This window comes from Castanea sativa, chromosome 4 (genome assembly GCF_040712315.1).
Source record: "Castanea sativa cultivar Marrone di Chiusa Pesio chromosome 4, ASM4071231v1".
Taxonomy (NCBI): Eukaryota; Viridiplantae; Streptophyta; class Magnoliopsida; order Fagales; family Fagaceae; genus Castanea; species Castanea sativa.
In genome coordinates this window covers 3,878,918-4,008,336 of record NC_134016.1, presented here as the reverse complement: position 1 = coordinate 4,008,336, position 129,419 = coordinate 3,878,918, and the positions used below count along the sequence as shown (strand labels likewise).

Below are 129,419 nucleotides of genomic sequence, written 5' to 3'. Positions count from 1 at the left end.
TTGAAATAGATTTGGGTTCGGATCAATCGAATCAGAGCTACTTTCCGATATGGGTGGATTTGGAGTGGGGGTGGTTGTGGCTTCTGATGTGGTCTGAGAGAGGAACGAGAGAGAAGAGTAAAGAAAAATGAGTAACGGAGGGGTTACAGAGTTAGGGGGTGTTAGGGATTAAATTGTCATTTAGGGACCTAATTGGTTAATTTAAAATATCTTGGACCCGAGTGGTATTTGTCCAAACCTTAAGAGAGGTTAATGGAATTTACCCAATAGAAAATGAATACAAGATTTGAGATTGAGAAATTGAACACTGAAAATGAAAAGTGAAAATGAATACACATGCATCTAATATAGACCAAACAATATTTAAGGAACCATACCTAAAGTATTGTATCTAATTTTCATCCAATCCGTTTATAATGTAGGCATGGTTCAAACCACTTCTTCAATGATGAGAGAGGTTTTACTAATTAAGTTAATTAGAACCCATCAATACAACTTAAAAAAAATTATTGTGAGATTTTGTTGTACTAGTAGACTTTTTGAATCGGTAGTAATAGATTGGGATTGTAAGAACTAAAACGATTCAATTTGATTTGATTTGATTTAATTTTAACAACATTGGTACTCATAAGAAGGGCAACAGTATAACATTAGTATGAAATACTAGTCTCATCACCCGTACTTTGCATGTGCGATGAGTTTTTTTTTTTGGGTCTAGTATTATAATTTTCCTTATTAAAAATTTCTTTTGGATAAGTTTGTTTTAAAGACATGGATTAGTAGGTGAGTATCCTATTTTGTAGGCATTTTAAGTAGAGTTTGAGATATATTTTTACTGAATTGTCCTCAAGTTTTTTCTCCATTAAATGTAAGGTTTATGACTATTTTTGAATCACATAAAAGTCTAGTCCAAAGAGAAGAACCCTCTTATAAATAATACAGATGAATACGAAATTAACTTTAAAGAAAGCCTAAAAACTTAGACTTTTTCACTAATATTTGTGTTATTCACCGATATTTGTGTTATGGCGAGTGTGAGACCCAATAAATTGGATATATAATAGATGGTGAAAAATTCTGTGAAGTTTTAGTGTTTATAGCAGAACTCTTGACCTTAACTCTCCCATATAAGCCAATTTTGTTTTTTTTGTTTTTGTTTTTGTTTTGTTTTTGTTTGGCCAAACCCCATGTAAACCATATAGAACAAATAGAACAAGTGAACAATATAACAAAAAATAGAGAAAATTTAGGACCATAACATTTTGTGCCATAATTCTGATGTAATAGACTATAAATGGTGGAGAAAAAAACGATAACTCTATGTAAAAGTGACAATAACAAGAGTTAAAAAAAAAAAAAAAAGTGACAATAACAAGTAGTTGGTTATTTTCAAAAAAAAAAAAAAGTTGTTGGTTACAATTTGTTACATAAAATAGTTGTAGAAAATAGTATAATAAATGTTGTAGTTCTAGAATAACTTTAAAAAATAAAGTGCCATATATCGATATAAATAAGAATAAAACAATAGTTAATTCTCTTCATTCTCTTTTCTTCTGTGGCTTATGCTCTACGTTCTTGGGTTACATTAAAAATCTCTTGTACATGTGACTTTTGGTTCAGTTTCTTCTTTAATTAACTACATTGTTGCATAGCGAACTCTTTGATTACTTGGGGTCCATATGATTTTTCCATGTTTGCTACATGAAAGGTGAATTTATTTGTTTAACTTTCTCAAAAAAAAAGAAAAAAAAACTAATTTGTTTAAGATCTTAAAATCCTTTCGCTTTTGAAGTATCCACAATGTTTAAGGTTAGAGCTTTTACCAAGTTCATTGTTGACTTCAAGAGCAATCTATATAACCTTTTTCAAGACCAATTATTCCTAAAGCCATTATGTTATTAGAAATAAAATTTTTCATTAAATTTTTTTTTTTAATATATCGATAGTTGAAAGTAGGAGAATTTGAACCATTGATATATTCATTAAAAACACTAACTAAAAAATATCAATTGAGTTACAAAACTCTTAACTATTGTTCCAAAATTTTATTCCTTGAATTTATGTATAAATAAATAAGTCTTGCTACTAGAAAATTATGAAGTACTCCTGGAGTACTATAAATGCGTACTCCCCCTTTCACATAAATGGTGGATCTTATTATGAATTTAATTAATGGGACTCACTATTCATGTGAGAGGAGGGAGTACGCATTTATGATATTTTGGAAATACACAATAATTTCCCCTTGCTAATATAGAACCATTTAACTTACAGACAATTTGGACCTATAAATGTGAGTGCAAAGATTTGAAATAACATTAACATCGTGACTTTCACCAAATGTGATGTATAAGTTCTAGAAATTAATAAAATTGCACACCTTATTCTTGAGAGAGATTAATGCCGCGCTGGCAACAACTAACGGAGAATATATATATATATAGTAGGTGCACAAATTGTACTCGGACCTAAAAACAAGTGATGGGCTCAGGTCTAATGAGTCTTATACAATGAAATTGGTAGAGTATGGGTTTGAAACCTAGGTCTGGAATGTTGGAAGTTGATTAACAGGCTAGATTGCCACAATCTATGCAAGTGATAAATATATATGACAAAGTAACCTTCTCGGACGTAAGCCGATGACAACTTATGTAATATTTCTCTTTCTATGCCAAAGATTACAAGGTTTAGCTTTTTTAACCAAGAAAACCCGTCCCCCTCTTCTTTCCTCTATCGTCTTCTTATATACTTCTTATTTCCTATTTCATCCATGTGTCACGCAAATCTTCCTTTCAGATATTTGTCCTATTCACCACCTTCTTGAAGTCTTAAAATAATAGCAGGAAGACTAAATTCTACTATTCAGAGGTCATTTCTCTATTAATGCAGTTAGAGAGGTAGATGCAGGGCCTTTAATGTGGTGGTAGCAGCTTTTTCCTCAGATATTTCTCACACGTTCTTGCTTCTAAAGGGTGCTTAGATCACATTTTTACCCACCAGTTCTTCCAGAATTCTGTCTCTAACCTATTTAGCAAGTCCCAGGGCTATTGCTGAGTTTGTCCGAGGACATACTCCTCTTCGGACAACTCATCGGACCATTATAGTGTGGACTGACCTGTGGGCTTATGAACTCTGACCAAACAGACTTGTATTAACCAATCAGGCCCAAAGCCCAAACGTTTGTTCGAACATTTTTATCCCCCACATATATATATATATATATATATATATATATATATATATATATATATATATATATATATATATATATATATATTTTTAAATTTTAGAGTTTAGACTTAGAAGGCAAAGAGAAGAAAAGCCAATTACGTAAGACAAAGACATGAAATTATGCGAGAACGGAGTCGTTTAGTACCAAATCAAACAACAGGCATGCAAGTTACAAATGGTTCCTAATGTTGAAATTCCAAAAAGAAATCGGTTTTGAAAAAACATACCTGTCAATTTGACCGAGCAATATCATTAGATGAAAACGTTATACGACCCTTTATTGGTGAGATGATAGTTTTCAATCATCATCATGATACCACTTTATTAGATTTTTTTTTTTGGTTGCATTTATAACCATTTATAACATTTTTTTTTTTTGAGAAGGATAACCATTTATAACATAGTTGAAATACATAAGTCATTTTCACATTTATTTTACAACTTATATTTGTGATAAACTATATTCTTTTTAAATTTTAAACCTTAAATACTCCATTCACTAAATTAATGAGTATCATGATAACCGGCTCTTGTAGTATCTCAATGGCTTGAATGAGTATCATGATAACTATATTCTTAATTTCTAATTTCACTCTATGTGAGATCTTACTATGCATTTGACTTATTTATTTATTTAGAAATGAGACAAAAAGTGACTTTAAACAAATAAGTTAATTTGACAAAAAAAAGAGAGGAAAATTTACTCCAACATACCCTCATAATTTTCTGTGCTCTTTTTTGTTTTAGAGAATTTCAACCTATAATATCTGCTCTTGATGATACTAATTAGTTTTTGATGTAGGTGGAGATTAAACCCCAGATTTCTTAGAGCATTACCATCAGATGTTTTATAAATATGTCATTTTAACACACCAAAAAGTCTACTTTATTATTATAACACACCATTTTACAATTTACCATATATCACATCTTCTATTCTTCAATTCTATACATTAAAATAATATATTACACATTAAAATAACCTAAAAATATTTGTACAATAAAAAAAACAAATAAATAAATGTAGTCACAGCAACCACCCACTCCCCACCACTACCACCACCACCCACTGCCCATCCTCACCACACCCACCACTATTGCAAACCTACCACCACCCATAGGTACAATCAGCCACCATCAAAACAGCCCTGTACCACCAAAACACAAGCACAACTTGCCACCACCACCCACAAGTACAACCCACCACCACTGCCCACAGGTACTACCGATCACCACCACCACCACCACCACCAATAATCCACTAGCCATCACCACCACTCAATACTACTTAAAAAAGAATCCCCAAAATCAACACAAAACTTCAACAACAAAAAAATGAAGAGATGAATAAAAATTAACCCAAAACAAACGTCGACCCACTAGAAAATCAAACGATCCACAAGACCCAACAACCCGCAACCCACGAACGGCCCATAAAACCAGGGACGGAGCCAGGGTTCCAATTGAGGGGGGGCTGAACTATAGAAAAAAAGGGTGACTCCAAATTAGCATTTATTTAGTATTAACAAAATAATTGTTTCTTATTATGTTGCAATTCAATAATCTATGTTTATTATCTTATTATATGTCATGTAGTCTTCTAACAAAAAGACTAATTAATTTTTCTAAGTACATAAGAAGATAAAAAAAAAATCCAAAGATTTAAAAAAAAAAAAAAAACATATGAAGAAGGCTATTTAGTAAGCCAATGAATGCCATAATATTTAATGAATATGAACACATATTACAAACTTGGGTAAAATATAGTTAACACTCTTTAGTTAAAGAACTAAGTTAGGTTGCCAAAAATTCTTGTAGCTGAATTGGCATCTCCCCATGTACAAAATGCTTAGGGGCCTATGGGGAAAATGTACAAAATGCTTAGGGGTCTATGGGGAAAAGGGTTCAAGTTGCAGGGTTAGCAGCATGTTGTAATTATTTCTCAAAAAAAAAAAAAAACTAAGTTAGGTTTAAGGATTAAACTTGTCAATTTTGAACAATTTTAAATCTAGTTGGCATTAGCCCAAAAGCTATCAATCTTATAAATTGTAAGGTGACCCCATTATGTTCTCCAAAATAAATAAAAATAAAAGCAAGCAAGGCAACCCCACAGCTAGTGTAACTCAGTAAACCAACAACAATTAAAAGACAAAACACTGACTTTACTAAAAAAGTTTAAAACTATTGAAGTCTATCATTACAGTAAAGTGAGAGAGTGATCAAAGAAAGTTAATTGAGTGAAGAAAGAGAGCGGAAAGAGAGAGAGAGATAGTACTTTGAAAGAAATTACCAATGAGCAGCGATTGGGCCTCTGCCAGCGTGATTCAAATTGCAAGATTGAAGGTGAGTCTCACTTACAAGGAATGGATGTGTGGTAGTGTGGGTGTGGCTTGTACTGCTATGCAGTGGAAGTGAAGGAGACAAGAGCCTCTCTATTCGGCTGGTATGAGTATGAGATATTAGTATGAATTTAGGGATTTCTTTTTTATAAAATAATTAATAGAAATAGGATCTGTCCATGTGATTTTTTTCCTTGTTTTTGGAGGGATAAAAATGGGCCAAAGATCTATATTTTTGTTATTATTGGGTTTAATTTCGTTGTTGGTTGGAATACTAGGGGGCTGAAAAGAATTTCCTTGGGCTAGATACTAAAATCTCATGTAAACATATATGGTAGGTAAAAAAAAAAAATTCTGGGGGAGGGGGGGGGGGGGCCATGGCCCCCCATGGTCCATGAATAGCTCCGTCCTTGCATAAAACCCATCGCTGCCACCAATAAAGCTAATATACATAGCCAAGCAACTAGAAACCAACGTCGACCCTATATCGCCCCTTAAATCCATTTATACAACCCAATAAATGGAGAGAAGTGAGAGAAAAGAACTTGAAACGGAAGGGAGAAGATGTGAACAGAGCCACAATCGTGATGAGTAGCAGCCACAATCGTGATGAGTAGCTTTAGGCGAAGTAGACTATGGCGAGATCGGCTGTGGGTAGAGATCGGCGGCTTGTGAGAGAAAGGTTGAGATAGGGGAAGAGGAGAAAGAAGGGTTGAGAGAAAGGTAGAGGAAGACGAGAGAGAGAGAGAGAGAGAGAGAGAGAGAGCCGAATAAAGAATTGAGAGGAGAGAGAAAAAGTCAAATAAAAAATTATTATTTTGAGTTTGGCATTTGTGTTTGTACCCTTCCAAATTTGGAATGGTACTGTTTACTTGTGCCAAATGTTTTAGCATTTAAAACACCTTATATGAGGTGCTTTTTAGTGTGCCAAATGCCAAATATGATAATGCTCTTAGTCAATTATCAGAATTTTTACTAGTTGGGCTAATTGGAACCCACATATGTTCTTTCTTTTATCTAGACTCGAAAGTGAGCCCATGGATATCCCAAGTGTCAAAGGTGTCACTTCACCCAAATTGGGAGTTGTTAATGAAAGCTTCTACTAACGAGTTCCATAAGAGGACAAGTTAAGATGCATTGAATGCTGTATTAAATACTATTTATTATTCATTCTTAAAAAAAAAAATTGTGCACACACACATGCGCGCGCACACACACACACATATAAAGCATAAAAAACTACAATAAATATAGACTATATAGCCAATAATCTTGTATCTCAATTGGTTGACATTTTCTGATGATTTCAACAGAGATATCTAGTATTTAAATCCCTCCAATTCAAAATATTGAATGTGTGTGTGTGTTACAATGGATATACGCATGCAAATCAATAAATTATTGACAAGAGTATTTTTCTTTTTTGAAAAACATGCATTATATTTCATAATTTAATATTCATTATTCCTTAACTTGTACCTTTGAAGAAACTCATGAAAGCTAAGAGTTTTATAATTCAACTAGTTGGCACTTCTTAGTGTGTTTTTAAAATTCAAGATTCAAATCCTTCCTCCACATTGTAACTATTGAATTATAAATAAATAACTAACTTTAAAAAAATATACTCATGAGCAGAACCCCCTTACTTGTGAAAGGTTTTTTCTCATAATTTTCATCTTCATATTTTAGTTCTATTACTTTCTAATAAAGGAAAATTTGAAAGTTTCTTCACATAAAGTTATAGCACCTCAAAAAGTCTCACACAAAAAGTAAGATTATTACTATTTGAACTTTGAATTGAGTACAGCAATGGAAATGTTCTTATTGTTTTTCACAAACAATGAGTTGTCATTGCTTGTGGAAAACCATGTTCATGTTCTCTACTTTTATTTACATTAATGGCTCCATTATTATTATTTTTTCCCTTAGTTGACCTAAGGAACAGCTTGTCCTTATCACATGCCATAGAAAACACAAGATATGACTAGTTCAATTGGACTAAAGGAACAACTTATGTATTAAGTCAAACAAATCCCACTTCGTTGTTGGACTACATTACAGATCGATCTCTTCAATATCCTCATATTTTATTAATCTTTTTGCTCCATTTTTTGTGCATATAGTAGTTCTCTTAACATGCTATGTATATATGCTGATCTGCAGGAGCGAATTGGGAGCAATGGTTGGCAACCATTATGGTTCTATTATGAATTTGGTTGGGGTGAAATAGCATTATAATTCTCTTCCACATGAAAATATTCGTCACAAGTTCTACGCTATACCATTTTATATATGAGAGATATAGAGAAAGAGTTATTGAGAGAAAATATAGCATTTGGTCAAACAAAATCTCACTTCAAACTTTGAAATTTGAAATTAGTGAGAGCCCTCACATGTCCAAGATCAATTAGTTATTTTCTTTACAGAATTAATCATTCTATAACTTAGAATTAACAGTACTTGTACCACTCAAGTAAAATCTTCCACTTGGTAACTCCTCAGGTGGAAGCAAGGCTAGCCTAGCTCCAGTTTCAGCAGCATCATCGGCAGTGTGTGTGCCTTTACCGCGAGTCATCGATGTCTGAGTGAAGCCAGGACAAAAGCAATTCAGACTTATGCCTCTTCCCATGTAGCGCTTTGCCAAAACCCTTGTGTATGCATTTAGTGCAAGCTTTGATACTGCATAGTCAGTCCATAATTCTGGCCACCCTTGTCTTTCCCATGTTCCATTCTTCACATTTTGAAGAAACAAACTTACCATAGCCTCAATATGCGTCTCTGACAAATTTTCACTTTGTAGTATGTTTTTTATATTAGGGTTTTTCAGCTTCTGCATGCATGAAGGAATAATTAGTAATTAATAGCTAGTTGAGAAAATAAATCGGTATATGCATATATGCAGTTCAATTAGAAACATTAAAATTCATGGAGATGTGTTAGGATCGGATATATACATTGTAATCAATGTCGGGCATGTATTCAGAAAAAAATGATTGCACTAATTTCATTATCTATTAGAATTTCTGGTTTGAATAATTGAGTGTCAATGCAAGTGAAGAACTAGGTGTCAATAACTTGAAAGGGAGAGAAAGATTAAAGTTTGTTGACAAAATACTTAAACACCAATTCATTGCCTCTCCAAATTAATAGTTGCTTTCATTGCAAAAAAGCTTTATGACAAGATAAACACCAATTCATGGCCTCAACAAATACTTTATATTTCAAGTTTACACGCCAATGTAATAGTTGCTTTCATCTCAAAAAAGCTTTATGATAAGATACTTAAACACCAATTCATGGACTCAACTAATTCTTTATTTCAAGCTTACACGTTGTTCTTTATCAATCATGTTCTACTTCTACCAATGAAAACAAAAATACCAATATATCATGTTCTAATGATAGTGTTCTCAAGCTAAGGGTTGGAGGATGACATACTATGTGAGGCTAGTTAAAATGCATAGTAGTGCTTAATATATATCAACATTAAAAAAAAAAAAAAAAAAACTTAATCTTATATTACATTTTTTTTCTTGGCACTAGTAAAGCTGATTTAGTTAATTTATTCACGTTTTAGATTGATTTATATCAGATTGCACATAAACGTACTGTTAAGCATTAATTTCACTTACATTTAGGGAGCCAAGTCTTGAGCTAATATTAAGAATCCGGCTTTTTGAATGTGAGAGACGAAACATGGGCAAGAGAGCCTCAGTCAGTAACTTGGCTCCGTAGAAATTGGTTTTGATCACTGTCTCCGCATGCTCCACTGAATTCTCATTAATTTTATTGAATGACACAGCGGCGTTGTTCACCTGAAGAATATTCAAACGATAATTTTGTCATTAAAGAGAAATTGAAGAAATGTCAGGAACGAATTGAACTATTATCAATTATATAGATACTTGGCAATTAGGAATCCCTTAAGTGCTGTTTTGAAAGAGCTTATTTTCATTAACTTATTGAATTTAAGAAATAAGCTAGACAGAAAGTATAATAGTACCGAAAAATGTAAACTTTAAAAAATTATACATAAACTAAATAATTAAGCTGATTAAAAAGGAATGAAGTTTTAACAATCGAAAGCAATTAATGATTTTTCCCACCAAAAAGAAAGCAGGAAATAAAAATAAAAACGTAAATCAGCAAAATGTTGATGATGTACTCTAATAAGGTATGAGAAAAAAAAAAGTGTGTTTGCAGATTTTATTTATTTATTTTTTAATTCCGAAATCCTTGCAGATACATTCATTAATGTTTATGCTTTTTTTTTTAATAAAAAAAAAAACCAAAAATTGACTGTTATAAATGGCAAATCGCATTGGAAATAAAAAAGACACTTGATGTCAAAATAGTTTGGGTTCCAAGGTCTTAGTCTAACAATATACAGTAAAAGCACGACAAATCATTATTTTCTTATGAGCTTTTAATATTTTTTTACTTATTTCAATGAGCTACAAGTTTTAATGGGTCTCCTATGTTGCCTTTAAAATACAAATTATTGCGTGATGTCCAATGTGAATCACGGTAATGTCAAATTACTTAGACGTGAGAAATTAAAAACGTTTTTATTTTATGTTTTTAAAGAAAAGGACCAATATAATTTGATATGGGATGTTCCTATTTTGAGAGAATAATGCATGATAGGCAAGTTCAAACCGAATATGTAGTAGAAATCTTGCTAAAGGTAGTAATGTTAATACTAGAATTTTCATAGATAAAATACTTATGATTTTCTTAAAATAGAAAACTCATTTCAGGTTTTGTGAGTAACACTTAACATCTTTTAAATATCTTATCAAAAAAAAAAATCATCTTTTAAGTATTATTTTATGTATAAATTGTGAGTTGGGTAACATTATTCTTAGAATTTTTGAGCCTAGCATTAGAAAATAGAAAGTGGACACCGACATTTCTATACCTAAGAAATTTGAGGTGAGGAGTACTATGAGTGAGTACCATCATCTTAAAAGAACGATTTATTTGACTTTAACATTTCACGGGATTCAATCCTAATAATTGTAACGATCTCAATGGTACTAGATCAATCTTATTTAAGAAATATTTGCATTTAAAATAAGTCCTTGATAACCAATATTCTCAACTTAGCAAACCTTGGTATACTAAAGATTCTTTCGAGAGTCAAATCATGTAATGATATTTGGTTCCCGATGTATAACCATTCAATTACTGCAAAAAAATTAAATACTAAGTAATATCGTGTAGTCTGTTTCTCTATTATTAAATATAGAATTGGTTATCAAAAAAATTATTAAATATAGAATTATAATAACCAATTTATTATTATTATTATTATTATTATTATTATTATTATTATTTTAACCAAATATCAAATATTCACTACATAATTTGCATTTAGCACCTATAAAGGGGTTTTTTTTTCACCTTTAGGTCACAAGATCCTTGTTCCTAAAAAAAAGAAAAAGTCACAAGATCCTTGTTCCTAAAAAAAAGAAAAAGTCACAAGATCCTTAATATCATTTATTAAAAATTGAATTATACGAAAATTTAAATCGTTTGTATAGGAATCAAACAAGAACCATGTCATGGGAAGATCATTTCTCTCTCTTTCTCTCTCTCTAAAGATTTCATAATTTATTTTGAAATTTAAATATTTCATAATTGAGATATAATTTATATATTTTATGATAAAAGATTTTTTTTAAAAAATCAGATTTAAGGGCTCAAAAGCCTTCTTGATGCTAACCATATGTTTCTTTTGTTTAACACACAAACGAATAACAACAACAACAATAACAATAATGATAATTGAACACTTTTTATACTAAATAAAATTTATAAATAACTGTAAGGTAATTAACTAATTATCACAAAATTTGAGCTTGATTTCTTTGCTTAATATATCATTTTTTTTTCTTAGAATACCAAAATGCCAAAATATTTAAAAAGAATATTTCAAAAATTAGGTAGATATATAATTTAGAGAACGTAAAATAAACTTAAAGTGGTTTACAAAATGGGTTTAAAAAAACTCACATAGTTTGAGTGAATTTGATTGGGTCATATGCTTAAACTTTTTGTTTTTTAATTTTTATATATTGATATTAGTATTACAATGGAGGAGGATAAATTTTTTCCTATAGGTAAAAAAAAAAGGTACTAATTAATTGAGTTACAAAATTCTTAGTTTTTCCTAAATGTTTAAATCATATAATTAAAGACTTGAATTAGTTTAGGCGTTAGGGACGGCCAGATCACATTATCATAAGTTCAATTGGCTTGGGGTTTTAACAAAAATGCATATAATACACCTAAATGATAATGAAAATATCTTTGCATAATTTAAATTAAATTAAATGCAATGTTGCTTTTTGAAATTTCTATTAATTATTAGTACCTATACCTTACAACTCAAACATAAAGGTTATTTTTCCACCTTTCTTGTCATATATCTTTGGGTCATCTCTAAGATTCTAACACATGAACTCAAACATTGCAGCAAACGTTTAATAGGGGAAAAAAATTCCACCACTACATAAATTAAAAAAAAAAAAAAAACCGATATGATATGTAATGCAGGTGAGATTGGTTGATCAGCTTCAAGCGGCGCAACACATGCAAAATCAACCTTATACGCCAGATCTATATTTAGTCAACATAAACTGAAACTATTAACAGTCAATAATAACATAATTACCATGGTAAATTAAGGAAGTCAGTTTCTTTGACCATTTTGCATTCGGTGCATTTGGATGCAACTTTTTGCTAATTATTTACTGAAATTTATTTGTCTTTATGCTAGTATATGGAAGAAAAAAAATAGAAATTTAAAAAAAAACTGTATATAAACATATATGCATAAGAATCAAAAAGAAAAAATTGATATATAGCAAACAAACTCACTAGAATATCCAATGCTCCAAAAATTCTTGCAAACCATGATACAAAAGTGTTGATTGAAGCAGGTTCTGAGACATCAAGGCGAAAGAAGTGTACATCATCAAGCCCTTGGTTTCTCAGTTCCTCGATTGCCTTGTGCCCTTTCTCTATGTCTCTAGCAGTTAAAATCACAGTCAACCCCAGTTGTGCCAATCTCTTCACCATAGCAAACCCAATCCCTTTGTTGGCTCCTGTCACAATAGCCACAGTATCCTTGGACCACCACCTTCATGAAAAAAAATATATATATGTTACACAAAATTTGTTACCATAGAAAAAGATTTGTGTGTGTGTGTGTGTGTGTTTGAGACTTTGAGAGAGAGAGAGATTGTTTAGTGCTTACTTGTTTGAGGGTAGAGAAGGAGAGGAAAAAGGTGCCTCATGTTCTTTGGAGTACTCCATTTTTTGAAGGAAAAATGGGTGCAGTTTGTGTTGGTGTATAGAAGAGCGTGAGAGATGCCCTATATATAGTATATAAGGAAAAAAAAATATAAGGCAAGAGACACGGTGACAAACTGACAATAAATATTATACCATAAGGCAACGTGCTCTTGTATTCTATTTCTATCTAGGTAGCCCTGCCTTACATTAAATCAAAGGCACTTGTATTCTATTGCACTCTATTTGAATTCTAACAGGAAAGTAGCCCTACCTCACGTTGAAATTTTGTTCATTTTTGCATCACACTCAACATTGGTGGAGCCAGGAATTTAGGTCAGGGGAGGCAAGATTAAAAGACACGATTGGAAGTAAAAAATTAATCTAAAAAAATTAATCAATATTAATAACAAAATAAGTAAACAACTATATGATAATGTAATTGTCATACAGAATCTAACATAAAATGTAAACTTTAATTTATTTTTTCACACCTAGCTTATTTTACTCAATTGCCCTCGACGATTTTTCATATTTTGAAACCGCTGCATGATTTCTTCACACTCAATAGTCTTGAATATATCTTTCTCAATATATGTGACTAAGCAATCATTCATCCATTGATCTCCTATTCGATTGCGTAATCAATTTTTAATTATGTTCATTGTTGAAAAAGCTCTTTCAACAGTAGCTGTTGCAACTGGTAAGATCAATGCCAAAGTCACTAATGAGTAAACTAATGGATATGAAACATTATTTTTCATTTCTACCATCTTTTCAGCAAGCTCTCCAATTCCTTTAAGTGCTGAAAACTCTTCAGAGGACCGCATGTCATGGATGTATGTCTCAAGTTGGTTATCCAAGAAAGAAACTTGAACTGTTGAAAAATCACTTGGATAAAACTGAGCAAGCCGAATCAATTTCTCCTTGTTAAATGTTGAAAATAAGAGACTGGATTGAAAAGAAATTTTTTTCGTTATGATGGGAGGCGTGCCTTGTTTGCATTATATATACTTTAATCCGGGTAGGTGTAGCAAAGTTGTTATAGAGAATATTAGAATTGTACTACTTATAGGGGTACAAGTCTACTACTACTAGGAAAGCTAGAAAGGTTTCATCACTTCTATCCAAAAAAAAAAAAGAAGGAAAGCTGGAAAGGGAAGTAACGTGAATGAACTTAATTGAGTTTTTTTTTTTTTTTTTTTTTTTTTGTAGGGAGGGCAAATATGGTATTTCAATTGTGAAAAAAATTGAAATTTCTGGGGGGCCACCGCCCCCCCCTCGCCCCCCCCTCCCTCCGCCTGTGCTCAACGACACACACAACCATTTGTCAATTAATGTCATTATTGTCAAATATCATTAAATAAACACAATTATATGCTCCTATCTTGAAAAATCCATATATAGGCTAATGTATGGTAGTATGTGATTATCACCGTAATATAACATATTCCAGTCTATCCAAAAAAAGAGAAAACCAAGACACTCAAATCTTATGACACATTCTTCTCAAAAAAAAAAAAAAAGAAAAAAAAAATCTTATGACATTGACAAAATAGTGCCATATATATTTTGTATGGGCTAAGAGCTATAGCTCAACATATTCCCAAAAAAAAAAAAAAAATCTCTAAAATGAATTTGAAAAAAAAAGGTGTAATTAAACCTCTCAAATTCAATAGAGTAAACTTCTCCAAAAAAAAAAAAATCAATAGAGTATTTTTTTTTTTTGAGAAGGAAAAAAAAAATCAATAGAGTAAGGAATTAATATTAATCATTCGTATGCCTTGCTTTCAAAATTGATTTAAAAAATCTGCTAATTTCATTTGACCGTTGACATGTTGACAGTAAGAAAGTTTCAAATCGTACCATTTTGATTCCAAATTATTAGACAAACACATTGTACAGATTTATGCATTGCATATATATACCATGGTGTAGCAGGTATTTATTTATTTATTCAATATAAAACAATGGAACAAATCATTCACCAATGAACAATGGTAGATATATTATTTATTCTGTGGTACGAGGAAGGTTATTATAGCTCTCAAGCTATAAATTTGTAAGTTATATAATTCCCCAAATTGCACAACCCGAACTTCTATGAAATTTCCTTCCTGAGATCTATATCCATTCTTTGGTGCTAGCTAAGTACTTGGTTCATTGCTTGCATGTGGAAATGGACCAAATGGTGTGACTTCGAAAATAAAAATAAGATCATACTTGCCGGCCAAATGCACTGGCGTATTAGTTAAACAAAGGGAAATTATTGAGTCCTTTATTTTCTACTCTCTATTTCTGTCCCCAAGATCATAGATTTTCTTTGTATATTTGGAACTCCTATTCTAATGTCCCTAAGTTCATGACTAATAAATCCAATATGTGAAAAATAAGGGTTTACAAAGAATTTTTACTACCCTCGAGAAACCCTAATCCAATACAACAAATTTTCCAACGTACTCTTACCATATCATGAGGGGGATTCACCCCCACCCCTCCCCCAACGCCTCACCTATTATTCAACCCATATATAACAAACCTAAATAAAACCTAATTAGAGGCCGAGACTAGTGTCACTTTGTCATTCAAAATATGAGTCATTATCTCTAACATTTGCTCTTCTGTTATAATAACTTTTTATGCACCTTTCTTATTGGCATTCAAGTTCTTTGAACTTATAACAATAATAATAATAAAATTTGAAAAACTGATTATATTATCATTTAATACTTTATTTATTTATTTTTTGAGAATGATTTAATACTTTATTGGTGGTATAGAAAGAATTTTGCACTTTCATATAAATTTACCATACCTAGCTTTCTTTAAGAGGAAAAAATAATCACGGAAATGTTATTTTATCGGGTTTCACTCAATAACCAAAGAATTTTGTGTTTAAACAAGTCCAACAACTTATTGAACTTAAAGTAAAAATTTTAACAAAAACTCAATTTTAACCCACATATCTATGTATCGTTTCATATATACAATATATTTCATATGATACGCATGTATTGTTCAATTTATGAGCATAACCAATATATATACACCTCAGTATAATATTTTGGTTTGATTAGTTACGTTTGGAATCATTGGATGCTAATTACAACTATCTTCTAGAGTATGTCCATTGATCGGTTACAAAAAATTCAATCCACTTTGGTTCAATTATGGAGAATTGGATTTCAGTTTGAAGTCCTGAGGGTATGTTAGCATATTCTGGCTATCCCTTTCTCTATCATCTTCTCCTTTTTCTTCTCATCTTAAATATATAATAACACATCTATTCAATCACCCCAAGACATTCCTAGCTAATCTCTTTCTTTCATTTTTATTTGAGCTACTCTATAACATCAGATATGATTCTATGTACATGTCTAGTGCTGGAATTATTAGTAATAATGTTTATATATATGGGGATAGTTAACGTTAAATAATACTGTTTATGCTTTGCATGCTTGGAATCCATAGAGTAAAGTGGTGTCATGCTTAAAAAGCTGAGAATAATAAATAGACACAAACTAACAAACTGCTTTAAATTAATATTAATTCATGTCATGATCAAATTTGACCATTTTCTGCTATTAGTTCTCATCCCTTCTTTACATGCCTAGCTGAGTTTAGCTTGGGGACCTCTAACTTTCTTTAAGGCCTATATATCAGTTTTATAAGTGCCAAAAGCCAAGATTAGGCAAGTGATTATAGACTTTTGTTAAGTAAAATTATGAAATGCATGTGAAAGCCGCCACTACATTATAGTATATAAATGGGAATGAGATGAGAATTTGTGCGGTTTCCAGGAATCAAAAAAGCATGCAGTTTCCTTCCATTTTCTCTTCTGGAGTGGACTCCAATTTTGACGAGATGGTTGAGTCTTTATTGCTTTGTGAACAAGAAAAAAAAAATGCTTATTGACGAAGGGCAAGCCCTTTCTAGAGATGGGTTCATTAGGATTAAAATATGCAACGTGATACTCACATTAACAGGTGAAAATGGGCTTTTGCTCTTCTTTTTTTATTTTTATTTTATTTTTAATATCCAACAAAATGTCCTATATCTGAAATTATTTAGAAAAATATCCTTATTTTGAAACTCGATTTTTTCACAATCAAATTATAACAAACTGAAAAAAAAAAAAAAAAAAAATTTGGAACTCGAGTTCCATGTGAAGTACTCGAGCTCATGGAACTTGAGTTCCTTGAAAACTTCAAGTGGAACTCGAGTTCCATGAACTCAAGTACTTTACATGGAACTCGAGTTCCAAAAAAAAATATTTTTTTTGTAAATCCATGTTCGCTATAACTCGATATTTCAAAAATCGAGTTATACATTTGAAACTCTATTTTTAGAAAATCGAGTTTCAAAACAGGGGCATTTTTCTAACTAGTTTCAGATATGGGGCATTTTGCTGGATATTTTAAAAAGAAATGGCAAAAGCCCATTTTCTCCCACATTGACATAATAGAACATGTGACGAAAATCTATGGTACAACATATATATACGCGCGTGTGTGTGGGGGGGGGGGGGAGGGTGTGTTTGGGTCAAGGAATTATCTAAACATTGACAAATAATAGGAAAATGATAAATAAAAAAAAACATAAACCAAAATAAGTATATTATATATGATTTTGAATAAAAAGTAGTTGATAAAATTAAAATATACCCTTTTCTTTTATTATAATATATAGGCATTTTGTGTAGGCAAGCGGGCCCGTTATTATTATTATAAAATAAATAAATAAATCATATTCGATAGGTGTATGTATAGGTCATGGTTATATAAGTAAAGTACGACACAAAAGAAGTCAAGTCTTGGTGTGATGGCAAGTATCCTCTACCAAAAGTCGCACGTCGTAAGTTCAAGTCCGACAATAACTTACCTTAAATAAATAATCAATAAAAATCTAAAAAATTGCAAAGAGATTTGTGGTTTAGTGACGTTATTCCTTTTTTTTTTCATTAAAGAATTAGTTCAATCTCCATTTTTTTCCACTCCCTTTCTTCCATTTCACTAGTTTATTTCTGGTCTCTCACATTGACGTTCAATAATACAATATTCAACTATTTATAAATATTCTTTTTGAGTAAAAGTTTTAAAAGAAAGTATTAAAATTAGAAAAACTTAACCAAGAATAAGTATATTGTATATGGAATTGAATGAAAAGATCGACATAAAATATACCTTTTCACCTTTCACCTATCAGCTTTAAAAATCCATGTGAAAAGATTAACCGTCTACTATTCTAGTGGGGGAAAAAAAATAGTACTTTCATATATTTTGACACACCTTACAAAGAAATATTAAAATGGATTCACATTTTGTGACGAAGAAATTGTTTATAAAACAAAGGTAAATGGAAATGGAAAACGACTAGTCAAACTAAGTAAATGGGAATGGGAAAATTACCAGTCAAAATTAACCTAACTTTCACTTCAAGTATCCCTTATATACAACATTTATCTTACAATATATAGGTCCTACACAATTATTAGACCGACACATGTTTCATGATAATTATTCTTTATCATCAAACTAAAAAGCCAATTGGTTTTTGGGAAATCCTAGGTCTCTAATTCAACAACAAATTTTTTTACTAGTTTGAGCTAATTGTAACCTATTTGCAAAATCATCCTTCTTTGTAATTAATAATAAATATAGGCAAAAAGAGCTTGCAAACTCATGGAAGATGAGCTTGTGGATGGAAAGAGATGGTTATTCAACCCACCCTTTAAGTTCTCTCCTGTGGTTTTTTTTTCTTTAGCCACGTTGATAAATTCTCATCTTGGAAGTTTCCGATAATTAGAATTTTAATTTCATGGTCGATCCTAGAGCTAGCAGGATCCAAAACTTGCATAATTTCACACCGTGTAGGAGCTATGAAAATTTTCCTATGTGAAGGACTTCTAAATGGTGAAACTTTAAAGGCTGCAAAATGTACATGAAACCACCTGGGACAATTTCGATTCTTAGGATTCATCTTTCAAAGAGAAGCATACCATTCACAAGCCTTAGACCCAGATCGAACATACAGTACATAATGGATGATTTGGAATACAAATGTGCAGATACATTAGAAACAATTTGCGTCAACAATACTACGTTTTCATTAAATAGTAACTCAAACAAAGGGATTTCATGGCTCAGGTTGCATTTTCTCGCATTCTTCCCTGATCGACTGGAAAAGAATTGTGGAGAGATATCGTTCTCCAAAGCTGGGAAACACCACCTACAAGCATTTTAAATTCTCAAATGAGTTGATATGTGAGGGAATAAGGACAAAGATTATTTGGAATGAGCAATTAAATAATTAACAGCATATTCAACAACATATGGAGCTTTAAGTGCCATGCGCCAAAAAGAGAATTCATGGTCCATCATTTATAAATACTTAAATAGTTAGTGCAGATTTAAGTTTGACTGTTCCAGTTGCTGATGACACAGTTCAAAAAGTGCTGACAATGTGAACCACAGCTGGTAGAACCAACTAAGAGACCTTAATTAAGTGGTCCAGACTCTTAAAGTGCTTCAACCTCATTGGAAACCAAGTTAATAAGAAATATATCATGTGTTAGATGGCCAGACTGCAGAACATCAGTCAACCAATCAATAAAAAATATAAGCCTACCAATTAGCAGCCCTGTGAGTAATTTGTTGGTTTGACAAATGCCACAACAAGGTCAAACCCAGAGACCTGAATGGTTCACATGTGACTGCTCTATTTTTTGGCTCAACATTACCAAAAGCAAAACATTTAAATACATTGTTGAACAAAAAGAACCAAAAGAAAAAGGAGGCAACTAGAACTAAAGTAATCCACCAACTGTGCAAAACCCAGGATATCAAAATTTGACTGGGTGGCTTTCAGTAGAAGAGTATAGGTTTATAAGAAAGGTCCTTGTGCCAACTTTGCATGTCCACACTTTGCTATACTCTCAATGCAGCTTGAACATCTTTTCTTTTTGGTCAACTTAAGGATATTCTATCACTTAACAGCCAGAAAAGAAGTCTGGAATTGAAATGCAAAAATCCATAGTACTAGTCATCATTTTACTTCTTGTTACCTCTGGTGTACCATCTAATTTGAATAAAATTAAGTTATATTGTCTGACTGGATAAAATTGGAAATAGTAATTTCCAATGACTGGGATTTGAACCCAGGGTCACTAGAGTAGACGACTTGTCTGACCGGATAAAATGAAATCTATCAATGACAGCCACTTCATATTTCTAGAAAATAATATAAATAATGGAAGATGAACATAGAAGTTACTGCAAAATCCTAGATACATACTAATATACAAGCTCTAAAAAGGTTAAAGAAAAGAGACTACGAATATAATTCTCAAAGCATAATTCTAGTTATCTGATATGTGAAAACAACTGCAGCAGTTTAAGATGTGCTGGTGTGAAAAGTATCTCCCAAAACCAAAGCCTAAGCAAAGCCAATATAGAATCAGCCACCAGCTAATTCAAAGTCCAGCCTATCCAATAGTCCACCAGATCATTTCCTAGTTGTTTGGTTGGGTGGGTATTGTTTGTTTGTTAGGCAAGGTACAATATTAATTAATTATCCAGGACAACCTTTACTTCCTAAAAATATTTTATTGATTCCTTTAAGCCTTGTTACACAATATCTGCCAATTTACTGATTCTATCTAATCATTTTAATTTTTATTGTACATGAGGCCCAAGGATAGGCATGGGCCTGATGTTCACTAATATAACTATTGAAGTTGGTTTTTATTCTCAGAATGATGTTCTAATTTTCCACAGTGGGCAACTGTCTGCTTTTTAGTGCTGCAGCTAGCTCAAGATGGATTTATTTCTCACTAGTTTCATTGTTAATTAAAACAAAAAAAGGGACATACCGCAATGAGCTTCCCTGCATTCTCAGGTCTCTTTCCAACCTTCAATGCAGCAGCAGCAGCAGCTCCAGAGGAGATACCCACCTGGTTAGAAAAGATACCATTTAAGAAAAGAGCAACAATTTAGCAAATACATACATGCATACGTACCTTAACAGGCACACATGTATGTGTGCTTTATATTTGTGTATATACGAGAGAGAGAGAGAGAGAGAGGGCTTCCTTCCTTCTTCTTTTAATTATTTATTTGGTAAACAATTCCTTACCCTACAACTGGATCAAACCCGAAACTTCTTGAATGGAGGGATTTTTTTGGGTCGGGGGTGGGTTGGGGCTAAATGTAAATGAAAGTACCATATATATATATATATATATATATATATATATATATATATATATATATATATATATATATATTAAACAGAAATCCCTAAAACATAAAGAGGTTATGCCATTGTCAACTCAGAAGAAGAAAAAGCATATTTGACAACCTGCCACTACTTCTGATAACTTTGAGTGGGAATATGCTAATATATGCATAAAAAATCCAACTGCACGGTACTGAAAAAATGGGCAGAACAATCTATTGCCACCTCAGTTGATTTACAAGTTTGTTGGTTCCTTTCAATTAACTAAATATTATAATGAACTAGATGTAGATCTTACTAGTGAGACATTCATGACTGTAATGTAACAGCTCTTTTGGTATACATATAATGGTAAGTTACACAGGCACAAGGGGGAGCAGGTGCCAATTGCCCTCTAGGTATCTTTACATGAGTAAAAGGATTCATCAGATAGATTATTAAACCTGATAAGAAAGAGTCTACCTTTAATCATTTATTCTGTTTTCATCTCTCTTTCTCTAGTTAACAAAAACTTATTTCCAGCAATTCTAGTGCATTCATGTGAACACAGAGGGGCATGCACATACAACAAGGCATACTGTTTGAATTTGGCTTCATCTTCAATTTTGAAATGGTCGAAAAAAGAAATAAAAATCACTAACCAGCAGCCCTTCCTGGAGTGCTAATTGCTTTGCAGTTTCAACAGCTTCATCACTGGATATCTGCCAAATCACAGCATATGAACCAAGTAAAATACACCAGAAAAGAGTTTTTTTACATGAAAAATACTAGTGCCTGCATGACTAGACATACTGCATGTGCTCACTAATAGCAGATACATGATTTACTAGTGGACAACTAAACTAAAAAGTCAGGAAAGAAAGGCATTGAAGCCGGTGGTCTAAGCATTTTTCTTTTGTTTTTAAAGATTATTGTGACAAGAAGAATTTACTAAATAAAACCAATGCTTGTGTGAAGGCCAAGACAACCTATGTTCATGTGTAGGCAAAGCCCTATGTGTCATGTTATTGGATGAGTATGTACTGCAAAAATAAGGCTAGTGAAAGACCCTCATTAAGAGTCTCCAGTCTTCATTTGCACAAGCAAAAAGCTCATATCTGAGCTAGTTTAAGCTGCATTACATAGCAGCAACAAAGATAATGACCAAGTGATAACTTTGATCCATAACTAAAGAGTTAGTATATTCTGAAAGTTAGCATCTGCACATAGCATAATTCCAAGTAATAAACTTGATTATGCTGAGTAACCAATGACATTAACAAGAATCCATTGCATAATGATACAAAGATGCAGGAATAGCAAAATTCCATGTTAAGATGATCAAAGCTTGTATTTCCCAAATCAACAAAAGTCCCATTACTTGGTATTGAGATGGTCAGTTATCCACAACATAAGGAGATTCCACAACCTCCCTAAGTAGGGAAAGATAAGAAATAATCCAATTGAAGAGAATACGGCAAATAATAGAATTAACACTTACCTCTATGATTTCATCAACAACTTCTTGATCCAAATTCCTGGGTACAAAACCAGCTCCAATTCCTTGAATCTTATGAGGACCTGCATATAAATGATAGCAGCAAGATTAGAAAAAATTTAATAACTAAGTAATTGGAGATTAGATTTAACTGATAATGGGACAAAAGCTTATTTGTTCTCTCACCAGGTTTTCCACCAGAAAGTATGTTGCTTTCTGTAGGTTCTATACCGATTACCTGATACATCATGGAGTCAAATGAGAATGCTCAAAAATAAATAAATAAACAGATTAATAAGGCAAAAGAAGATAGCCCTTTCTTTGAAAACATTTTTCCCACCATTCAGGGCAATCACATACACAAAATCGAAGACAAATATCCTATATGGTTTGGCAAAATTTACCTTTATTTTAGGATTTTGCTGTTTAAGGAACCGACCAACACCAGAAATAGTTCCACCAGTTCCAATGCCTGCTATAAATATATCCACCTTGCCTCTTGTATCTTCCCAAATTTCTGGACCAGTTGTTTCATAGTGTATCTGCACATTAAGACATTAATTTCCAAATTTTTATATCTCATTGTATCAAAGCCAACAAGCTATAACTACATAGAAGATCTCTAGGCCACAACATTAACCTAGTAGTGTTATCCGACCTACATGACTAGAGATATCTCCTAGGAACAACTAAGAACACTTTTTTAGAAAAGTCTTGAATTTGCGTACTCAATCTCTAAAATAACATCAGTTTCATATATGTGGCTAGCTAGAAGTTGATCAAAACATCATTGACATCATCATCAGCAACAACACTAATATTTATTTTATTAATAATCAAATAATCATCACAACCAATACATTTCGAAAGACATATTGTCCAAGACAAAAAGAACATGATATTTGACTTGGTTGTCATCTAGAAAGGACCCTAGACCGGTATACTCATTTCCGGTTTTTTATACAATCCTATTTAGAGATCCAAAAATAAGGTTCACAACATTTTGGCAAGTCAATCCCATCAGTCCAACACATGAAGAACACTTAGATGGCTCCTCACAGCTATTCTGTAATATAAATAAAAAAATCAGCATATTATTCTGAATCGATGGGATTGCCCTGATTTTGTGAAATGTTTCAGTTAATAACCAGTTGACCACACTTTGCACTGCATGTTCTTTAATTGGAAAAGAAAATATAAAGCAACGATAATCCTAGCAAAGTGTGGGTACATCAGGCAGCCTCCCTCCCAGACACAAGTTTTCCCTTCAGTTGGTATTCACCGTCCATGACACAAGGTAGCAGTAAAAAGCAATGACAGAGTAGAGGTATACACTAATTCCTAAGAGAACTATGAAGTGCAGCAAGTCATGAGGATACTGTGACCACAAACCTTAGGATTAGCAGCATTGTCAAATTGTTGAAGCATGTAGGCATTGGGTGTGCTTTTCAAAATCTCTTCAGCCTTTTGAACTGCTCCCTTCATGCCCTTTGCTGAATCAGTCAATACAAGCTCAGCCCCAAATGCTTTTAAAAGAACCCTTCTTTCCAAACTCATTGATGCTGGCATTGTCAAGATGAGTCTATATCCTTTTGAAGCAGCAATAAACGCAAGACCAATGCCTGTGTTTCCACTTGTAGGTTCCACCAGAATACTCTAAAAAATACACAAAAGAGAATAGCCATCTCAGAAGGACTTTGGAAGCTATGCAAGAACAACTAGATGAAGTTCAAATTCAAAAATCTCTCCATCAGAATGGAAGCTGAAAAAATAATGTGAATAGTTATTTGTGGGGAGTCATCTCATGCAAATTCTAACAAAAATACCAAACAATAGTGTTTGTTCAAATTTAAATATAAAATACAACTAACACATTTGGAATTGATTTACTTTGTTCCGGCACAAAAGTGATGTTATGATCCTAGTGTCCCACATGAATTAAGTGTAAGCTTAGCCATGTGTTTATAAGCTCTTGGGCACCCTCCCCTTGCAAGTTGGTTTTCAAAGGTGAGTTCTACCGATGGGTTTCTAATAGGTGACAAATAAGCAACTCAATGGTTCACTAACTCAATCCACTATAGTCTATAGTAGGCTTTTAGTTTTCACAATAGTCAAACCCCTAAAAATTCTTTGTCACCACAATTGCAAGTAGTGTTTGCTATTGGCATTTCCAGGATAATATCAAACTTGGCACTGTAAAGCAAAAACTATTTAATGCAAACCTGAATGATATATCCAATTACTGGCTTGAAGTATGTGTGAAGCAGGGCCTTTGTCATCTATGACAAAAGTCATGCATCAAGGCCCACTTCCAGCTACAGAAAGACCCAACCCTAAATTGATCCTCAAACTAAAAGTCAAGGTCTGATGGTAAATCATAGCTCTAGCTTTAGGCTTATAGAAACAATGTTAATATAGCATCAAAAGTATTTCGGTATTTATGCTTAGAAAAATTTGCATACAGCATCAGTCATCATTCCCTGTCAAGTTAATTTTTGTTGAGGCAGCCAATCAAAGGAAGGCTACCTTGTTTTCTAAGAAGCTAAATTTCCATCCCCAAAGTGTTCATATCAAGAAAAACCATAAGACAATTCTTCCATTAAAGTAAGTTCACATTACAATTCCAACAATATGCATAAGAGTAGTACCTACTTCTCCTTACCTTTCCAGGCGTTATAAGTCCTTTTTGTTCTGCATCAGTTACCATACTGTAACCTATTCTGCAGCCAAATACCAGAATCATTAGTGAGAATATTAAAAATCAATTTCCAAGTCTAATTCCAAAGATTTTTAAGGCCATAAATTAGGCTATTAGCTTTTCATATGGATGAGATTATGTGATCCTCATAGTAGGTACAAGACATACTGGTCCTTAAGGATTAAGATCCTCTATAGAGTTCCTAAGTTAATACCATCATGGAGTTTTTAAAATTCTATCCATAAATTGTGAAATAAATGAATCGGATTTGTCACATCATCAATGATATAAAATAGATACCAAAATTGTAATAGTCAATGCTTGTTTAAATGCTAATGATATGGCAAAATCAAATCCACTCATTTTGCATTGGATGGATACAATTGTAAGAACTCAATAGTGGAGTTAGCCTAAGAATTCTATCTAGTCTTTAATCACTTTAAATGAACATATTTGCTGCCTGAATTGTGAACTTGTTAGAAACTTAGAACAGAGAGCTAGATTACTGGCTTAAGAAATGACCTTTAAAAAATAAAAAATAAAAATAAAAACAGATAATATTAACAATTTGACTTATGGGACATCCTGGAATTTTTTTAAAAAAAATTAACTATCCACATAGAAAAATATAAAGGAACCTTGTAAGAACATTCATAAGACCACATAATTCTCAAAGTCGGTCATGCAAATTATCACTCCTACCTTAATTCTTGAAAACCTTGAATACTAACTACAAGATGCTCATAAAAGTTTAATACCTAAAGTAGCATTTTTTACTTACCTGTCCTTGACACTACAACATGGCTCCATGATCTCAAGCTTGGCAGCAATATTTGCTACAGACCCCTTTACAATATTATTCAGGTAAACCATTGGGGTTTTCCCAATAAGCTGTGTCACAAAGTAACCAATGGAAAAAATAAGTAAGAGCAGTTTGATGATTTTATGGATTAGTAGTCTTTTATGTATGCAATAAAAGAAGACATAGCTTTATGGATGTAGCCATGGAACAAGGGTTAAAGTTCTTGTCCTTAGAGAAATTTCCAGTTTTGACAGCTTAAGAGCTTTCCATGTGTGAGGCCATCATGCTGTATCTGATCGAAGCAAATCTATATACTTTCGAAGGTTATATAATGAGAGTCTCAGGGTTAAAATAGTTTTAAATTGAGTCATTAGTTTATAAGTTACAGGTAGTTTATGTGAGGGAAAAATTGAATTTCATAAAAGTCCCGTGCATAATTTTTTTCTTAGGGTTAGTTTTTAAATAATGCTTGATCTAGATTATTCTAGAGCTTCTTAAAGGTATTAGGAGTCTTTTATTCAGACTTTCATTAATGGAAAATGAGGCTAAAGTGCCTAGAGTATTCTTATCTCTCTTTCTCTTTGGTGCACAGTTACTGTTCACGTCCTGGTTCATACAGTCCATGAACAGCAACAAATTACTCTCCTTTTGTTCCTCTTTACAACCCCAAATCACGCTTGTCTCCTTACCTATCAAAACCATAAAATCCCACATATTTTCTCTAGTAATATCCACCAAAAAAACATATCAAATCAGCCATAAATCCCAAAGCACAACTGTTGTCCATATTTTCCAGCAATCTTTTTATTTTTATTTTTATTAGTAATAAATTTACAAATAAAATAGATTACTTCATGCTCAGGATGATGAGCACTCTGTAACTAAAACAAATTACAGAAGGTTATGCACAAAATAGAAGTGATTCTGTGAAATCTTTAAGAGTGTTGCAATTTGTAAGGCCCCAAGCACAAGACCAATAAAAAAGAGTTCTAATCAACAATGCTTCCAACTGAATATTTGATTTGTCAAAATCTTTAATAGTCTGATTATTTCTCTCCTTTCACAAGATCCACATCAAACATAATGGTACCACATTCCAAATCTCTGAAGAGTGTCTCCCAAACTAATTCTTCCACCCAAACAAAAGATCTGCCACCCTCCTTGTTGGTACCCAATGGATCCCAAATGTTCTAAAAAGCAAACACCACAAACCATAGGCTACATCACAATGAATGGACAAATGATCTACTGTCTCTCCACTACACTGGCACATGCAACACCATCCAACCAAGGTAAATCCTCGGCCTTGCTTGATGAGATTATCACAATTAAGGATCCTTCCCTACGCCACTGTCCAAACAAAAAACAAGACCATCCTAGGATACTTAAAATATCAAACACTCTTTCAGGTGAAAGAGTTAGTCGGTGTATTGTGGATAACATCATAATAAGAGTGAACAGTAAAGACACCACCCTCTTTCCATTTCAACATTATCTTGTCACAACTCACGACCATCTCTCCAAAGAATATTAAAGAAAAGAAGATCTAGAAAAAACCTACTGACTCCAACTCCCAATCATGAACATCTCCATGAAATTCCATGTTCCAGATCCAGCCTTCCCCACCTACTGGGCTATCCATGACTGAATGGACTGAGGCATTATGATCAATTGAGCAAGGCAGTAAGTCGGGACACAATTCTTTAAGAGACTGACTTCAACACCAGACATCTTTCAAAAACCTCAATTGAGTGTCATCCCCGACCTCAAAATACACATACTGCTGCAAAGTGCCCCAACTCACCCTAGACCCCGCCATAGGCTACACCCATGAGGTACCCTAATGGAACCCAAAGTCCAACCACCCCATTGCTCCCCAAATTTCGTAACAATCACCTGTCTCCATAAAAGTGTAACCTCAGTCCCAAATCACTGTAATCACTTTTACAATCAGGCCTGATTAAAGTTTCCCAACCTTCAAATCCTCAAGCATTTGAAGTAATAGGAGAACACACAGTCCCCATGCCACCAAAGGGAACTTAAACCCCACATCTGAGGCGCCCCACAAAAAATTTCTTTGTAACCTCTCCAACCTATTTGCCACACTAGTAGGAATAGTAAATAATGAAAGGTAATAACTTAGTAAACTTGAAAGTGTACTTTTTAACAGCCTACAGTCCATTTTTGTCAAAACAGGATTCCACAGCAATGTCACCTTATGAAAGCACCTAAAGGCATCCCAAGATAAGTAAATGGTAATTCCCAATTTTACAACCATGAATATCAACCAACTCTACCATATTACCCACATTGCCTACACATTGCTTACCAGGGACCACCTCACTCTTATCCAAATTAACTTTCAGACTTGTAACAACCTCAAAGCATGTAGCTTAACTGCACTTCTTGTTGTTTCCAACAAAGATGTTTGGGTTCAAATCTCCCCCTCCCCCAATTATCAAAAGATATCCAATGCTATTTCTAATAACCAGAAATAGAGAGGCAATGATGGCAGATTATGTGGATTTATCGAGACATATAATGTTCAGTGGAATCCATCTTTTTTTTTTTTTTTGGTTGGTATAAGAATAGAGTCCATAGAATCCTTCTTGGATGATTTATATGCTACAAAGGTTAGAAGGGGAGAAGAGGATGGAATTATCTGGATGCCTTTCTTTTTTTTTTTGATAAGTTTATCTGGATGCCTTTCAAAGTCAAGGCTTTAGAGTAAACAGTTATTATATATAAAGCTTTGAGCAAGTGGTAATGCAAACTTTCCTTGGGAAGCTCTTTGACAAGTCAAAGCTTTCCCTCATGTAGCTTTCTTATTTTTTTTGAGAGATAACAAAAAATTTTATTAATAAAAAAATAGCCAACCCGAGTACATTGGGGATGTATTGTGGGGGCAAAAATCAAGAACTAAAATTACAATGATCAAGCAAAACAAGAAGGAAAAAACAAGAAAAATGCTACAAAGCTATACTCCAATCAAGGAGAGTATGTAAGAAAAAGAACTTAATCTCTAGCAATGACCGTTCGCATCCCTCAAAGCATCTAGCATTCCTTTCGCTCCCTCACGTAGCTTTCTTTTTCCCAGGCAGCAGAAAAGGGTGAAATTTTAACAATGGACAACCTAAGGAAACATGATATAATTATTACATACTGGTGTTGAAGGTGTAGATTTAATGGAGAATCTGTGGATTATATTTTTATTCATTGTGAGTTAGCTAAAGGCTTATTGTTGTTTGTTTGGAGCATATTTGAAGACAACTCAGCGATGCCTAGGACAATGCTTGATCTATTGGCCTGTTGGAAAGATAGCTTTGGGAAAATTAAAAAATAAAAAACTCAAGGTAGTGTTGTGGAGAGCTGTTCCTTTGTGTTTGATGTGGCGCATTTGGAGAGAGAAAACGCACGCACATTTGAAGGGTCATGAGCTAGCAGTGTTTCATCTAAAGCTCTTGTTCCTGTGGTCTTTACATGCACTCTAGCTGACTGCTAATTCATTCACTTCTTCAAATCTGTTAGAATTCATTGACTTCTTTTATTTTAGATGTTAATTTTGTATTCTTTTATTTTATCTTTCCTTTTGGGTGTTCCCATGTATACTTCTCATGTACTAGGGTTGCGCCCATTTTTGTTCGTTAATTGAATTAAAATTATCTATCAAACAAATTCCCAAAAAAAAGTAATGGTTTTACCAGATCAAGAATTACGTATAGTTCTCAGAATTTTATTGACTCTCATTTTTCTTTCATTTCCCTTCTATTATTATTAATATTTTTTTTTTAACTATATGTATATAGAACTACATTCACATTCACACGATATTTTCAAGGACTAAATAAAAAGGAAAAAATGATTGACCCACTTCACTATTTTATCCTAGAAAATGCCAATTTTCTTCACCTTAAAAATATAATTAATTTACATAACAACTCACTCCTCTTATTGGCCCAGCATAATCAATTAACTCAAACTGGTTTCAAGAGCTATTATTTTCATCCTATTTTACATTTAAATTGACCTCAAAACCTTGCTACCATAGTGACAGTAAGAGTTGACCATCAATAATCACAAAAAGTACAAAGAAGATTCAAAGATAAAATTTTCCCCCAAATTGCCTCTTCTGAATCACGAATGTGTAACATTAGCCGATTCCCATCCATATTCTTAACAAATCAGAATAACTCATTTCATGGTTTCCATTAATTATCATGTAAAAAATCACTTTATTGCCAGACCTTAATGACATTTTCATCAACATTGAAAATTCCAAATAATAAGAACAACCAATTCCAATTCCAATGAACCATTTCATCCAAAAACAATACAACTTTAATATGAATTTTCAACAATGTAAAAGAACCGAATTCGTAATTCCGAAACACAATGCCAAGAACAACATTATTATCTCACTCTCATATGAATAACATACTTATCAGAATCAGCCAAATCCAAGAAACCAAACCAACCCATTTCCTAATTCTCAAATTTATCCTTGAAAAAACAACAAAAGACTACAAATTGGGTTTATATTCTGACCTGAGAAACATCCTCAGCAATGTTGAGACCCTCAATATCAGTGGGGGCTTTCACAGACACAGCCTTGCACACAATAGAACAACCTGAAGAAGAAGAAGAAGAAGTAGAAGAGAGCTTGTTGCTGTTGCTGTTGATGCTTATGCTGACGCTTCCAGAATTCTTGGTGTTCCTGAACAACCTCAAAGAGTTTGTTGTGGTGGGGCCCACCCAGGTGGTTTTTTGTCTCAAAGTACGAAGAGAAGGGTCAGTAACAAAGAGTTCAGATTTGGAGTTGATCAGATAAGCAGACGAGGCAGCAGCCATTGTTCTTTTACTGCTTTGCTTTGTCTTTCTTTTGGTGTTTGTGCTGTTGACCTCTGCCCTGCCTCTGCTTCTGCTTGCTTTATATGAAAAAAAGTGAGCCACTCTTTTCTATTTTCTTTACCGTAAAAGGTGAGCCACTCTTTTAATGTGAATGCTCTTATAGGATCCATTCAATCTTGGAATGTTATTGAGTTGTTGCGGGTGTGGCAAAGGAGTAGATTCCTCGGTAATTTATCAAAAAAAAAAAACGACCAGATTTATCGGTACAAAAGTTTGATCTCACTAACTATTTTTATTTTTTAATATTCCCTCCATCACAATGTACCACATTTTCTTTTTCTTTTTCTTATCTATAATATAATCTAGAGTTTTTTTTTTTTTTTACATTTATCATAATTGTTTTTGGCATTTATTTGTATATAACCAAAGTTTATCTTTTTTTTTTTAAAAAGAATAACATTTTATAATTGATAGAATATAAAGACGTAAAAACAAAAAAGAATTGACACATACTTTTGAGCATGTAAGGGCATGTTTGGTTTCTAAATTAAAACTCACATTTTTACATTTTAAATAATATTACACACTTTTTACTTACACGTATTTCAAAAAATTACAAAAATTTTATCTCAAATAACAAAAATCTCATCTCAAACTATTTTACCAAACACCCCCTAAATGAGCATGAAATGTAATTTTGTACTGCCTGTTAAAAGAATTAAGTTTATTATGACACTTTTTGTATAAAAAAAAAATTGTAAATGATTAATGTTAAAAACACAATATTTTTCATGATTGTTGATATTATATATTAGGTTTAAATGATATCATTTTCACTTAAAAATATTACTGACACTATTTTCATTATGTATCCATCACAATATATCACAACAATTTTTTTATATAAAAAAAAAATCACTGTAGGTCCCCTGAATAATTATATAAAAAATTATTTCTCTATTCTTATTGCTTTCAGCATAATGTAAATCACCAAGTGACAAACATGGGGTTACACTGGATAAGCACTGGGAGACCACTTCTAATGGGGTTACACTTACAAACTCCTTAAGGTTTTATTAATTTGATCTCTAAAGTCAATGTTGGTATAGTTTTTTTTTTTTTTTAATTTTTATATAAGGTAGAAATTCTACTTTAGCCTAATCTAAGTGTATATGTATGTGAAACTCTCTCCTAGAGACTTGAACCCCGGTCCTTACACACAAGCACTTATACTTGTGAAGTGACCATCGCACTAAGCTCTCACCCCACAAGCACTTATACTTGTGAAGTGACCATTGCATCAAAAATGTACAGTTTTTTTTTTTTTTTGAAGTCTTATGAAAGGTAAAAGAAATTAAATCTCATTAATACTAACAAAAACTTCCTTGTTAAAAAAATGATTTACAGTTAAATTGTTAGACAACTAGCTCATAATTCATAAACATGCATGTGCAAGAACATATTTCAAAATGAAGAAAGGTATGTCTACAATATTTTTGCAATACTTTCACAATAAATCATAAGTAGTAGGTTGTTATTGGTGGACAAAAAAATAATTTTAGTAATGGATTTAAATTAAAATCAGTAAAAACTTACTACCTATGATTTGTTGTAAAAATATTGTAGATATAACAATTTTCTTTAAAAATATACCTAGCATAATCTTTATATATATATATATATATATATATATATATATATATATATAATATCTAAAAACTGAAAATTAGCATTTATTTTTGCTAAGCTTTAGTTGAGCCACATAGCATTTCGATTTATTTTTGGTCTAATTTTGGTCCATTCGCTCACATTTGGTCTATTCGGTCCACTACAGTCCACTTGGTCCATACGCTCCATTGCAATCCATTTCGGTTCACTTCATATTTCGGTCCATTTAGATCTACTTAGTCAATTTGCTCCATTACGATCTAGTTTGGTCTATTTCAGTCCATTTTGATCTGATCGGTCCACTTCGGTTAACACCTTTCATACTATTACCCATGGACATAGGTGAATATACACACACACACTTTAGAGAAATGTTTTGGTAAAATCTCTGATGGTTAAATAAAAGATCTGAGATTTAATTTCTGCATACACCAAAAACTAATTGGTACTTGATTTGATGATAAAAAACTATTATTACGAGCGGACGTTATAGGTTGAAACTTTCTTTAAAAAAGCTTAGAGAAATATTTTATAATACTCTCCTCGATTGGGCTCCGTAATTAAACAACCTGTATTGGAAAAGAATCCTCTACAAAATCAAAAGCTACCAGGGGCTAGCTAAGCTCTTTATCTCCAAGAATTGATTAGTGTTACCCGAACTTATTTGTGCATAAGTGGAGGATGTTTGGTACTTGAGCAAGCAACTGCATCAAGTGTCTAAATTTACTAGCAAGAGAAAAGTTTGTATAATTAGCTTGGTTTAGCTCTTTTGGCAACCAAGTCCTCTACAAAAATTGGTCGTGCTTGTACTGGTTAACTTCTTTTCTGCTCTTCTTCAGAAAAAGAAAAAGAAAAAGAAAAAGTAAGAACAAGAAGCACCTAATGTACCCACTAGTTAAGCAGGAACAACAACAAGCACATCATTTTCGTATATGCACTAGGTCCAAAAAAACTGATTAATCACCTGCTCACACACACAGAAAAACACAATCGTGTAAATAAAAGTCTAGTTAATTAGCAAACATGCGTTGAAACTAAAATCATTTAGATTTGATCGTACTCTCCAGTCAAAGTTAACACACTTAACAAAGCAAAATAACATGTTGAAATTTGAGTGATGTGTATTATCAAATCTGAATGACATTTTGAGGTTTTAAGCGTCGGCTAGACTATAATATAATGAGAAACTCATTTTAATGAAATTAACCCCAAAATTTATAACAGAGTATTGTTACACTTCAATGAGTAGGTTATAACCTATATCCATTTATTCAAGGTAGTAGATAGGCTGCATATAATGGGGAAGGGGAGATGAGATTTCAATCACAGACATGAGCCGTCATAGAGTATACTATTACCACTAGAATCCTAGATTATGAGCTATGCTTAAGATACAATAGTTTTTAAAGCAAATTTCATATCTACTGAGTTGATAAGTTATTATTGATTCTCATATGTACCTACTATTAACACTATTTTATTATCTACCATTAACTACTTGCTACATTGAGCCGTTGTTAAATTTGTTGTGAATTTAATTGCGCCTATAGACTTGTTGTAAACTATTACCTAATCTCGTATATTTTTTTTTTCCTTACGCCATATGATATTATTTTAAGAAGAATTCACAAGTTCACAATGACATGAAAAAAAAATCATATTCTTGTCCTCGCATAGTGTTGAAACTTCAATTCCCAGACGTCTTATACTCAACTCTAGGCCCAATGTTTCGTACTCTAATCCATTAAGTGCTCCAAAGTCCAAAGTCCAAATTACTTAATTCAGAAAACAAAATGTACGGGTAGCATTTATGTAAATGATAAAGGGCTATTGGTTGCATGACACTGGACTAGGATTAAACGCCGATGTTGGGGATTAAAAAGGATTGGCGAATGTACAAAGTTTGGGCCTAATAAGAATAGCAGATTGATGGGAATAGGCCCTCGAAAGGATCAAAACTATGATTAAATTAAACTCGAGAAATAGAGGTTCAATGAATCTTCCATTCCCAATTACTCAAAATCAAGAGCAGATAAAGTTGCCAAGAGCTCGTAACTTAATTGGTTAATATTTTTTAATGGGTTCATATTTAAATTTCGTCTCATCTTTTATAACCATTAGATTATCATAAAAAAAGAAAGAAAGGACAAAGTCAAGCCATTGTGTTGAGCTACTGTACATGTACAGCCCATGAAAGATATTGTGTTTTTGCTTCTTTTTATTTTCTTTATTTCCTTTTTATTTTCTATTTTGTTCCTTACACTCATAAATTCTTTCCTAACGAAGTCGATGCTTGAAGCTTTCAATTTAGTGAACCTTGAACTATGTAAACTTAAGATCTATGTACTACTTATTTATCCTTTTATATTATTTGTATTGAAAGGAAGAAAAAAAATTATCAAGTTTCTTATTTATTTTTTAATAATTTTTTTTGGCTTGTGAAAAAAATATGGGTGATATTAGGTTGACTTGACCCTCAAAAGACTGGGTAATTAAGGACCTGTTTGGTTGTGTTGTTTAAACAAGACAATACGTATTTTCACAACATTTTTTTACCCACATGTATTTTCACAAAACTTAAAAAATATAACCAGAACAATATTACCAAACGGGCCTTAAGAATCATTGTTTTTGCAACCAATTTATGATGACCTATTTTTAATCTGAACTTGGTCGGGTCAAACCCAACCCAATCAAACTGACCTGTTTACCAAGTTACACCATTAGCATGCCCTAGCTATGACTTTGAGGTATTTGTTGTCAAGGATAAGTCTCACCAACTACTGGCCTCTCTAAGTCATATTGTTTAAATTTGATTGAAAATTTTAAAATACGTAGAACACTTAAGAATTTATACCTAAATTTTATCCTTTAGTAAAGGGGTTAATTATATAGTATATAAGAAAGAACAAACGAATTATTAAATTATTTATAACAAAAAAATTCAAAGAAATTAATAAATTTGAATAAGTTTTGCCGTCAACGACTTAAAAAAAATTATATAGAAAAGAGTAAATTAATTCCTACCATTGTTTTCGCTTTTGACTTTATTATTGGCTTACGCATCTCGCCTTTGAAATTATTCAGTGCTTATGACATATTACACCATTTTTGTTCACACAAAAGTGTACCCAATTTCATACGAGTCATTTTCAAAAGAAAAGTATACTACTACACCTAGGTGTACCCAAATATAAAATTATCTATATCTTGCTTTATCTTTCCACTTTATGATTGTTGATGGTGGTGCACTTTGGTGGTAGACTGGTAGGTACCGTAGGTGAACCTCCCATAATTTCTCCCTTGCATTTTTGGTAAAAATATCCAAGTGAAATTGTTCAATGAACCTCTCATTTTCTCAACACATTATCCAGATTGAAATCCTGTACAATAATTAGGGCTAATTACAAAAATCACTTTTAATCTCAAACTTTAAATAAAATTTTTTTAACCCTCAAATTTTTACTCACTTTATTTTTTTCACCTCTCACTCACACACTATGATTAATTGCCCAGTGCAATAGCTTTTTTTCAATCCCTCCTTATCCTTTCTCTGCCTATCGTTTTATAACCACAAAAAACCCTACGCATAGGGCTGTAAACGAGCTAAACTTTGTCGAGTAGTGCATGTTCAAGCTTGACTCATCAAGAAAAATAAAAAACTCAAGCTTGGCTTAAGCTTGTGACAAGCCTAAAAATAGTGTTTAAGCTTGAACTTGTGGAAAATCCAAAAAGTTTGAGCTTGGCTTGGTTTGACTTGATTAATTAGTCATGCCAAACTCAAGCTTAATATTAAGCTCAAACTCAAGCTCAAGTCAAGTTTTTGAGCTTAAGATCTAAAAAAATTACATTATTAAATGATTAAATCTCTAAAATTAAGATAAAAGAAAAAGAAAATAGTATACTTATTTTATCATACATATAGTCTTACTTATGATTAGCTATTATTCAAATTAATAATTTATATAATTAAATTCATTCATTCATCATTCATGTTATACAACTTCAGCAATTGTTCAAAATACAATTTTTACATTCACGTTAGATGATGAAGGACTAAAAAAATACTTGTTTGTAACTATTATGAATGAGAAAATACTAACATGTTTCATAATTTTACTTTAGATAATTGATAGGGAAGGATCATATGTGACCTACGTAATTATTTATTTATTTTTAAATGTAACTATGGTCTAAAGTGGTTCTTGATCAGTTTAAAGGGAATGAAAAAATTCAGGTAATATGGGTAGTGGTCTCATGTTGGCCATGTCATTATTAAGATATGTGTAATGAGTATATTTAGCTAACACATATAAACTTATAAATGAGTCTATGCTTAAATTGTTGTGTATCAAGCTAGCAGCTCACGAGCTTATTCGTGAACAAATTGTTTTACTTGGGCTTGACTTGTTTATCAAATGAGCCTAAAACTAAGGCTCAAACTTGGCTTATTTATAAACAAACAAACATAAACAAACTTTTTATCGAACTGAGCTCTAATTGTTCATAACCGGCTTGATTCATTTAGAGCCCTCCCTATGCAACTATTCAAGGAAAGTGTGATTTTCTTCTTCATTACACCAGCGGGACTATAATTTTATACATTAAAAAAAATAGTAAAATATACAAAGTGCAAAACAAAAAGTTATTAATTATTATTAATTATATTTTTTTGGCAAAGTGCAAAACAGAAAGTTGTTATGCCCTATTGCTCGATAAAATTAGCAAAAAGCAAAGAAAGAAAGAAGAAGAAGAACACAAAAATCGTTGAAAATTCAATTTCAAGAAACAAACTCAATCTTGATTCCACCAATTGTGGCTAGCCCTTTGCCAAACCTTGGCACCAAGGTCACCACCACACTATCATCATCTTCAGCGTCCAAATCCTCCAACAACTCAGTGATCCCAAGATTCAAGACAGTGTTCATTTTCTTCGTATGGTTATGCCTATGAGGCACATTCACAAAGCTCCCAGCAAACTCGGTCTTGTCTGGTCTGCTAGGCGAGTCATCCTCGTCATTAATATACACATCAAACTTCACAGCCGAATCTCTCTCAAACTGAATCCCTTCAACCACTAACACTTCCTCCTCTTCTTCCTTCTCATCCTTGCTTCTCTTTTTCTTAGGCCTAGACACCACAGTGCTTATCACCTTGTCCAAAACAACTGGGAACTTAACACTTGAGGATGATGTTTCAGCAGCTTGTGCTACACCTACACCTCCTCCTAGTTGAAACAACTTGGCTACTTTCTTGGTTTTTGATTTACGTGGTGTTGGTTTAGACTTTAGCCATGGAATTTCCACATCTTGATAAACATAGTTCAGGTTCGTAGGCTCAAGGCAATCCTTAACCTTAACACGAACTGCCTGTGCATTTTCATCGTAGAACAAAAAGGTAGTGTTTAGCCAATCTTTGTCTTTTGGATCAGATCGTTTCTTCCCTCCTAATGTTTTCCATATAGTCCACATTCTATCCACATTGGAGTGGTGAGAGAAAAATATTGGATCTCTACCTGCTAAGAATAACATTCAAATGACTAAATTCTTCTTGACAGCCGACAATATATAAATGTGATTTTTTGTAATTTAAATAATATAATAATTCAATTTTTTATTTTTTATTAATAATACATCATTTTGTAAAACTTATATAGAAAAAATTGATCTAATTCTAGTATATGTACGTTTAAAAAAAAAATTAGACGACAAACATGATTGATGGAAGGCTAGGGTCCGTTTGGATAGAACTTATTACTGAAAATTAAAAACTGAAAACTGAAAACACTGTAGCAAAATAATTTTTAAATGTATGAATAGTGATGTGAGACCCATTTTTAATGAAAAATTAGCTAAAAGTAAAGTTTATGGGTCCCATAAACAATGCACAGATGCACAGTTCACGGGAGAATTAGTCAACAACTGCGACAAAGCTGAAAACGCGTTGGAGCCTCAAACATGGACGTGGATGTGTATCCAAACACATCCTAAGAGTCTGTTTAGAATCTGTTAATTTTGCTGAAATTGAAAACTTTTTGCAAAATTAAGCATGCCAAACTCACCCTATATTAAGAATAATTATCAAAATAATCAAATTCACTGTATCCTAAAGGATTAAAATTACGAGAGAATCAGTAATTTATCACTAATTAATTTATCTCTACCTGCTGAGTAGAAGTTGCCCATGTCTTCAAGATTAGGCTGAGTAGTGTCACCGCACCATAAGTGTACAGGACCATGTGGAATGTTCTCAATCGATCCAGCACCCGGGTCAGGATCACTTCCAGCACGGTAAGCATTGCCAAAGAATAGCTTAGGATTCTTACCATTTGACACCATTTGGCGATACATGACGGTGAGGTTGCTAGACAATTGGTCTTGACTTCTTGTTGATTCATCAGTGCCACTATAATCAAGGTCGAGCAAGGTCGGTGGCTGATGCTTTGCATTGCGGTAAGTATCATAAAGTGGTGATTTGGGGTCAGCAAACATGGCTGGCATTTTCATGCCAGAAGGTGAATCCCAGTTCCAAAATGGCAAAGCAAAAGTTGGGTCATCAATCAACTTTCCCAAGATTTTTTCATAGAAGTATAAGTAGTAACGATGGAAGGGATAAAAGAGCCAAGAGTTGTGAACTTGGACTTCAAGGTCAGGGAAACCAACTTGGTCATATGCACCATCACAATAAGCACAATGAACATTAGCTTGTTGTGTGAAATTTCTTGGGTCATTAGCTGGTAAAGCTTTCATGAGCTTAATGGCTTGGGAGTATTTGGCTATGTATTCCTTGTCAGCTAAATGAGCTGCGGGTCTAACACGCAGGGGTGAGTTTTGTGGAGGTCGCTTAAAATCAATGATTTTGGTGGATGATGGTGGGCAACAATTGACTGGTTTTGCTCCAGCTGGTAAATCAGCTTTGCTACACTTTGTTAGAGCTGGGGCAGACACAGGAGCTGCCATGGCAAAAGGGTCATCATTGTAAAGATTTGTAGCACCATAGAGGCCTCCTAGGCCAATGAGTACATCTCTCCTATCAAACATTTCTAGGGGAGATTGTTGTTGTTGTCCCTTTTGATCATCGTTTTGGGCTTTGCATGAGACTACGCTAGGAGCAAGGTGATGGATGCGTTTTGGAAGTTTAGAAAGATGGGTTTTTTTGGGAAAGAATGGAGATAGAGAGGAGGGGGGAATGTGGGTCCTGGTGGTGATAGTATGGGATGGTTGTGAGAGAGAAGCCATGTTTGTGTTTATGAGAGAACTGTGCAAGACTAGACTCTCAATATATAGGTTCACATATACAGACTACAGAGACGTGTCAAATTTCATAACATTTTTCGTAATAAATTATAATTAGTATATAGTAAAATTTGATCCGACAAAATGACAAAAATTACAAAGTGTCGGCTTAATAAGATGCAAAAAAATTGTCAAATTTTTTTTTTTTTGAGAATAAAAAATTGTCAAATTAGTTGTGTCTATTGCACCATTATTATTCATCCATAATGAAAATAATAACCACCAGTCCACCATGTGGAAAATAATTGAGGAACTTTCAAAGAGGATTAGATTTTTCGTTCAGTAGAATCCTAGCTACTACATCGATCGAGTGCATTAATTATCACCATCCACGTAAGGTTGAAAATTAAAGTCGGTAGGCGGCAATGAAGAGAGAGAGTGAGAGAAAGAGATTGATATGATGCAAGAAGAGGAGATAGAGATAGTAATATGCCATACATGTAACAGTGAGAATAAATGAGATAAGGCCAAGAAGTCTTAGTGAAATCTAAGTGGCCTATTACAGTGCGACAAATGGCCAAAAAAACCAAAAGCATATAATGTACGAACTTTATACATATAAACACATAGAGACTCATACACACATATGACACATCTTCTCAAAAAAATAAATTAAGACCCATGCACACAACGGCACGTGACGTACCTGGATTGAAATATTTTGTTCTAACAAGAAGCCAGTTTGGTTTTCATAAAAGATTAAAGACCACGTTATACACTCCTTTTTTTTTTTTTTTTCCATAATCTAGATTACGATATACTTTGTCCCCAGACTTCCAAAATTCCATCATATTTTCTCATGTTATAAGTGGAATTGTCAAATTGTCATTCTTGACTTTTCAGTTCTTATGCAAAATATCAGTTTATTAGAAGAGAATAATCTATATGCAGCGTAGACTAATGATAACGTTATGAAAGAAGTATTTGTTCTAAATATCAATAAAATTACACGTACATCATTTAAAAAAAAAAAAAATTGAACTAAATGATGCATAAAAACCAAAATTTCTCATCAAATTATTCCTTTATGTAGATTTAAGAGCTTAAAGTAATGAAAGAAACATTAGTACATTACCCTCTATTCGGGTGGTATAAGATTAGAGTCCATAGAATCCTTCTTGGATGATTTATATGCTACAAAGTTTAGAAGAGGATGGAATTATCTGGATGCCCTTCAAAAGTCAAGGCTTTAAAGTAAAGAGTTATTATAAAGCTTTGAGCAACAGGGGCAATGCGAACTTTCCTGGGGAAGCTCTTTGGCAAGTCAAAGCTTTCCCTCATCTAGCTTTCTTTTTCCCAGACAGCAGAAAAGGGTGAAATTTTAACAATGGACAACCTAAGGAAACAGGATGTAATTATTACATACCGGTGTTGAAGGTGTAGATTTAATGGAGAATCTGTGGATCATATTTTTCTTCATTGTGAGTTAGCTAAAGGCTTATTGTTGTTTGTTTGGAGCTTATGGTTTCCATTAATTATCATGTAAAAAAACACTTTATTGCCAGACCTTAATGACATTTTCATCAATATTGAAAATTCCAAATAATAAGAACAACCAATTCCAATTCCAATGAACCATTTCATCCAAAAAAAATCCCAAGAACAACATAATTATTCACTCTCATATGATTATCATATTTATCAGCATTAGCCAAATCCAATCAAAATTATCAAGAAACCAAAATGACCCAATTCCTGATTCTCAAATTTATCCTTAATAAAACAACAAAAGACAACAGATTGGATTTATAATCTGACCTGAGAAACATCCTCAGCAATGTTGAGACCCTCAATCTCAGTGGGGGCTTTCACAGACACAGCCTTGCACACAATAGAACAACCTGAAGAAGAAGAAGAAGAGAGCTTGATGCTGTTGCTGCTGATGCTGATGCTTCCAGAATTCTTGGTGTTCCTAAACAACCTCAAAGAGTTTGTTGTGGTGGGGCCCACCCAGGTGGTTTTTTTTCTCAAAGAACGAGGAGAAGGGTCAGTAACAAAGAGTTCAGACTTGGAGTTGATCAGATAAGCAGACTAAGCAGCAGCCATTGTTCTTTTACTGCTTCGCTTTGTCTTTATTTTGGTGTTTGTGTTGTTGACCTCTGCCCTGCCTCTGCTTCTGCTTGCTTTGAGCCACCCTTTTTTATTTTCTTTACCGGAAAAAGTGAGCCACTCTTTTAAAAATCCAGACTTTAATGTGAATGCTCTTATAGGATATATTCAATCTTGGAATGTTATTGAGTTGTTGTGGGTGGGGCAAAGGAGTAGCTTCCTCGGTAATTTATCAAAAAAATGGCCAGATTCATGGTACAAAAGCTTTTTTTTTTTTGAGAAACATCGGTACAAAAGCCTGATCTTGCTATTTTAATTTTTTTTTATTAGTATTATGACCATTTGATGCATGGCTTAATAAAAAATGGTAAAACTATTTTAAAAATTAGGGCAAGTTTTAAATTTCTAAAAGTTCTAAGCCCCCATTTGGATAGAAATGAAAAATTAAAATTATTTTATTATTTAATTTATTTTTGTTACTATTTATGGCCCCATTGCATTTTTTTGGTACTATTTATGGACTCTATTGTACTATTTCAACTAACTTTTACCTTTATTTACAGTACTTTCAGCAAAAAATTTTCAGTTTTAGCAAAATAAGCGGTATCTAAACAGACCCTTAATATTAAAAGTGTATTTTGAGATTAAATTTTAAAAAAACGTGGTGTAAAACTCATGTTTTACCCCACTAATCCCAACATACCACATCATCTTATCACATATTTAAGAATAAACACAATCACACTCAATCAATTCTAATACCCATATATAAATCCAACCAAATTGGGAATTTATTGAGATGTTATTAAGTGTGGTAAGATGTATTGAATTTTAAGTAAAATGTTAATGTGATAATCACTTATTGGATGGTGTAAAACATAAGTTTTACATCCCATCTTTATAGAATTTAATCTTTTGTAATTTATACACACACACACATATATGGCCTTAGAAATCTTTCCATTATACTTGCTAACATGTATAGTAGTAAAAGTGCTAACCATATATAAATTTCTTGCATATATAACTAAAAAAAATTCCATAAATTACAAAAATATAAGTATTAGAGTTTCAAGACTGCAATGTAAATGTAAAATTTTGCATAAATTATTTTAATGTTGCCATAAGTGAGGAAATAATCAGCATAATCAATTAAGAACACCAAATCAAAGATGAATTGCATTATCTAAATTTTTTTTATAAAAAAATCATAGAATTTATGCTATAATTGAACTACATTAGTATCTAGACCTTCTAGGGTTCCACACTCAAAATAATTTCAATAATAGATAAATAAAGGTACATAAAGAGAAAATGAATATTATATTGAGATGTAAATGTAAAAGTTTAAATATGTAATACATACTTGCAAGAAGAATAGAGGTTGTAGGCAGAAGAATATAAGAATAAAGAAAAAGAAAAGTATTGTAGGTTTTTTTTTGAAGAGGGAAACAACCTCATATCTTATTAAATGGAAATAACATCAAGATACAAAGCTTGCATGACAAGTGGATGAGATTTCTCCATCCAGATAACATCATGTATCGAATTTTTGGCATGCCTAGCTAAAAGGTGGGCTACAGTATTGGCACTCCTTTTAGCAAATTGGACTTGTGACCATCTAAAGCCATGCAACAGACAAAGCACATCTTGAATAATATGGCCTACTCGTGACGTCAAACTTCTCTTTAGCTCCAAAGCAGACATGACCGACTGGTTGTCACCTTCCATAACCATTTCCATAAAACCACACTCCAGCGCAAACTCCACTGCACGCCGACATGCGAGAATTTCTGCTTCCTCACTGCAAGACACCGAAGGTCCTTTGCCTGAAAATGCAGCCATAACTTCTCTACGGTCATTCCGTATTATGGCACCGATCCCAGAGGCTTCTTCATCCTTGAAAACCACTGCGTAGAAGTTAAGTTTGAAACGAGTCAGGGGTGGTCTCCAACTGATCTGATTCAAGCTTAAGGAACTTGTGGCTAGACAGGATTGGGTGCTCCTAAATTCCTCCATATAATCTTCCGCCCTTCTGTTCAGAACACCAGGTGCCTGCAGTTGCTTTCCATGGATCATTGCATTTCTTTAGTTCCATATTAACCAAGCCTGCACTAGAAACAATTCTAACTCATTAGAGGTGAGTTTAGCAGTCAGCTCATCCCATAATTGTATCATGTCATCCTGACCCACGTGGCACTTTTGCAATTTGGCCGAGCAACCAACCCAAACATCCTGCGCCACTACACAATTCCATAGTGCATGGATTTCGGTTTCTGGTTCTGTCTTGCAGACTTCACATCAGTTGTCTTCGATAATCCGCTTCTTTGATAGATTTACCCATGTTGGCAGAATATTCCGACAAGCTCGCCAACCAAAAACTTTAATCTTGTTTGGCACCTTTAGTTTCCATAGAGTCTTCCATACCCCTCCTCCCACAACAACCTTAGAGCTTTCGGTCCAATCCAACCCCTTGCATACCTTTCGCGCCTCACGATACCCCGACCTCATAGAGTACTCACCTGATTTTTCACCAAGCCAAACCACTATATCAGAAATAAACCTGTAACTCAACGGTACACGCAATATGGCTTTGGCATCGTCACGATGAAAATTCTACCAAATAAAATCTCGATCCCACCCCCTTGACTCTTGGTCTATCAGCTCAGAAACCATCATCTCTTCTTCAATGTTTGGTGTCGGATGGAGTACTCTATTTGTAGGATGGTTGGGGATCCAAGCATCCTTAAGGACCCGTATGTGACCTCCAATACCTACCTTCCAGCATAATCCACTTTGCAGAATAGGTTTGGCTGCCATGATGCTTTTCCACGTGTAGGAGCTATTAGGTGAATTAGTGGCCTCCAAAAAATGGCAACTTAGAAAATACCAAACTTTCAAGCATTGGAAAAGTAGTGACTCCTGGTCTTGCATCAACCTCTAGCCTTGCTATGCAAGCATTGCTAAATTAAACTGATGTAAGTCCTTAAATCCCATCCCTCCTTCAGGTTTTGGTCTAGAGAGTTTGTCCCAACTAAGCCAATGGATCTTCCTCTCATTTCCTACCTGCCCCCACCAAAACCATGCACACATGGACTGAAGTTCCTCATATAACTTCACAGGCAACTAAAAGACACTCATTGTGTACGTTGGGATCAATTGTGCCACTGCTTTGATTAGAATCTCCTTTCCTGCTCGTGATAGAATTTTCCCTTTCCACCCTTGTAACTTTTTCCACACTTTGTCTTTGAGGAAAGAAAAGGTATGGTATTTACTCCGCCCCACCAAAGTTGGTAACCCCAAATAGGATTCAAACCTCTCTACCTCACTTACTCCAAGCATTGCTTTGATCAACTCCCTTTTTCGGGGCAACGTATTGCTACTGAATTAGACTGAAAATTTCTCTATATTTATGCATTGGCCTGAGGCTTTCGCATATAGTTTCAAAATCTCCAAGGCTTCTTGTGTTTCCTTTTCAGATGCTTGGCAGAATAATAGTGAGTCATCTGCAAACAAGAGGTGTGAAATTTTCGGAGCTCTCCTACAAATAAAGACACCATGGATATGTCCCTCCAGTTTTGCTTTCTACAAAAGAGATGTGAAACCTTCTGAACATAAAAGAAATAGGTAAAGTGACAAAGGATCTCCCTGCCGGAGTCATCTAGTAGGAGTAATCATACCATATGGTTTGCCATTAATCAGAATAGAAAAAAAAAAAGTTGAGGAAACACAACTCATCACTTTGTCAACCCAACCTCTTGGGAAACCCAACTTAAGCATGATCTGCCTTAAAAAGCTCCATTCCATCTTGTCATAGGCTTTGCTGACATCCAACTTCAAAGCTAGTGACCCTGTTTTACCTTTTTTCTGACCATGCATCATATGTAAGGCTTCATAGGCCACCAGCACATTATCCGTGATCAATCTCCCTAGAACAAAGGCACTCTGTGTTGGGGCAATAATATGAGGTAAAATCTGTTTAAACCTGTTTGCCAAAACCTTTGCAATAATTTTGTAGATTACATTACAGAGGCTAATAGGCCTATAATTAGACATCTTCACAAGGTTTTATTTATTTATTTTTGGGATGAATACAATATGGGTATGATTTGCTGACATCCAACTTCAAAGCTAGTGACCATGTTTTACCTTTTTTCTGACCATGCATCATATGTAAGGTTTCATAGGCCACCAGCACATTATCCGTGATCAATCTCCCTAGAACAAAGGCACTCTGTGTTGGGGCAATAATATGAGGTAAAATCTGTTTCAACCTGTTTGCCAAAACCTTTGCAATAATTTTGTAGATTACATTACAGAGGCTAATAGGTCTATAATCAGACATCTTCACAAGGTTTTTTATTTTTGAGATGAATACAATATGAGTATGATTTAATGCAAACAACATATGACCATTATTAAGTAACTCAAGAACAGCAGACACAACATTATCACCAACAATATGCCAAAATTTCTAATAAAAAAAGACATTCATACCATCTGGTGCAGGCACCTTGTGGGTCCCATTTGGAATAAAGCTGCCTTTATTTCTTCCGCATTGAACTCATTGGTTAGATTTTGTTGCATATCAAGCATCACCTTTTGTGATACTGCTTCAAGGTATTCCTCAATTCTTGTACACTAGCCTGAGGAGAATATATTGTTAAAGTACTGTACTGCCACACCTACCACATCTTCCATATCCTCTACCCAACAACCCTGTGGGTCCATGATTCCTGGGATAAAGTTTTTTTGCCTACGTTGGGATGCCTTCAAGTGAAAGAATTTTGAATTTTTATCACCATGCTTGATCTAATTTACCCTTGATCTTTAGGCCCAATAAATTTCCTGTTTTCTGAGCCAATCATCCAACTCCTTACTAGCCTAAAGAAAATCACTCCTATTTTGTTGTGTTGGTGGAGCCAGGTTCAGAACCTCAATCCTTTTCTGCAAGTTTTTTATTTCTTCAGTACCTGGATGTGTTTTTAAAGCACCCCACACTAGCAACTTCGAAGCACAACCACTAATCTTCTTACTAACTGTTTCTAAGGCCGAATTACACCTTACACTATTAGCCCAAGCTTCCTGAATCACCTTTTCACAATCAGCCCAAAGCAACCAAGCTTCTTCAAACTTAAAACCACGTTTTCCCTTATGGCTATGTTTTGGAGGTACCTGGTTCTGGAGAATCAGAGAGAGATGATTTGAAGTATGAGAGACAATATGGGTTTCCGTAGTTCTAGGAAATTTAGACCGCCACACTTGGTACGTAACCACTCTGTCTAACCGTTCCTTGGTGTTGGCAGCCCTGGTCGTCTATTGTTCCAAGTGAACGGATAGCCAATGAAGCCTAAATCCACCAGACTACAATGTTCCAAAGCTGCAAGGAATGCATCTAGTTGTCGTGGTAGGGCTGGTCTACAACTGAGTTTTTCCGATGAGCTTAACATCTCGTTAAAATCACCAATACACATCCAAGCACCATTAATAAGAGAGCAAATATGAGAGAGAAGAGCCCAGGATTTATATCGATCTTGTGTCTCTGTCCATCTATAAAAGCCGGATAGTACCCACTGAAATCCATCACTCTCAGTCATCGTCGCAGAAATTTGATTGTCTGAGAACTTATCCAATATCCTCCTTCCATAACAAAGCAAGCCCGCCACCAAGACTTGGTTTTCACTTCTTTTTCTGTTCTTTATTTCCTTTATTTTCTTTTTCTTTTCCTTACTGACACTCATAAATTATTTCCTTACGAGTCGAAGCTTGAAGCTTTCAATTTAGTGAATTTTGAACTATGTAAACTTAAGATTTATGTACTACTTTACTTTTATTTCGAATTTTGTTGTTTATTTATCCTTTTATATTATTTGTATTGAAAGGAAGGAAAAAAGAAAGTATATTATCAAGTTTCTTGTTTATTTTTTTAAATATTTTTTTTGGTATGTGAAAAATATATGGGTGATATTAGGTTGACTTGGCCCTCAAAAGACTGGGTAATTAAGAATCATTGTTTTTGCAACCATTTATGTGACCTATTTCTAATCCAAACTTGGTCAGGTCAAACCCAAACCCAATCAAACTGACTTGTTTGCCAGGTTGAGCCATTGCCCATTAGCAAGCCCTAGCTATGGCTTTTGAGGTATTTGTTGAGGATAAGTCTAAGCAACTACTGCCCTCTCTAAGTCATACTGATAAATTTGATTAAAAACTTAAAATATATAGAAAACTTAAGAATTTATATTTTAATTTTATCCTTTAGTAAACGGGTTATATATTATTGTTATATATAAGAAAGAAAAAATATATATACTACTACAGCTAGGTGTACCCAAATATAAAATTTATCTTTATCTTGCTCTATCTTTTCACTTTATGATTGTTGGTGTAGGTGCACATTGGTGGTAGACTGGTAGGTACCGTAGGTTAACCTCCCATAATTTCTCCCTTGCATTTTTGGTAAAAAAATCAAAGTGAAATAGTTTTTCATTGCACACGTTATCCAAATTGAGATTCGGATAGGATATCAATAATTGTGATTAAAAGTTGCAAAAGTCACTTTTAATTTCAACCTTTAAATAAATTTTTTTTTTAACCCTCAATTTTTTACTATTTCACTTTTACCGTTTATTTTTTTGCCTCTCTCACACACTATTGATTAATTTCACCTCTCCCTGTCTATTGTTTTATAACCACAAAAAAGCCCTTTGCAACTATTTGAGGAAAGTGTGATTTTCTTCTTCATTACATGACCAGCGGGACTCTAAATTTTATACATTAAAAAAAGTAGTAAAATATACAAAGTGCAAAACAAAAAGGTATTAATTATTATTATTATTTATATTTTTTTGGTAAAGTGCAAAACAGAAAGCTGTTATGCCCTATTGCTCGATAAAATAAGCAAAAAACAAAGAAAGAAAGAAGCAGAACAACACAAAAATCGTTTTTCAAGAAACAAACTCAATCTTGATTCCACCAATTGTGGCTAGCCCTTTGCCAAACCTTGGCACCAAGGTCACCACCACACTATCATCATCTTCAACGTCCAAATCCTCCAACAACTCAGTGATCCCAAGATTCAAGACAGTGTTCATTTTCTTCGTATGGTTATGCCTATGAGGCACATTCACAAAGCTCCCAGCAAACTCAGTCTTGTCGGGTCTACTGGGGGAGTCATCCTCATCATTAACATACACATCAAACTTCACAGCCGAATCTCTCTCAAACTGAATCCCTTCAACCACTAACACTTCCTCCTCTTCATCCTTCTCATCCTTGCTTCTCTTTTTCTTAGGCCTAGACACCACAGTCCTTATCACCTTGTCCAAAACAACTGGAAACTTAACACTTGGGGATGATGTTTCAGCAGCTTGTGCTACACCTACACCTCCTCCTAGTTGAAACAACTTGGCTACTTTCTTGGTTTTTGATTTACGTGGTGTTGGTTTAGACTTCAGCCATGGAATTTCCACGTCTTGATAAACATAATTCAGGTTTGTAGACTCAAGGCAGTCCTTAACCTTAACACGAACTGGCTGTGCATTTTCATCGTAGAACAAAAAGGTAGTGTTTAACCAATCTTTGTCTTTTGGATCAGATCGTTTCTTCCCTCCTAATGTTTTCCATATAGTCCACATTCTATCCACATTGGAGTGGTGAGAAAAAAATATTGGATCTCTACCTGCGAAGAATAACATTCAAATGATTAAATTCCCCTAATAATATCTAAGGAAAATGTTAAAGCTATTCTGTGTTTGACAAATATTATTTTTATCAACTTATTTTACTATTCAGTTTATTTTTGCTAGTATTTATGAGTTTTACTTTACTTTTTGATAATATTAATGGATCCTATTTTATCATGTCAACTAACTTTTATCTTTATTTACAATACTTCCATAAAAAAAAATTTAATTTCAACAAGCAAATTTCAATAGACCCTAATTTTTAGGATGACAGCCGACAATATATAAATGCGATTGTTGTAATTTAAATAATATAATAAGTCAAATTTTTTTATTGATTTTTTTCTTGAGGGGGAATTTTTTTTTTATTGATAATACATCATTTTGTAAAACTTACATAGAAAAAAATGATCTAATTCTAGTATATGTACCTTTTAAAAAAAAAATTTAGACACATTGCCCGTTTGGATTCAACGTTTTCACGTTGCATTTTGAAGCCCTGCATTTTCAGTTTTTTTTTTTTTGGTTCAGCTGCATATGGTTGACAACTACACTTTTGTGCACTGTTCACAGGTCCCACAACTCCACATCAACTTTTTCATTAACGCTTTGTTTGTTTCAATAATGATATTTTCTAGAAAATGAGTCATTTTCTAAAAAACATTTTCTATAAAATTATCTCATTTTCCAATGTTTGGTAATAACTGTAAATAAGTTGAAAAACAACCTCTTAACTTCCCTTATTTACCTTGCTGTGAGATAGAGTTGTTTTCCAAAAAAATTTAATGGAAAACAATCTCTAAAAATAAGCCATACTTTTTATATTGACCAAAGATAGTTTTCCTTTGACTCATATTTTTTTATGCTACCAAACATTAGAAAATAAGGAAAACTATCTTTACACAAGATTTTCCATTGAAACAAACGGAGCGTAAAAATGGGTCCTACGGCACTATTCACCAATTTAAAAATTATTTTACTAAAGTGTTTTCAGTTTTCAACAATAAGTTCTATCCAAACGGACTCATTACATACTATGATCGATGGAAAGCTAGATATTAAGAATAATGGTCAAAATAATCGAACTCACTGTATCCTAACGGATTAAAATTAGGAAAGAATCAGTAATTTATCATTAATTAATTTATCTCTACCTGCTGAGTAGAAGTTGCCCATGTCTTCAAGATTAGGCTGAGTGGTGTCACCGCACCATAAGTGTACAGGACCGTGTGGAATGTTCTCAATCGATCCAGCACCCGGGTCAGGATCACTTCCAGCACGGTAAGCATTGCCAAAGAATAGCTTAGGATTCTTACCATTTGACACCATTTGGCGATACATGACGGTGAGGTTGCTAGACAATTGGTCTTGGCTTGTTGTTGATTCATCAGTCCCACTATAATCAAGGTCAAGCAAGGTCGGTGGCTGGTGCTTTGCATTGCGGTAAGTATCATAAAGTGGTGATTTGGGGTCAGCAAACATGGCTGGCATTTTCATGCCAGAAGGTGAATCCCAGTTCCAAAATGGCAAAGCAAAAGTTGGGTCGTCAATCAACTTTCCCAAGATTTTTTCATAAAAGTATAAGTAGTAACGATGGAAGGGATAGAAGAGCCAAGAGTTGTGAACTTGGACTTCAAGGTCAGGGAAACCAACTTGGTCGTATGCACCATCACAGTAAGCACAATGAACATTGGCTTGTTGTGTGAAATTTCTTGGGTCATCAGCTGGTAAAGCTTTCATGAGCTTAATGGCTTGGGAGTATTTGGCTATGTATTCCTTGTCAGCTAAATGAGCTGCGGGTCTAACACGCAAGGGTGAGTTTTGTGGAGGTAGCTTAAAATCAATGATTTTAGTGGATGATGGTGGGCAACAATTGACTGGTTTTGCTCCAGCTGGTAAATCAGCTTTGCTACACTTCGTTAGATCTGGGGCAGACACAGGAGCTGCCATGGCAAAAGGGCCATCATTGTAAAGATTTGTAGCACCATAGAGGCCTCCTAAGCCAATGAGTACATCTCTCCTATCAAACTTTTCTAGAGGAGATTGTTGTTCTTGTCCATTTTGGTCATCACTTTGGGCTTTGCATGAGACTACTCTAGAAGCAAGGTGATGGTTGCGTTTTGGAAATTTAGAAAGTTGGATTTTTTTGGGAAAGAATGGAGACAGAGAGGAAAGGGGAATGTGGGTCTTGGTGGTGGTAGTAAGGGATGGTTGTGAGAGAGAAGCCATGGTTGTGGTTATGAGAGAACTGTACAAGGCTAGATTGAGTCTCAATATATAGGTTCACATATACAGAAACGTGTCAAATTTCACCACATTTTTAGTACAAATTATAATTAGTATATAGTAAAATTTGATTCAACAAAATGACAAAAATTACAACGTGTCGTCTTAATAAGATGCAAAAAAATTGCCAAATTAGTTGTGTCTATTACACCATTATTATTCATCCATAATGAAAATAATAACCACCATGTGTGGAAATTAATTGAGGAACTTTCAAAGAGGATTAAATTTTTCGTTGACATTAGAATCGTAGCAACTATATCGAGGGCATTTATTATCACCATCCACACAAGGTTGAATTTTCAAGGTAGGCGGCTATGAAGAGAGAGAGTGAGAGAAAGAGATCGATACTTTTTTATTTTTTTTTTTGACTTTAAGAGATTGATACAATGAAAGAAAGAGAAGATAGATACAGTAATGACCAACACGTAACAGTGAAAATCAATGAGATAAGGCCAAGAAGTCTTAGTGAAATCTAAATGGCCTATTACAATGCGGCAAATGACCAAAAAAACCAAAAGTGTATAATATACGAACTTTATACATAAACACATAAAGACCCATACACACATTTGGCACATCTTCTCAAAAAAATAAGTTTAGCAAAAAAAAAAAAAATCTTCTCAAAAAATAAATAAAAATAAAGACACGTACCACACAGCGGCACGTGACGTACCTGGATTGAAATATTTTGTTCTAATAACAAGAACCCAGTTTGTTTTTCATAAAAAATTAAAGACCACGTTATACTCTCTTTTTTTTTTTCTTTTCTTTTTTTCATAATCTAGATTACGATATACTTTGTCCCTAGACTTCCAAATTTCCATCATATTTTCTCATGTTAAGGTTATATAAGTGGAATTGTCAAATTGTTATTCTTGACTTTTCAGTTCTTATGCAAATTATCAGTATATTCGAAGAGAATAATCTATATGCAGCGTAGACTAGTGATAACGTTATGAAAGAAGTATCTGCTTTAAATATCAATAAAATTACATGTACATCATTTAAAAAAAAATTGAACTAAATGATGCATAAAAACCAAAATTTCTCATCAAATTATTCCTTTATCTAAATTTAAGAGCTTAAAGGAATGAAAGAAACATTAGTACATTACCCTCTATTATATAAATAAAATATATAATTAACAATATTTGTGGTTTTTTTTTTTTTTTTGCTTGAAAGATTTTGTGGGTGTAAGTTTTTTTTTGTTTTTGAGAAGGTTGTGGGTGTAAGTTGGTAATTAAAGTATTATTATGTTGTTACCAAACAAGATATGTGGGGGTACTAGATTCTACATATTGACCAATTGAGCTTCAATTTTTAAGCCGAAACGAATGGGCCCCTCAATGCATGGGCCACAAAAAAGGGAAAGAAGTTTTCTCAGAATCCTCTACCACCATATGGAGTTATGCTTAATAAATGAGAAAAAAAGAAAAATACGAGTTTTCTCGATAAGCATGATGGATGGAGTGGCCACCTTGATTGACTTTTCTTTTGGATTTTATTTATAGTCTTACCCCTCACGAGTTAAATTAGTTAAATGAGCATTCATCTAACTTTCAATGCCAAAAGTTGATGGGCACGTTGTTTGACCTTTTGTTCGGTGTTTGTCTTGACTACTTGGCTCGACCTCTATTATCGAACCGACAAGTTGGAAGACCATTAATGTCTCGAGAAGCAATCCCATAAGGGGAAAAATTGTACCAAAATCGATCATAATTATCCTATCATGCATACTTTTGTCAATGAAGAAAAAAAAGAAACAACATTGCCTAGGTTTGCCCGTTCAACATCGCCGTATATGTTTGCTTAACGGGACCAGAAAGTTATCATTTTGGATGCAAATTTGCTTCTTGAGGGTTGAATTTTTTAGCTACATTTGAGTTCAATTTCGGATTCACCACAAGGAGGGGTTCACAATTCTTATTAGAAGGGGGAAAAGAAAATCAGTTGCATAGGTTTACGAATTGCACCACGAGATTGTTAGCTTTTCCCTATGTTTGGATTGGCCTTTCGACTCGCCTACTCCACTCTTTTGCATCATAACTTAAGGCCTTCAACTTAGTGGCCCACTATTAAATATGAACCTTTTCTCAACAAAAAATAAAATTCAAATTTCAAATATGAGCCAACTACAACAGCTTCGCTTCCACTCCCTTGAGGTACAAGAGATTTGAATAATCTGGACTTAAAAGACTTTACTAAATAAAGAATAATATAATATACGATATAGGACATGTTCAGGTAAAATATGAACTATATATTATATACAGCTAGTAGTGAGAAGAGGTGTGACTTTATGAATATATTTCATTACCTTGAAGATTGGATACTCCTTTTGAGATGAGCTCGAAATTTTATCTATTATAGAAAAAATCAAGAGTTAAGTTTATGTACCAGACAACGGAAGGAAGCCATTTTTCTTCCCTAACACCTACATGATTTGGTGTAATAAGAATTCGATCCTAAACCTTATGTATGACAACATAAGACTTTACCAACTAAAGAGCGGTAGTACTATGCTTTGGCACACGTTAATAATGTGCTCATGTTTTTTAGGCATGCCTTGCACTAGAATGTTGAAGGAAGGGAAAAGTTTTGGGAAAAAAAAGAAGACAAAACATCATCAAAGCAAAGCGATATTGCCGTTAATTTGATCTACAATCTGCATAAGAAACATGTAAAGATGGGGCGTCGTGTATATATGTGAGATGCAATTAACAAATAAAGTATTACCCTGAGAAGCATATGGCTAAGACACTGAGGAGTTAGAAATATAAAATTGAGCGGATATGTGAAGAAGAAGAGAACATGGACCTCAGTAGAGTGCATATATATGGTAGGACGCTTTAGAAGAAGAGTTCTGATATCATCTAGATGATGAAAAAAAAAATTGACTGTCATGCATGCCCTATAACTATATGCTGAACTTAAAGAGTTAAGATATAGAGCTACACATTTTTGGTACAGGCAGTACAAGTCTTACAACTTAAAAGAGTACATGGAAATTTGGTAGTACAATCCAGTACATTCAGTACACTTACACATATCTCATGCTATGTTATTTTATATTTCTATATCAAATACAGGGACTAGTGGATCTAACATGGAACTTATCCTGCATGAGCCAGAGCAACACAATATAGTGTAATCTATGCAATGTATTATAAAGGATTTTTTAAAATTTTTTTCTTTGCTGAAGTGTTATAAAGGATGTTTGAAAAGTAAACACTGGTCTCATCGTATAACAAGTGAAGCCCAACCCATATTGAATAAAATTTTCAGTCCAACCTTTTGTGTTTTACTCTACGTTCTAACAATCACAACTTAAAATGTATTATTTTTTACTTATCTAATAAAATAACCAAAGTTAAAAAAAAAAAAAAAAAAAAAAATCAAACACATTGCATACCAACATAAAATGAAATATAAAAAGTGGGTCACGAGATTTCTATTTGACCTATATCTATGATCAAGTCGAATAAAATTTTTTTTTTTCTTACAAATTGTGCTCCACTTTATGTTTTGTTGATTGACATTGGCCGAGACCCAAGAGTCCTCTTATACATGAATAAAAATCATCTATCTCATTTTAGGTGTTCCACTTTATTATACGCAATCATAACCTGCCACATATCTTCTTCTTCTTTTCTTTTTTCTTCTTTTTTTTTCTTTTCTTAAATTAGGAAATAAAATTTAAACATATGACATTGTGTAAATAGTAGAACATAAAGTGAAATACCTAAATTGGGATAGATGATTTCTATTCCTTATATATATATATATATATATATATATATATATATATATATGAAGTTAAAGCTAAGAAGTTTCTCAAAAAAAAAAAAAAGTTAAAGCTAAGAAAAAATCCAATTAGATTTTAAATTGAATTTCAATTAGAGTCCAAGTTTGCATCATATGTCTTATTTAATTTTTTTTATTTTTGTGCTAAGTGAATTATTGGGTGTAAGAATCGAATAGTCCAAATCCAATTAGATTCTAAATTGAATTTCAATTGGAATTCAATTTTGTGCCACATGTCTAATATAATTTTTTAAATTTTATGGCAAGTGAATTATTGAGTGCAAAAAGATATACATGAATACACTTAAAGATATACAATAAAATGCATAGTATAATTCTTATATATATAATTTAAATACTATTGATAGTCATTCTTATATTTTGCTAATTCTTTAAAAAGTTTTGTAAGAATATTAATTGGTATATTTGGTATAAAATTTAACAGAATAAATTCAATAAGGACCTAGTGTAAACCAAAGGGTTTACACCCTCCAATTAGGATATGTCCTTTTACTTAAAACTTATTATAAAATCATTACATCCTAATACACTTAATAACATCTCAAAAAACACCCTAATTCACGTTTTCAGACTAGATATGAGAAAAGGGCATAAAATCTCATCTCCCTCCTCTGCTCCTCCGTCTCTAGCCACGTTACATCACCAGACCTCTGTGCTCCGCCACATTACCCCAAAGGCCCTATTTCACGTTTTGCTATATACTTCATTGATTTGGTATGGCCTGTGCTATATTTTGATATCTAGGTATGGGTTTTGCTATTTTGAAATAGAATTGGGTTTAGCTATTTTGCAATTTTGAAATAGATATGGATTTTGCTGAACATTGTTTTTTTATTTTTTTAATTGTTTCTGTTAACATAGATACGAATCTAAATTTCAGTTGGTGTTAACATAGAATCTTGCTAGCAGTTTCTACCAAGAAATAAGAATCAGTTACAACTCAAAGAAATAAGGAGCAAGTCCAAGCAGTTTGTCCAATCAAGAAAAAGTAAACCCTGAGGTCGTGGAATCTCTATCACGGATTCACGATGCTGCTAAAACAATGAGATTTTTTCTTTTTCTTTTTTCTTTTTTGTTTTTGTTAGGAATTGATGAGATTTGGGTTTAAGTTTGTTATGAAATTGATGATGTTGGTAAAAGTAGGAGTTGATTGAGATATTATTAGTCACAACAGGATGCTTTTCAGTTTTTGTTGAGATGTTATTAGGTGTATTAAAATGTATTGATTTTACAATAAGTTTAAGTAAAAGTTTGATATGACATGTCCTTATTGAATGATGTAAACCAAAGAGTTTACACTCCGTCCTTATTGAATTTAATCTCAAAATGTAAACTGTCCATTTTTTTTTATTACTTCTTAATTTTTGTTATTGTGAAACACTTTTTAACGATTCATTTATTTTAGACTTTTTGGTTTTTGTACTCAATAATTCATTTGGATAAATATTTATAATAGGATCCCACATTTGATTCTAAAATTATAAAATAAAACTCTTTCTAAAAATAAATAATTTAGGACACCCAAAATTGGATTCTAATTTGAAATTCTAATTAGACTTTCTTTGATTTTTGTCTATTAAAATATATATAGATTGTACTCATGCACATGTATGGTTCATACACTAGTATACATAGATATTAATCTCTCGTGCCTATATTAAACTTAATTTTTGGCAAATTGCATTTTAAAATCTTATACTTAAGGGTTGTTTCAAATTGAACTATATAGTCTCGTTTGTTTCTAGTCAAACTTAGAATTTTAAAATTGTATGAAGTGAAACTTTCCTATCAAACTTGAAATGTCCATTGTTTAAATTAATAAGATCTTGAAGGTCAAGCATTTGTTTTGAAACTAATGAAAGTATGAGACTTAATTTGTAACAATATTCAATTTTAAGATTGATTTGAAACTGTTAAAACTATAGGATTTGATTTGAAATCTTCTAAAATATATTATTTACAACGTAGTTTAATTATGTTTAAAGAGATTTGTGGTGCAGGTGGCATCATTTTTTTTTTATTATAAAATTTATAGCAGAGTTTTATTTATTTGATGTCTTTTTGAACACTGTGAGAAGGAGAAATGACGAGCATTCTTTTAATGAAACTAGCTCTTTCTTATTCTCATTTGCAAACCCAGCCAAAGTTTGGGATGCTAGATGATAAGAACTTGGAATATGAATACACAAAATTTGACTAAGAGAATTTGCAATGAAGCGAATCTCCTCAACAATAAAGGCTGCATATTTAGATGGTCGTAAGCTATTTCTATATATATGTTTCTCATTTTTCATATATATGTTTTTTTTTTTGGGAGAAACATATATATAAAAAATGTTAAAATTACAAACTATTTTACAAACTGACGATGTGGTAAGTGATTATTGGTTAGCAAAAGAGTGATGTTAGTAGTATGCTTAAATGAAAACTAGTAAAAATATGCTATATTAATAGTTTGTAAAAATATTGTAAAATAGTTTGTGACTGTAATATTACTCTCTCTCTCTCTCTATATATACACTACAAAAAAAAGGGTCTATAGCCACGTTTTTAAAACGTGGCTATAGCTCCAAAAAACGTTGCTATAGGATGATTTGGTCTATAGCCGCGTTTTTTTAGGCCACGTTTTCAACCATGGCCTAAAATGCGTAACTATATATATATATTGTTAATTATCTTTTTTTTTTTTTTTATAGAAAATATATGTTAGTCATCTTGATTAAGTACTTAGCATTTATTCACACAATTGGAAATGTAAATGAGTCCAGTTGGATTGGTTTTAGAGTATTTTTCAACCCAACCCAACACAAGCTATGGTAGCTCTAAGAAACCAATCCAATCCAACCCATAGGGACTGGATATATTAGGTTGGGAAGGCTATCATGTTGAAGCCATTTTGTCAATGCCTAATAAGAAAATATTGGCTTTCATTCAACTATTTGTGCACGTTATACAATGAATTAATAAAATTTACATAAAATTCAAATTTCATCAAAACCAAGTCTCAAACTGCCAAAATAAATTAAACTATTAAATTTAAACCAAAGCTTAAACTCCAAAATAAATCAAATTAACAAACTTAAAGTTCATGTATTTTCCAAACCGCTATATATATATAGGGTGAATTGGGTCGAGTTACTTTGGTTGAAAATTGTCAACCATTGACCCAATCCAAAATTCAAAAACAAAAAGTTAGGGCCCAACCCAACCCATTAATCAAAAAAAAAAAAAGAAAGAAAGAGGTGTTAGGTTGAATTGGGTTGGGACCATTGGGTAGAGTTTGTCGGATTGGTGGGTTGAATGCACACACAATATGAATCTATATTTTCCTAGGACAATTGGCAAATTATTGTTAATGGGAAAATATTGGTCCCTAACATTTACCTCATTTATTATAAACACAATCCATAATCTTTCAAATATATTATTTTAGTCCTTCAATTTTGTTTTTGTGTCAAAAAGGTCTTTGTCACTAAGCAACATATAGAAAAGTACTGTTTTATAGTCATCTCCAAAACAATTGAAATTGTGATTTGATGTTATAATTTCCAAGTTGGAAATCATGAGTCACAACTCACAATTGTAAAACAATTTGTGTGTAACAAAGAAAAGATGGTTAAACAGACTTAATAGCATATCTCCTTACTTATCGGAGCACTGAAGGAAAGATGGTTAAATAGCAAAAGCTAGTAATCTGTTGTTCCATTTTCTTTCCTTTGATAATTGATAAGCATCTCTAAAATTACGAGGCCCACCTTTTCCTCCCAAAATGGACTTGGAATATGATACTTGGCGTGTGCTAGTTAAAGTGAGGAATTTGTGAAGGCATAATTTTCTTTTTTGATATGGTGAAGGCATAATTAAGTAAAAAGCAAGATACTTTAGTATTACTCTATATATTGTGTGATGATACCAAAAATCGTCAGTAGGTCGCACGATCTTCACGTACTCTTGATAGAACCTACAGAAGACCTTATAGAGAGTACCGGTGTGGTACCGGCTAAATATTCTCCGAAGATTAAGTTAGAAAGAGAATTTCTACAACTCTAGAGTGTCAGAACTGGGGGATTATGCGTGCCTTGATATATGAGGGCCTTGGGGTTTTATAGAAGTGTAGAGCTGACTTTTGTTTCTTGGCGGAGAAAGTATTTCCTTGTAGAGAAGATTCTCATTAATACTCGTATTTTATGATATCCTTTCCTTGTAGGGATTCCTCTGATTATGGTTGGGCACGGAATGCAAGATATTTCCATACTAGAATTTTTGGAGACCTCTCATGCCACGTAAGTGCCACGTGACTTCAACAAACCATCGCCCTTGGATCCATCTACCTCTAGGAGCCCATCCGTCGCCCTGCCTTTCCGTCCATGTTATGAGCCTAGGCCGTCTCTTTTGGCGACTACGTCGCTTATGTCTGTCCTCGTTAATTGTATCTATCTATTTAGGGATTTTATCCCTTTCATTGTGACTGTAGTATTACTCTGTATATATATATATATATATATATATATATAATTATCTTTTTTTATATATAGAAAATATGTGTTAGTCATCTTGATTAAGTACTTAGCATTTATTCACACAATTGGAAATGTAAATGAGTTGAGTTGGGTAGGTTTTAGAGTATTTTTCAACCCAACCCAACCCAACACAAGTTATGGTAGCTCTAAGAAACCAATCCAATCCAACCCATAGGGACCGGATATATTAGGTTGGGAAGGCCATCATGTTGAAGCCATTTTATCAATGCCTAATAAGAAAATATTGGCTTTCATTCAACTATTTGTGCACGTTATACATCGAATTAATAAAATTTACATAAAATTCAAATTTCATCAAAACCAAGTCTCAAACTGCCAAAATAAATTAAACTATTAAATTTAAACCAAAGCTTAAACTCCAAAATAAATCAAATTAACAAACTTAAAGTTCATGTATTTTCCAAACCGCTATATATATAGGGTGAATTGGGTCGAGTTACTTTGGTTGAAAATTGTCAACCCAAACTTGACCCAATCCAAGATTCAAAAACAAAAAGTTAGGACCCAACACAACCCATTAATCAAAAAAAAAAAAAAAAAAAAAACTAATATGAGGTGTTAGGTTGAATTGGGTTGGAAACATTGGGTAGAGTTTGTCGGATTGGTGGGTTGAATGCACACACAATATGAATCTATATTTTCCTTGGAAAATTGGCAAATTATTGTTAATGGGCAAATATAGGTTTTTAATTAACATTTGGGTCCCTAACGTTTACCTCATTTATTATATAATAATCCATAATCTTCAAATGTATTATTTTAGTCCTTCAATTTTGTTTTTGTGTCAAAAAGGCCTCTGTCACTGAGCAATATATAAAAAAATCTGAAGGGTTAAACTTGTTGTACATAAACTGTTTTACAATCATCTCCAAAACAACTGAAATTGTGATTTGAAGTTATAATTTCCAAGTCGGAAATCATGAGTCACAATTCACAAGTGTAAAACAATTTTGTAACAAAGAAAAGATGGTTAAACACACTTAACAGCATATCTCTTAATTTATCGGAGCACTGAAGGAAATATGGTTAAATAGCAAAAGCAAGTAATCTGTTGTTCCATTTTCTTTCCTTTGATAATTGATAAGCATCTCTAAAATTACGAGGCCCACATTTTCCTCCCAAAATGGACTTGGAATATGATACTTGGCGTGAGCTGGTTAAAGTGAGGAATTTGTGAAGGCATAATTAAGTAAAAAGCAAGATACTTTAGACCGAGACAAATGAGAACGAATATGTTTCTGTTCGCATCCCATTAGGCTCCATATAAACGTAAAAAACACGACATGTATGCAAGTTGATGTTTGGGTTCCCTCCTACATATACTGCTGCTGCAGTTACTCTTAAACATCACATGCAATTCTATTGTTTCCAAATACTTCCAGCATATTTGTGACTTACCTGAGTACCAAAGAAAACATGGCTGAGGCTATCGTTACTGAAGTTGCTAAGGGAATACTAGGAAATCTGATTCGACTTGTTACTGACCAGATTGGCCTTGCTTGGGGCTTCAAGGATGAGCTGACACGGCTTCGTGAGTCAGTAGAGATGATTCAAGCTGTGCTGGCTGATGCAGAGAAAAGGCAAGTGAGAGAAGAGAGCGTGAGGCTTTGGCTGCAGAGGCTTGAAAACGTTGCTTATGATGCTGATGACGTGCTAGATGAGCTTGCTTACGAGCTTCTTCGGCGAAAGGTAGAGATCCGAAACCAAATGAAGAGAAAGGTATGCTTCTTCTTTTCATTTTCAAATCCCATTGCATTCCGTTTCAAGATGGCCAACAAAGTTAAGACTATTGCTGATTCACTGAAAAGGGTTAATGATGAAGCAATTAGATTTGGACTTATTAGAGCCGAATCAATAAATGCTAATCCTGAGACTATACCAAACCGAGAGACAGATTCATTTCTTGACCATTCAGAAGTTGTAGGAAGGAAAGATATTGTTTCAGAAATAGTGAAGTTAGTGACTAGTACAACTGGTCAACAACTCTCAGTCATTCCCATAGTAGGAATGGTAGGTCTGGGAAAAACAACTTTAGCAAAACTAGTGTACAATCATGAGCTAGTAAAGAATTATTTTGATAAGAAAATATGGGTATGTGTCTCTAATGATTTTGATGATAAAAGGATTTTAAGAGGGATTCTTGAATCCCTTACTGGTAACCAAAGTCAATTAGAAATTAAGGATGCAATACTTCAAAACCTTCAAAAAGAGTTGCAAGGAAAAAGATATTTTCTCATTCTTGATGATGTTTGGAATGAAGATTTTCTGAAATGGGATGCATTAAGGGGTTGTTTGTTAGGAATTAATTCAAATTTTGGAAACAATATTATTGTAACAACCCGTAGTCACAAGGTGGCAGAAATTATGGAAACACTTCCTCGACATCAATTAGAAAAACTAGATGATGATGAATGTTGGTCCATAATCCAGAAAAGGTTGTCTACAATTCCATTAACTCCAGATTTAGAGGCTATTGGAAGAGACATTGCTAAAAAATGTAGAGGGGTTCCATTAGTAGCAAAAGTTTTGGGAGGGACAATGTCACTAAAAAAGGTTAAAAGTCAATGGTTGACAATTCAAAATAGTGAAGTTTGGAGTAGCCTACATGATAGCAATGACATGTTACCAATATTAAAATTAAGCTTTGATTATCTTTCATCACCATCTTTAAAACAATATTTTGCATATTGTTCAATTTTTCCTAAAGATTATGTTATGGACAAGGAAGAATTAATTCAATATTGGATGGCTGAAGGGTTCCTTCAACCATCTCAAGGAAGTGATTTGGTGATGGAGGATATTGGTATTATGTATTTTGATATCTTGGTAGCAAATTCCTTATTGCAAGATGCGAAAAAAGATGAATATGATAATATTGTGAGTTGTACAATGCATGATTTGGTACATGATCTTACCCTCTTAATTTCAAAATTGGAAACCTTGATTGTAAAGGGAGATTCGATGGATGATATTAGTCATGTACGCCGTTTATCTATCCAATCTGAAGGAGAAATAGTACCAAGAATTTCTTTTTCAAAAGTCAGTGTTAGGAGATTGCGCACACTTGTTTCAAATGCTGATGTGTTTGGCAGCATGTTATCAAATTTTAAATGCTTGCGTGTTCTGAAATTGTCAGGGTTTAGCATAATAGAGTTATCAGAATCAATTGGTCGGTTAATACACTTGAGGTTTCTCCACATCTCATGTCCTAACATCAAAGCATTGCCAAAGTCCATCACCAAGCTCTACAATTTGCAAACTTTAAATATTAGAGATTGCTATAGAGTCAAAGAGCTTCCAAAAGATCTAAAAAATTTGGTTAACTTGAGATCTATTTGTGTTAATTATTCTGTTAGAATGTGGAGTTTACTGAAAGATATTGGGCAGTTGAAATGTCTACAAACGTTTCCATCTTTCTTTGTGAAAGAAGATGCAGGTCATCGAATTGGAGAATTGGGGCAGTTGAATCAACTTCGTGGAGTATTGGGCATCATGGATCTAGAGAATGTGAGAGATAAAGAAGAAGCTAGAAGTGCAAATTTAGCTGAAAAGGCCAAAATAGACAACTTAGGTTTTTACTGGGATTATAGTAGAACTAGAAAAGAAGTCAATTACCATAATGAAGAAGACGTGTTGGAAGGCCTCCAGCCTCATCAAAATTTGAAATCCTTATGTATTGAAAACTTCGGTGGAAAGAAATTCCCATCATGGATGTTGAGAAGTTGTGATGCAAAGGATGCTTTGTCGCTTTTTGACAATTTGATTGAAATAAATTTTTCCGGTTGCACAGAATGTGAGGAAGTTCCCACCCTCGGACATCTACCCTGCCTTAAGTTTCTTAATATAGAGGGAATGGATAAAGTGACCTGCATAGGAGTTAAGTTTTACACCATGTACATTGATGACAGTTACAGAAATGTATTGTTCCCGGCATTAAGAAAACTCAAATTGAAGAACATGAACTGCTTAGTGGAGTGGCAGGATGTTATGGAAGTGACAGCAGCACGTGTTGTGTTTCCTTGCCTTGAGAAGTTGACCATTAAAGACTGTCCTCAACTAAGGAGTGCTCCATGTCATTTTCTGTCTCTCAATAAATTAAAGATTCGTGGAGTTTGCGGCACCATATTTGAAAAGGTTAGCAGTAAGCTTACAAAACTCACGTCCCTCGATGTTTCTTCAGTGTCAGAACTTGCTTTTCTGCCAATGCATATTTTCTGTACCTCTCTACGTTCACTTAAGATAGAAAAATGTGGGGAACTGAGTCAAATTCCGGAGGCCTTGCACAACCTCAGTTCCCTTGAGACGTTGGAGGTAAAGGGTTGTCCTAAGTTGATGTCTTTTCCAAGTATACAAGCTGCCGCATCCCTTCGACACTTGGCGATATCATGTGGCGATGAAGTTCTCCCGACTGGGTTGCAATTCTGTACGTCTGTTCAAGATTTGAGCATAAACGATTGTCCTAATCTGATATTGATTCCAAATCTACGAGAACTACAGTCTCTTACCCGGTTAGAAATTTGGCGATGTCCCAATCTGAAATCAATTGCAGATCTAGAAGAATTGCGATCTCTTAACAAATTAGCAATTTGCAAATGCCAAAAGTTGACAGGTCTACCACAGGGATTAAGGGGTTGTTTGAAGGATTTGTCGATCGGTGGGTTTTGTGAGGAGCTGGATGTGTTCCCCAGTCTCAGTTCCATTCAACACTTGCATAAATCCCTTGAAAGACTATACTTATATGGTTGGGCTAAAATCAACACTCTCCCGGATGAAATTCAGCACTTAACTGCCCTTAAACATCTGCACATAGGAGAATTTGATGAAATAAAAGCGTTGCCTGAGTGGTTGGGCAATCTTTCTTCTCTTCGAAGGTTGGATATTAGGCATTGCAAAAATTTGTTGTATCTGCCAACAACGCTAGCCATGCAAAACCTAATTATGTTATTGATTAGCGATTGCCCTAAATTAAAGGAAAGATGTACAAAGGGGAGTGGTGCAGACTGGTCGAAGGTTTCCCACATTCCACATCTCTGGATCGATGATACTGCTTTTTCGTTGTTCACCACCACTGTTGTGTAAGCATATAAATCTTCTTGAAGCCAACATTTTATGGCTTTTCATGCTTAGCAAGTCTTCTTTTGATGTAAATAGTGAAGATCAAAATCTTATTGCTTCTAATAGGAGCTATCAATATGTTTTTAATTTGTGGATTCCATTATTCTAAATATTCTTTAGGTACTGGAAATATTGTTTTCCTCTATTACAACACCTCTAGATTAACCAAGTTCTATTTCTTGGTTATATCTACTAGGCGTTCGACAAAAGGCCTCTAAAAGCAACTGGTTTTACTTGACATTTTTGCACTTATGTTAGTTTACAAGCCTATACAGGTGTTGGGATTATAGTATAGATGAACTGTAATGAACTATTTGATGATGACTCACTAAGTTCTGTATTTGTGCTTATTTACTTTTATTTATCACAATAATCATAAATATCTTAGAATGCGGTATGTTATCTAATACATAGTCATCTTCTCATACAATCAATTATATATATATATATATATATATATATATATATTCATGTTTCATAGTTTCCCCTTTTTCAATATTCTTCTAATTTTTTTTTCTTTTCATTTATTCCTTATTTTGTTTCAGAAGAAGAAAAATTTGATGGATTTCTCTCTTCCCTTATTGAACACGATATTCAAAACCTTACCATTCAAAAAGAAAAGGCCCGACATGACCCATATTCCAAATATACAAAAATTATCCGGTAAGTCCATCTAAACTTGATCTCCTCTCATCTTTTACAATAAACTTTTTTCTTTTTTAAAGGAACCTTAAAACAAATTATATGCGTGTAGGTTATTTCGTGGCTGTTAAGCAAGATGGAAAAGAACTAAAATGCATTAATGTACAAAAAATTTCAGGTACTTCTATTTCTCTATTTCCCCAAGACGTTTCTTTTTTCTTTTCCAACATAATAGAATGAAAAAGAAGATCTTTTTTTAATGGTTAAATAAAACTATGTATACTTATTTATCGCGAAAAAGTAATAATTCGTTTGCACAAGATTGATGTTAGCATTCTATTGTTAAAGAGCTTCAACCAACATTCAAGTTTTTAATAGTCTAGCTTTCAGAGTTGTGGTTCACATTCACAGTCTTAGCATTGTATTATGCAATTATCAGGGCCAGTGGGAGCATCACTTCGTAACCTGATCCATCTTGAACCCCTTCATCACGCTTGATTTCTTACCAACAACACGGATAATATCTAATTTTAAAAATCAAGATCTATAGCACAAGCATGGGCAAATTCAGGAAGATGGGTGATCTTGCTAGTGAAAATTCTGTGATATAAGATTTTGCTAACTTCTGGAGCAAATTCAGGAAGATATTCAATCCATTTCAATAGAGATGCTCTCTGGTGTTTGAAAAAGTATTAGAATTTACTACCATCTGATGCTCACTTGATGACAAAAGCCGAATATTTCCTACTGTTTGCTGACAGAGTGGTCAAATATGGACATATACCATTCCAAGAATCTTGTTATGCCTGGGTGTTAATTTGATTCTTATCTGGTTGAAGTTCATTAAAATCTGTGAGTTTCCTACCAATTTCATGTTTTCTCTTCTGATGTCTCCCTTTTAACAAAATGTAACCTTCATGAGTTCTCTATTTCATGTACTTATAAAAAAAAAAAAAAAAAGATTTTTCTATTTCATGTGCTATTTACTAAATTTTATGATATTCCAAAAACTGTCATTATAATGCAATGGAAAGGAATGACTGCATTCTTGAAGATAAGTGAATTAATAAGTCAGGCACTTTACTTTATCTTCTATTATTCCTCAAATTCATTCTTCTTTGTTAGGTTCAAATTTTGTGGCAAATTGATGGCACTTGGGACTTGAGTACCCTGCACATGTTATGATTGTCATTGATGTCGGATGCTTGAAGGTTTTATTCATTAATCTTTTTCTATGCTTTTCATTTTGATTTTTTCTTATTCATTTTCTATGTATTGGAATAAAATTATGCTCCTTGGAGATTTTCTCTTTCAGACTTTGAGACTACAGATGAACCCAATGACAGATATCTGCCAAAATTTATGGCACTGATATTAAACTGTAACAAATGTTTTATATCTACCATTGGTTTTTGTGCTGCTATTGTCTATTTCATTAGACGGTGAATCCCAAGCTTCACTATTGTAGTATAATGCCTTGTACGTTGGGACTAAAGATTGATTTCTGTTGGACAAGGCTAGATGTTTAGGGGTTTTATGCACTGCCTCAAGTCTGCCTCATCTGCTTCAACACACAGCACCATAATATTTAAAACCACAGAATTAATGGACTTTTTATTTCTTCTATATATAGTTGGGGGGGAACCTTTGTTTTCTAAATCATCTGTCTGTTAACAGTTGTAAGAAGCCGGAATATCTACCAGCATCGGATGTGGTGCAGGGCCTCATTAAATTACGGATGCCAATTATTTATCAACAGGCTCTCAATCTGCCTCGTTCCCTTCAAACAGCTGAAAATGGTTTGAGCAAAACAATGAAATTCTTTCATTTGACTTGTCTGTAAATTACCTGTCTATATCCCCAAGATAGAAGAGCAACTTGAGATTCAAATCAAAGAGAGCCTCTTTGCATTTTCTGTCTGATATCAAGTTCACACAATTTTGGGTAAATCATATTACTTCTTCTGAGTTTCTTCTTCTTCTTCTTAACCTGTGTGAAATTTCTGGTTGCTGGCCAATAGGAATTATATTGCGTCTATATCTGCAAATGTTCATAAGTTTAGTCTATGTGGTAGTGCAACCTTTGTCAACCAACAAAATATCAGGTGCGTCTAAGTTTTCCAGATTTTACATCATGGTTTATTCCATCTCTGATGTACTTAACAATGATCTTTTCTAATATACCGAATTCTATTAAGTCATGCACCTATCGAATCATTTTTCTTCTTATGGTTAGCTAACCTATAGCCCTTTGTTTCAGCAACATCTGAACTTTACAGCACTAAGGTATATATCTGGTGAAAAGCCATCTTGCATGTTGATTGATTTTCAAAATAATTTCTTCTCCATATCTTTCTAGCTTCAATTAATGTCAGTTTTATTCTTCTCTTCTTGTAAGCTTTACCTTAGCAAAAAGGCTGATTGGTTTGGATGCATGCACATGTTGGGAGAATAGTTCTTAATAGTAAGCAAATAAGGTAGGGGACACATATAACTTTTATTGGCCATTAAGTCAGTTATGAGTTGTATATTTTGAAAGTTTTATATTACTTCTATTGGCCATAGATATGATTTGAAAGTATTCAGTAAAAAAGAAGAAGATATGATTTGAAAGTTCTATACACTAAGTCACTTATGAGTTGTATGGATATAAAAACAGTTTGAATGGCCACTCTGCTGAGAGATTTTGATGACCTCCCTAATCAATTAGAAGAGAGCAAGATGCATGGCATACTTCAACAGTGTGGCAGGATGGCATATTCTTGTTTCAATTGGCTTGTTACAATTACAAGGAACTTGCCACTTTAAAAGATTTGGTAAGGTCTGTTTCTTGTGAATGAGTTGGTTGTGGAAGATGCAAACCAAAATTGTCTACACAGGTTCCACTTAGTCTCGGTTTTTGGCACATCAACAAATATAGCGAATTCAACCATGTCCTGCTATGAAAGAACTGAAATGTACTAGTGTGTAAACAAGTTCAGGTACTTCAATTTCTCTCCCAAGGCATTTCTTGTTTCTTTTACAACATAATAGAATGAAAGGGAAATTCTTTGTCAATAGTTAAATAAAAATACGTATGCTTATTTATCACAGAAAAGTAATAATTTCCTTGCACAAGATTGATGTTAGCATTCTATTGTTGAAGAGCTTCAACCAACATTCAATTTTTTAATAGTCTAGCTTTAGAGGTGTAGTTCACATTCAGTCTTAGCATTGTAATAAGAAATTATCAGGTCCAATAGGAATTACTTTGTACCCTTATCCATCCTAAACCCCTTCATCATGCTTCTAATCTCCCGTTGTTCCTCTGTAGCTAAGTGGTATAGTGGTTAGCTGTGAACTGAATGGTCTTAGGCTTGAATCCTTCTTGGCGAGATTTGATTCATTCTGAATTCGTTAATTTAGAATGAAAGGGTTCTCTTTAACTATTCACAGTAGATAGCCTGTTCCCTGTCTTTGTTTCTGTTGCATTCTATACCAATGACACATAATATCTAATCTTCAAAATCAAGATTAAGAACAACTGCGGTGGGCAAAAATTTTGTGAAAGAAAAAGAAATATAAAGAAAATGTGTTTCTTTTTGTAAATAATATGTTATGTTGAAAAATAGACATTTATATATCAACAATAGTGAGAAAATACTCTGCATGTCCAAATTCAAACAGGGATAACAACTGCAACATATTTCTAACTATGCCTTCTCTAAGCAGCAACAATAGGATGGTTCCCTACTTCTTCCCACATATATATATATATATAGACCTCTTCTTTCTTCCTTTACCCTTTTAACCAATTCCATGATTTCTAAAATATAAAAGGTGAGCTTGAAGGTCTTGGTTTCATTGCATATTTTGATACCATTTTTTTTTTTTTCTATTTTGGAAAAAGTCACAATTCACCTCTGTTTTTTTATACCATTGGTTTCATTGCATCTAATTCATGTTTATTTTCTGACATAGTTTTTTGTTTAGTTGATGTCATTGCATCCTTAGTACCCCAATTGCATTGATTGTCTAACTACATTAATATTATTGTCGAGTTTTCTTTATATTTCTTCCTGAAAATATTTTTGGTTGTAGGTCATCTGGAACCAAGTCGTATACATATCCAGAAATGTTGATGAGTATGCTATACTTGGTATCACTGCAGACAATCATCAAGTAAGGCCCAGGTTTTTCCAACACTGACACCGTAGTTTTCTATCTAGTATCTGTTAGCATTTTTTTTTCAACACTATCTAAATATTTAGCGTTGAATCTTTTCTTTCCTGATATATAGGATTCCTGATGATTCTTCTTTTTTTCAAATCGCATATTGTCATGGTTTCTCAAATCCTCTTCGGCAGTAAGCCAGTAACTTCAAAGGTACACATCTATGATTAGCCTTCTTAAAGTAGATTCAATCCCTCTCAAACTGCCTATTCAAATTTTACAAATAATTAATATCATAAACTATAAAATAAAATGGAGAGAAACTTGAAATTTGGGTAAAATTAAAATAGAGTTATTGCATTTCCTTTCTAAGTTCAAGTTATGGATTTTGGTGAGCCATTTTACTACTTCTGTGTTTTTTTCTTTTGTCTTCTGATATCCCCCCAAAAGTTTCTGGCTTGTTAATCAGAATAATATTGGATCTGAAATGTTAATAGAAATAATCAACTTGGCCTACAGTGAGTTGTTAAGGCAATGAACATGTCTCTGTAAGCTGGCTTTTATTTGCAATTATTCAATTAGTACCATTTGGTTTAGAAAATGAATTGTATTACTCAGATATATGACTTAAAACATCTATCAGTGAAGTCGGCCATGACTAAATTAAGTTATTGTGCTTTTTTATCCAATTTCAATTGTAGTTCCTTCACTAAAAGCCTTGCTGTCATTGATAAGTTGAAACAAGATATAGTATGCAGTTTTCTTGGAAAAAGATAAAACATACAAGTATGAATGCTAAACCTAAATTCTTACATATACTATATTTGAAGTCTACCGAAAAAAAAAAAAAAAAAGTAGTGATAGTTGCTAATTAAGGCTACACAATTTCATGCCTAGTCAATATTTTGAGCTTTAAGCTTTGCTATTACTAACTGCATTACTTTATTTTGTAACCCAAAACACCCACTAACATATTTAATTATATTGTTGAAAGATTTGCCAGAACCCCATGGTTACACTTATGTTGAATATTTGTTTATACAGGTCTTGAAGTTGACAGAATTGATAGAATCTCAAGTATATATACTTCACTTGCTGATGAGAGTAGTTGATTGAGTTGGATACTGTTTAGTGCCATTCTGTTCTTCAATTCATTGGGCTGGTATCTTGGAAAAAATCAGAAGCTAATGGCAATTACATCTGAATGTGAAGTGTAATGGTCAGTAGAGAAATCATTGCTGCTTGTATATAAGACTCCAATCTGGAAAATAGGTGACCTCATCAGCTGCAACAATAGAATGTGTTCTCTAAGACCTGACTTGGATGCTAAAGGTACACCTTCTGTCATTGTTAAAGTCTCTTCATTGTCATAGTTACTTGCAAAAGAATAAATAGTGTTTTTTAATGTCTTCTCCTTTTTCATTTGGTTTAACCATTGACATTTTTTAATACAAAGAAATGTTTTTGTGTTTTCGTGTACCTTGTGCCTTTTTTTTCTTAAAAAAAAAAATGGTGTGCTGTTATTGTTGTGAAGCAGAAGCTTTAATTAATACCAATTTGTTTTGCAGCCTCATGAATGCAATGGCATGTAATAGGCCCAACATTTCTCAAGCTGTCAAATATGGTTGGTCACTATATGCAAGAACTAGGAAAAGGTCATTGGCAACTTTTACGTATATGCTGCTTCGGCCAAAGAGAGGGTTGCAATGCTACGTGACAATTAGAGAGTAGAAAGATGTTATATGTCAAGCCCTAAGCTTTGTATTTGTGAGATGGTTTTTAGGGTGTATTTGGGGTTTGTGTTTTGTGAGTTTTATTGCCTCTTTTGTAATCTCCATATTTGATTAGTGAAATCCTTGGTGTTTCTCTTATTATACCTATTTTTCTTCCAGTTTTTTTTTTCTTCCCCCCCTTTTTTTGGAAATCTTTCTAAAACCCATAATAATTTTCACAATTAATCTTGGGAGTGCTATCAGAAGGTCCTTTCCCACGATGGTTATTGGTGAAATAATTTGCTACATTTATAGAAATTATCACCATGTCATCGCCATTCTCACTATCAAGTATTTCTCTTAAGGTCTTAAGTGGGTCATTGTTCAGCATTCCCTTTATATCCAAGAGCTTCCTTACGAGCAATAGTTCTTCAGCATTTTTTGTAGTCCTTATGCCACCATATGTAGGCATTGAAATATATTTTGCACCTGCGGCCAAAGCAAGGGAGATATGGCAGGCTTCAATGACCCATATTGCCCTAGAAGGAGATTGCTTTTTTATTTTTATTTTTTCTATATGCAAACCAATTCTGCAGAATGCATTTTACATATCAATTGTGACCTAATCACCTTCTGGATCCCATCATTCAGTTGTTAATGTGTGGATTGTCAATTGGTCAAGGCTTGAACCAAGTAGGATCACAAAAGGAGGCAATAAAATCATATGCACTAGAGGTAATGTTATTATATCACCATCTGGCCGAGACCATTGTGGCTGGACCTAATTAGCAAGGGGAGTCCATCTCTACTGATCTAGGTAAAAATTTATACTTGCATGATTGGTAACAGTTTGGAACTAGCCAAACCTGTATGGCCTGTTTGGATGTTTAAAAAAGGAAGGGGAGTAGAGTAGAGGGAAGGGGAGTAATTCAATTACCTTATTTGAGAGTTTTTTAAAGGAGGGAGAGGGATTTGGAGGGGTTTCAACTATCTCTAACCCTCTCATTTTTAATTCCCCCAAATTGGAGAGATCTGGAGGGAGAGTAAAGCACATAAAATTATTGATCAAGTAAATTACATAATTTACCCTTATTATATTTATAAAATTACAATGTTGTCCCGTTAAAAAAAAAAAATCTGTAACACTCTTTCTCTCAAGCTCTGTCAGCTCTTTATTGAGAAAAAGGAGATAAAGGCTAATTACTAAAAAGGAGATAAAGCCTTTACTCAATAATCTGTAACGCTCTTTATCTCCTTTTTTTTATTATACTAAAAAAAATATTAAAAATAATAATAATAATAAATGAAAGAAATACTCAAAATTCAATATTTTATTGATTTTTTTCAGTAAAAAAAAAAAAAACCAAACACTTTTTTCTTATTTTAATTATTATCAATTTAGGCTGGCTTTTTTTTAGTATAATAAAAAAGGAGAAAAAATATTTAATCATAGACCAATGTTGATTATTTAATTCACATCAGAAAAAAAAAATTATCAAAAAAAATATTGCATTCTATAGTCATAATTATTTAATCTAACAAATTAATCATAGACCAATATTGCAAGTCCATTTTCAAATAGGGGTAAATTTGTCTATTTAAAAATATTTAATCATTTCCTCTTCTCTCTATCCTAATTTTTAAAACATCCAAACAATGAGAAGGGCTAATTACTCCCTTCCTCTTTAGTAATTATAAAAACATCCAAACAAGGTGGAGGGTAATCATTCTCCTCTGCTCTCCTCTCACTACTCTCCTCCTCTCTACTCCCCTCTACTCTCCTTCCTCTCTAAATTTCCAAACAGGCCAGTAAAGTATAGGCATCTTTTCATGAAAGATAGAATTGCTCACATTGTCTCTCAAATCTTGAACAATATTGTTCACTCTTTGATGTTCCAAATCTTTGAGAGAATTGTTCGACCAAAGCTGGGTTTTAATTTAGTGGAATTGGGGATGGAGCAGGACTGAACTTATATTATATTATATTACTTTGTTGATTGAATATGAGTCTATGAAAAATGTACATGAACGTATACCTGCAGCGATATTGGCCCTCTAGAAAAACAAAATTCCATAAGGATCCACCGAGATAAGAAAGATGAAAAGACTATAACTAACTTAAACTTGTGCAAGTAATTGACGTCTTCTATATCTATAAATTGTTGCTATTTTTTTTTTTTTTTTTAAGATATAGTTGTTGCTGTTAGTTTTTAACAATCATAATTCTTCTATACTGTCCAAATGCTTTCATCTTATTTTCACTTATCAAAGCAACATAGGAAAGATCAAAGATGGATGAGACCTGACTTTATCAAAATTAGTGAGTTCCCCCCCAAATCTCATCTTCTTTTCATCTGACATCACCCTTACAACAAGTTCTATCCTTTGGGATTTATATATGTCATCTACTATTTACTAAGTTTGTTGATATTATGGAATGTAAAATTTGCTAAAGTGGTGGGGCAAGGACTTTTTTTATTTGCCTAAAGTGAATGCCATGTGTCAGTTCAACAAATTGCAATGCTTATTCATTCATAATTGCCTCAAGTTAAATGATAGAAGTGCCGAGAGTATTGAAATTCTGGTCCATTGACAAGGAATTGATTAAACAGGAAGTTTTATTACTACAACAATGTGTGATGAGTTAGCTCAAGAGTCAAGCCTAATCCTCTTCTCTTTTCTGATATTCTACTTTAAATTAACCAATTGTGTTCATAATTTCCCTAATTTCTTCCTTTCTTTGTTTAGTTTCCCCAGATCTTTATTTTAGTCTATTTCTTATTTATTATTTTAATATATTGTCTTGATGTGCAGGCACTAGTGACAACATATTTATTGTATTCAGTTGGAAGAACAATTGATTAGTCTTATGGAGTTCAATATAAGTTCATCAAAGTTGGTAAGTTTTTCTCACATCTTTTCCCTTCTTATTTATGAAGTATTAATTCAATCCAACAAATATACTATTCATGCAAAAGATCCCCTCTTCTCTGTCACCTTTTCTACAACATTTACCAACTTGTTACTAAGCAAAAGAAAAAGAATAAATTTCAAATTAAAATATTTTTATGAAATTATTTTGGCTTGATTAGTGTTGGTTGTGTTCTATTAGTTAACTGGGGCAAGAAGTCATGAAATGAAATCTAATATTGCTCATACTCAACAACTGATACCACAATTATAATAATGCAATACAATTTGATTTTGAAGGTAACTAACTTGGCAAATCATTACCAACCTCATATTTTTCCTGTTTTTTTAAAAAAAAAAAAAAATCTAAAATTGTTGATATGCTTCCTATCTCCTCTTCTTGTTGCTGCTTTAAGATCCGCTCATCAAGATCTTGTTCAGTGAAGCTTCCAGGATTCTTAAGAACTTCAAATCGCTGTTTGACCTGGTCAACAGATGCCCGTTCTACCTGCATGCATAGACATACCCAACGCTCTTTGATGTTTCTTTCCATTGATATGATCCGAGTAATTTGCAGAATCCTTCACTACACACACACACACGCAAACTGAACAGTAATATCCAGGTGCCACTACTGGAGTAGCAACAAGCTGAGTTTTTCCCAACCGAGATTCAAGGTCCACTTTATAATTCCTATCTTTCAAAGGCTTCCTATGCACTGGAGGACCTTCTGATTTAGAACGTGACTCTTCCTCCCGTCTTTCACGCTCTCGAGCTCGCTCCCGTTTTTCCTTTCTACTTTTGGATTGACCAATTGTTTTTTGAAACTGAAACATTCATTCATTCAATTAAGCAAAGTAAGAGAATCCCGGAACGTACAAAGCTTCCACAGCTGGTGGAGGTGTGTCCTCCATCCAGTACATTTCATCTATATGATATTCCTAGCATGGCTGGCGAGCAAGGGCATGTGCCACTTTATTTCCACTTCTCTTAACACATTTGACAGAAACCCATTGTAGCCCACGGACAAGACACTGAACATCTTCAACCACTGTTTCCAAGCAAAGAGAAATTAGGAGTTGGGGAAGAAATTGCCCTTGTAACATTGACATTATCTCCTCAACTACTAGCCCAGAGAACCCAGCAAGCATCCACAGCAAATTAGGGAAGCCACTAAATTTTTGGCATCCCCATTCAAAGTAAAAATGGCCCAACATTGCCCATATTCCAATTATACAAAAATAATGTGGTAATTCCATCTTAACCAGATCTCCTCCTCTTCTTTTCTATAGCTTATTTCATTGTTGTAATGCAATAGGGGAAAGAACTGAAATGTGTTCATGTGCAAACAAGTCAAGGTACTTCAATTTCTCTTTTTCCAATGAATTTTATTTTTTACTTTCCAACATAAAAGAATGCAAGGGAATTTTTTTTCTCAATAGTTAAATAAAACTCTATATGGTTATGTAATATGTATGGTGGAAAAGTAGTAATTCACTCGCATAAGATTGATATTATCATTCTATTGTTGAAGAGCTTCAGACAGCATTCAAGTTTTTAATGGTTTAGCTCTAGAGTTATAGTTCACACTCACAGTCTTAGCATTGTATTATGCAATTATCAGATCCAATGGGAGCATTACTTTGTACCCTAATCCATCTGAAACGCCTTCACCGTGCTTGATATCTTACCAACAACACGCATATCTTATCTTCAAAATCAAGATTTATAACATCTTCCACGTGCAAACTTTTTACGAAAGAAACAGAAAGGTAAAGAAATAGGGCTGATCATGTTTGTGAATAATATTTCATATTGACATTGATACATAAACAATGGTGAGAAAGTGCTCTACATGACCAAAATCAAACTGGGATAACAAATACAACATATTTCTAGCGATTCCTTTTCTTTTCTTTTTTTTTTTTTTTTTTTTTTTTTTTTTTTTTTTTTTTTTTTTTTTTTTTTTTTTTAGTTTTCATTTTAACAAATTCCATGATTTCTATTGTTAAAAGGTGAGTTTGTTGGTGTTGGTTTCATTGTGTCTGGTTCATGTTCATTTTATGATAAAATAAGACTTTGGTACAAATGTACAATACCTTCGGTGCAATACATTAAGTACCCTAATTAAATTAAAACACTTGGTTGCATTGACCAATAAGATGCAAATATTATTATTTTTCCACGAACAATTAAATTCAAAACAACCAAGTGTCTGAATTAATTACCATATCTAAGTTTTATCCTATCTAGTTTATATATTTTGTTGATGTCATTGTGTCCTTTGTACTCTAATTACTTCGATTATCTAACTGCATTAAATTTTATTCTCTTTAGTTTTATCTTTATCTCTTTCTTAAAGATTTTTTGTTGTTGGTCACCAGGAACCGTACCATGTCATGTGTTTGCAAGTATTGATGAGCATACAATACTTTAACCAAGAAAAAAAAAAAAAAAGATGAGCATACAATACTTGGCAACGCTACAGGCAATCATCAAGTAAGGCCAAGGTTTTTTTCCAGTGCTAATGCCATAGTTGCTTCCATCTCCTAATAGTTAGCCGTGAATCTTTTCTTTCATGATATAGGATTCTTGAAAATTCTTCTGCTTTTCAATCTCATATTTTAATTGTTTCTTAACTCTTCCTCGGTGGCTTCGAAGGTACACATCTACGATCAGCCTTTTTAAATTAGCTTCAATTTCTCTCAACTTGCATTTTCAAATTTTAGAAATACTCAGTGACATAAAACTATGAAATTACAAGAAGAGATACTTGAAATAAATCAGATTAGAGTTTATTGCATTTTTTTTAAATGATCAAGTTACAGACTTTAGTAAGCCATTTTACTATATCTATTTTTTCTTTCTTGTCTTCAGTTTGTTTGTATCCCCTCAAAAGCTTCTGGATCTCAAATGGGAATAATATTGGAATGGTCCATCTCCTATGTATGCTAAACAAGAGATCTTTTCTGCTAAACAGAATTCCTAACAGTTCATCCGCCTATCAAATCGTATGCTGTTATCATGGCTTCACCTAGAGCCCTTTGCTCTAGTGACTTCAACGGTTTATTGTTTAATTGCTAGGGTGATTAGCCATCTTACACTTGATTTATTGTCAAATTTTTTCACAGATAATCACTTCAATTAATGGATTTTCACATGTTGTTCGTTACAGTCTTTTCTTGTCAGTCTTGTTGTCTATAGTCTATGATAAGAGGTCAATCAATTTGGGTGCTCCAGTTCATACAAAAGATTAATGGATGCTAGTCTTCGTTGGAGATAAGGCAATGAACAAGTGCTTCTGTAAACTGAATTTTATTTGCAATAATTCAATTAGTACCAATTGGTTTTGAAATTAATTGCATTACTCAGAAATATGACTTAAAACTTCCATCAATGAGGTTAGCCATGACTAATTTCAGTTGTAGCTCCTACGCTAAAAATCCTCATTGTCAGTAACAATTTGAAACAAGATACAGTATGCAGTTTCAAATTGTTAATATGAATGCTAAATATGAAATACAGTATGAATGCTAAATATGAAATGCATACAGAAATTAATCTTGCAGTCTACCCAAAAAAGAAGCAGTGATAGTTGATAATTGTTAATCAAGGCTGAATAATATTATGCCTAGTCAATATTTCAAGCTTTAAGCTTTACAATTGCCATGTTATATCATCTTGTAACCCAAAAAATCAACTAGCAAATTTAATCTTATTCTTCCTTTGGCTAAATTTTTGTGGAATATTTGTTTATATAGGTCCTCACGTTGGCAGATCTGCAAGAATCTCAAGTAAATATAAACTCATTTGCTGATGTGAGTAGTTGAAAGAATTAGATAATCTTTTGTTTACTCTTTGATGTTCCAAATCTTTGAGAGAATTGTTCCAGCAAAGCTTGATTTTAGTGGCATTGGGGGTCAAGTGGGACTAACCTTTGTCAAGCAGACTCCATATATACTCAATCCAATTTTGTTTACAATTGTTGTGAAATTAAGCAGAAGTTCTTAATAAGCTGTAATGGTGAATTAGCTGTGTAAAAAAATTGACTTTTAGAATTGACTTTTCCTAGTTGTCCTCTTACCAAACAGCTAATTTAGGTTTTGTATTTTATTTTATTTTTTAATTTTAGAGGATGTATAGAGGCTGGATAGTGGCCACAATTTTGTCAAAAGCGTTGCAAGAAATCAAACATTGCTTTTGGAAAAATATTTAAAATAAAAATATAAAATTAAACATTGTGTCTATATAGTTGCTTCTTGGATTATTTTGACGATCAAAGTATGACCAGGCAGACATATTGGCTTGTACAGATTATGAATATGTTACTCCTGGAATTTTTGAAATTGGAGTGATGAACTTAAATACGTAGACAAAACATTGTGTATATGTAGCTTGTACTAATAAATGTGAACCTGCCAAATCTTGTACAATACCCAAGGGCGGAGCCATGTAGTGGCTTGGGGGGGGGGGGCATGGCCCCTGGAAAAAAAAAAAAATATATATATATATATATATATATATATATATATATATATATCCATTAGAGTAGTTATAAAAAATAATTGGCCCCTAATACTTGTCATCTGGCCCCCCACCATACCCGTAATATCTCCACTATTCTCAGGCTCAGCTTTAGTTTTAGCCTTCTGTACTCCAAATAAAACAAAAAATTGACCCACAGCCCACTTACATTTAAATACTCAAGTCCAAACACTAATAACAAAACTACATTTTCTCTCAATCTCAAAAAACCCACCCCAGCCTAGTACCCCACTTCTATCATTTTGGTCAAAAAAAAAAAAAAAAGCACCCCACCGAATCCCATTCCCTTGAATTTTTTTTTTTTTTGGGGTCTTCTTTGATACACTTCCTACTCCGCTGCCAACCAGAGTACTAGCCCCCAAAACTCAGGATCAGTCCTCGTCCTTATAGTCTGGAAAAAAAAAAAAAATCCTGATCAATTTTTTCTTTCTTCTTGCTTTCTAAAACAAATCACCCAACATATTTCATTGTCAAATTTCAGGATTTGGAACTTGGTGACTACCTGGTGAGTTTTCTTCTCTTTCTTAAGCATTAGACAATCATTTCTTTTTAGTGTCTTTTTTATTTTTATTTTTTAATTTTCTCAACTATCCACACCTAAATATTCACATGTTCTTTATATTTTCATAGATTTATAGAGAAATACATGATTGAAGGCATGGGGAGATTGTTTGTGATAAGTCTTGAAGGGAAGATCTAAAGTTGTAGGCAGAGGCAGTAGGCATTGCCACACAGCCCACGCCCATCTTTGCACTTTGTAAAGACAAAATTTCTAAGGTAAAATTGTTTTGATTCATTACCTATTTTTGATTAGTTAGATATCATGTGATGTGGCTGTGGGTGTTGTTAAATTGTTTGGTTTATGTTGTGTAACAATACTTCTGTGTTTAATTTTTGTTTTTGTTTGAGGGGTTATTATTAATTAAAGTTGTATTAAAAATGGGTTGACTGTTTAAATTATAGTAGAAATTTTGTTTTTCTTGAATATGAATAACATTCATATAACTAAGTAAAAATTTCTAATTAAAATTTTATTTTTTAAATTTCTTTTCAGGTTAATTTTTGAGTCATATTCTTAAAGCTAAAAGAATTATGAGCAAACAAAAAACAATTGATGCATTCTTTAAGAAATAAGATGTTAGCAATTCAGAAATTAGGACACGTGTGGCTGTAGAAACAAATGTTGATACTTCAATGCCTGATGAACACCCCTCTAGATGTTCAAGAATTCAATCTGAAGAGATAGGTCGTGATTCGGGATCACGTAAACAAATATGTGAATTTCCTATTAACAAACAAGATGAAATCCGACGAGCTTATCTTAAAAAAGTTCCATATCAACCTAAAAATATAGACTATCCATACAACGATGATACTCATTGTTGTTGATTTCAACCTTCATGGTTTGAATCACATTCACATAGGGATTGGTTGGAATACTCACCTTCAATGGATGCGATATATTGTCTACCTTGCTACCTTTTTAGTAAAAAACCAATAGGTCATCCCGGATCAGATGCATTCATTCTAACATGTTTTAATAATTGGAAAAAAGGTGAATGATGGAATGAATTGTCTTTTACTTCGTCATTTAGGGAAAGATCCAAACTCCCTACATAAAATTTCCGTGAAATGTTGCGAGGATATAAAGAATTATTCACAACATATTGACAAGCTAATTGAGAAACAAACGTCAAAAGAATTAGAGAATAATCGGTTGCAGCTCAAAACCTCAATAGAGTGTGCTTGATGGCTAGCATTCCAAGCTTGTGCTTTACATCGGCCCTCCCATGTAAAAATTCCAAGCTACGCCCTTGATAATACCAAGAACACAATATATTCTTTCAAGCTGGCATCAACCCTAACAAAGAACACTTACTTCGTTGGTTAGATTAAGTGTGGTTAAATAAGTCGATAATGACACATGATCTTCCTATTGGGGTTAAAGCACAAGTATCCAAACTTGTCAATATATATAGATCCTATCTTTTCACTAATACACCGAAAGAAACTATTGAAAATATTTTTTACCTTTTTTTTGGATGAGATTATAGTTTTTATTATTATTTATATATAGAGTTTTAACCTATAGCGTACGCTATTGATGATAATTTTTTATTATTAGACCAAGACACTAGTCGGTTTTTGGTGTAGGTGAAAATTGAACTTCAGATCTTTTATTTGACCATTAGAGACTTTACTTATTGAGCTAACTGGAACCCATGATGAGATTATAGTTAGACCCTCGTAATTAGGTGTTTTTTTTTTTTTCATTGGCCTTTATTTTGTGAGTGACACAACACCCTTAAAATTGCCAAGGATTTTCTACAAAAATCCCTCTCAATAAGGTTTTAATTGGACTAAAGGAATGTGGGAGGTGGTGCCGGCTCAATGCTAGAAGCAATTAATGCAGTCACCTAAGGCCCCCAAGCAAAAAAAAAGACCCCCAAATTTTAACTAATTGGATAATTTTTTTCATTGTAATAGTATTAATTAAATCCAAATATTAACCAATAAATAAAATAATATTATTTTTATCAAATGAAAAAAAAACAAAAAAGAGGGAGAGAAATGCTACGTCTACAATACTTTTACAACAAATCCTAAGTAGCAAGTTGTTACAGGCTGTTATCGATAGCAAACAAATAATTTTAGTGATGGATTCAAATAGAAAACAAGAAGCAATTTAACATCTAGGATTTGTTGTGAAAAATATTGTGAATGTAGCACTTCTCAAAAAATAAAAAAAATAAAAAGCAATACACAAAAAAATTCACAACATTTTTCACAATAGTTAAGTTAGCAAACTTTTACTAGTTTTCATCTAAGTTTACTACTAACGTCACTCTTTACTTACCACTGTCAATTTGTCGCATCAACAAATGCAAAAAAGTTTTTTCAACTTGTTTGTGTCTATTTCTATATAAAAATTAATTACGTGATTCATATTAATTACTAGTAATTTAATATATAAAATATGATAATCAATTTTTGCTTTAGGCCATTAGATGCATCAAGCTACCCCTAGTAGGAGGGGATCATGGAACCTAGACGTATTCAGAGATGCCAAAATACATGTAGAAACAATATTCCAAAATGGAACGTAATCTTCTAACATTGCCAATAAAGATACCAAAATTCAAATTTGGGGAACTACAATAAGAGATACGAATACAACATTTTCAAAGTCTTTGAAGGGCAGTTAAAGAGCCAGTTAAAGAGCCAACAATTTGCTGAAAATACAGTCACTAAGTTGTAAGTTCTTTAGGTTTGGTTCTCAAATCCCCCACACCCCCCCCCCCCCAAATAAATCTATTTATCACTACTGCAAGATCCAACAATAGGTTCACTGGAATGGAAAACACACTCATTGAGGAATTGACGACTGTGATTTGGTATTTTTCTAGAAATGTTTGAATGGCACCCCGCTGACGCATATCCCACAGTTTGGCAGTTCCATCATCAGATCCACTAACAACAAGTGGTGGCCCTCTCCGAGAAGGATAGCATGAATTCACAAACAATAAGTGTTCTGTCATTTTCTTGATTTGTTTTCCTGTTTCAACATTTGGTGCTCTTAGATTCTACGTGATGCTTGGGTCTTGTCCATTTAATTTTAGCATTTGATTGGTGAGTCTGGATAAAAATTCGGATTATGTGCTATATTTAATGATGATGCCGAAAAAGTCACCAGTAAACTACACGCACTCTCAAGTCAAAACAACACCTATACAACGAAAAACAAAGACCTATTAGAGAGCACCGGTGTGGTATCGGCCAAAAACCCTCTGAAGGTCAAGTTAGAACTTTTCACAATCCTAAAATGCCAGAGTTGAGTCAATTATGCATACCTTGATTTACGAGGGTTTTGGGGTATTTATATTGGTGTAGGGCTATCATCCATGCCTTGGCCAAGAAACCCTTTCCTTTTAGGATAACACTTCTCCGATTCTGTATACCTTATAAAGTTCTTTTCCTTATAAGAGTCTTTTGATTATGGTGAAACGTGTAACGCAAGAACTCTCTTTATTCACGTTTGTGTGGAGATCAAGCAAAGCCATATTAGACTTATCGCGAGATGTAAGTTGATTCCGGTTAGGAATCCTTAAAGCCTAATCAATACCAACGGAGGCCAAATGTTACAACCGTCCACTATGTGTCCTTGTAACATTGACCCATCGACCATCCACATGTCAATACCGTACCGTCATGCTTCACGAAGAGAGATCCATCTCCTATTTTATCCTCTTCAGTTGCCCCCTCACTCCTTAAGTCCATCGCTACAAACTACATGCACTCATGGAGTGGCAGTCTTCCTTTCTCATGGTAACCTATTAAGACAGATGGGCTAGGATTATTTATGACAAAGGACACGCGGCCTTCATCTATTGGCTATTCACTCTAAGCGAGGCGTCCCTTCGTATTCTATGCCCTTTGCTTTATAAAAGCTTGCCTTCTCTTTCTTCATTCTCACCTTCTTATAGAAATTTTGCAATCAGAGAGCCACTGTCGTTTACTTTACGCACTTGTACCGTCCTGCTAATCTCTCCGTCATCTCATAATGCTTGATTTCAATCCGGTATGTACTTCACTAAACTTTTTCTTTTTTAATCCACGCACTTTCTGTAGATTCGTCAGTGATTTAGGTTTTACCATCATATGTAGGTAATGTCTAGTGCGTCGAGTAATCATTCGTTTGTCCGCGACGGGGCGGGCTACGATGAAGGAATCCTATTAGGTCAAAAAGACCCTGACACTTCAAGTGAAGAAAGGAATCCGTCCGCTACTTATCCTTCCTTAGATGACAAAGGTTTGGAGTCGGATAGTTCAGAGGAGGCTTCATGTGATGGCCTACACAGCATCGATCCCCCTGTTCAATCTGTAATTGGTCCTGACGGCCTTAGGGAGTTCGTAATGCTACCCCTGTGGATGGTCAATGATTTTAGGTCTACGGTCAAAGAATCTCATTTCAAAACTATTAGGGCCAAGTACCAAATTCCTGACAACATCCGTCTCCGTCTCCCCCATAAATCCGAGAAATGTTACTATAAGGGTGTTGAAAGTGTTGGGATTTATGAGCAAATGCTAAAGGCAAGGCTCAGATTTCCTCTAAGCTCTCTCCACCGTCGACTCCTTCAGTATCTTGGTTTATCCGTCACATAAATCTCCCCAAACGCCTGGAGGGTTTTCATAGGCGTGGAGGTCTTGTACGGGGCCATGTCAAATGGTGCACGAAGGCTGACGGTGGAAGAATTTTTTCACTGTTACCGTCCCACTGAGATCATAAAGTCAAAGGGTATGTATAGTTTCGTAGCTAGGAGCCTGTTGTTGAGGCTCGTGCGTGATACACCCGACTCTAAAAGGGACTGGAAGAGTAGGTATTTTTTCATGGAAGGGGATGAGTGGATGTGTCGTCTAGGGGATAACAAATATATGCCCGTTGACACAACATGGGGCATAATGCCTTCGTCGGGTATGCACTTGGTTTAGTTCCCGTGTGTGCTCAAACCTTACTTTTATTTTTTGTAAGTTACTCTAAACGTCTTCTTTTGTACCTCGAGACCGTCCGCTAGTTACATTAGAGCAGTGGAGCTTTTTGGAGAGGATTTTTAATAAGACCAAGCTCGAAGAGAGGACGTGGGAAAAATTAGTCACCCTCGACACACTCTACTGGTATTGTGAAGGCCCCGAACTAACTTCAGCTGCCCGTTGTTACAATAATAGAGTTCGCAAACGTAAGCCCGTCGTTAAACGCTTTCAGTTTCTTTTACTTATTCTTTTCTAATGCTGCACATCCGTCTTTTCTTTGTAGAAATGGACGTTGCCAAAAGAAGAGCCTTCATCAAGCAGCAAGCAGCTAAGAAGAAATAGGAGGCTGGTCAATAGATTAAGGGGACGGGTTCATCCGTTCCATCCAAACGGAAGCAACCGGAGAAAATGGAACGTCAACAAAAGAAGTAGAAAACAACCCCTGAGCCCGTCGTAGCGCTGGAAGCCGAGACCAAAAGAACGGTCACTCCCATGGGGCATGGAAAGGGTAAAAGTTTGATGAAAGGTCCAGCTCCTACTGGTGAGAAACCACCCGTCCTTTTGCGAGAAGATTCCGAGTATGCCTTAGAAAAACTCTCATCTATCATTACTGTTGACAATTATGAGGACCTTGGTAACCACGCTACAGAGGCGATGGGAGAGACGGGCCTTTTTACCATTGCTCAGGTATTTTAAACCCGTCCTCAGCCTTGAACCCGTCCTTCCTTATTCGTCATTTTTATCATATTCATTTTGACTTTGTTTTCAGGCCATGTTGATGATGAAAGGGCTGGTGGGTCGTTGTCTGAATCATAAGACAACTTTGGACCGTCTCAAGAAGAAGAATAAGCTGATAGAGGACGAGCTTCATGATTTGAAGGCCTGGAAGATCAATATGGAGAGAAAACTCACCTGTTCTGAGCAGGTCAGAGGAGAGCTAGAGAGGCAAACGGAGCAGCTTACACAAATCTTGAAGGATAAAGAAAAGGAGGTGACGGACGCCAGGAATCAGCTCCGCGAAGCCAAAGAAGAGGCGATACGGGAGTATCGTGACTCCGACCTTCTTTTAGCAGAGCTTGAGAGCTCCTTTGCTGACGGATTTGATGATGCCCTCCGTCAGGTTAAGGCCTTATATCTAGATCTAGACGTGTCCTATGTCTCCATAGACGTCCAAGGGCAGACATTAGCTCACTCCGTCCATTCAGAGAGTACAAAAGACTTGTTTGCTGTTAATGCTCCTCTTGTGGACGAATGACAGACTCTTACCCAAGATCAACCAGACGGTGATCATAAACTTGAAAGCACTCCCCCCCCCCCCCCGCATCATCAGTAGTTTTTTTTTATATTTTATTTCAATGTCAAGGACAGCTTTTAACCGTCGTAATTTGTTTGTGGACATAATTCCTCTTGTAGGATTTAACTAGCTTATTTGCTTGTTTTTATCCGTCGTGAATTTTTTAATTTATGGCTTATACAATAGATTATCTAATCATGTCGCAAGGGTCCGTCCAAATGTGAACTTGTATATACGATTAAGTCATCTTTTACCTGTGAGGTCCGTCCATCTCACAATTTGACTCATACATTTCATCCTTGAGAGGATGATCCATCCACTTTTTGGACTCACATATTCATCCTTGAGAGGATGATTCGTCCATCTTGTGGACATGTACATTGCATTCTAGATAGGATGATCCGTCCACTGTGTGGACTTGTTAGGTTTCATCCTTCTTGGATGATCCTTCCACTGTGTAGACTTGATAGGTTTCATCCTTCTTGGATGATCCGTCCGCTTTGTAGACTCCTTAGACTTTCATCCTTCTTGGATGATCCGTCCACTTTGTGGGCTAGATAGGTTTTCATCCTTCTTGGATGATCCGTCCACTGTATGGACTTGTTAGGTTTCATCCTTCTTGGATGATCTGTCTGCTTTGTGGACTTCTTAGACTTTTTGGATGATCCGTCCACTTTGTGGACTAGATAGCTTTTCATCCTTCTTGGATGATTCTTCCACTGTGTGGACTTGTTAGGTTTCATCCTTCTTGGATGATCCGTCCGCTTTGTGGACTTCTTAGACTTTCATCCTTTTTGGATGATCCGTCCACTTTGTGAACTTGTTAGATTTTCATGCTTCTTGGATGATCCGTCCACTTTGTGGACTTGGTAGGTTTTCATCCTTCTTGGATGATTCGTCCCCTGTATGGACTTGTTAAGCAAAATACCTTCCATATGCTCTGAATAAACTCCTCTTATTATAATGGATTGCTAGAATATTGTTTATAAAAATGAAAAATGCCTTTTGGCTCTAAAAGTGCTGGTAGGAAATAAAAACTAAAAGATAAACTGGAAATAAGGTAAATGATGCTGTTGTCTTTGTCCTTCGGGTATTGGTAGTATTTCTTCAGGTGCTCCGTGTTCCATGGGTGACTCAGCTTTTTTCCATCTAGTGTCTCTAAGTAGTACGTTCCCTTCCTATGCCATGAATGATCTTGTATGGTCCTTCCCAGTTAGGTCCTAGCTTCCCTTGGGAGGCATCTTTTGCAACACTGAGTACTTCTCTCAAGACCAGATCTCCCACCTGAAAGTCCCTGTGCCTGACCTTAGAGTTGTAATGTTTTGCCATCAGGTCCTGGTATCGCACTAATCTCTGTTCAGCTGCCGCCCTGACTTCGTCCACAAGGTCGAGCTGTAAACACAAAGCTTCGTCATTCTTGCTCTTGTCGTAGTTCTCCACATGGTAGCTTGTTAATCCTACTTTTGCCGGTATGAGAGCCTCACTACCATACGCCAATCGAAACGGTGTTTCCCCTGTTGGTGTTCTCGCCATTGTTCTGTACGCCCATAAAACACTTGGTAATTCGTCCAGCCATATGCCCTTCGCCCCCTCGAGCCGGGTCTTGATAATCTTAAGCAAGGACCGGTTTGTGACTTCAACCTGTCTGTTGGCCTGCGGGTAAGCGGGCGACGAGTAGTGATTCTTGATCCCAAGCTGGGAACAAAAGTCTCTGAATGTGTCGTTGTCAAATTGTTTCCCATTGTCCAAAACTAGCACCCTCAGAATTCCATACCTGTAAATAATACTTCTCTATACAAAACTACGGATATTCTTCTCCGTGATGGTGGCTAGAGCCTCTGCTTCCACCCATTTGGTGAAGTAGTCAATACCAACCACTAAGAACTTTAGCTGCCTCACCGCTGTCGGAAATGGACCCATGATGTCTAATCCTCATTGTGTAAACGGCCATGGGGCCGTCATAGGGGTAAGTTCTTCCATTGGTTGCCTTATGAAGTTGCCAAATCGTTGGCACTTGTCGCAGGCCCTAACATATGTGTGGGCATCCTTCTGCATTGTTGGCCAGTAGTATCCTGCTCGGAGAAGCTTGTGCACTAAAGACCTTGATCCAGAATGGTTTCCACAAACTCCTTCATGGACCTCCCTCATCACGTAGTCCGCTTCTTCGCGGCCGATGCACCTTAGGTATGGTCGGAAGAATCCTCTTTTGTACAGGACGTCTTTGATTAAAACGAACCAGACAGTTTTAACCTTCAACTTCCTTGCGTCCTCTTTGTTATCGGGTAGCTTTCCTTCCTTGAGATACGCCAATATTGGAGCCGTCCAACAACACTCATTGCTTACCTCCTGTATGCTAAGGTCATCTAATAACGATGAGAGCTGGACGAAGGACAAGACCTGTTTAGGGACGATCATAGGTTCAGCCGAAAATGCCTTTGCGAGCCAGTTGGCTTCTTGGTTTTCCTCCCTTGGGATTTGAATCATCTTGATTTGGAGGTTATTTGTTCGACCCTTCACTTTCTCAAGATACCTTTTCATCCTTTCATTCTTGCAGTCATAGCTCCCATTAACCTGGCTGGTCACGATTTGAGAATCAGAGTATACGACCACACTCTTAGCTCTTCTTGCTATTGCAAGGTCCAATCCTGCTATCAAGACTTCATATTCTGCCTCATTGTTGGTAGTAGAGAAGTCCAGGCGGATCATGCATTTGATCCTATCTCCCTCCGGGGTATGGAGTACAACTCCAACACCTCCAGCATGTTTATTGGAAAATCCATCTGTATGGACTCTCCATATGGGCGTCTCTTCTGCCCCTTGTTCTTTTATGATAGTGAATTCGGCGACGAAGTTTGGCAATATCTGTCCTTTCACGGCTGCCCGTGGCTGATATCTAATATCAAATTCACTCAGCTCAATTGCCCATAGCGCCATCCGTTTAGCAGCTTCAGGACTACTCATTGCTCTTCGTAAGGGTTTATCTGTCAGGACATTTATGGTATGCGCTTGAAAGTATGGTTTGAGTTTTCGAGCTGCGGTTACTAGAGCAAATGCGAGTTTTTCCATCTGAGGGTACCTCTCTTCTGCCGCTCTCAGTGCCCGGCTTATAAAGTACACGGGCCTTTGTACCTTACCTTCTTCTCTAATGAGAGCTGCTCTGACCTCTGCTGAGGAGACGGCAAGGTATAGGAATAATTCTTCCCCCGGCATAGATGAGCTAAGCAACGGCGGAGCGGAGAGATACACCTTTAACTCTTCAAATGCCTTTTGGCACTCGTCTGTCCATTCAAATGATCTCTTCAGTTTGCAAAAGAATGGGAGGCATTTGTCCGTCGCTCTTGATACGAATCTGTTCAAGGCTGCGATCTTGCCGGTCAAGCTTTGTACTTCCTTTACTGTCTTTGGAGGAGATAGTTCCATGATCGCCTTTACCTTCTCTGGGTTGACTTCAATGCCTCTCTAGGATACCATAAATCCCAAGAATTTTCCTGCGGTTACTCCGAACGCGCTTTTTCTCGGATTCAGCTTCATTTTATATGACTGAAGAGTATCGAAAGTCTCCCGGAGGTCCCTCAGGTGATCGGACTCCTGCACGCTTTTTACCAACATATCATCTACGTAAACCTGCACGTTTCTGCCAATTTGGTGCGTGAACATCTTATTCATCAATCTCTGATATGTGGCTCCTGCGTTTTTAAGCCCGAAAGGCATTACTTTGTAGCAGAAAAGCCCCTGACTCGTTACGAACGAGGTTTTCTCTTGATCAACTTTATCCAATTTAATTTGGTTGTAGCCAGAGAAGGCATTCATGAAGCTCAAGAGTTCATGTCTTGCGGTGGAGTCTACCAAGGTATCAATACGTGGGAGTGGATAACTATCCTTAGGGCAGGCCCTATTCAGATCTGTGAAGTAGACACACATTCTCCACTTTCCATTGGCCTTCTTGACCATTACTACATTTGCTAACCAATCAGTGTAGTACACCTCGCGTATGAAGTCCGCTTCTTGTAGCTTCTGTACTTCTTCTGCTATGGCTCGATCTCGTTCAAGGGTGAACACTCGTTTCTTCTGTCGGACAGGGGAGAAAAAGGGTGACACGTTCAACCTATGAATTATGATCGACGGATTTATCCTCGGCATATCCTCATGACTCCATGCAAAAACATCTTGGTTTTCCTTGAGGAATAATGCGAGCGCTTGTCGGACTGTTTGGCTAGCCAAGGTGTAGATTCTTGTGGTCCATTCGGGCCTAGAATCATCCAGGTGTACTTCTTTTAACTCTTCCATCGGTTCTACCACCGTTCGCTGTTCCTCAATGCTCATTGCTTGTAGGTGGTCATCCATTTCGATCATGGCGATGTGGCATTCCCGTGCAGCCACCTGATTTCCACACAGCTCTCCAACTTTGTATTCGGTGGGGAATTTGACCATTAGATGGTAGGTCGAGGTAACAGCCTTCCATGCATTGAGAGTGAGTCGTTCGAGAATGGCATTATAAGCAGAAGAGCAGTCGACCACAAGAAAAGCTACATCCTTGGTTACTTGCTGTGGGTAATCCTTGGCCGTCACAGACAACGTGATGACTCCCAGAGGGTAGAGCATTGTCCCTCCGAAGCCAACAAGGGGTGCATTCATTGGGACCAGTCGTTCTCTACCAATCCCCATTTGCTGGAACGCAGGGTAGTAGAGGATATCCGCTGAGCTTACGTTGTCCACCAAAACTCGATGCATGTTGTAGTCCCCTGCCCGTATGTTGACGATGAGCGCGTCGTCATGTGGGTGGTGAAGGCGTCGCGCATCTTCTTCTGAAAACCCAATGCTGGGGTTATCACTTCACATTATTTTCAGTGAGGAATCTGTCAACTAAACACTTTGAACCATCCGCAAATAGGTTTTTCTGGCCTTTTTGGAAGACCCTGCAGAAGTAGTGCCCCCTGCAATCATCTGTATATCTCCTATAGGTGGTTTGGGACGCTCGTTCTCCTGTCGAGGATTTTGTTCCTGGAGTTGATCCATTCTCTCCTTCCTCACAAACCTCTGCAACCTTCCTTGCCTAATGAGGGCTTCAATTTGCTGCTTTAAGTCATAACAATCCGTTGTATCGTGGCCATGATCGCCATGAAAACGGCAGTATCTGTCTTTTGGCCTCTTGTTCGGATCTCCCTTCAACTTGCCAAGAAACGTTAGGGTTCCTTCATCTTTGATTTGCATTAACACTTGGTCGATTGGGGCTGTGAGAGGGGTGAAGTTCGTGAATCTTCCCGTGGGCGGTTTGGGTCGTCAATCTTCCCGTCGCTCTCCGGTTCTAGCCATCTTCCGTCCCTTATCCGATCGTGTGTCTTCCTACCTTTCCCTTTTTCTAGGTTTTTCCTCTCAGGCCAGCAAGGCATCCTCTACGTTCATGTACTTCGTTGCCCTATAAAACACTTCGGACATAGTCTTTGGGTCATTCTTATACAGAGAAAACAGGAACTTACCCTTTCGTAGCCCATTTGTGAACGCTACCACAAGTACCTTGTCATCCGCCTCGTCTATTGAGAGGGCTTCCTTGTTAAAGCGGGCTATGTATGATCTTAGATTCTCGTCTTCTTGTTGCCTAATGTTCATCAGACACGCGGTAGACTTCTTATGTCGGTGACTCCCGATAAAGTATGATACGAACTGTGCGCCTAATTCCTTAAAAGTGCCGATGGAATTAGGCGTCAGCCTACTGTACCAATCCCTCGCAGGTCCTTTCAACGTGGTGGGAAAAGCCCTACACATGATTTCATCTGGTACACCCTAAAGATGCATTAGGGTCTTGAAAGATTCCAGGTGATCCAATGGTTCCTTGGATTCGTCGTAATTCTCCACCTGAGGCATGCGATATTTTGGGGGAAGGGGGCATGAACTTACGAGCGCTGTGAAAGGCAAATCTATTCTATGGACTAGGTCATCCAGGTCACTGGAGATTTAACCTTTGAGGGCGTTCATCATCACATCTATCCGTTCCCTCATCTCCTGCATCTCAGCTGCTATGTAAGTTGGTAAGGTGTCGGAGATGGATGGCCGGTTGGTCTCCTGCCGCTCCGATCTACTCGGAGCGTTGCTACCTTCAGGCCCTTTCGCGTTCCTTTCATCCGCGCTAGCACCTTCCTGGTCTTCCTCTGGTGCACTTAGGTGTGCATTCCTTTGCCGCAGTTGCTCTTCTAAATCAAAATTCTGCTTGGTTAGGCGCTTAACCGCTACCGCAAGCGTTTGGACTTGCCTCTCTAGAGCTGTGGCATGTGGTTTGTCGCCTTGATTGTTGGTTGTTGCCATCGATCGAGTGAATACCATGCAACTTTTTGTCTCAAGGATAGAGCAAAGGCTAATTACCCTCCAGTGCTGCTAATTATTCTTCTTCCTACAGACGGCACCAACTGATGATGCCGAAAAAGTCACCAGAAAGCTACACGCACTCTCAAGTCGAAACAACACCTACACAATGAAAAACAAAGACCTATCAAAGAGCATCGGTGTGATGCCGGCCAAAAAACCCTCTAAAGGTCAAGTTAGAACTTTTCACAACCCTAAAATGCCAGAGTTGAATCAATTATGCGTACCTTGATTTACGAGGGTTTTGGGGTATTTATATTGGTATAGGGTTATCATCCATACCTTGGCCAGGAAACCCTTTCCTTTTAGGATAACACCTCTTCGATTCTGCATACCTTATAGAGTTCTTTTCCTTATAGGAATCTTTTGATTATGGTGAAACATGTAACGCAAGAACTTTGTTTATTCACGTTTGTGTGGAGATCAAGCAAAGCCATATTAGACTTATCGCGAGATGCAAGTTGATTCCGGTTAGGAATCCTTAAAGCCTAATCAATACCAACGGAGGCCAAATGTTACAACCGTCCACTACGTGTCCTTGTAACATTGACCCGTCAACCATCCACATGTCAATACTGTACCGTCATGCTTCACAAAGAGAGATCCGTCTCCTATTTTATCCTCTTCAATTAATAATTGCACTTTTTTTTTTCCATGAATCTCATCATCATACTGGTTTGCGACTACTTTAAATTTTAAAATATAATTAATATAAAATTTCAGGTAGATTAATATATATATATATATATATATATATATATATATATATGTATATATTTATGAAAGTTCACTTAAGGATTAATCTTTGAATGTGTTAAATGTCTTATAAGCTTCAATTCTACCCTAATTTTATGCCAGAGTTTCACTTCAATTTTAAACTATAAGTATATTTAAAAGTACTTAAAACTCTTTTTAATTTAAAATACTTTTACTAAAATTATTGTTAACTCAAATATAAATTTCAATGAGAATTTTTTACTATACTTTAGAGCATTAGCATTGGGAGGTGTAAAACCTCCCCAGTGGCTATTGTACAACTAAATTCATTGAAAACTCACTCTATTGGGGTATGTAGTTGTAAAAAATTATGCCACTTTGCTACAGTAAGTTGGTATATTTGCAACTTACTATAGCTGGGTGGTAAACTTAAATGTTATTATTTTAAGTAGTGTATGGGTTTGGTAAAGAGAGAGAAAGACAAAAAGGTAGAGAGATGGAAGAGTTGTATTATCTTTTATATTATTTGTTAGTATAGTTTATATTATTTTAATGAGTTGTATGTAAAAATAAAAACTGAAAAATGTTATGTGAGTTGTAAAATGAGATGGCAAAATAAATAAAGTAGTGTTTAAGAATGTAAATAAGTGTTATTTTACATCCTCCATTGCTAGTGCTCTAGAAAATAAATTATGAATTTTCAGAAGAATTTTATATTAAATAAATATTTTTAGGTTATTTGAAAAATATAAAGTGGTAATATTAATATTAATATTTCCCCCCTTAAAAGTATTGTATGATTTCATAAATCTAACCATATGCTTTAAAAATATTTGAATTAGGTAAGATTTGATGTGATGCTAGATCTTCTTCATTTAGTTATAGCATTTGATCGGTAAGTCTTGAGAACAATTCAAATTATGACTAGTTTATAATATCATTAAGATGGAAGTTCAACAAAGGATTAAACTAATTTTATTATAATTTTTTATCAAGTGTTGTAAGGTAGATTTCAATTCTACTCTAACTTTATGCCGAGTTTCTCTTCAATCTAAAATTATTTTTAAGTCCATTTAAAAGTACATCGGACTCATTTAAGATTAATTCCAACTCATTTGAAACTAATTTAAATTCTTTTTCCAAAATTTATAGTTAACAAAAATATAAATTTTAATTAGAAATTATTTTAATACTTTAGAAAATTGATTATACATTTTCAGTAGATTTTCATAATAAATGACTTTTTTATCGTTTATTTGCAAAATATAATAAACACCAACAACATTGTATTACAATAAAAAAAAATTAAAATTTAAATAAATAAATAAATAGTTCAACAAAGTATAATTTCTTATATTAAAATATATCATGTGCTGTGACAAATAATAATAATAATAATAATAATAATATAACGGCGTTTAAAAAATCTCAAACTCTTTCTTCTTCTATCTTTTGCCCTGGCTCGCTGGAAACCCCAATGGTTTCATATCTCTCGCCACATATCATCTCGCTGTCGAGAAGAAATTTGGCTTCCAAATCTCTTTCCTTCCGATTGAAAAGTGAAATCAAAACGTTTCATAATTACGAAAACAACCCGACGGATTGTCGATTTTACTAAAGCAATAATTTTCGAGACTGGAGGTGAGAAGTCTGAAGAAATCTGAAGCCATCGGTTTTTTTTTCTCTCGCGGCCAAGAAAAAGAAATGAAGAAAGAGATGATGTTTTTTAACGGAAAAATTTTGGTGACACTGATTTTGCCCCCAAAATTTTCACACCCATACAATAAGGGCAATTGAGTTTTATTTGCCTGGGTAAGGCAATGAATATTTTATTTGCAATTATTCAATTAGTACCATTTGGTTTTGAAATTGATTGTATTACTCAGAAATATGACTTAAAACTTCCATCAATGAAGTCAGCCTCGACTAAGTTAAAAGCCTCACTGTCAGTGATAAGTTAAAACAAGACACCGTAGCAGTTTTTTTGGGAAAAGATAGAACATACAGGTATCAGTGCTAAATTTAAAATGCTTAGATTGGAGGAAATTTTCACGAATTCTTAAACTTATGAGAAACAAAAAATAGAGAGAAACACATGTTATAGAAAAAAAATTACACGCATAAGACAATATTTACGTGGTTCGGCAATTTTGCTTACGTCCACAAAGTTGCAAGGATTTCACTATTATCAGAGAGAATACAAATTACAGCTACAGACCTTTTTATCTCACCAAAACTGACTTCACACAAAGTCGCAGAAAATCTCCCATTAAAAACCACGCAACATTATTCAGGTCGGGTCGAGTCGTCAACCGAATCAAACATAAACTAGCTCCACAAAGCCCAACATACATTACTAATTTTGCAGTCTACCCAAAAACAAAGCAGAAATAGCTGCTAATTGCTAATCAAGGCTGAACAACTTTATGCCTAGTCAAAGTTTTGAGCTTTAAGCTTTGCTATTGCTACCTGTGTTACTGTATCTTGTAACCCAAAACACCCTCTAGCACATTTAATTATATTCATAGCATGGTTAAATTTATGTTGCTACAATCTCAGGTAAATTTTAACTCGTTGAAAGCTAAAGTCAATTACATCTGAGAGTAGTTGAAAGCTGGTGTCACTTGTAGATACTCACTCTTTAATTTTGTAGTGTTCAATTCTTTGGGCTGGTATTTTGGAAAACATCAAAAGCTAATGGCGATTGCATCTGGATGTGAAGCGCAGTGGTCAGTTGACAGATCATTGCTGCATGTATTTAAGACTCCAATCTGGAAAATAGGTGACCTCATCTGCTGCGACAATATAATGGGTTCTCTAGGACCTGACTTAGATACTAAAGGTATACCTTCTGTCATTGTTTCAGTTTTTTCATTGTCATATTTTACTTGTAAAAGAATAACTTGTGTTGTTTAATGTCCTTTCTTTTGTCATTCAGTTTAACCATTGACATTGGAGAATATAAAGAAATGTCTTTTGTGCGTTTTTGTGTACCTTTTTCTGTTATTGTTGTGATAGAAGAAGCTCTAATACCGATTTGTTTGTTAGCATCATATATGCATTGTTACACACACAGCCCAGCATTGCTCAAGCTGTCAATATGGATAGTCGTTATATGCAAAATTATGGGAAAGGTCCTTGGCAAGTTGTTAAATGGATCTTGAGATATATTTGTGAATGCTGATTTGGGTTTGAAGTCTAAGAGATATGAATTTGTTGAAAGACATGTATCTAGATATGTTGATTCTGACTATGTTGGTGATCTAGATAAGCTTCATTCTACCATGAAGCTAGGGGCCGACCACCAGTGAGTTGAAGGTTGACACTACAATCAACTATTGCATTGTCAACCAATGAGGCTGAATACATAGCTATGATTGAAGCTATTAAGGAGGATATTGAGAAACTAGGTTTGATTGAAGACTTGGGATTCATCAAGAGGACGATTTTGAAATTAAATATAACAAGGAGTTCTATCTGACTGACAACTTTTACATATATGTTTTTTCAGCCAAAGAGAGGGCTGCAGTGCTGTGCAACAATTAGAGAGTAGAAAAACTTCTCTTTGTTTTAGGTGAAGCCCTAAACTTCGTATTTGGGAGAGTTTTTAGGGTGTATATGGGGTTTGGGGCTTTGTGAGAGTGACTTTGTGCTAATCTCCATATTTTGTTGGTGAAATTTTCTTCTCACCATCACCCGTGGATGTAGGCTATTGCTAAACCACGTAAATCCTTGTTCATGTGGTTGTCTAACTTTCTTCTTGTTTTTTTTATTGCTATTTTTTGTTTGGCGGCCGTTCTAAAACTCATACTAGTATTCACAATCAATCCTGTGTGGGAGTGCTATCTAGAGGTCTTTTCCCACAATAGCTATTTGTGAAATAATTTGCTATATCTGTAGAATAACTATTCAACAACCATCACCATTCTCACAATCGAGTATTTCTCTTACAGTTTAATGTGGGTTATTGTTCAGTATTTCCTTACTTTATATTCAAGAGCTTCCTTTTATAATTTATAGTTCTTCATTATTTTTTTTAATCCTTATGCCATCATATGTAGGCATTGTAGTAGATTTTGGACCTACAGCCAAAGCAAGGGAGATATGGCTGGCTTCAATGAGCCATATTAACCTCGAAGGTGATTGCTTTCTTCTAACTGCAAACCAATTCTGCAAAAGGGAAGACAATTTGCTGTCACTAGTCAATGTATTTTGTATTCTAGTTACAACCTAATAACCATCTAGATCCTATCATTCAATTCTGAATGATGTGCTCCATCAATTGGTCAGGGTTTAAACTACATAGGATCACATAGAGGGATACATCCTTATGTTCTCAAGAAAATCGTATGTGCTGGAGTTAGTGTTATTATATCACCATTCGGCCGGGTCTATTCTGGCTGGACCTAATTACCAATGGGAGTCACTCTCAGCTGATTTAGATAAGAATTTATACTTGCAAGTTGTTAACCATTGGGGACTACTGGCCAAATCTGAAATGTATTGGCATCTTTTCATTAAAGATGAATTGATCCACTGTCTCTCAAATCTGAAACAATCTTATTTATTTTTTGATGTTCCAATTCTTTGAGAGAATTGTTCAAGCAAAGCTAGATTTTAGTGGCATTGGGGGTTGAGTGGGACTAAACCTTGTCATGCAGACTCTAGATATACTTAATCAATTTTTTTTTTTACAATTTTTGTGAAAGCAGAAATTCTTGATGAGTTGTAATGGTGACTTAGCTATGTAAAAAAATTGAGTTTTGGAGTTGACTTTTCCTAGTCCTCTTACGAAACAGCTTAGGCTTTGCATTTTACTTTTCTTAAGTTTAGAGGATGTACAGAGGTTGGATAGTGGCCACCATTGGTCAAACCCTAGTTCTCCTTACTATTTATGATTTGTATAGTTTGTATAGTTGCTTCCTGAAAAATTTTGTATACAAAAAAACAAACATTTTGTATAGTTGCTTCTTGGTAAACTTAATTGTTCAGAGTCTGCCCACGGGGATAGATTAGCTTGTACAGTTCTTGAATATGTTTTTTTTTTTGTTTTTTTTTTGTTTGAGGGGGCAGTTCTTGGATATGTTAGTCCTGAAATTTTTGCAACTGGATGGATGAATTTAAATATGTAGACGAAAATGATGCTGTATTTTTCCAGCGGACTAAGCAAATATGAATTTTGGCTTTTTTAGGTTTCTTTTAATGAGGCAATCTTATTTGTATTTTTAGAAACTTTTGGAAGTTGAATGTAAGGAATGATTTAAGGCAGTAGCGATACTGTATCCATATGCCTTGGTGTGAGCATATTACAAACATTTACATCATCTATTCTATGAAGGTGATGATAGAACCCTAGATGTATTTGCTGATGCCAAAATACATGTAGCACCAATACTCCAAAATGGAAAATAATCTTCTACTTTGCCAATAAACAATAGAGATAATCTTTGTCGGGGGCGAAAAAGTTTTCTTTCTGACAAATGAGATTTATATTGGGTCGGGGCCTAAACTGAAACTCGACGATGGGCTTGATGCACGGCCCAAAGGCTATCGGCGAAGATCCAAATAATTTACTGTATTTTTATGCCTTAGGCCTAGGTTTGGACTTACAAGAGTGGCCCATAAACAATCTCTACAGCGGACATGTCAGTGTGGTTAAAAAGCATACTATAAGAAATAGCCCAGCAATAGAAGGTTTCTGCAGAAAGTAACCCAGCCGTAAAGTGTTTCCGCAGAAAATGACCCAGCTGTAATATGCTTCTACAGTAAAGAGTTACCCAGTTGCAAAGTATCTCTGCAGAAAATGACCCAGCCATGATATGTTTCTGCAGAAAAGAGTTACCCAGCTGCGGAGTGCTTCTGCAGAAAATGACCTAGCCGTGATATCTGCGGAAAAGGGTTACCCAGCTGCAAAGTGCTTCTGCAGAAAATGACCCAGTCGTGACATGTTTCTGTAGAAAAGAGTTACTCAGCAGTACAGTAAAATAAACTTTAAATATTTCACAGATTAAGAGGAAACATCAGAATCATCATCCATTAGCTCTAGGGAAGAGTCTTCTAATACAATAATATGAGGGGAAAAAATTCTATGGTAACAATTATATCATAACCATGAATAGATAAATATCATGGGTTCCATGATAGCAAATAATGAGGAAAGCTTAGTGTGAGATGAAGGGAGAGAGAGAGATCCCAGCTAGTGCAGCAAGATCATTATGGTGCCAAAGCATGCTCTTGGATGTAGTATATATAATGAGTAGAGAGAGCCATTTGTGGGTAGCATGGGCAGTGAGTGAGAGTGTATAGTAGGGCTGCCGGAACTTTCTGCTAGTGAGGAGCTGTATGTTTTTAACTAGAGGTAAGAGAGGTTTTTTTGAGCTAGGAGTGAGGGAACTCAGTTTCCATGCTTGAGAATGAGAGTCTTGTGACTTAGAACTTTGTTGGGATTTTGAGAAGCTGAAACAAAAGGGTTTTTGTGAGAGCTTTTCTTTGTGGGTGTGTTTCTTAGTACGTTCTTGTCCCCCCCCCCCTTGAGGCATTAATGGAGGGCTCAATTTATAGTTGAGATTTAAGGGGCAATTGGCAAATAACTTTTGCTAAATCTTCCCCAATTTTCATAAAATCCTTAGGGATTCATTCTTAGAGTGTTAGCTAAAAATGGTAAGCTTAACCTTTTGGAAGACTCTTGCTGTTTTTGGGTAATATCAGCCTGGATTCTAACTTAGCATTAATGTTGATTAGTCTTGGCTGATGGAGTTAGAGCATACATTAAGCTAATGACCTTGACTGTGCTGCTTGCTAGATTCAAAGCTCCCAAAGGCAGGTTGCATCACCCCAAGCCACATTTCCCTTGGTGCCCTCCAAACCACATTTCCCTAAGTTTTCCCATAAGGGGTTCATGTACTTGGTCCATGAACCAAAAAATACATATTTTTTTAGCATGAAAATGAGTTGATTTCAGTTTGCTTCAGGAGCTTTAATGGCCTAGTCATGGCTACCTTTGATGCTTGACCGAATGGGTTGGAGGAGAAAGAGGAGATGGCTGGCTGAAGTGCTTTCAACTTCTGGTCAAGTCTTTTCAGCCTTATGTCAAGTCTATTTCAACTTTATGTCACATAATAAATGATAATATTTCAGCTTGTGGAGGAAGGGTTCAACCCCTAATGGACATGTGTCCTGTTTTGACCTGATAAGACAAGCTCAAACCTGACAGCAGTGGGCCCCAGCTGTTTGACTTGTGTTGGATTTTGGCTGATCAGCTCACGTGAGCTTCAGCTGCTGGGACTTGAGTTTGGGCTGGGCTGGGCTAGTTCAGCTGGGCCTTATGTTTGAGCTACTTTGGGCCTAATTATTCCTACAAAATGAGGAATTTTGCCATGGATGATATTCATGGGCTTTTATAAACTTTGCAAGAGAAGTATTCCTTGAAGGATGAATACTAATATTTCCCATGAGTAAGAGATTTGGTATATGTGAAATAATTGTTAAGATAATATTTAAGTTTAGTAAGCATGTGCCAAAAATAGTATTTGGGCTTTTAGAAATAGTGGCAAAAACAATATTGGGCTTTAGGAAATAGTTGCCAAATAATATTGGGCTTTATGAAATAGTTGCCAAAATGACATTGGGCTTTTATGAAATAGTTGCCAAATAATATTGGGTTTTATGAAATAGTTGCCAAATTAGTATTAGGCTTTTACAAATAGTTTGTCAAATTAATATTTGGGCTTTGTAAAATAGTGCCAAATTAGTATTTGGGCTTTTAGAAATAGTTTGAGATTTTGTAAAGATATTGCCGTGTAGCAACAGACTTTGTAAGATTGCCGTGTAGCAATGGACTTAGAGGTGTCGTGTAGCAACGGACTTAGAAGGGTGCCGTGTAGCAACGGGCTTAGACGGGCCGTGTAGCAACGGGCTTAGAAGAGTGCCGTGTAGCAACGAGCTTAGTAAGGTGCCGTGTAGCAACGAGCTTAGAGGTGCCGTGTAACAACGGGCTTAGTAAGGTGTTGTGTAGCAACGGGCTTAATAAGGTGCCGTATAGTAACGGACTTAGAGGTGTTGCGTAGCAACGGACTTAGAGGTGCCGTGTAGCAACGGACTTAGAAAAGGGTTTTTTTGGGCTTTTTGAGTCTTGCCAACAAGTTAAAATGATTTTGGGCTTTTTGTGGAGGAAGCATAATTTTGTGGCCCAATGTTGGTAGCAAGGTGATGGACATTTTTGGTGAAAACCCAAGTTGGATAATATGTGGAATATAGTAGCTAGGTAGTATTCGTGAGAGGGCCAAAAGTAATTTGTAGGGCTTATATATGTAGGAAATATTTGTGGGAGCCCAATAACATGGAGAATATTTAAGTAATGTGTGAGAGATATTAATTTATGTGGGCTTCAAAATAATTCTTGGGCTTGTGTGGGTATTTTGTGAGTAGGCTAAAGAAATTAGGGCTAAAAAATTTGTACCTCAACAATCTTCTACTCCAAAATTTAACTTGAGAAACTATTGTAGAGATACAAAATCGAGTTATACAACAAACTCGAGTTTCACAAAATCGAGTTTTAAAAAAGTGGTGGATCCCTAATTATTTTGCTGCTAAATATTTCCGTCAAAGATGGTATTTGGCCATTTTTGCCGTCACTAAGGTGCAAGTTCTTTCAATTCTCAGATCTCCCCCAAATAAATCTGTTTAACACTATTGCAAGATCCAACAATAGGTTCACTAGGATGAAAAAGACACTGGTTGATTGAACCAATGTGAGCAGGGATCTTATACAAGATGCGTCTACAAGTTGTAGCACAAATGTAAACCATCCAATCTGAACTCCCGGCAGTGACTTTGCTTCCATCAGATGACCAGCTACACTTCAAAATGTTCTTCTCAAAATTGTGTTGGTGGCCCCTCCGTGAAGGACAGCAAGAATTCACAAATGAGGAGTGTTCTACCTTTTTCGTGATTTGTTTAAATGCTTTCTTGATTCAACATCCCATGCCTTCAGATTTTATGTGTAGCTTGGGTCTTGTCCATTTTAATTTTAGCTTTTCATTGGTTAGTCTTGATAAAATTGGGTTTATGTGCAATAATAGGTGATTCTCGTGCGTCCCATGCGACTAGTTTAAATTTTAAAGTATAATTAATACTCCATGAAAGTTCACCTAAGTATTAAGCTAATTTATTCTAATTTTGTATGTGTCAATTGTCATAAGTTAGACTTCAATTCTTCCCTAATTTTCTACCGAGTTTCTCTTCAATTTTAAACTATAAGTATATTTAAAAGAACTTTGACTCTTTCAAACTAATTTTAATTATTTTTTTCTAAAATTCGTTGTTAACTCAAATATAAATTTCAATGAAAATTTTACTATACTTATGCATTTTCAGTAGATTTTTATAATAATTTTTTTAATCGTATTTGAAAAATACAATAAACATTAACAAAATTCATTGTATTGCAATAAAAAAGAAAGTTAAAAACTAAATATATTAGTAGTTCAACAAATCACAATTAAATAATTAAAATGGAATAATTACAAATAAATAATTTGCATACACTTAGATTAGGTTAGAGTAGAAATTCTATCTTGTATAAAAAAATAATAATAACAGAATTAAGCTTGGTTTGGATAGCGCTGAACGCGTCCAATGTTTAGCATTTTCCTTTTCTTTTTTTTCCCCTGCTGCCCGTTTCTACTTTTAGGGGACAAGTCATTGTGCGTGCACAGTGTGCGCACTGTTCACGTAATTTTCAGCAATTTTTTTTTTATTAAAAATGGGTCTCGTAATACTATTCACACATTTAAAAATTATTTTGTTACAGTGTTTTCAGTTTTCAGCTGTATCCAAACGGACCCTTAATACTAAATTTAGTAAGAAACTTTTGAAACCCACACACATATATAATTGTAATTAATTTTAATTGTGTCCTGGCATATATCGAGCCAGATTGGATCAACGTTTGTGTGAAGCTGTTCGCGTAAAATAATCTGCAAGCGCACAAAATCGTAACAAGTAGTAAAGTGTTTTTAGAAAACGAATGTCGAACCCACAGGGATTAACTATGTTATTGAATACCGAAATTCACTAAATTAATTACTATTTGGAAAATCGAAAATAAATGGAACGTTCTACTATCTGAATTAAATTAAACTATTTAATAAAAATAAATCTATGAATAAAAGATTAACAAAATGCAAAAATCTAAAATTGTAAAAATATGATAAGAATGGATTTAGAGCGGTTGATTTCACCTAACAAATCCCACACAATTTATTCTTCCTAATTATTAAATTCTAATAATCTCCCGTTGATGATTAAAAATTTCTTAAGTATTCAATATCTTCTCTCGAATAATATAAAAAATATCTTCAACTAACAATTTCATATCTCTATGTGAATTTAATTAATTGGAGACTCATTACGTACTTTGAATTTTCTGAAAAATCACACTAATCGCGGTAAAGTCTCTCTACTTTCGCTCAACTAATGATGTTTAATTCTAGAACTAAAGTAACAAATCACTTCTCAGTCTCATTGTAATTCAATTGATCAAACAATAATTCGTAAAGAAAATAGTAAGCATTAAGAATAAGAATTAAACACTCAATCATGGAAATATTAAAAATAAAATAACTCAGAATATAAATTGTGTGTTCATTGCTGAACTACATCAATGCTCTAGAAAATAAATTTAGTTCATAATAAAATTGAAAAGAAAACAAATAAAACTTATGTTTTTTATCTGAATTGGTTAATCAACATGAAGCTCTCGCCTTTATCCTCAGATCCTCCTCTTCATAATGACTCCCAAAACAAGTTCTTCTATACAGCGCTCCCTTTTCCTCTCAGGTTTTCCTCCTCTTTTTTTCCCTAAAGAGCCTTTAAATAGGTTAAGGAATCTCATTCCCGTTTGGAGAAAATCTCAGATTTTTAGGCTTCACTTAACCAACGATTTTCGCCCATTTAACGTCAGAATTTGGACTTTTGGTAAACTAAAAAGTTGTAGCCCTTTAAGTTAAATTTCCAGCCCAACTTGAATCATCTCAATTGGATATCTGAGCCGAAAGTTATGCCAAAAATACTACTGATGTGCAGGATGAAATCCTAATCCGAATTGGACTTGAATTTAGTGCAAATTGCGGATCTAATTAGTGGTTATTGGTGAGTAAAATAGTTATATAAGCCATAAGCCTAGATACGAACAAATAAGAATTTCATACCTCAAAAATTTGCAAAAATGTTGTAGAAACGTTTGAAACTATATTATTACGCTTAAAAGAATCAATGATAATTTTAAGGGGGGCAAAGTATACTTTTATATTAAAAAAATTTGCTAAAATTAGTGCCTATTTATATACTAATTAAAAAAAATTGGGGGTGGCTTGCCACCCTAAGTCCATATATGCCTTCGTCCCTGGGTCTCAGTGAAGTGAGCTAGTCTGAGAATATTTATGTAAAAGGACAAAACTTAGATATAGTTACTTATATACAGTTCCTTAGGTTCCTCTCTTAAAAAGCTGCCACTTGTCTAAACGTATAACTAAACAAACACTGTTAAAAGTACCGTAACTTTCTATTGTTGTATTTTTTTTCCCCTTGTCTGTGAGAAAAGAAAACCCATTGGCTTTAGATCTGATTTCTCACACACCTTCGCTTGGGTCTAACCTGGGGAGAACGATGACACGAAGGGGATTATAGAGGTGGTTGCAGCATGTAGAGGATTGGGTTCGAGTAGAGTTGTAGCAGAGTAGGTTTTGATGGGAAGGGTAGTCCCCCCCCCCCCCCTTTTTTTCTCTAATTTGTGTTTATTGGGAATGAATGGATGGATCTGCTATTACTGTTCTAATGGCTATTTGTTTCAAACTTATGAGAATTAGATTTATCCAAGCAGTACGTTGCTATGGTGGTCTTCATCTTCTTTTTTTCTTTCTTTTCTTTTTCATTATTTAAAAAATCATTTGTCTAGCATACAAAGCATGAACAAATCAATTATCTTCTAATAAAAATAATGGGATTAATGGAGAAGATCATTCCAGGCTTGTCCTTCTGAAACCAGATTTTATTTTCTGATATTGTTTGGGAGAAGTTTGAGAGATTTGCAGTCGGGTTTTCTAACACGCGCAAGAGAGAGAGAGAGAGAGAGAGAGAGAGAGAGAGAGAATGGCGTTAAAACTATGTTAGTTTAGTTATTCAACTAGATAGGTGGCAGATTTTTAAGAGGAGAACCTAAGGAACCGTATATAAGAAACTGTATTTAAGTTTTGCCTTAAATGAAAACACTCGGTCTGTAGTGGTTTTGGTTGTTCACCAACTATTGATTTTGTTGTCAAATTAAATACAAATTAATGAATGTTTATTTGAATCAGCCTTGGACAATTCACATAAATTAAGAAGATAAGTATTGTTGAATGGTGCCAGCTATATAAATATTTCTCAATATTATATTATTTTGTTCATGAGAACATGAGTCTATAAAAAATGTGAACGTATGCCTACTGCTAGGGGTGTCCACGGGTCGGGCCAAGTCAGTTTGGTCGGTTTAGAGAGTCGTCGAAATCTGCAAAAGAGTCGTCGGAATCTGCAAAAACTCAGTAGATTCGCACCGAAAATCGTCGAAATAAGCTTGAATCTTCTCGAATCTCGCCGGATCTCACCAAATATGGTCGAGATCTCGCCGAAATGAGCTTGGATCTCCTCGAATCTCGCTAGAAATGAGCTTGGATCTCCTCGAAACTCGCCGGAAATAAGCTTGGATCTCCTCGAATCTCGCTGGATTTCACCAAGAATGGTCAAGAGCTCGCCAAAATAAGCTTGGATCTCCTCGAATCTCGCCGGATCTCACCAAATATGGTCAAGATCTCACCGGATCTCCTCAAATCTGAGCTTGATCTTGCTGGAGTTGTCGGATTTGTATATTACATCGGTTGGGTCGGGTGGCTCGGGTTTGTGGGGAGGAAAACCGCTAGCCGACCCGAAGGGATCGGGTTCTGTGGGTGGCAACCCGCCTGCGGCTATCGGGTTGATCAATTCGGGTGGTGGCCGATCGGTTTCGGGCGGGTCCGGCGGGTTGAGCGGGTCACCGGGTTGTGTGGACGCCCCTACCTACTGCAATGCCCATATTCGAAAAGGATATCCATCTACAAAAAAAGAGACAAACCCACTAACTTAATTAAGTTGTGCAAATTGACATCTCTTGCAACTTGCATAATTAATGGTGGCCATTAAACAAATTAAAAAGCTATATAAAATGTGTATGTATGACTGTATGAGCAATATTATCTCTTTATAATATCTGTGCATGGGCCATTAAACAAAAAAGTTATATTGATGATGTTGACGCAGAAGGGCACAGGTAGATGGTGGAATGTTATTCTATATATTCCCGTTGCCTTGGACAAATTACATATAGAAGTTAGAGATGTTTTTTTTTTGAGAATCAGAAGTTAGAGATGTTGATGCGCAATTCACATGACAGTGGTGGCCAGCTATTTCTATATTATATATTGCTTCATTGACCATATAGTTATTGATGCTAGTCTTTAGCGTACTGATACCTCTATAGTTTCCAAATCTTTTGTTTAATCTCCACGAAATTATAAATTAATAAGGCTATTGTGGGATTCTAAATCTAAATATGATAACACAATGTCTCCTCGTTTACCACATTAAACTCCAATATCTCTTTTCACTAAATTTTCCAACTTATTATTCATTAAAAATATTAAAATAAAAATTTAAAATTAAAATGCTCCATCAATTGCTTCTTGGAAAGTTTTGATGTTCATAGTATGTCCAGGGGATAGATTAGCTTGTACAGTTTATGAATACGTTAGTAATTAATGAAATTTTTGCAAATGGAGCGATTAACTTTCATATATAGACTAAAATGCTACTGTATTTTCTAGCCTTCATCTTTTTGGATTTTGGCCTTTCGTAGGTTTCTTTTAGGCGAAAAATCCATTTTAGTTCCAACATTTTCACGCGATTCCCACTTTGGTCCCTAACTTTTTTTTCCACCGCTTTTAGTCCCTAAAATCAAAAAAGCGATCTCATTTTTATCCCTACCATCAGTGCCCTAATGGCAAAGTCCTAGGTGGCAAACGGAACACCCTATTAGCTATGTGGCAATTAAAATATTATTAAAAAATATTATTTGACATTTTTATATGCCACGTCAGCATTTTAATTTTTATTTAAAAGCCATGTTAGAAAATTTAAACCAAAAAAGAAAATAAATTAAAAAACAAAATTAAATCTAATTAAAAAACGGTTTCAAAAAAAAAAATCTAATTAAAAGATCAAAACAAATTCTCTTCTCCTTTCTCTCTCTGAGCTATGGTCTTTCTTTTCTTCTCTTACTGGTGGTGGTGGTGGAGTCATCCCACGATGAGGAGAGGAATGAGTAGCGGCGAACGGATCGAGTTGCAGTCAACGGATGGACCTCAGTTTGCGTTGGAGGGAGCCGATTGGGTTGGAGGTTGGGTGAAGAGAGAGATCGTAGATTTAGGTTTGCTTACCCAAACAAAAATCTCTAAACCTCTCTTTCTTAGATCAAAATCTCTCTCTCTCTCTTTTATCTTTCTAAAGCTCTAAAGCTCTAAAATCTCTCTCTCTCTCTTTTATCTTTCTAAAGCTCTAAAGCTCTAAAATCTCTCTCTTAGATTGTGGATTTGGATGAGGCGATTGTTGAAGAGAGAAACGGAGGCATTGTTGGAGCGTTTCCTGGTTGAAGAGAGCAACGGAAGGCTGTGATTGAGAGACGATGGGCACGGGTGTGGGCATTGAGGTCGAAGCTGCAGATGATATTTGGTGATGGAGTTGAGGTTGTTGCTCCTGGGAAGGAGGTGGTGGTCAAAAATTTGAGAGATCGGAACTTATGAAAGACTTGATGACCGATGTGTCGTTGTCTTGTTCTGGGTTTTTTTGTTTTTTTGTTTTTTTCAAGAGGATGTGGATTTTTTTTTGATTTTATGGGTTTTTTGTGTGTTTGTTTCCCAAGAAAATTTCTGGGTTTATGGGTTTGCTAGGGATTGGGTTAGTTACTGTGTTTATGGGTTTGTTTCTTGGATTTATTTTTTGTTTTTCTGGATTTGATGGAGATTGGGTTTGGTTGCTGGATTTGGATTTGGAGTTTGCTAGAGATTGGTTTGGTTGCTTCTTGGGTTTGGGAAGAACATGAAGAAAATTTCCTGTTAGTATTTAATTTAATTTAATTTTTTCTTCTTTTTTTGTTTGTGTTCTTCTGATATGGGTTTGGGTTCTTGGTTGTTGGGTTTGGGCTGTGAAGAATACAAAGAACAAGTTGAAGAACATGAATATTAAGAATAGAAAATTTTAAATAAAATTTTAATTTAATTAGATTTAAGGTTTTTCTTTAAATTTTTTTTTTTAAATTTTCTGATGTGGCTTTTAAAAAAAATTAAGATGCTAACATGGCATAAAAAAATGTCAAATAATATTTTAAATGTCACATCAGCGCCACGTCAGCTAATAGGGTGTTTCATCTGCCACCTAGGACTTTGCTGTTAGGGCACTGACGGTAGGGACAAAAAAGAGATCGTTTTTTTTTTTTTTTTTTAGGGACTAAAAGCGGTGGAAAAAAAGTTAGGGACCAAAGTGGGAATCATGTGAAAATGTAGGGACTAAAATGGGTTTTTCGCCTTTCTTTTAACACGAAAGTCTTATGTTCCTGTTATTGAGGTACAAATTTTTGGGCCCTAATTTCTTTAGCCCACTCACAAAAATACCCACACAAGCCCAAGAATTATTTTGAAGCCCACAAAAATACCTCTAAACCTGTTGCTACACAGCATCTCTAAGCTCGTTGCTACATGGCACCTTACAAAACCCATTGCTACATGGCACCTTATTAAGCCCGTAAGCCTGTTACTACACGGCACCTTACAAAACTCGTTGCTACACGGCACCTCTAAGCCCGTTACTACACGGCACCTCTAAGCCCGTTACTACACGGCACCTCTAAGCCCGTTGCTACACGGTACCTTATTAAGCCCGTTGCTACATGACACCTCTAAATCTGTTGTTAGACGGCACCTTTACTAAGCCCGTTGCTACATGGCACCTCTAAGCTCGTTGCTACACGGCATCTTTAAGTTCGTTACTACACGGAAATATCTTTACAAAATCTCAAACTATTTTAACAAAGCTCAAACACTAATTTGGCAAACTATTTTACAAAAGCCTAAATACTAATTTGGCACTATTTTACAAAGCCCAAATACTAATTTGGCACTATTTTGCAAAAGCCTAAATACCAATTTGGCAAACTATTTTACAAAAGCTCAAATACTAATTTGGCACTATTTTACAAAAGCCCAAATACTAATTTGGAAAACTATTTTACAAAAGCCCAAATAATAATTTGGCACTAGGCCCAAATATTAATTTGGCAACTATTTTACAAAACCCAAATACTAATTTGGCACTATTTTATAAAGCCCAAATATTAATTTGGCACTATTCAACAAAGCCCAAATACTATTTTGGCAACTATTTCTAAAAGCCCAATATTATTTTGGATTTATTTCTAAAAACCCAATATTATTTTGGCAACTATTTCTAAAAGCCCAATGTCATTTTCGCAACTATTTCTAAAAGCCCAATATTATTTTGGCACCATTTCATAAAGCCCAAATATTATTTTGGCATTATTTCTAAAAACTCAATATTATTTTGGCTCTATTTCATAAAGCCCAAATATTATTTTGACACTGTGGGGAGTAAAAGGACCCAAATGGGCATATGGGCCTTTGGACTGTAGCATGAAGGGCCGACCTGCTCCAGAATTAAACTCTACTAATCGGCCCATATGCCGAGGTTCCGAGGATACAACCGAGGGTGAATTCCTCCTCGGACCGATCCAAGAGAACTCAAGATTTCATTATGAAGGTCAAGGCACAACTCTGGAAAGACTAATGGTTAAAGGGGGACACCCTGAACCTTCTAGATGCACCAGTGCTAAAGAAAATATCAAGGGCAAAGGCTGCCACCTCCGCATTAAAGGCACTGCACCTACCTCCCTGGCCGCATTAATGGGGAAGTGACTCCTAAACCGTAGGGCTGAAACTTCTAGTCACTGTCCAAAAAGTGGCACGAAAAGGAAGTATTTAAGGGGGGGGGGAAACTAAGAAAGGAAAAAAAAATGGTAATCTTTAAGGAAGAAAGAGAAATAATAAAGAAGTAGTCCTCGGCTCAAGTCCGAGGAGATCCATTTGCAATTATCATTCGTTATTTACCTGTATTTATTTATAAAAGCCTGTTATCAAGCTCCCAGTACTTCTAACCTAGGTTTCAAGCCCACACTTTACAAATTTTATTGTTTAAGGCTCATTGGGCCTGAGCCCGTGATTGTCTTTGGGTCCAGGTGCAATTGTGTACTTACAGACATTATTTCTAAAATTCCAAATATTATTTTGGCACTATTTCTAAAAGCCCAATATTATTTTGGCACTATTTCTAAAAACCCAATATCATTTTGGTAACTATTTCTAAAACCCAATTTTATTTTGGCAACTATTTCTAAAAGCCCAATATTATTTTGGCACTATTTCATAAAGTCCAAATATTATTTTGGCACTATCTCTAAAAGCCCAATATCATTTTGGCACTACTTCATAAAGTCCAAGTATTATTTTGGCAACTATTTTATAAAGCCCAAATGCTATTTTGGCACATATTTACATAACTCAAAATATTATCTTAATACTTATTTCAAATATACTAAATCTCTTACTCATGGGAAATATAAATACTTATCTTTCAAGAAATACTTATCTTTCAAGAAATACTTCTCTTACAAAACTTATAAAAGCCCATGTATATCATCCATGGCAAAACTCTTCATTTTGTAGGGATAATCAAGCCCAAAGAAGCTCAAATATAAAGCCCAGCTAGGCCAGCCCAGCCCATACTCAAGTCCCAGCAGCTAAAGGTCACGTGATCTAATCAGCCAAAACTCAGCACAAGTCAACAGCTGAAGCCCACTGTCATCAGGTTCCAAGTTGTCCAATCGGGTCAGAACAGGACACGTGTCCATCAGAGGTTGAACCCTTCCTCCACAAGCTGAAATATCATCATTTCTCATGTGACATAAAGCTGAAGCTGACTTGACAGAAAGCTAAAGGGCTTCAGCTAGCTGTCTCTTCTTTCTCCTCTATCCCATTCGGTCAAGCATCAGAGGCAGCCATGACCAGACCATTAAACTCCTGAAACAACATGAAATCAACTCATTTTCATGCTAAAAATGTGTATTCTCTGGTTCATGGACTAAGCACATGAACCCCTAATGGGAAAACTTAGGGAAATGTGGTTTGAAGGGTACCAAGGGGATCCCAGCAAAGTTCCTAACAAAGGCTCCAAGGTTGACACTTGGCTTGGGGTGATACAACCTGTCTTAAGGAGCTCTGAATCTAGTAGCAACACAACTAAGATCATTAGCCTAATGCATGCTCTAATCCCATCAGCCAAGGCCAATCAACATTCAATGCTAAGTCAAAATTCCAGCTGTTATTTCTTACAGCAGACTTTTTGACCACGCTGACGTGTTTGCTGTAGGGATTTTTATGGGTCGTTCTTGTAAGTCTCAATCTAGGCCCAAGGCATAAAAATACGGTGAATTATTTGGACCTTCGCCGATAGCCTTTGGGCCATGCATCGAGCCCATCGTCGAGTTTCGGTTTAGGCTCCGACGCAACATAAATCTCATTTGTTGGAAAGAAAACATTTTCACCCCCGATGCTTGTTTTGGTCAAGAGTGAAGAAGTGATTACTATTTTAAAACCGTAGAGAAGATGTATAATTGTATTGGAGTAATGTTGCGGCTATAAGCTATTTTACAACATTTTTGGCTAAATTTTTAACAGTTTTCATTAAGGCTCATTATTAACATCACTTTTCTTCTCAAAAAAAAAAAAAAAAATTATTAACATCACTTTTTTATTAACCAATAACCACTCACCATATTAATAATTTGTAAAAAAGTTTGTATTTCTAACATTACTTATAATATAGTAGTCTTTTTTTTTTTTTTTTTTTGAGATAATAGATAGACATAATATAGTAGTCCTAAAAAGGCTAAAATCTGTAATTTCATAATAACTCCACTGCAGCTTGTAAATAATTTGATAATGGTTGTGCATTTCACGTAATTGCCTTTTTTTTTTTTTTTCTTCCCCTAAGGAAAAGGGGAGTGGCAATTGGCTTCTTTCTGTGAACTGATTTGTTTTGAGAGAGAGAGAGAGAGATGAAAGTTAAAACCACTTTCTGGCTTCAATTTTAGGTTTTGATTGGAAAAAAGGATGTGGGGGTGATGATAGAACCCTAGATGTATTTAATAATGCCAAAATACATGCAGCACCAATACTCCAAAATGGAAAATAATCTTCTACTTGGCAATAAACATACCAAAATTCAACTTGAGGAACTAGAATAGAGATACAAACTTTTCAAAGTCTTTGGAGGACACTTAAAAGAGCCAACTATTGGTTGAAAAAACAGTCAATAAGGGGCCAATATAGCCAAATACCACTATTGGCCGAAATATTTGGTAATCTATCACTGTTTTGGAAATATATATGAATGTACCGCTCTTTTGGAACTTGAGTTTGATGTGTAACTCAAGTTTTTTTAGGAACTCAAGTTCTTTAAAAAATAACCTTCAAGTTTGTCGTGTTATTTTTTATGGAACTCGAGTTCTTGGAACTCGGGTTACACGGTAAACTTGAGTTTTACAAAATCGAGTTTAAAAAAAGTGATAGATTGTTATTATTGCGCAAACAGTGATAGATCGCCAAACATTTCCGTCAAAGATAGCATTTGGCCATTTTTGCCGTCATTGAGGTGCAAGTTCTTTCGATTCTCAGATCTCCCCCAAATAAATCTGTTTATCACTACTACAAGATCCAACATTAGGCTCACTAGGATGAAAAAGACACTCATTGATTGAACCAATGTGACCAGGGATCTTATACAAGATGCGTCTAGAACTAGAAGTTGTATCCCAAATGTAAACCATCCAATCTAAACTCCCGACAATGACTTTGCTTCCATCAGATGACCAGTTACACTTCAAAATGTTCTTCTCAAAATTGTGTTGGTGGCCTTTTCCGTGAAGGTGTGAGAGATCACGCCCCTAGCTCGTTTTATAGGTGTTGGGCTAAATCCACGTGAATGGATGGAGTCGTGTTATTGCCTTTCAAAATGGAGGTTCGACTAGTTATATTTCCCTTTTAGATTAAGGGTTTTACAATGGAGTCGCCACTTATTTAATTATTGGGATAAATAAGAAAACAAAAATTGAAAAATTCCTCATTTTATTAATTTTCAATTTACACTGATCATAGGAAAATTACATGGCTTTGGTCCTAGATACAATCTAAGATAAAATACATAGCTTTATTTCCTAGTTACAATCTAAAAATTGAAAATTACAAGGATAAATATTGATCTATCAACCCTTGATCTAAGTTCGGAAGCTATGTTACAAGGTGAGAAGGTGTTAGGCACTCACCTTGCCCGGTGAAACCGATCTTTAAGACTATGGTGACCAACATTCATATCACATTATCCAATATGTTATCAATCAATTTGCATGTTGAATTTAAAGTATGTGCATGTGATAAACCCTAATTCAATTTATTAAGCATTTCATTTGGATTGAAAAATAAATTCTAGTGAATGTGTGTGGATGGTGATATCCTAGATTCAAGAATTTAAAAGAATTATTAAACAAACATATTTTTCATGTTTTTAATGTGGATTTAAGATTAAAACTAGAGTTATGCATGAATATGTGATGAACAACCAAGAACATGTGAAGAACATATAAGAACAATTTAGAACATTCAAACATATTTAAAGGAATTTAAATGATTATTACCATGCTTTAATCTTAAACTCTCATCATGACAACACAACAAACAGTTAGGGAAATGGATTATACCTTCATGCAAGATCTATATGGTGGATGAGGAGACTCTTGAGGGAGGTCCTAGGGTGGAGGAAAAGAAGAGTTAGGAGAGGAAGAGTGAGTTTCACTCAATACCTTGAGTCTCAAGAAGACTAAGATATGACAAGACCACTCAATTTCACTAGAACTCAAGAAAGAGGAAGAGAGGGGGTTTTCTGTGTGCCCTGGAATGAAGGAGATGGGGGGTTTATATAGTAGTGGTGGAGGAAATATGACTGAAAGGCCATTTAATGAGGGCTGACAAAGAATCATGAACCTAGACCTCATTTTAGCCTTGGGGAAAATCTAGTACTTTAAATGTAAAGATTGGTGGAAGTGAAGAGTAAGCCAAAATTCAGTTTTCTCATGGCTGCTGTAACAACCTGTAGAGCCAACTTCAAAAAATCATTTCTGACTCAATTCTGATTGGAATTATCTCATTCTTGTACTCAATTTGAGACCCAATATCTCTAGTTTCTGGGAAAATTAACCTCATTCACAGATTCAAAATATTATGAGAGATATCGATAAAATGGTGAGCAGAGGTCATTTGTTAAAAAATGGTTTCAACACAATTAACTTTAATAGATCCCAAATTAGTTCCTAATTAACATTAAATGGCTCCAATCACTGCCATTTCAGACTCAATTGGTTCCAAATTTATTCTAATTAAAAGATAATTGCAAAAATTACTCATTGAATAATTAATGTTTAACTAACTAATTAATTAGGTATGTGCAACCTTACTACAAAATGTAGTCTTAACCAATCAAATTATGACACATCATTAATCTCCAATTGATTATAATTATTACCAATTGGAATCAATTTTTCATAATCACATATAGTCGGATTCAATTTGTGATAGTGCACCTCGACTATTAAAACTTGATTTGATGATAACTTTCAATCTGATGGTCCGATTAGGGCGTATGACCAGTTGATTTGATCGTTACAACATCAGGATCATTTTGGCGAAATGAAATTAAGGATCTTATGACCAGAATCAAGATGCATATTTTCAAGGTGAAATTACCCTTTTACCCTTCATGTGAGGTTAAATGCGAGTTGCAAAATGAGGTGTCAATAGAAGGACAACAAGAATTCACAAATGAGGAGTGTTCTACCTTCTTCTTGATTTTTTTAAATGTTTTCTTGATTCAACATCCCATGCCTTTAGATTTTATGTGATGCTTGGGTCTTGTCCATTTGATTTTAACTTTTCATTGGTTAGTCTTGATAAAATTGGGTTTATGTGCAATAATAGGTGATTCTTGAGCATCCCATGCGACTAGTTTAAATTTTAAAGTATAATTAATACTCCATGAAAGTTCATCTAAGGATTAAGCTAATTTATTCTAATTTTGTATGTGGAGATGAGTTCAAGTTACACCTTCTTTTTACCATTAGATTTAAATAGATCTAACGGTAAAATATATGAACCCATTAGTGTTGATTATCATATCATATATTATTTTTTATTTTTTGAATTTTCATATCTGTTTTTACTCCTAAAAATTTTCACATTATCTCTCTTCTCTCATCCTCTAAGTAATGCTACAGTTACAAACTATTTTACAATATCTTTACAAACTGCTGATGTGACCAACTTTTTACTGGTTTTCATCTAAACTCATCATTAATATCACTTTTTCATTTATCAATAATCATTCATCATATCAGCAGTTTGTAAAATTTTTTGTAAAATAGTTTGTTTCTCTAGCACTATTTCTCATCCTCCTAGTCATTATAGTCATCACGAAAAGACATAATTGAGTTTATATTTTGATTTATAAAGATTTGTGTTGGAGCATTATTGTTTGTTTCAACAATTGCACGAATGACACTATGGCAACAATAGTGAAGACACTTTCTCCATGTCACCTAGAAAAACTTCTAGACGATGAATGTTGGTCCATAATCAAGAAAAAAGTATCTCTTAATGAAAGTGTTCCACGAACTCTAGATTTAATGGAAATTGGAAGGGATATTGCCAAAAAATGTGGGGGGTACCATTAGTTGGAAAAGTCCTAAGAGGGATGATGTGTCGTAAAAAAGAGAAAAATGAATGGTTAGCAATTCTAAACAATGAAATTTGGAACTCCATACATGATAGGAATGAAATTCTACCAATATTAAAATTGAGCTTCGATCGTCTTCCATTGTCTTCTCTTAAACAATGCTTTGCATATTGTTCAATTTTTCCTAAAGATTATGAGATTAACAAGGAAGAATTAATTCAGCTTTGGATGGCTGAAGGGTTCCTTCAACTATCTCAAGAAAGTAGATCGACAATGGAAAATATTGGTAACGAGCATTTTAATATCTTGTTATCAAATTCCTTATTCCAAGATGTGGAAAAGGATGTATTTGATAATATTAGGAGTTGTAAGATGCATGATTTGGTGCATGATATTGCCCTCTCAATTTCAAAATTTGAAACTTTGATTTTGGAGGAGAAATAGTACGGCGTTTATTAATCCAATCTGATGGGGAAATAATACCAAAAATTCCACTTTCAAATGACCATGTATGGAGAATGCGCACACTTGTTTCAAAAAATGCTATGTCTGGAAACATATTATCAGATTTTAAATGCTTGCAAGTTCTAAAATTATCTAGGAATCAGAAAACAGAGTTATCAGACTCAATTGGTTGTTTGGTACACTTAAGGCTTCTCCACATCTCAAATGCTTTTATCAAAGTATTACCAAACTCCATCACCAAGCTCTACAATTTGCAAACTTTAAGACTTGAAGGCTGCTATTATCTCAGAGAGCTTCCACAAGATCTAAAAAAATTGGATAACTTGAGGCATATTTATATTGATGCTTATGATAAGATCAACCGAACACCAAAAGATATGGGGAAATTGAATTGTCTACAAACTTTGTCATGTTTCATTGTGGGTCAAGATGTAGGAGAGAAGATCAAGGAATTGGGATGCTTGAATCAACTTAGTGGAGAATTAGACATTACGCATCTAGAGAATGTGAGAGATCAAGAAGAAGCTAGAAGTGCAAATTTAGCAATAAAGGAAAAAATGAACCAGTTAAGATTTCACTGGAGTCTTTATGAAAATAGAAAAGTCAACCATTGTAATGACGAAGAAGTGTTGGAAGGCCTCCGTCCTCATCAAAATTTGAAATCCATAACAATTGAAGGCTTTGGTGGAAAGAAATTCCCATCATGGATGTCGCTTTTTGACAATTTGATCCGGATAAAGTTAGGAGAGTGCAACAAATGTGAACAAGTTCCCACCCTCGGGCATCTACCCTGCCTTAAGGCTCTAGAAATATCGGCAATGGATGACGTGACATGTATTGGAGTCGAGTTTTTCGGCTCTAGAAATAATGTAGTGTTTCCGGCATTAAGAACGCTCAATTTTTGGAGTACGAAGAAACTAGTGGAGTGGAAGGATGCAGCGGAGGTGGAGGATGCACTGGAGGTGACATCAATATTGTGTCCTTGCCTTGAGGAGTTGACCATTCAATATTGTGAACAACTGAGTAGTGCCCCATGTCATTTTCCGTTTCTAGGAGAGTTGTGCTTTCTTACAGGATTACAAATTGAAGGTTGCCGCAACATCACGCTTCTGCCAGAGGGTCCATTAAGATGCTTGAAGAGATTGGAGATTGGTGGGTATTGTGAGGAGCTGGATGTTTTTCCTAGTCTCAATTTCATCCAACACTCTCACACGACGCTAATTGAGAGGGTGGGCTAAACTCAACTCTCTCCCGGGCGAAATTCAACATTTCAATGCCCTTGAAACTCTGTGGATAGAAAGTTTTGATGGAATAGAAACTTCACCTGAGTGGTTGGGCAACCTTTCTTCCCTTAAAAAAAACTCTCAATTTATCACTGCAATAACCTGATGTATCTCTTCACAACACGCCTCATCAGATTAGAAGTACTAGATACTTGGAATTGCTCCAAGTAAAAGGAAAGATGTGCAAAGGGAAGCGGGGCTGAGTGGTTGAAGATTGCCCACATTCCAATTATAACTATGTAAGTTTTCTGATACCTCAAATCCTCTTCTCATATACTCTCCTTTGAATGAACAAATTATATATATTATTATTCATAGCCAACCCTAATTTCTTTATTCCTCTTTCACTTTCCCAAATAGACTATGATCAAGAGATTAAAGTTTTCAGCATCTCCAATCACAGAAAAAATGGCCCAACATTGCCCGTATTCCAATTATACAGAACTAATGGGGTAATTCAATCTAAACCTTATCTCCTCTTCTTTTCTAGTAAACATTTTTTTTAATGAACCAGATATAAAATTATGTGCTTGTAGGTTATTTCGTGATTTCTCTTTTTCCCAAGGCATTTTCTTTTTTTCTTTTCCAACATAACAGAATGCTGTAGAGTTGTAGTTCACATAACAATCAGTCTTAGCATAGTATTATGCTATTATCAGGTCCAATGGGAGCATTACCTTGCACTATCATCATGCTTTGAATCTATCGTTGTTCCACAGTAGATCAATGGTAAAGTGGTCGCCGTTAACGGATTGGTTGTAGGTTCGAATTCTACTTGGGGAGATATGATTCATTCGCTTTGACCGTTATTGATAGGTAATCTGTTCCTGTGTCTTTGTTTCTATTGCATTCTATACATGATATCTAATCTTTAAAATCAAGATTTATAATATCTGCCACGGTAAAAAAAAATTGTGAGCGAAAAGAAAGCTAAAGACAACGTCTTTCTAGCTAGACCTTGTGAAAGCAGCAAGCGTAGTGTGTGTGTGTATATATATATATATATATATCCATGGGTGGTACTCTGTATTTTCTATTCTTCTTGCAGTGACCTAGTAATATTCAAATTGGTCAAACTTTGACACCTAATAATATTCTTAGGTGAAGGTATCATATTTGGATGATCTTAAAGCTTTGCTAGACTGGTGGGGAAACTTTTCCTTTCCTGAAGACCTGAATTTTAGGGAACAAGATGGCTAATTTCTGGAGCAAATTATGGAAGAAGTGCAATCCATGCCAATAGAGATGCTCTCTGTTGTTAGCTAAGTGGAAGGTCTGCCAAAGTGGTTGGAAATTTATTAGAATTTACTACCATCTAATGCTCACTTTACAAGAAAAGCTGAATATTTCGTACTGTTTGCTGCCAGAGAGGTTAAATAGCTGGACTTTGTAATGCCAGGGTGAGTTTCCTCCAATCTCATGTTCTTCTCTTCTGATGTGTTCCTCTTAAATAAACGTAGCCTTCAGATTTCTCTATTTTATGTGCTTACTAGATTTCTTGAATTTATAAAAACTGTGATTAAAATGAAATAGAACAGTATGGCTTTGTCTGTGAAGATAATTGAACTTAATAAGTCGGGCACCATCCTTTATCTCTAATATCCCACCTTAAATTCATTCTACTTTATTAGGTTCAAATTTTGTGGCAAATTGATGGCAATCAGAGCTTGTGGACCCTGCACATGTTATGATTGTCATTGAAGTTGGATGCTTGAAGGTTTTATTAATCTATCTTTTTCTATGCTGCTCTTTATTATTATTATTATTATTATTATTATTATTATTATTATTATGCATCTTCTATGTATTTGAATGAACATGCTGGAAAATTTTCTCTTTTACAAGTTTAAGACTATAGATTAGCTCAATGATTGATATTGGGTAAACTGTGATGAATGTTTTATATCTACTTTTGGTTTATGTGTAGCTGTTTTGTTGTTTTCATTAGACGGTGAATCCGCGTCACTGTTGTAGTATAATGCCTAGCATGTGAGGACCATAGGATTTCCGTTGGACAAGGCTAAATGCTTAGGGATTTATGCTTACTTCAAGTCTCTGCCTCATCTACTTTAACGCACTGCACCATAATATTTAAAAGTCAACAAAAAATTATTTTTTTTGATAGGTAATAACAGTTTCATTGAAAAGAGTACAAATCAATCAAATAGAGAGACTAACAGAATTAAGAAAGTCAAGCAAAGAAAGACAATGTGTAAACCCTCAAATCCGGGACCACTCAAACAAAGTCCTAAGAAGCAAAGACTTCACGCAGTCTACAAGTCTCTCAGTTTCTTCAAAAGTACGAGTATTGCGTTCCTTTCAAACTAACTACATAAGACACGCTGGAATCATATTCCACACTTTTGAAGTGTGCCTCCCCAACCAATTCCACCATGCAGTAAGAAGAGAAACAGCATTCTTCGGTATCACCCACTGAACCCCAAACAAACAAAAGACTTCACTCCACAAGGTGTAAGCATACTTACAATGGATCAATAAATGATCCACAATTTCCTCTTCACATCGACACAGGCAGCACCAATTCACAAGAGGTATCTTCTTCTTAACAAGGTTGTCTATAGTAAGAATCCCACCCCTAGCAGCTGTCCATAAGAAGCAAGCCACCCTTTTAGGTATCTTAACACACCAAATGCTCTTCCAAGGAAAAGACACAGATGAGGCCACTAGCAATGAAGTATAAAAACAGCGTACGTAAAAAATACCACTACGATTCAATTGCTATATTATGGTATCATCACCCCCCCCTTGGTAATTTGGAGGAGATATGCGCAAAAAAATCATAAAAGATTCCTGTCTCCCAGTCTTGAAATGCACGACGAAAACGTAAGTTCTAGCTCCTACCACCCCCATCCGGAGCATAATCAACCATTTCAGAAATCATAGCTTCTGCGTTCCTAGCAATAGCAAACAGTGCCAGATATAAATCTTTCAAGGCAGTAGGGCTACTCCAAGGGTCATGCCAGAATCTGATACGAAAACCTTCACCCGCCGCATACAACACATGACCAAAGAAACTCTCAGCCCCCTTCCTAATGTTCTTCCATATGCCACACCCATGTGTCCCTCCAACAACTCTAGTACACCATCCCCCACTGGCCTCCCCATATTTGGCTATAACCTACCTCCATAAACGTGTGACCTCATTCCCAAAATGCCAGAGCCACTTCCCAAGCAAAGCTTGGTTAAACAGCCCAAATCTCCGAATCCCCAAGCCACCATACTCCACTGGCCACACAACTTTCTCCCAAGCAACAAGTGAGAATTTAAAGACATCATTAGATCTCCCCTAAAGGAAATTCCCTTGAATTTTCTCTAATCTTTCCGCCACATGTTGTGGAATAGTGAACAAAGATAAATAATAAGTAGGAAGACTTGATAAAGTATTCTTCAATAAAGTAAGTCTACCTCCTTTTGACAAATATAACTGCTTCCAACCTGCAAGCTTTTTTTCCATCCTTTCAATGATAGGGTTCCAAATTGAGGAATCCTTATAATGTGCCCCCAAGGGCATCCCTAAATAAGACATGGGTACACAGCCTACCTTACAACATAAAATACGAGCTAAGGCATCCAAGTTCCCAACCTCACCAACCGGCACGATCTCACTCTTACCAAAATTTACTTTCAGTCCTATGATAGCTTCAAAGAAAATTAGAACCATACGAATATGTAATAATTGTTCCTTGGAAGCATCACAAAACAGAATAGTATCATCAGCAAACAAAAGATGAGAGATATGCAAACCTCCACGTGTATTGGGACTTGCTTGGAATCCATTGAGAAATCCTCCATCTTCTGTCCTTTTCAACAACCTACTCAATACCTCCATTACCAATAAGAATAGGAGTGGAGATAAGGGATCCCCTTAGCGAAGACCATGAAAGCTGCCAAAGAAACTAACTGGAGATCCATTAATAAGCACTGAAAAACGAGCAGTAGAAATACACATCTTCATCCATCGCCCCCACTTCTCCCCAAAACCCATCCTCTCCATAAGATAAAATAAGGCACTCCAATTCACATGATCATAAGCCTTCTCAATATCCAATTTAATCCCGGCACACCACTCTTCAATCTACTATCAAAGCATTCATTTGCAATAAAAATAGAGTCAAGTATCTGTCTTCCCCCAACAAAAGAATTTTGGGAGTTGGAAATAAGTTTATCCAAAACACAATGAAGTCTATGTGCCAACACCTTTGAAAGTAGCTTGTACAAACTACCCACCAAGCTGATTGGGCGAAAATCTCTAATATTGAATGCACTAAGCTTCTTGGGAATCAAACACAAGAAGGTGGCATTGAGTGATTTTTCAAAGATACAATCTTTGTGGAAGTCTGCAAAAAAAGCCAAGACCTCCTTCTCAAGAACACACCAGCATTTTTGAAAGAAAGCCATAGTAAAGCCATCTGGACCAGGAGCCTTATCACCCTTAGCCTCCCATAGGGCTGCAATGATCTCCTCCTTCTTAAACTCCCTTTCTAAAGCAATCCAATCTGTTTCATCCAAATTTGTAAACTCTAACCCATCAATAGTGAGCCTCCAAGATTCGGTCTCCTAATACAAGGACTTATAAAAACCCATCACTTGCTCTTGAATTGCAGCCTCATCCTCGTACAAAATGCCCTCAACCTTCACACCTCTCAAAGTATTTGTATGTCTATGAGAATTAGCAAGCTTATGAAAAAATCTAGTATTATTATCCCCTTCTTTTAAGTACAATGCCTTTGATTTCTGCCTCCAAGAAATCTACTCCAAAGAGGCTAAATATGCAATATTAGCCTTTATCTCAGCCCTTCTTGACAAAGTTTGCATCCCTTCTCTCAAATCTAGGTCCAGAAGCTCAGATAGCAAATATTTTTTCTTAAAAGCCACATCCCCAAAAACGTGTTTATTCCAATGCTTCAAGTCTCCTTGAAGAGCCTTCAATTTACAAGCTAGAACATAACTAGGAGGCCCCACAAAATGGTATCCGTTCCACTACCTCTCACAAGATCCACAAAACTCTCCACTTTAAGCCACATATTCTCAAATTTGAAAGAAGTCTTTCCCCTCGACATTCCACCAGCCTCCACAAGAAGAGGACAATGGCCCGAAATCACTCTAGGAAGAGGCCTTTGAGTCACATCCAAAAAATGATCCTCCCCATCAGGGGATACCAGCACTCTATCAATTCTGGACATAAAAGGGTTCTCTAAGTCACGGAACCATGTATACTCACCCCCCACCAAAGGTAAATCAACCAAAAAATTCCTCTCAATAAAGTTCGAGAATTTGAACATGGCTGGACTAAAAGAAGAACAACCAAGGCGCTCTACTAGAAATCTGATGATATTAAAATCACCAAAAAGACACCAAGCAGCACTCCACCTCCCTCTCACACTATCAAGTTGAGTCCACAAAGCATCCCTAAGACCATCAGCATTCGGACCATATAGCCCTGTACATATCCAAGCAAAACCGTCTACCACACCCTTTAACAAAACAGAAACAGAAAAGCATCCAACCATACAATCTTTTTTTTTATACACCCTTGTATCCCAAGCTAGAATAACTCCCCCTACTATATGAATAGCGTCCAAAGCCTCCCAATCAACAAAAGGTCTACTCCAAAGACTTTTCACAACAGCAGAATTGACAGAATCTAACTTGGTTTCTTGGAACCCCACTACATCACACTTCCACTCCTTGAGTAAATTCTTGACCGTATCCCTCTTTTGAGGATTGTTTAATACTCTCACATTCCAAGATAAGAGTTTTAAATTCATGGACAACTAACTGAGCCCACCCCACAGAAATTCTCAGTCTCTCTGGTTAATCGACCAGATTGCCCCTCATAGTTAACGGAAGAAACTAAATTCCTCAATTCCCTCATACCTTTTTTAGATGAAGATGCGTTGTGGCACAAACTACCTATCGTGGTTTGTTTTTCCCATACTTTCTCAAGTTTTTGAAATAAGGCAATGCACTGTTGCTCGCATGAGTCAATAGGGAAACCCACAAATTTACTAAAGCCTTTGATCTTCCTCTTCACCCACACTGAAGGTTCCAGATCCCCCCCCACTAGAAAATCATCCAGTTCAGCCTCCTCTGATACTAATTCCATACCCCTTTAAGGGTCCCACTAAGCCAGAGGCACACAATCCAAAGCATTCCCACCATTCTCACCCTCACCTGACCCCGTGGGTTGACCCAGTCCAGTAGCAAGACTTCATCGTCCTTAGAATCACAACCCAACTTAGAAAGAGGAGAGACAATTTTTACCTAGCATCTGGTGGTGGCGGAATATATTGGAAAATCCAGAAGCCAATAGAGGTGAGGAAGTAGAGCGTTTGGCATTGACAGGTTGTCCAATGGATTAAGGACAGCCTCAGAGTTTGGGAAGTCCTCCGCTGGACCATCGGCAACTATCACACTAAAACCCATACAACCCACCTCAGCCCTGCTTGAGTTAGAGTCCACTGGAAGACAATCGATAGCCCCAACCTTTCCACAACACCCATCGGACCTTGTAAGAACACCGCCCATCCCGCCTGTACTCGGAAACACCATAAGTGGCTTTTCGGCTGAGCCGTGGGGGTTCGATCCTTCACTAATTTAGGTTCCCGCCGAAGAAGCATGAGACACAATCTCATCCACACACCCATCGATCCTTGGGAAGTCCCCAACCAGCTTCGGAATCTTCTCGGTTGAAACATGTGACCCTGATCCTTCACCCACCTCGCATGAACTTCTTTCAGTCAACCGTAGCACGTTATTTATGAACTTGTTGTGGGCTTTAGTGGATTGAGCCCCCTAAGGTTTAAAAGACATGGGTTTGACTGGGAGTCCTTTAAAAGACATGGGTTTGACTGAAATATCCTCATTTAGTGAGGATACTGTAGCCTTAGTTTGGGCTTTAACAAGCCCACCAGTAAGATCAGTATTTTCAGGCCCTTCACTAAAAGCCTTGGGCCATCTGAATTCATTAACACTCAGACAGGTCACCACCCGTCTCCCCCCTTCAGGCTTGCACACTCTCAAAGCCGAAACAGCTGGAGTCAACTTAAACTTAAAAGCCCGCGTGGGTCTGCCATTTTTGACTGAAAAATTACCATTTATAACTTAAACATTTTCTGAAGGGTCTCCATGAGTCACGTTCGGCCCCGATATAGTTCCAAAATTTTCAAAATTCCTGCTTTTCTGTTGATTGCCAAAAACATATAAAAGTTTCCCACTCTAGCCACCACCAGCAGACTGACCTCCTTCACCACCTTTTATGGAAGATACTTCAGCCATAGAACCCTGTTTTGCACCAGAGAAAAATTTCCTTATCTCACTCTGAAACAAGGACCAACCAGCACGATTAGAGCTTGCTGGTATCATAATACATCCTCTCCTAGACCCTCCAAAATATTCTGCAATAACTACAAAAAGACCAGCTCTATTAGATCTCCCACAAAACTCTATCAACTTCCCATTTTTCCTAAATCTCTTACAGAGTACAGCTCGACCAGGCACCTAGTCTCGTATATCCGCAAGACAAGTAAGGATCCACTCCAAACCCCTATGTCCAACATGAATTAAGCTCTTAACATCCCGACGTGTCTCATGAATAGCATACGAATCAGTCCTTCCCCCGTCAAAAGAGAATGAAAAAAGTTTGGCATCAATGCGAAATGACCTCTTACTGCCCCCATGAACCGAGGAAAGAGGTTTAGGAGGGATATTTTGTGAAGTTTCAATGGTGGGGATATCTGGTTTGGCTAAAGGTGCAGGTGCAAGATTAGGCAGTTTAGGCAGAACATGGTTAGGCCCCTGAAATGATGGGGGTGAGGGAGACAATGATGGAGGAGGGGGGTAGGGGTATGAGAAAATCCCAAATTGTGGAGGGAAGTAAGGGAGGAGAGGGGGAGGAATATGGAAAGGCGGTAAAAAAGAATTGCAAGAAGCTGTTAACAATTGCAAGAAGCTGGAATTTCTACCAGCACTGGATGTGGTGCAATGCCTCGTTAAATTAAAGATGCTAGTTATTTTTCAATGTTCCAATAAAAGGTCACATTTGATCAACAGGCTCTCAATCTATCTCATTCCCTTCACACTTCAAACAGCTGACAAAGGATTTGAGCAAAATGCTGTGAAATTCTTTCATTTGACTTATCTGTAAATGACCTGTTTAATGTCCCCAAGAAAGAAGAACAACTTGAGATTCAAATCAAAAGAGAGCCTCTTTTCGTTTTATGTCTGATATCAAGTTCTCAAATTTTTGGTAAGCCATATTACTTTTTCTGAGTTTCTTCTTCTTCTTCTTCTTCTTCTTTTTAACCTGTGTGAAATTTCTGGTTGCTGGCCAATTGGACTAATATTGCGTCTATATCTGCAGATGTTTACAAGTTTACTCTACATGGTAGCACTACCTTTGTCAACCATCAAAATATCAAGTGAGTCTAAGTTTTCCAGCTTTTACATCATGGTTTCTTCAATCCCTTATGTACTTAGCAATGGATCTTTTCTAATAAACTGAATTCCAGTGTGTCATCCATCCATTGAATCTTTTTTTTTTTTTTGGGTTATGATTGGCTAACCTAGAGACCTTTTTTTTCATCAACATCTGAACTTTACTGCACTCTAAGATATATATCTGGTGAAAAGGCATCTTACATGTTGGTTGATTGCCAAAATAATTCCCTAATAATTTCTTCTTCTTATCTTTCTAGCTTCAATTAATGTCAGTTTTGTTCTTCTCTTCTTGTAACCTTTGCCTTAACAAAAGGGCCAATTGGTTTGGATGCTCCAATTCATGAACAAGTTGGAAGACCAGTTCTTAATAGTATGCAGATAAGGTAATGGACATATATAACTTTTATTGGCTATAATTTACAAATTGCCATTTGGTTTAGAATTTCATTTTGTTACTCAGAAATGATTTGAAAGTTTTACACATTAGTCATGTATTAGTATGGATATAAAAATAGTGAATGGCCACTCTCCCAAAAAATTTTGATGACTCCCCTAACCAATTAGAATAGGGCAAGATCCATGACATACTCCAACATTGTGGCAGGATGGCAAATTCTTGTTTCAATTGGGCCATTACAGTTACAATGAACTTGCAACTTGAGAAGCTACACATGTTCACGAGTATGGTGGCTTCTTCAATTTTTTTTTGAATATTTGCATTTTGGTAAGCTATGTTTCTTTTGAATAAGTTGGTTAGATTCCTTGTAATTGATTGTGGATGTCCTAACCAAAATTAGCTACACAGATTACTAACAGTTCCTACACCTATCAAATCTTATTATGTTATTATGGCCTCATCTAGAGCCCTTTGTTTCAGTGACTTCAACACTTCAATGCATGCTAAGGTATGAATCTGATGGTTAGCCATCTTGCACGCTTGATTGATTGTCAAAATTGTTTCACAGAAAATCACTTCTACATATCTCTGCCAGAGCAATTTAACATACTAGTTTCAGTTAATGGATTTTTACATGTCTCTTTGATGCGAACCTCAATCGACACGCTTTGAGACCCAACAAAAATATTGGAATATTTACCCAGGAAAGCTAAAATTCAGATTTATGATAGAAACCCTGACCCAAACGTTTATAATCGAAACGCGAACCAAAGATATAAGTTGACCTTAACCCAATGATTAATGATTATAAAGAATCACGAACCGAAAGTATAAAGTTTGAACGCCAAAAGGAAGAATCCCTGATAAGTTCACAGTTCTTGAAGAACCAAAAGAAGAGCAAAGCCTCACATTTTCTGATTTTTATTCCATAATATATAAAAAAAACGTTTACAGACTTAAGAGCCTATTTAAGGGCTCCATAAAACTTGATAGACAAGAAAATATATTCTAAAATAACTTTTAATTGATACTTAACCATATTAGGAATCAAATTTGACCTAAAAAGCATTAAATGCACCTAAAAACAAGGAAATAAATCACCTAAACCTAAAATAACGTTTTTACGTAAAAATACCAAAAATAATAAATTACAATAATTAAACAGTAAATTATGTCCTACATCACTCTTACGGTCTCTTCTTTTTGTCAACCAGTTTGGGTTCTCCAATTCATACAAAAGTTTGAAGGCTACTAGCCTACAGTGACTGGATAAGGTAATGAACATACCTCTCTTTAAGTTGACTTTTATTTGCAATTATTCAATTAATACCATTTGATTTTGAAATTAATTGTATTACTCAGAAATATGAGTTAAAAACTTCTATTAATTAAGTCATTCATGACAAAAATATCTTACTTCACTATTATATAATTTTAATAACCACCTGTATACTTCTGGTATACTTTGGGTAATTCTATTTTGGTTTATTACTTATCAAAAAACGAAAGTTGTAGTTCCTACACTAAAAACCTTATTGTCAATGATTAGTTGGAGCAAGGTACAGTATGTAGTTTTCCTGGGAAAAAGATAGAACATACATGTATGAAAGCTAAATCTAAATTGCTTACGTAAGCTAATTTTGCGGTCTCCCAAAAAGTAGCCATAATAGTTGCTAATTGCTAATCAAGGTTGAACAACTTTATGCCTGGTCAATATATTGACCCTTAAGCTTTACTATCACTAACTCTGTTACTTCATCTTGTAGCCTAAACAACCCACAAGCAAATTTAATTTTATGTCTGATATCAACTTCACAGAATTTTTTGTAAGCCATTTTGCATTTGATAATACTAGCTTCACTTAATTGAGTTTCACATGTCTGTTACAGTCTCCTCTTCTCATCAGTCTTGCTGTCTTGACCTGCTTGGGCGATCTATTTCATTCAAAAGTTCTAAAAAAAACTAGCTTACACTTTGTGGGTAAGGCAATGAGCATATGTCTCTGTAATCTGACTCTTACTTGCAATTATTCAATTAGTACCATTAGGTTTAGAATTAATTATATTACTCAGAAATATGACTTAAAATTTTGATCAATGAAGTCTGCCATGTCTAAAATATCTTACTGTGTTTTAATCCAATTTCAGTTGTAGCTCTTACACTAAAGCCTCACCGTCAGTGATAAGTTGAAATAAGATACAGTATGCAAAAAATATAGAACATGCTAGTATGAATGCTGAATCTAAAATGTCTCACATTACTAATTTTGCAGTCTACCCCAAAACAAAGCAGCAATAGCTGCTAATTTCTAAACAAGGCTGAAAAACTTTATGCCTAGTCAACATTTTGAGCTTTAAGCTTTGCTATTAATAACTATGTTACTTTATCTGAAACCGAAAACAACCACTAGCACATTTTATTATATTCTTTCCATGATTAAATTTATGTTGAATATTTTTTTATACAGGTCCCGAAGTTGTCTGATTTGCTACAATCTCAATTAAATTTAAACTTCACTTGTTGAAAGCTGATGTCACTTGCTGATACTCTTAGTGCCATTCCGCTCTTCAATTCGTTGGGTTGA

General features: G+C 34.9%; 7 protein-coding genes, 1 long non-coding RNA gene and 1 pseudogene across 10 annotated transcripts; 2 read left to right on the top strand and 7 right to left on the bottom strand.

The window, feature by feature from the left end:
- Positions 1 to 7,909: 7,909 nt before the first annotated feature.
- On the bottom strand, positions 7,910 to 12,919 carry LOC142630200 ((+)-neomenthol dehydrogenase). Its single transcript, XM_075804160.1, has 4 exons — positions 12,835 to 12,919; positions 12,456 to 12,717; positions 9,203 to 9,385; positions 7,910 to 8,400 (listed from the first exon to the last, which is right to left on the bottom strand). Exons 1-4 carry the CDS (start codon positions 12,891 to 12,893, stop codon positions 8,008 to 8,010), a joined length of 897 nt encoding a protein of 298 aa, XP_075660275.1. The 5' UTR covers positions 12,894 to 12,919; the 3' UTR covers positions 7,910 to 8,007.
- Positions 12,920 to 18,806: 5,887 nt separating this feature from the next.
- Positions 18,807 to 41,822, bottom strand: LOC142631483 (cysteine synthase, mitochondrial). 2 transcript variants are annotated; one of them, XM_075805654.1, is made up of 10 exons: positions 41,651 to 41,822; positions 26,061 to 26,170; positions 25,244 to 25,301; positions 23,974 to 24,237; positions 22,986 to 23,123; positions 22,768 to 22,819; positions 22,585 to 22,664; positions 21,746 to 21,805; positions 20,740 to 20,820; positions 18,807 to 19,097 (listed from the first exon to the last, which is right to left on the bottom strand). In XM_075805654.1, exons 2-10 carry the CDS (start codon positions 26,150 to 26,152, stop codon positions 19,005 to 19,007), a joined length of 918 nt encoding a protein of 305 aa, XP_075661769.1. In that variant the 5' UTR covers positions 26,153 to 26,170; positions 41,651 to 41,822; the 3' UTR covers positions 18,807 to 19,004. The 2 variants fall into 2 exon arrangements, with proteins under 2 accessions (XP_075661769.1, XP_075661768.1); XM_075805653.1 differs by lacking the exon at positions 41,651 to 41,822 and adding an exon at positions 30,627 to 31,057.
- Positions 37,229 to 40,307, bottom strand: LOC142631482 (polyphenol oxidase, chloroplastic-like). 2 transcript variants are annotated; one of them, XM_075805651.1, is made up of 2 exons: positions 38,761 to 40,307; positions 37,229 to 38,115 (listed from the first exon to the last, which is right to left on the bottom strand). In XM_075805651.1, the coding sequence occupies exons 1-2, from the start codon at positions 39,833 to 39,835 to the stop codon at positions 37,379 to 37,381; spliced, it is 1,812 nt and encodes a 603-aa protein (XP_075661766.1). In that variant the 5' UTR covers positions 39,836 to 40,307; the 3' UTR covers positions 37,229 to 37,378. The 2 variants fall into 2 exon arrangements, with proteins under 2 accessions (XP_075661766.1, XP_075661767.1); XM_075805652.1 differs by having other exon boundaries at positions 37,229 to 38,112.
- Positions 41,823 to 43,408: 1,586 nt separating the features above from the next.
- LOC142632323 (uncharacterized) lies at positions 43,409 to 44,020 on the bottom strand. The gene has a single exon (XM_075806761.1). It carries the CDS (start codon positions 44,018 to 44,020, stop codon positions 43,409 to 43,411), a length of 612 nt encoding a protein of 203 aa, XP_075662876.1.
- Positions 44,021 to 48,738: 4,718 nt separating this feature from the next.
- LOC142631481 (polyphenol oxidase, chloroplastic-like) lies at positions 48,739 to 51,896 on the bottom strand. Its single transcript, XM_075805650.1, has 2 exons — positions 50,781 to 51,896; positions 48,739 to 49,622 (listed from the first exon to the last, which is right to left on the bottom strand). Exons 1-2 carry the CDS (start codon positions 51,853 to 51,855, stop codon positions 48,889 to 48,891), a joined length of 1,809 nt encoding a protein of 602 aa, XP_075661765.1. The 5' UTR covers positions 51,856 to 51,896; the 3' UTR covers positions 48,739 to 48,888.
- A 9,578-nt stretch (positions 51,897 to 61,474) lies between these two features.
- On the bottom strand, positions 61,475 to 61,893 carry LOC142632126 (uncharacterized). Its single transcript, XR_012843731.1, has 2 exons — positions 61,767 to 61,893; positions 61,475 to 61,679 (listed from the first exon to the last, which is right to left on the bottom strand). It is a non-coding gene; the product is annotated as an uncharacterized LOC142632126 (long non-coding RNA).
- On the top strand, positions 61,579 to 72,060 carry LOC142632125 (disease resistance protein RGA2-like). Its single transcript, XM_075806542.1, has 15 exons — positions 61,579 to 65,356; positions 65,942 to 66,059; positions 66,151 to 66,216; positions 66,478 to 66,890; positions 67,164 to 67,249; positions 67,716 to 67,837; positions 68,059 to 68,142; positions 68,298 to 68,323; positions 68,436 to 68,514; positions 68,697 to 68,853; positions 68,917 to 69,018; positions 70,118 to 70,198; positions 70,317 to 70,402; positions 71,234 to 71,521; positions 71,758 to 72,060. Exons 1-2 carry the CDS (start codon positions 61,698 to 61,700, stop codon positions 65,955 to 65,957), a joined length of 3,675 nt encoding a protein of 1,224 aa, XP_075662657.1. The 5' UTR covers positions 61,579 to 61,697; the 3' UTR covers positions 65,958 to 66,059; positions 66,151 to 66,216; positions 66,478 to 66,890; positions 67,164 to 67,249; positions 67,716 to 67,837; positions 68,059 to 68,142; positions 68,298 to 68,323; positions 68,436 to 68,514; positions 68,697 to 68,853; positions 68,917 to 69,018; positions 70,118 to 70,198; positions 70,317 to 70,402; positions 71,234 to 71,521; positions 71,758 to 72,060.
- A 15,277-nt stretch (positions 72,061 to 87,337) lies between these two features.
- On the bottom strand, positions 87,338 to 87,712 carry LOC142632322 (uncharacterized). Its single transcript, XM_075806760.1, has one exon. It carries the CDS (start codon positions 87,710 to 87,712, stop codon positions 87,338 to 87,340), a length of 375 nt encoding a protein of 124 aa, XP_075662875.1.
- Positions 87,713 to 95,950: 8,238 nt separating this feature from the next.
- LOC142632321 (disease resistance protein RGA2-like) lies at positions 95,951 to 117,933 on the top strand (annotated as a pseudogene).
- The last annotated feature ends 11,486 nt before the right edge of the window (positions 117,934 to 129,419 follow it).

Coding starts and splice junctions, on each gene's coding strand:
- LOC142630200 (XM_075804160.1), bottom strand. CDS start 12,893: ATGGAGTACTCCAAAGAACATGAGGCACCTTTTTCCTCTCCTTCTCTA. Junction 9,386..12,455: donor TTGGAGCATTGGATATTCTA/GTGAGTTTGTTT, acceptor AATATTCTTCAG/GTGAACAACGCCGCTGTGTC. Junction 8,401..9,202: donor CAAGACTTGGCTCCCTAAAT/GTAAGTGAAATT, acceptor TCATGCATGCAG/AAGCTGAAAAACCCTAATAT.
- LOC142631483 (XM_075805653.1), bottom strand. CDS start 30,929: ATGGCTGCTGCCTCGTCTGCTTATCTGATCAACTCCAAATCTGAACTC. Junction 23,124..23,973: donor ACAATGCTGCTAATCCTAAG/GTTTGTGGTCAC, acceptor CTTAATGTGCAG/ATACACTATGAAACAACTGG. Junction 20,821..21,745: donor CACTCCAGGAAGGGCTGCTG/GTTAGTGATTTT, acceptor TTTTCTAACCAG/GTGGGTATCTCCTCTGGAGC.
- LOC142631482 (XM_075805651.1), bottom strand. CDS start 39,835: ATGGCTTCTCTCTCACAACCATCCCATACTATCACCACCAGGACCCAC. Junction 38,116..38,760: donor GGGCAACTTCTACTCAGCAG/GTAGAGATAAAT, acceptor TGTTATTCTTAG/CAGGTAGAGATCCAATATTT.
- LOC142632323 (XM_075806761.1), bottom strand. CDS start 44,020: ATGATCCATGGAAAGCAACTGCAGGCACCTGGTGTTCTGAACAGAAGG.
- LOC142631481 (XM_075805650.1), bottom strand. CDS start 51,855: ATGGCTTCTCTCTCACAACCATCCCTTACTACCACCACCAAGACCCAC. Junction 49,623..50,780: donor GGGCAACTTCTACTCAGCAG/GTAGAGATAAAT, acceptor TATTCTTCGCAG/GTAGAGATCCAATATTTTTT.
- LOC142632125 (XM_075806542.1), top strand. CDS start 61,698: ATGGCTGAGGCTATCGTTACTGAAGTTGCTAAGGGAATACTAGGAAAT.
- LOC142632322 (XM_075806760.1), bottom strand. CDS start 87,712: ATGGCGAGAACACCAACAGGGGAAACACCGTTTCGATTGGCGTATGGT.